Raw genomic sequence first — 144,179 nt, forward strand, 5'->3', positions numbered from 1 at the left:
AATTGCCCCTTAATTAGGAAAAAAAAAGTAATTGGATACTCAAAATTTTAACAAAAGTTATAGATTAACGCTGTGCTGTCTAAATGCATTGAACATAACTTCAGACAGAGGTGAGTACAATAGGGAGGGACAACAATGTTTCAGAATTATGAATGTAATGCCAAAATAAAAAATTTTTAGTCTCCGATACCTTCCTCCGGTAATCATTCTTTATGGTTGATTCCAAAGAGAAACCTATTCGATTATCACAATCAGTCCTGGTTTTACTTTGACCTGACGTCTTTCACACGTACTTTGTATTGGGGGTCACTGGACAACGCTGAAGAATTGCGATCTAGATTTCTCTCCCCCTTGTAGCTTGTAAACATTAAGGGCAATGTGGCGCAGAGACTAACTAGCTCATCACAGATGAGGGATGGGATTTGGAATACTCCAGATCCTCATGGTTTAATATCACACCACACAGTGCATTTTACCTCAACTGATTTCACATAGAACATAGAACATAGAACAGTACAGCACAGAACAGGCCCTTCAGCCCTCAATGTTGTGCCGAGCAATGATCACTCTACTCAAACCCACAAATCCACCCCACACCCGCAACCCAACCCCCCTTAACCTTACTTTTTAGGACACTATGGGCAATTTAGCATGGCCAATCCACCTAACCCGCACATCTTTGGACTGTGGGAGGAAACCGGAGCACCCGGAGGAAACCCACGCACACACGGGGAGGACGTGCAGACTCCACACAGACAGTGACCCAGCCGGGAATCGAACCTGGGACCCTGGAGCTGTGAAGCATTTATGCTAACCACCATGCTACCGTGCTACCACATCTGTGGCTCTCTGGGTCATATTCTGACCACATTTTTGGGGGTGAAATTCAATTTTGACAAGAGCACACGTCATGTGTTAGTGACACAAAATCAGAAAATACTGGACAATCTGAGCAGGTCTGACAACATCTGTGGAGAGAGAAGGGAGCTATCGTTTTGAGTCTGGATGACTCTTTGTCATCTTTGATGTGTGGCAGTGTATTGGACTCCAAGTAAATTGAAAGGAAAGTTGGGAGCTATGTCTGATCTGACTCACTTTCCCACATTTTGAATTCTTGCCCTTTATCTTTGGTAGAGAAGCATCTTTTTTGTCCAGAGGCAGTGTAGCGGGATCAACTTGTGCTAACCAACTAGATTTAATTTTGTTTATAGTCCCATTTGGGCCAGAGGTGTTTACTCAAGGTAAATCTGGATTTAATCATCTCTAATGTATATACTGTATATATGCAAACTCCAGCAAAATTGAACTCCAGGTCAACTTTGCAAGTGACTATCAGTATTTTAACTCGACTTCCAACATGACATTGCAATATTTATTCCATAAGACTCTGTGTTGCTTAGGAACCACATGTGTTCTTGTAGCTTAAATGCAATGAAGCAAATTTTATCAAGAGCTTAAACACAAACAAGTTGTTGCTTTTTCTCCCCTCTGAGCTTTAATGCAGTGACTGTAGTATAAACAAGGCAGCTGCACTTAATGGTACAGTACCAGAACAAACTGTTTCTACAGTCTTTCTGGGTGATCTTAACTCAGCAATACTCTATGGCTGCACAAGTTCCTCCTCTGTGAAGTAATTTTAAATATGAAAATTTTGCAGAGCTCCATGTTTGCTAAAAATTTAAAACATTGGCATCAACTTCCATCAATTATTGTAAACTTTTATCGATAAATTATGATTTTATGCCTCTCGATTTGTAAATATACAGAGTGACCCACCATTATCATACTTTAATTTTCTGACTGATAAAAGCAAATGTAACATAATCAGGAATAGACTATTTACCCATTGAACCTGATCCACCATTTTGCAAATCATGACAGGCATTTAACTCATTTGCTTGCCTCTTTATCCTACTATGTTCTTTTAGCACTTTAACTTCTAGGATAAGTAATTACCTCACTTTTGAACACCTCAATTGATTCTGGACAATGACATTGTGGGCTGTGAATTGATACTGTCATTAAGCTTTGCATGAAAGATAATTTTTCTTTATTCTGACTTCCTTCCGATTTTATATCATACCCCTCTGTTCCACTCGAAGGCAGTTCAATTCCCTTTCTGCCCCATTCATTGCCTACATTACTTAAGATGCCCTATTTGTATTATCCATAATCTCTTCATCAGCAGGGAATATACAGGGAATATATAAAGTCGACCAGTTCGTATCGTAGCTGATTCTATTTAGCTTTGGCATCCTCCCTGGTGCTTCATTGCAAGACTCACTCTGTTGCCTGTTCATATTTTATAAGGTGTGGTGACAGCAAAAATAAGCTTTGTTCCTGAGACAAGAGGTACATTACACTATTCAAGCAGTAAGTTTGGAACTATTGTATGAACATAAATTAACTTCAATCAACCGATTAATAATTACCTTTATATAAAACTGGAAAGAAAAATCCCTCTGGCAATTGTGGACAATTCATGTCTGCAGACAATTGTCCTTCATTCAAATGTTCCCTTGTTCAGATCATGCCATTCAAAAGGAGCTGTGGCTATGACGGAGACAATGGGTTGCTGTGATAGCTCTTCAGGGATGATCGAAGATTCAAATGCGCTGCAAAACATGCCGGGCTTTTGGATAACGTTCATCATTATTGGAGAAAACCTTAAGCAGCTTTGCGTCCTTAAGCAGTGTTTTTCAAACTTTTTTTCCTGGGAACCACTTTACCAACCAGCCAACCTCCGTGACCCACACCGGCTGATTTCACAACTCATGCTGGCTGACCTTCATGACCCACGCCTGCCAACCTTTGCGACTCACGCTGGCCAATCTTCGCAACCCGCACCCGTTGGATTTTGCAACCCGTTTTGGCTGACCTTTGCAACACACCATTTTCGTTTACCTTTAATGCGACAGGTGAGCCAGCTCAGTCCTCAGGATCTCACTTGCTTTCTCATTCAATGTTACGTTTCAGCTACGGACTGCAGTTGATGATTTACGTTCTCACTGCATCCTTTGAAAAAAATCAAGAGGTTTGTCCTTGAACTCGCCATGTGCAGTCTTCAAACGCCTTTAAAGTTTTGAAGGTTTTAAACTTTAATTTGTCAGTGCTTCCCAGCATATAACACACATGGGCTTTGCATCCTGATTTGCGTTGGAAAGATTAACAATGCTATACCTCAAGAAAATCATCTTTATACAGTATTTTACAATTTCAGTTTTTTCTTAATGGGTTGTTCACCAGAGGCCCTGGAGCTCGGTATACATCTCACACCAGCACTGCTTTGTCCTGTCGTGGACTCTTCTGCGAAGCTCTCTCCACTGATTCAATTGTAAGATTATGGCCTGTTTGTGCCTCTGCCCTTCTCTTTCTTTTTACAAAAAGATCCATCTTCCGTTCTTCACACAGTCCTGCTGCTTGTTTGCTGACAGCTAAAAAAAAATGTTTTCTTTTTAAACACACTTTATTCAAACTTGTATCAAAGTAGGTGACAGCAAATAAACACCCCGGGAAACATTCTTCCCAACAATCAACTATATAGTTTGTACAGACTTTTCTCCTTTTTCACGCCCCCCCCCCCTCATCCCCCCCCCCCCCCCCCCCCCACGCCCCCTGTGACGAATAGCTCCTCAAACACGGCCATAAACATCCCCAACCTTTTTTCAAACTCCCCTGCTCAGCCCTTTAACTCATAATTTATCTTCTCTAACCGCAGGAAGTCATACAGGTCACCCAACAATGCTGCTACCCCCGGTGGCGATGCCGACCGCCACTCTAGCAAAATTTGTCGTCGTGCAATCAGAGAGGCGAAGACCAAGACATCGGCCTTCCTCCTCTCCATGAGCTCCGGCTTCACTGAAACCCCAAATATCGCCACCAAAGGTCCACTCCCTCATCCACTATCCTGGCTAAGACCGCGAACACTCCCGCCCAGAATCTTCCCAATTTTTCGCAACTCCAAAACATGGGCGCATGATTCGCTGGCCCCCGCCCATACTCTCTCACATTCATCTGCCACCCCCTGAAAGAACCCACTCATTCTCGCCCGAGTCATATGCACCCTGTGAACCACCTTAAACTGTATCAGGCTCATCCTTGCACAAGAGGAGGTCCTGTTTACCCTTCACAGTGCCTCACTCCACACTCCTCAATTGATCTGCATTCCCAACTCCGCTTCCCATTTCTCCTTGATCTTCACCACCCGCTCGCCTCCCTGCTCCCCCAGCCACTTATATATATTCCCAATTCTTCCCTCCCTTTCCACATCCGGAAGCAGCAGTCGCTCCAGCAGGGAGTATCCCGGCAATCCAAGGAACCCCTTCCAGAACTTTCGTGCAAAGTCCCTAACCTGCAGATACCTGAACTCACTACCCCTCGGCAGCTCTACCCTCTCCCTTAGCTCTTCCAGACTGGCGAACCCTTCCTCCAAAAATAAATCCCTCACCTTGACCAGCCCCACTTCCTTCCACCTCCTGTACATACTATCCATCCCCCCCGGCTCAAACCCATGATTCTTGCACAGCGGCGTTAGCACTGACATCCTTTCCACCCTAAAATGTCTCCTCAGCTGATTCCATATCTTCACCGTGCACTGTACCACTGGGCTCCCTGAATACCTACTCGAAGCCATTGGCAATGCTGCCATCACCATAGCCCTCAAACTAGAGCCCTTACAAGATTCCTCCTCCATCCTAACCCACTCTACCCCTTCTCCTTCCCACCACCGCCGCACTTTGTCCACATTCGCCGCCCAATAATAATGAAGCAAGTGTGGCAACGCCAACCCCCCCTCCCCCCTGCTGCCTCTGCCTCTGTAGCGGGGTCCTCCCCACCCTCGGCACCTTCCCTGCCCATACAAAGTCAGAGATGATTGTGTCCACTTTCTGAAAAAAGGCCTTTGGTAGAAAGATCGGGAGAGCCTGAAAGATAAACAAGAACGTCGGCAGAATATTCATTTTCACCACTTGGACCCTCCCCGCCAGCGTTACGTGCAGTGTATCCCACCTCTTAAGATCCTTCCTGGCCTCCTCCACCAGCTTTGTTAAGTTCCACTTATGGAGTCCCGTCCATTCCCTCGCTACCTGAATCCCCCAATACCTAAACCTATCCCTCGCCACTGTAAATATCACCCCCTCTAAATTAGCCTGCTGTGTCAGCACATTCACCGGGAATACCTTGCTTTTCCCTACATTCAGCTTGTATCCCGAGAACCCTCCAAACCTCCCCAACAGGCCCATAATCCTTCCCGTACTCTCCAACGGATCCGAAACATACAGAAAGAGTTCATCAACATAGAGTGACACCCGATGCTCCCTCTGTCCCCTCATTATCCCCTGCCACTCTGCCGACCCCCTGAGAGCCATCGCCAATGGCTCTATGGCCAGCGCAAACAGCAGCGGCGACAGCGGGTACCCCTGCCTCGTACCCCTGTGTAAGTCAAAGCTTTGTGAGCTCATATCATTCGTCCTCACCCTCGCTCTTGGCATCACATACAGCAACTGCACCCATGCCACAAATCTCGGCCCAAACCCAAACCTTCCCAAAACTTCGAACAAGTACCGCCACTCCACCTGATCAAATGCTTTCTCCGCGTCCATGGACACCACCACCTCCGGTACCAGAGTTCTCGACGGATTCATCACCACATTCAACAGCCGTCTTATATTACTCGCGAGCTGCCTGCCCTTCACGAAGCCTGTTTGATCTTCTGCAACCACCCCCGCAACGCAATCCTTCATCCTCCCCGCCAACAACTTAGCAAATACTTTCACATCCGTGTTCAATAGTGATATGGGTCTATGCGACCCAAATTCCACCGGATCCTTCCTTTTTTGGGATTAGTGTGATTACTCCCTCTTCATGGTCTCCGGCAACTCCCCATTTTCCAGTGCTTCATTAAACGCCCCCAACAGATGTGGTGCCAGGTCGGCCGCAAATTCCTCATAAAATTTTGCCTGGTACCCATCCGGTCCAGGGGCCTTCCCCGACTTCATACCACCGATACTGTCCAGCACCTCCCTCAGCCCCAGGGGCTCCTCCAACGCCTGCCTCTTTGCTTCCTCCACCTGGGGAAATTCCAGCTCATCCAGGAACCACCCTATGCTGCCTTCCTCCCCTCCTGGGTCTGCCTCATAAAGTCCCTGGCAATACTCTCTAAATGCCTCATTTATCTTCCCTGGCTCTGACACCACATCCCCAGCCCCAGTCCGGATCTTCAATATTTCCCTGGATGCAGCCTGCCTCCGCAGCAGGTGCGCCAGCATGCGGCTCGCCATCTCCCCATGCTCGTATTGCACCCCTCTTGCCCTACGCAGTTGCCCTAACGCCATCCCCATTGTCAGCCTGTCAGATTGCCCCTACAACTTTTTCCTCCTCGCCAATCCCTCCACGGTGGGCACCCTCGAATATTCCCTGTCCACCTCCACTATCTCACTCACTAGACGGTCAGGTTCTGCCCTCCTTTCCTTATTCACACGAATGTAAATGAGATAATTTCTCCCCGGACCACTTCCTTCAGTGCTTCCCAAAAAATGCCCACCAACACCTCCCCTTTCTGATTGAACTCCACATAATCCCTAATTGCCAACCGCACCTTATCACAAAAACCGCCACCCGCCAACAACCCCGAGTCAAACCTCCACCCCAGCCTCTGCTCTCATCCCGTACTGAACCGAATATCCAGCCAGTGGGGTGCATGGTCCGAGATAACTATTCCCGCATACTCTGTCCCTCCACCCCAACCAAAATCTCCCGACTCACTACAAAGTAATCAATCCTCGAATACACCTTATAGGCATGTGAAAAGAAGGAATACTCCATGATGCACAATCAATGGACGCGAAACGTAGGTGTAGTCCAAAATGAAAGGCTTTAATCAGCAAGAGGTGTGCCCAGCAGCAGGAGTACAGAAATGAATGGTTGCTGGGGAGCACGGGTTCTTATACACCGCCTCGTAGGCGGAGCTACCTCCCTCTCGACCAATGGGAATACGGAGGACACGATACTTGGGCCAATGGGCAGCGAGCTCTCTGCACCAATGGCAGCTCACACTCCCAGGTACCGTAATACCCCTAGTCATACTACCCCATTCACCCCTTGTTGAGAAAGCAACCGGGGGGGGGGGGCGTGTGTGGGGAATGAGGACGTGGAGGGGGGGGGTGTCCCGTGCAAGTGGGTAAGAGACTGGTAGTATGACTAGTGATGTTGGATCAAACATCTCCAACGGTGGCTGCCCACTGGCCCGAAACTATGTACAGAGTGTCAGAACATGGTAACTACATACAGATTTGAGGGAGGGAAAAAAAATGAGAAAACAAGCAACAAGGTCCATTAATAGTTCACATAGACACGATCAGCCGATCGGGGGCCTTGGACGTCCTCTGCGGAGCTTCGCTGGAGACGGAGATGTGGGCGACCGTGACTCCGGGAGCGACGATCCGGTCCTTGTGGCTGCGTCCGTACCCCGAGGCGGAGCTGGCGAAGGCCGGGTCGGGCCGGGAAGGGGCGTCCAGGCCTCTAGGCGGCGCGAGTAAGGGTGTCGGCGGGCCAGCGGGGGGAGCGCCTGCCGGAAGCAGTTGCGGCTGGAGGGGGGGGTGGGGGGGCTGGCGCCGGGGGCGATGGCGGGGATCCGGCGGGTGCAAGGTCCCGTAGGGAGACCGTGTCCTGTCGGCCGTCGGGATACTCCACATACGCGTACTGTGGGTTTGCGTGGAGCAGCGGGACCCGCTCGACCAACGGGTCGACTTGTGCACCCGCAAGTGTTTCCTGAGCAGGATGGGCCTGGGGGTAGCCAGCCAGGTCGGGAGCGGGGTCCCTGAGAAAGACTTCCTGGGGAAGACAAGAAGGCGTTCGTGAGGCGTTTGATTGGTAGATGTGCAAAGGAGTGACCGGATTGAGTGGAGGACATCTGGGAGGACCTCTTGCCAGCGGGAGACTGGGAGATTTCTGGACCTTAGGGCCAGCAGGATGGTCTTCCAGACAGTACCGTTCTCCCTCTCGACCTGTCCGTTACCCCAGGGGTTGTAACTGGTCATCCTGCTTGAGGCAATGCCCTTGCTGAGCAGGAATTGACGCAGTTCGACACGCATAAAGGTGGCCCTCCTATCGCTATGAATGTAAATGGGGAATACGAACAGGGAGAAAATGGTGTGGAGGGCTTTAATGATGGTGGGTGTGGTCATGTCGGGGCAGGGGATGGCGAATGGGAAGCGGGAGTACTTGCCAATGATGTTGAGGAAGTACATGTTTCAGTTGCTAGAGGGGAGGGGACCTTTGAAATCCATGCTGAGGTGTTCAAAGGGGCGGGAAGCCTTTATCAGATGCGCTTTTTTGGAGTGGTAGCAGTGTGGCTTGCACTCCGCGAGATGTGGCATTCCCTGGTCACTGTCCTGACCTCCTCGATGGAGTCGGGCAGGTTGCGGGTCTTTACAAAGTGAAAGAAACGGGTGACCCCCGGGTGGCAGAGGACCGCGTGGAGGGATCGGAGGCGGTCCACTTGTGCGTTGGCACAGGTGCCGCGCGACAGGGCGTCGGGAGGCTCGTTTAGCTTCCCAGGACGATACAAGATGTAGTTGTAGGTGGACAGTTCGATCCTCCACCGCAAGATCTTGTCGTTCTTAATCTTGCCCCTCTGTGCGTTGTCAAACATGAAGGCCACTGACCGTTGGTCTGTGAGGAGGGTAAACCTCCTGCCGGCCAGATAGTGCCTCCAGTGTCACACAGCTTCTACTATGGCCTGTGCTTCATTCTCGACCGAAGAGTGGCGGATTTTGGAAGCATGGAGGGTCCGGGAGAAGAAGGCCACGGGTCTGCCCACTTGGTTCAGGGTGTCTGCCAGAGCTACATCGGACGTGTCGCTCTCGACCTGGAAGCGGAGAGACTCGTCGATAGCTCACATCGTGGCCTTTGTAATATCCGCTTTGATGCGGCTGAAGGCCTGGCGGGCTTCCATCGACAGGGGGAAAATGGCTGATTGGATGAGCCGTCCCGGGCTTTGTCGGCGTAATTGGGGACCCACTGGGCGTAATATGAGAAAAAACCAAGGCAGTGCTTGAGGGCTTTGAGGGAGTTGGGGAGAGGAAGCTCCATCAGGGGGCGCATGCGTTCCGGGTTGGGGCCTATTACTCCATTACGCACTACGTAGCCGAGGATGGCTAGACGGTCAGTGCTAAGCATGCATTCGTCCTTGTTGTAGGTCAGGTTCAGGAGCTTTGCTGTTTGGAGGAATTTGCAGAGGTTGGTGTCGTTGTCCTGCTGATCGTGGCTGCAGATGGTGACGTTATCGAGATACGGGACGGTTGCCCGTAAACCGTGTTGGTCGACCGTTCGGTCCATCTCCCTTTGGAAGACTGAGACCCCGTTTGTGACACTGAAGGGAACCCTTAAAAAGTGATAGAGCCGCCCGTCCGCTTCGAACGCAGTGTACTTGCGATCGCTTGGCGGATGGGGAGCTGGTGGTAGGCGGACGTGAGGTCCACCGTGGAGAAGACCTTGTACTCCGCGATCCTGTTGACCAGTTAGGATATACGGGGGAGAGGGTACGCGTCCAGCTGCGTAAACCTGTTGATGGTCTGACTGTAGTCTATGACCATCCTATTCTTCTCTCCGGTCTTTACCACCAGAACTTGTGCTCGCCAGGGGCTGTTGCTAGCCTCGATGACCCCTTGCTTCAGAAGCCTTTGGACTTCGGACCTGATGGAGGTCCGGTCCTGGGCACTGTACCGTCTGCTCCTGGTGGCGACAGGCTTGCAATCCAGGGTGAGGTTTGCAAACAAGGGCGGGGATCGACCTTGAGGGTCACAAGGCTGCACACAGTGAGGAGGGGCATGGGGCCGCCGAATTTAAATGGAACACTGGAAGTCTAACCCCAGGAGTGTGCCGCGCAGAGGTGAGGGAGGACGTATAGCCTATAATTTTTAAACTCCCTCCCCTGGACCATGAGGTCCGCTATACAACACCCCGTGATCTGTATTGAATGAGATCCGGAGGCCAGGGCGATTTTTTGCTTAACCGGGTAGACAGGGAGAGCGCAGCGTCTTACCGTGGTGGGGTGGACAAAACTCTCTGTGCTCCCGGAGTCCAGCAGGCAGTTCGTCACGTGGCCGTTGAGCAAAATCTTTGTTGTTGCCGTAGAGAGGGTGCGGGGTCGAGAGTGGTCCAGAGTGACTGAAGCGAGTCGTGGCAGATAGTCGGAGTCGTCATCAGGCAGGGAGTAGTCACCCGCGGGGTCCCCGGTGCCGATACAAGATGGCGGCGCCCGTCGGCCGCACATGATGGGGGGGGGGTGGACAAAATTACGGCGCCAGTTCCCCACACGTGGAGTCGGGGGTCCAAAATGGCGACGCCCGGGGATTGTATGTGGCATTGGGGGCGTAAAATGGTGGCACCCGGAGATCGCACGTGGCGTTGGGGGATGGGGGTAGCGAGGTCCGCGGGCCGCACGGGGCCCCTGGAGAGAAAGAAGGGGGAGTCCCGCGGTCGCTGCCTGGGACCGCAGCGACCGCCTTTGCCTGGCAGAGGGCCACAAAGTGGCCTTTCTTCCCACAGCCCTTGCAGGTTGCGGAACGGGCTGGGCAACATTGTCGGGGTGTGGTGAATGTACTTCATATAATTCACATTGTATAGTATTGTATCCTTGTGGGCTCTGTCTGTGAGCCGTTGCGCTGCTCTGCCCACAGTGGGAGATGAGGAGCTTGTACTGGGCTCCGCCCATGGCCCCTCCCACTATCGGAAGTATAAAGTGCTGCAGCCGTGTGAGCCTGCCCTCAGTTCTTCTGGCCGCAAGCAGGCTCAGTTGTAAGTCTATTAAAACCACAGTTTACTTCGAATCGTGTCTCGAGTGAATTGATGGTCACATCACGGGGGTGCTTAGCCTGGCAGCAAAAATAGCAGCGGGGCCCCGCGGGTTTTTTGGGGCGCCCTGAGGCGCAGGCCTGGAGGGAGTCTGAGTCCGTGGGGGAGAGAGACGCTGGATTCCACGCTGCCCAGGGGGCCGCCGCGCGGTCGGTGGCGTACAAGCGTGCGTTTCGGTTTGTGACATCTAGGGATGTAGCGAGGGCCCGTGCCTCCATGAGGCTTAAGGTTCCCCTTTCTAACAGTCTCTGGCGGATCTGCGATGACTTCATGACTGCAACGAAGGCGTCTCGGATTAGGAGTTCAGTGTGCTCAGCAGCAGATACCTGTGGGCAGCCACAGTTCCTCCCCAAGGAGGGCACGGTAAAATTCATCCAGCGACTCACCGGGGATCTGTTGTCTTGTGGCTAGTAAGTGCCAAGCAGATGTTAGCAGTAACATTGGGTCTGGCCCATGGAATGGAGGATGATGATGATCTGGGATTAGCTCTGGTGCTCCGCACCATGTGACAACGTCTGACTCCTGCCCAAGGTAGCACCTTCCACCATCCATCTGGATGATCCCTGCATGCGAGCTGGCCATTTCATCACACGGTCCCACTGGACCCTTGGGATGGAGGCAGTGGAGGTGGTGCGGTGCAGGGGGAATTTGAGGGGGTTGGGCGGAGATGTGGTTGGGACACCGGTGAGCGTGGGCTGAACTGGGGACGCTGGGCTATGACCAACTCCAACACCCATCCATATTCTCCCCGCCGCCCCCCAGCACTCCTTCTGTGGCCAGTCTAGACGAGCTCATCCCTCACATCCTTCTGACAGAGCACTGAGGCAGATTGTAACATGGAGAATATGTGTTTACTGTGAACATTTGTACACGTGTATGTGCTGCACCCATGCCAACTTAACTGCCGTCTACCTTTCTGGGCCTTACGGCCCTAACGCTACATCTGGGTGGATTCCCAGGCATTACACCAGGAGTAGAGGAAGCTTGCTGTGATTCCAGCCCTGTGACCTGAGTCCCCTTCAGGGGCAACCAGGCCTGCATGGGCCCGGCTGCTGCTCGGGTAGCACAGGTGGCATAGTGCCGCTCGGTTCTGCCTGCTGCCCTTCGGATGCGCAGGGACAAGGGCGGGGGTGGCTCTGAGGCGTGTGGTGTCCTGGCACCTCCTCTACGGTAGTAAACGGTAGAGTCCCCATCGCCTCTTCCTCCCTTGGGGTGCCTGATAGACCGCGGGCTACTCCATGGGACAAGGGTGCTGTGAGTCCTGGAGTCGTGCTCCCGTCCAGACCAGGGTCTCCCTCTGGGACTGCCCCACATCAGGCTGTGACTGTGCCGCCACCTTATGGTCTGTGCTACCTCAACTAGAGACCGGACAATGCTGGTAACACCCTCAGCCATGACCCATTGTGACTGGACCATGCTCCGGTGCTCCACTGCAATGTCCACTGCATTTGATGAGCAGCAGACAAAACAGGGTGCCACCTGGGATACCCAAGCCCCAGAAGACCCAGTCACAGGGCGAGAATCGCAGGAAGACTCCTCCTGTGAGAGGGCAGCCCTGTCCTGGGGATCAGCCACTGCCTGTACAGAGGTCCTTGGACATCTTGACACATGGCCAAAACCATCGCTCCAAGGCCTCCTCTGCAGATGCCACTCATGCGGTGTTCGCCTGTGTGACACGCATAGTCGGCACCACCTCCTGCTCATTCACGCAGTTGGACTCATCCAACTGCAGCTACAGGTGCTGGATGCTCACCTGCAACCCCTCATGTAGCCCTTGGCTCTGCAGCTGCATCTCCATGATTGATGGGACCGCCATTTCCAGAAGCCAGAAACCCATCCAGAGGGCAGCAAGTCCCTGGGGTCGGGTCGTCCTCCGACCGTCATCCCCCTCGGGAGGCTCCTACCTCCATATGTGATGCGCAGCAGATGGTTCCCCAGGAGCCTCTTCACTAAAGTGCCCAACCGAGGTGAATGTCTCTGGGATGGTGGAGGGTGTTGGAGACAGCTGTGACGGGAAATCCGTGTTGTCCCCGGACTGGTCCTCCGAGGTGCACGGGTCGAGGGCTCTCATCGCTGTTTGTATCCTTCCTCTTGCTGCTCTCCTCCTGCGGTTGTGGTTGGGATCAGGGGACACCAGAAAGGCCCGCCTCATCGCCAGGAGATCCTGCAAGATAAGACACCTGATTGTACCGTGGGTTGGGGTGGTGGGTGGTGGTGGCGGAGTGGAGGTGTGTGGGCCTGGTGGTGGTGGAGGGAGGGGGGCTGTGGATGTGGTGGGGGTGGTTTGGTGGAGGGAAGTGTGGGGGTGGTGATGAAGGAGGGGGTTTTGGGTGGGGGAGGCTGGAGAGGGTGGTGACACACGTGCCACGGTGAACAGCAACTCAGCGAGGTCTCACTTGCTTGCCCAATGCCGAACTCCGCCTCAGTGACTGGCCTCTCCCCGGGCCCACTAATCAGGCCCAGTGCCCGCTGCTGTGCTGCAGTGAAGGGCTGCAGGTCCAGCAATCCTCCACCATTCTTTTCCCTCTCAGGGCGGTTGTGGGCCGACTTCTCCTGGCGGTGGGGGGGGGGGCTGGCTGGTGGTGCAGGGTGGGGGTTAGGTCGCCCTCTCGGAGAGGGGGGGGGACATGTGTCAGGGACACAATGCTGCTTTCTCGCCCTGATCACCCTGAGGAGCTGTGCAGTTTCTTATGGCACTGCTGGCCAGTCCTGGCGGTTTTGCCTAAGGTCTTCACGGTGTCTCCTACCTGCATCCAGGCCAAGTGCATTGGTGCAGGTGGTAACTTCCTCCCCACCCCGTGGTACAGAGTACCCCACCTCTTCTTCACCGCACCCAGCAGTGTCTCCTGTTCTGCACCAGTGAATCAAGGTGCCATCTTCTTGCTGCCATCTTGTTGGCTGGGATGGTGTGTGTGTGTGGAGTCGAGTGCTTATATGCGGCTGCAGTTTATCAGCCTATTATTGAATGTCAATCCCAACTCCGGCGAGTTGGACACCATTTCGCATTGGAATCGGCCATGTTCCACATGGCGTTGGTGCTAGCCCATTCACGGTTGATGAATTGCTCTGGGAATGGCGGCAACGTTCCTGTTGTAGAACGCCACCGGTCCACATTGTATTTTATATATTGTGCTGACCATGTGTATAGGGTGCCCATGACAGCACGGATGCAATTGTGCATCGAGGTTGGTTAGATCCCGCCAGGTCCCCACTCGGCGCCTAGAAGGACCCCTGTGGTGTAAAGGTTCAGGACGACCGTCACCTTGACGGTACCAGGAGCGGGTGTCCTCCCCATCTCCTGCTGTTCCAGTGTGCCATGATCTGGCAGGTATGTTGCATTATCCACATGCTCAGTGGGAGTCTTCGACGGCATGCCCAGTCCGGCAGGTCCTTGAATGACAGGCGCTGCCAGTGCACATGAGGCTTCATGTGGCACTTCCTTCCTACCTCCTCATCCTCCTCCTTGACCTGTTGGGCAGCCGGCTATCCACCCTCATCGGCTGTCTCCTGTTCCTCTGGGGCAGGCTCCGCTGCTGCAGGGTCCTCCTTGAGCAGTTCCAGCTCGCACAGCCTCAGTGCATCCCCCAGGGCTACAATGTCTAGAATGAAGGCCACCGTTTCTGTGGATGTTGGCCTTTGGGTGTGCCGCGAGCAGGTTCTGAGGAGGGGAGAGGTGGTGGGTTTGAGGGTGAGGGATGGAGTGGCAGGGCCGGCCCAAGGTACCGGCAACTCGGGCAGTCGCCCGGGGCGCCATGTGCTAGGGGGCGCCAGACTCGGGTCCCGCGCATGCGCAGTTGGGCCGGTGCCAACCAGCGCATGCGCGGTGGGCGCCCTCCCCCAGGGCGGCCCCCTCCGCCCCCCCTCCGGCCGCCCCCCCCACCGGCCGCGCCCCCCCTCCGTCCGCCCCCCCCCCCCCCCCCCCCCGCCTCGGCCCCCCCCCCCCCGCCTCAGCCCCGGCCCCCCTGCCTCGGCCCCAGCCCCCCTCCCCCCGCCTCGGCCCCGGCCCCCCTCCCCCCCGCCTCGGCCTCGGCCCCCCTCCCCCCCGCCTCGGCCCCTGCCCCCCCCCCCGCCCCCCCCCCCCCCCCCCCACCCACCCACCCCCCGAGGGCGCTGAAGTTCAGCTTGCCCGGGGCGCCAGCAACCCTAGGGCCGGCGCTGTGGAGTGGTGAAGTAGAGGGTGGGGGCTGCGTGGTGGTGGGGGTTGGGGGGGGGGCACCCATGCAGCTGTTATCACTCTGCACAACCACAGCTGACAGTGGGCGGTCAGTGGGGTGCCCAGCAGGATGGCTGCCTTGCAAGCTACGGTAATGACGATCTGTACCTGGATGCCCTGGTTTCTTGGATGTTACCCCGACCTCATAGTCCATCCCCTGGTCACCCCCTGTTGCCCTACCCCCTGGGCCTGGCGGACCACCTCACAGCCAGCCCTGCCACTGGCAGGACTGGCAGCTCACAGTCACGTCTCCGCTTGACCTACCTCCTCTCTCTCCCTCATCAGCCATGGCGCCTGTTTCCCGAAATTTAAAACCACAAGTGAAACTCACAGACGATAAATGCCCCCCCGTGGAGGCAAAGCATTACGGAGGCCCCAAAGATCACCGGGTCAGCCCGTTAATGATATGCGAACAGCCTTTACTGTATGTGTGGAGTAGAATGTATTGATGCCGCTGTCGAGGCACTGGAGCATGGCATTCTGGGCACCTGCCAGGTTTTTGGCGTCACGACTGATTCTCCATCTAATCGTGTTTCGCGATTTCACCGTCGGCCGATGGAAAATTCCTCCTCATTTGTGCCCAATCCTCCTTTTAATGAACTTACACGTTCTTCTCTGAGGTTGAACCCTTAATTTGCAGCTGGAGTGGAGGCAGCTGCTAATCAGGCTACTCCGTGGCCTGGGATGACCTTGGTGGCCATCATGACCCCCTGAGGCCTTGAGCACTCCGTCATGCTGAGTGTATAGGACCCTATTCTGTTGTTGTGGATACTGGTCACTGCTCGAGGAGCTGAAAAGCTGCTATCCACATTCAGAATTCTCTGAGAGGATCTCCCAGGAGCAGAAGGCAGCCACTTCATGCTCACTAGGCACGCTTGTACCTCCAAGCTGACCAGAGAAGGATGAGAACCTAATGGAGATTTCAGCTGCCACATCTACAGCCCTCGCTGCCAGTGCTGGGATTGAACTCACGGCTATGACAGTATAGTTGACGTTATGTAGGTCTACATGTATTTTCAGCATCCACTGACTATTGGATCTGGTTCTCCATGACAGTCACCAACATCCTGATGGAGGAAGCCAATGCATGCACATATGCAAGATGTGGCTGCCCACTTAGCATGGGTGGAGTCTTCCATCATTCGCAGCTGGCTGTGCCTAGCTCCTGACAGGTCTGTCAAATATTTCCTTACCCTGTTCTGCAGCTGCAGCAGATACCATTTTGCTGTTGACTCCTGTCACTAGCCTGGGGTTCAGCATGGGTCTGACCTTCTGCAGGCGTCTGACTGTCAATAGCCTCAGCTGTCACAGTCTCCGTCAGCTGTTGGATGTTGCCAAGGTGGGATATGCTGCTGCCGTGTTCCATACTACCTGGTGGTCATTCCCTCCCCATGTAGTGCGCTATCTTGTGTTGTCACATGCATGCCTTTGTTTGGAGAGCTCTATGGAGCAGACGCACCCTGTCAGAGCAAAGGAGGTCACTGACCCATTTGCGCTCCTACCTCCGGGGCCTGGGACTGACCTCCTCTGCAATCTCTACCCTGGCTTCCTTGGTCAGCTGGGTGGGTCTCCTCTTGCCGTCTCTTGTGAAGGAATGTTCCCAATCTTCCCCTGAAGCCTTGAGGAGGACCTGCAAGACAGCATCACCAAACCGTGGACTCACCCAGTGTCTTCCCTCTCTGGCATGTGCACACCGCCCTCCCAGTCTGTTTCTTGGATCCTCAGGTGAGCCAAAGGCATCTTTCTGAATCTTGACAATAGCCACGGGGGGTGCAGGGGTGCAGGCCAGAAGTAAAGAGTTCCCCAGAACTGTTGATGAGGCAATCTGAAAGCACAGACCAGCACCGAGTTTGGGCTCGTAGCCTGAAAGTTGGCTCCAGCAATCACCTTTGCATTTGGTAATTCCGCAGTCAGCCCCTTGTTGCCCCTTACCTGGGTGGGCCCCCTGCACTTCAGAATGTTTAAGGCCTTCCATCATGCAATCAAGGTCAGATGGCCATATCCCACTCATGGGGCAATGGCACTCACTTCCGGTGCTGCAATCGAGAACTTCTCTGGGGGCATAGAATACAACTTAGTGTGTGCCAAATACCCTGAACAGAAATAAAACACTATGTAGAGCTTCGAAAAAATGAGAGGGGCAACTCAATCTGCAATAGAATTAGAATTAGAATTTACAGTGCAGAAGGAGGCCATTCGGCCCATTGAGTCTGTGCCAACCCTTGGAAAGAACGCCCCACACCTCCACCCTATCCCCATAACCAATACCGGCACCTAACTGTTTTGAACATTAAAGAGGCAAATTAGCAGGGCCAATCCACCTAACATGCACATCTTTGGACTGTGTGAGGAAACAGAGCACCTGGAGGAAACCCACACAGACACAGGAAGAATGTGCAGACTCCGCACAGACAGTGACCCAAGCCGGGAATCGAACCTGGGACCTTGGAGCTGTGAACATAGAACATACAGTGCAGAAGGAGGCCATTTGGCCCTTCGAGTCTGCGCCAACCCATTTAAGCCCACACTTCCACCCTATCCCTGTAACCCAATAACCCCTCCTAATCATTTTGGACACTAAGGGCAATTTATCATGGCCAATCCACCTAAACTGCACATCTTTGGACTGTGGGAGGAAACCGGAGCACCCAGCGGAAACCCACGCAGACTTGGGGAGAACATGCAGACTCCGCACAGACGGTGACCCAGTGGGGAATCGAACCTGGGACCCTGGCGCCGTGAAGCAACTAACCACTGTGCTTCCGTGCTACAATCTAGTTCCCTGTTATTGATCCGTACGATAAAGTGGTGGAAACAGGGACCTGCCCGTGAATCAGCTGGGAGTCAGGTGGCAAAGTGAGACGCTACAAGGTGAGAAAATAGCACACAGAAAGATAACAAAAACCAGCTGGCAGATGTTTCAACAATAGTTTATTTGCTGCTAATAGTTATTATATTTGAACTCCACGAGTGAGTTTTTCTTTTCAGTTTCTTTGCGATCTGCTATAATTTAAAATCTTGCTTTTCATCACCCTGTGGTAAATTATTTGCTGCCGTTGCCAAGTTTTCTCCTTTGAGTCCCAGCAGGATGCGTAACAGCTTGTCTCAAGTGACTAAACAGAAATAAACAATAAATAACAAAATTATCCCAGGGAAATGCCCTAATTTAGACTAAAAATAATAGGACAATCGTTCCAAGGTATTCCAAGAAGTCGGATTCGCCATTCTCTCCTTTCACGAAGAGCCTTATCACATTTCAATTTGTTATTGGCCAGCAACACAAATAGTGGACATGATTTAATGGAAAAAAAAAGAGTCCTGTTTTGGGTGTGGTGAGCTGGTTGTTTCTCAGTGCTTGCAGCGTCGAAAATGACCCCACTATTAAACAAGACTGCTGCTTAATGAGTTTCGCCGAGGAATGCCCTGCCCTTGCACTGCATCGTTGTGTCCTGAGTCAAGTGTGATGAGGCTGTGAAATCGCGCCCAATATCTTGACTGTTCTGATTCCACTGTCTGTGTTCTTGACCAGAGTCCCTCTCATTTTGCTGAAAATACCTTGGGTAGGATTTTCCGGCCCCGCCCGCCGCTGGGATCGCCCAGTTATTGAATCTACCGTGCTGGATTCCGCCAGGACAGGGCTGGAAAATCACCGGTCATAATTTAATTCTACGCACTGCCTTCACCTATGGTCCACATGCTATTAAAACGCAAGCCGGCATCATCCAATCTCCATTTCTTGATTGACTTTTTTTTTTCACTTTATTCTTTCATAGAATGTGGGCATCGCTGGCGAGGCCAGCATTTATTATCCATCACTAATTGCCCTTGAACCGAGTGGCTCCCACGACCATTTAGAAAGCAGCTCAGAGTGTACCACAGTGCTGCAGGTCTGGAGTCACATGCAAACCGCACCTGAATAGAAGATTTCCTTCCCGAAAGTTCATTTGTGAACCAGATGGGGTTTTTTTCACTATCAATGATGGTATCATGAAACTGAGACTGGTGGCAGAACTTTCCGTTCCTGAGACTAAGTGTTGACGCCAGGGCAGAATTGTGGACCTGTAAGAAAGCAAAACTGACGCTGCACCTGGACTGATTCAACAACCAATAAGGAGCTAGCACCGGTGCCATGTGGAATGTTTCCAATGAAAACAGTGCCAGATTCACCAGATTTGAGATTGGCGTCGGACGAGGAAGTCAGACCCCGCTGAGTTGTGGTTCCCCATGACAGGTGTGTCACCCCTCCCAACACTACCTCACCCCCACACCACCCTCACAGCAGTCCCACACCCATACCACCCCCTCTCCGCTGCTCCACAAACCCACACCAACCCCACTCCCCCCTGGCCCGTGGTCGAATCATGGTCTTGCCTTGTGTCTTGCGGGAGCTGCTGGTGATGGGGCAGTCCTTCTGCTATCCCCTGCCCCGGCCCCCGGCCACAGCCAGAGCCCCAGGTGCCAACCAGCAATGGAGACACTGATACGGACGCAAGCCATAAAGCCGAGACTCAGGACACCCCGGAGCTTGAACCCAAGGATGACACAGGTTTCCTGTCACAGCTGTCTCCAACACTCTGCACTATCCCAGAGACACTCAGCTCATTTGGACACTTTAGTGAAGAGGCTCCTGGGACACGATCTGGTGCGCACCATGCCCATGCTCCTGTACTGCAGGTGGAGGTAGGTGTCAAAATATACACATAAGTATATGATGGTGCAGAGACACACACTGACTGACACACTGCAAGACCAATCAACACACCCAACACAGCAGCCAATCACCAGTTAGAGCACACTCACTATGAAGCCAGAGGGCACTAGTTTTCCCGCTCATTCGGGATGCAGCCTCTGAGAAGGACAGAGCTCACAGCTTGTAGCACAAACCTTCATCATGTGCTAACAGACTGGTCAGGATAGGCATAGGTCTTCAGTTAATCTAACATAGTGTCGACTCACAGTGAAAGTATGTTCAACAGTTCCTAGCTTAATAAAATAGTGTTGTACTATTTCAAGTGTTGGTAGCCTGTACATGTTACTGCTGAGGTAAATACAGTCTCCACAGATCCAGAGTACCCAACACATCAGTAGGAACTCCCAAGGAGGTGGACGGTCAGAGGGCGGGCTGTCCCCAGGGACTAGCTGCCACCTGGATGGGTTTCGGGTTTCTGGAACGGACAGTCCCATTGATCGTGGAAGTGCAGTCCCAGAGCCAGGGGCTACATGAGCGGTTCTCGGCAAACACCCAGCACCTGCAGGCGCAGGTGGAGGAGTCCAACCGCATGTAGGAGCAGGTGGTGGTGCAGACAAATTGTGGCACTCAGACCAACACCGTATGGGTGGCATTGGGGTCAAGGGTTTCGGCTGTGGATCAGCATGTCCAAGGCCTGGGGCAATCTGTGCAGGCAGTGGTCATGGCCCAAGACAGGGTTGCAGCAGCTTGCTTGCTAGGTCAATTCAGAGGGCTATTCAAAGTCAACTACAATGACCTGAACCTGGAGTCACATGTCCACCAGACTGGGTAACAGTGGCATATTTCTTTACCTGAAGGGCATTGGTGAATGAGATGGGTTTTCACGACGCTCCAGTCATCATTGCTGAGTCTTCGCTTTTTCTTTCAAGGTTTAGTAATTGAATTTACATTTCTTTTTACCTGCCATGTGGGATTTAAACTCATGTCTCTGGCACATTAGAGGAAGCTTCTGGATTACTGACCCAGTAACATTCCAACTATGCTGCTGTATCTGAAGACACAGAACTGGGTACTATTTAGCAGGTTTATTTTGGCAAATCTTTTTATGTCAAGTAGTATTCTGAGCCAAGAAACCAAGTATAAACATTTGATATGGAAACAAGATTTACTGGATATACAAAGCATCCGAGGAGTAAATATTTCAAGTTGATAACCTTTGGCCATGATTGTATTTCCAGCACATTCTGTTTTTATTTCAAACTTCCAACATCCACAGTATTTTGCTTTAGTATAAGGATAAGTACCTGCCATTTCCCAATCATGCTGCAAATTTTCCATTACGTAATTCACACTGGGTCCACATAGAATAGAATAGAATCACCAGAGTACAGAGTGAGGCCATTTGGGCCATCAGGTCTGCACCAATACTCTGAAAGAGTACCCTACCCAGGCTCACTCCTCCATCCAACCCCTGTAACCCAGTAAACTCACCTACCCTTTGTTTTTGGACACCAACGGGCAATTTAACATGGCCAGTCCACCTAACCTGAACATCTTTGGACTATGGGAGGAAACCGGAGCACCCGGAGGCCATAATTGAACCTGGTGCTGTGAGGCAGCAGCGCTAACCACTGTGCCACTGTGCCGCCCATACCTGGCAGCATGACCTTGGTCATTCAGTCCATTTAAAATGATTTGGTCACCTAATCCTATTTGTTTCTTTCACTTGTCAATATTTTTTCCAAAAGATATTGGCCGGGATTCTCTCTTCCAGGGACCAAGTCCCCACATCGGCGGGAAAACGGGAGCCAACGACTCCGGAGTCAACGGGCCCCCAAAGTGAGGAACTCTCACCAGTCTCGGGGGCTAGGTGGATGGCGGAGAAGTTGGCACCGCTCCAGCTGGTGCCGAAGGGGTGACATGGGTTCGTGCATGCACTGATGTGCCATCGTGATCTCGCACATGCGCGGAACCGTCGACATGGTTCCATGCATGTGCAGACCAGCTGGCCTATTTTGGCGCATGTGCGTGGGATTCTCTTGCACCGGCCCCTGTAGGGCTCCGCCATGGCCCCCCCGGGTCCCCCCCCCCCCCCCCCCCCCCCCCCCCCCCCCGGGTCGGTTCCCTCCGCACAACCCCGAGGACCGCCCCGCCGACTTATCTACAAGGTCCCACTTTGTGGGACCATACGTAACCCACGCCAACGGGACTGGCCAAAAACGGAAGGACGCTTGGCCCATTGGGGCCCGGAGAATTGCCCGGTGGGGGGGGGGGGGGGGGGGGCACTGCCAACGGCTGCTGACCGGCATGGCGTGAATCCCGCCCCCGCCCGAAAAACGGCGCCGTAGAATACGGCAGCCGGCGTTGGGGTTGTGGGGCAGGATTCGCGCCGCTCCCCGCGGATTCTCCGATCCGACGGGGCGTCGGAGAATCCCGTCCATTGTTTGAAATGAGGGACTGGATTCTCCGAAAATGAGACTATGTCCCCACGCCTGCGTAAAACATGCAGTTTTACTCCTGAAATTCCTAATTCCTGTAAATAAGTTCAATGAATTCTGAGCCCTGCAGGGGGCTAGCAGGACCCGGAGTGAATCTCGCAGCTTTTGCTGCAGATATGGGCCCTCACACTTCCAGGTCAGGAGCCGCGCATGCAAATGGCGGCGACATGCAGCTGCCGCGCCATGCTCCATTGCGGACTCGGACCATGGAGCCAGACCGAAGAAAGAAACCCTCTGATCGGCCGCACACCCGAGCCTCAACCCCCACACATTTAATCCCCGGCCGCCTATAAGGCCCCACCTGGTCTCCGTTCTGCCTGCCCCCGACCAGGGCGGTCGCGGACTGAGTCCGCAGTCGCCACGCGAGCATCCCGACCGGCAATAGGTGGTTAGTTCCATGCCGTCGGGAAATCGGCCGGTCGGGAGCGGAGGTTTGTTGAGCGGGCCTCTAGCAATAGGCTCCCGGCGTCACTGTGCCCGGAGAATCGCTGGACCAGCGCCGGGTCCGATTACGGCATCAAACTGGATTCTCCGCCCTGTCGCAGGCTGCGATTATGTCGTCAGGCTGCGGAGAATGCAGCCCGAGCTTAATCATGCAACTGCTTCCCATTTCCTGCCCACATAAAGTTTTCAGAAATGAAGGTTATATACGAAACAAAAGATTAACATATTTTAAAACGAGGCAATAGGAGAAGTGTTGACAGAAATTCTGTGAACATGTGCCCTTGGTATTGAGCTGTGTGACCTCTGTTAAGTTGGGGAGAGTGGAGGCACTGCTACAGATGGTCTTGGGAGTGCCACATGCTCTTTACTGGACTACATCTTAAATATTCCTTCACAATAAATATTGGGCGGCCGTTCCGTGCGACATGCGGAGCGGCACCAGGAATGTAGGTCGCCCCAAGATCGTGCGTACCCACGGATCGGTGCCGCCCGATCGCTTGCCCGGCCCTGTGTGAGGCCCCCCCCCCCCGTGAAGGGTTCGCCCGCCCCCCACCAGAGCGGCCGCAGACTGAGTCCACAGCCAGCGCCGGCCGTTCCTGACAGACAAAACCTGGTTAGAACCATGCCATTAGGAACTTGGCCAGTGGTCCTTGCAGAATCACCGCGGGGGCCTCTATCAATGGCCCCCTATCCGCGCAGTATAGATTGCGCGTTTTGCGGGGATTTTCTGGAGACCAGAAAATCGCGGGAGCGGCGTCACACCGGTTTTCGCCGTCAGCGCCCATTCTCTGCCCCCACGCTGATCACGATTTCGGCACGGAGGCTCGGAGAATCCAGCTCATGGTTCTGGATATTAAAAGGGGCAGGTTACATAGGTGGGCTGGGAGTTTCAGATGGATGGTTCACCATCCAATTTCAGGTTTTAACTCCACAAGGCTGTGCCTTTTGGCCTTAACAGCCATTGTTGTCCCGACATCTTCCTGATTGACATCCTTAGCTTCCAGTGGGTGGAGAGGACTCTGGAGCCGATTGGCGGGCCAGGTAGATCTAATCCATGACGCTGGTACACGATCACTTCCTTCATCCCACCAATGTCTTATGCCATCTGCCATCTGGCCACTATTCCTTGGAATTCCCTCTCTGGTTCTCTTTACTGACACATTTGCCCCACCCCCTTTAAAACCTACAATGTTGATTCACCTGTCTTACTGCCTCCTGCTTTAGCTCAGTGTCAATTATTGTCTAATTATGCTGTTGTGAAGTGACTAGGAAGGTTTTTCTCAGCCAAAGCTGCTATCTAAATGCAACTATTGAAGTATATGCCTGAGAGTCTGTTTGAAACCATCATAAATAGGTGAAGCCTGGTTTGGTTACTGTAAATTACTCCAGCTTAATTACTGTAAATCTATAGTTTGTTTTTGCCAGGTTCCTTTGGCTCTGCAATACTGTACAGTGCCAATGGTTCTTGTTAAACCATACCTAAATATTAGGCAGCTTAAGTTATAATCTTAGTACCAGGGAGCAAACGGCAACCTTAAATAAGGAAAGGATCTAATGTAAAATCTCAAAATGTAACATCATCCTTCAGTAAAAGATTATGTCGAGCCAAATATTACCCAAGTGTAATATGAGCAAAGGCATTGATCTTAAAGAAATCAGTTTTCAAATTAAAGAGATTAAGACAAAGGCTTGCAAACCAACCTATAAAGGGGTAAGTGAGGGTGAGCTTGTTGGCTGAGTTTAAGGTTACACAAGTTAGAACACAGGTACATACGTGTACTGAGAAGGAGCTGAAAAGAGGCAGGGCAAAACTGACAAAAAAAGGTGGAAAAAACTTCTAGCATTATAACATTGACAGGGAAGTCATGAAGGAAAGCAAACCACTGAGGGATCCATATGGACTTCACTATGAAGAGGAACAGGGGCAAAAGTTAATAAAAATGTTAAATGACTACATAGAATAATTAGAATCGTATAATTTTAGAGTACGGGAGGAGGACATTCAGTTATAGAGTTGAGGGCCGGGATTCCCCGACCCCGCGTCGGCTCGGTGAATCACCGGGAGGGCCGCAAGAATTGTGAATCGCCTGGGGGCGCGAGAACCGTGCCATGCCGCGCTGAGGTCGGCTCGCCGATTCTCCGGTGCCGATTTTTGGGTGCCCGTGGGATCGCCGCCGTGCCAGTCGGGGGCCATTGAAAGTGCCCCCCCCCCCAGCGATTCTCCGGGTCTCGACAGGCCGAGTGCCCGCCGGGTTCGGCCACGTCCCGCCACCGTGGGTTACGTATGGTCCCACCCGGTGGGACCTCGATGTTCTGTCTGCGGGGGCCGTCCTGGTGGGGGGGCAGGGGGAATCCGACCCTGGGGTGGGGGGGGGGGGCCTCCATGGTAGCCTGGCCAGCAATCGGGGCCTACCGATCGGCGGGTGGGCTCGTTCTGTGGGGGCCTATGTTCATCCGCGCCGGACACCTGTAAGGCTTCGCCATATTGCCCGGGGGCCGGCGTGGAGACGGGAACCGACGTGCATGCGCAAACTCACGCCGGCTGTGGCATGCACGCGCAAACTCACGCCGGCCGTGGCACGCATGCGCAAATTCGCGCCGGACGTGGCGTGCTGCATTTCGGGCTGCGGAGACCATTCCGGTACCTTACCAACTCCCTGGGAATGGGTGGATAGCTGTCAGGTGAGGCCCGTTGACACCGGGGTGGCTCGCACCACTTTTCACGCTGGCGTCAGAACTTGGCCGCAGGATTGGAGAATCCCGGCCATAGAATTTCAGAGCACAGAAAAAGGCCCTTTGGCCCATCATATCTGTGCTGGCCATCAAGCACCTATCTATTCTCATCGCATTTTCCAGCATTTGGTCAGTAGGCTTGTATGCTTTGGTGTTTCAAGTGCTCATCTAAATGCTTCTTAAATGTTGCGAGGGTTCCCGCCTCTACCAACCTTTCAGACAAGAACTTCCCGATTCCCACTACCATCTGGATGAAAAAGGCTCTCCTCAAATGCCCTTTAAACCTTTGAGTTCACTGAGTCTTCATCTGCTCTTGCGAAACAATCTAGTGTGATTGCACTCCACCACTCTTTCATCACATCATATTAAGGAGCTGGTTTAGCACACTGGGCTAAGTCGCTGGCTTTTAAAGCAGACCAAGGCAGGCCAGCAGCACGGTTCAATTCCCGTACCAGCTTCCCCGAACAGGCGCCGGAATGTGGCGACGAGGGGCTTTTCACAGTAACTTAATTGATGCCTACTCGTGACAATAAGCGATTTTCATATCCCTGCAACTTTTTTCTCCTTCAACCATCCCTCCAATTACCTTCTGAAAGCTACTGTTAAATCTACCTCACCACCTTATCGTGCTCTTGTAATATTCTAAGATGAACTATTCCGACTGTTCCAGCCTATCCATGTAACTGACATTCCTCATTTCTGGAACTATTCTTGCAAATCTCCTCTGTAGCCTTACTAAATATATGGGCAGCATGGTAGCATTGTGGATAGCACAATTTCTTCACAGCTCCAGGGTCCCAGGTTCAATTCCGGCTTGGGTCACTGTCTGTGCGGAGTCTGCACATCCTCCCCGTGTGTGCGTGGGTTTCCTCCGGGTGCTCCGGTTTCCTCCCACAGTCCAAAGATGTGCAGGTTAGGTGGATTGGCCATGATAAATTGCTCTTAGTGTCCAAATTTGCCCTTAGTGTTGGGTGGGGTTACTGGGTTATGGGTATAGGGTGGAGGTGTTGACCTTGGGTAGGGTGCTCTTTCCAAGAGCCGGTGCAGACTCGATGGGCTGAATGGCCTCCTTCTGCACTGTAAATTCAATGCTATCTATGATATCACATCCTTCCTAAAGTGTGGTTCCCTGAGTTGGACACAAAACTCCAGCTGGGGCTGAACTCATGTGGATTGAGCACAACTTCCTGGCTTTTCTACTCTATATCCAAACATATGAATTAGGAGCAGGAGTAGGCCACTCGGTCACTTGAGTCTGTCCCATCATTCAGTAATATCATGGCCGATCTGATTGTAACCTTCCCCTTACCCGCCCCCCTCCCCCCTCCCCCCCTCAACCTTCACTCCCATGTTTATCCAAAATGTATCCACCTCTGCCTTAAAAGTAGTCAAAGACTCTGCTTCCACTGCCTTTTATGGAAGAGAGTTCCAGAGACTAAGGCTTCCATTTATAAAGTCCAAGATTCCATTTGCTTTATTGGCTGCAATTATTATCCTCTCTCGTCACCTTGAAAGATTTTCACCTGGTGCTATCTTGTGATTATGTGAAGGCTCTAACTTCTATGTTCTGTTACTATTCATGAGTGCGTGCCGTTCCTCAGTAACTCACCAAAACAATAATTTAAGTGAATGTCAGAAGCTCCTCGTTTCTTGCAGGTGTCCCATCTAGGATCCGCTATTGAAACTAAGTTGACATTGTCTTCTTTTAAAGTTGCTTTTATACTGGAGCCTCCGCTTGTGGCGCTGGCATCTTATAGGCCTCATACAATCAGCTGCAACTAAAAAGCAAACTTGCTGGAATTCACTAAGATTAAGTTAGAAGTGAAGTCTACCTATCTGGTTAGGAATGGCATTGAATGTTATAGGGACAGATAATCAAATTAAATTGCGTGAAGCACAACGAGTACTGTGTTGTGAAGAAATATTGCCAAATTTACACCTCCTTCTCCTCAATCCTCCTATCCTCTCCTTTTACCACCACCGCCCCACCCCTCCTCTCACTCTTTCCTCCCCTCCCCCCAACCCACATTCACCTCCACATTACTTCTGAGTCCACTGTGCCCCTTGATGTGCTTCCAAGTTCCTTTCCTGGCCGTTATATGCCCTTTTGTTGAATAACTCTCTGCCTTATTGAAAGATGGGGGAATCCAAGCCTCCCCGGTGGTTTGAAAGTCCCAGTTACTTACTCAGAATAAATCAGTTTCATGACATAAGGGAAGCAGGAACAATATTTTGAAGGCAAAAGAACCACTTGTCGAAGCACATAAGATTGATTCATCTCACTTCTTCCCATGTACCATATAAGAGGCACAGCTTCAACTTAACCTGATCAATAACTTCCTGAGAATAGTGATTTAACCACGTAAAGCGTCCAACACAAAATTTGAACAAACTGAAGGGATAGTCAGAGACGGAGGAATGTACCGTGTTTTTTTATCGAGATATTAAGTGGCTGAACTGCAGGCACATATAATTAAAAATAAAATAAAATGGTGCAAATCAGGAAATGATGATTAAATAGCACCAAACTTGAAGTTTAAATGCCGGAAAACAGTGGAATGAAGGAAAAACTTAAGTAGGTATGTGAGGGAGTTCCATAGTATTGTAATTGTGTGAATGATCGGGTCTGAATAGGATTAGAAAGAACAATGAGCTCAAGAAATAATAGTGAGTCAAATAACATAAGCTTCGAAAACAGCCTGGGGCAACTTGTCCTTCAGATTCATAAATTAGACAGGATTATTTTACATTTTTTTTCATGCTTGGTAATGATATACCTTTGCCGTGTCGTGGTTCCATTTTAATTGCTATCCTTCCTGAAGCTGAAATTTTAAAGATCAACTGAGCGAGAAGTGGGCTGCAGAGCTTGTACCACCCTCTCACTCATACCAGGTGAGCACCAATCAGAAGGAGCAGCGTAATTGGAACGAGCTGCAGGTGAGAACTTCCTGTACTTCTGTTCAATTAGAATCACTTGCCTGATGACACCAAAGAGACAGGGGAACAATTACCTGAACAACTATTGACATTCCACCTCCTCGGCGCACAGCAGCATCAAGCCAAGGGTGTGTATAGGCTTTAACTCCATTTCAATGTTACACTGTGCTTTTCACTGACACCCTACAACTACTGATTTATTGAAAGCGAACAGGGTAAGTTTGTGAAATTCCTCCTTTTGTGTGCATCACCGGGCTTTTAAATCAAATGTGAGTTTAGCGTGAGGGAGGCTTACATTTGTTAGAATTGCACATCTGTGAGCTGAATTTCATGTTGATGATTTGCAGCGTGTTGTGTTGCACCATTACAGAGGCTCTTTTGATGATAATTGCTGCAAGATTTGAAATTCAGAATTGGTGACCTGAGCATCAGGTGGAGGGATCTATAGAGTTGAACAAATCACGGCACCCCCGAAAGTATGAATCAAATCTGTTTGACTATCGGTTGTTTCAGCGTTTGCACATTTGACTGCTCTCCATCTGAGTATGAATCAATTGTTCAATTGTTTCTGATTCTTCTGCTTTGATATTGAACTTAACATTGGAAAACTTTCATCTAATCAGTATTTCTTTGAACAAAGCACCAGAATAGACTGGTTTCATTGTGAAACATGTGTTGAAATACTCATTGTGTATGCTTTTAATTTTGAAGGCAACATCTATGTATAATGTTCAAATGCTGTGTAATCTATCTGTCTGGTCCCTGAGATCTAATCAAAGATTCATATATGGATCAAATTCCCTTTTGAAAATTGCTATTGAATCTGCTTCCGTCAACCTTTCCTAAGAACGTATAAGTTCTCTTCGCCTCAGTATTAAAAGCATAATTTTCAGCTGGCTTTTAATGCTGGTGGTTTGCTTGCTAGTTTTCTAGTTTGTTTTCCCTTTCATTTGTGCATGTTAATTAGAATTGCAATATGGATCAGTGTCTCAGGAAATTTTTCATTGAGTCATTGGTCCTTTTTTTACATGGCAAACAGTTTGCAGGATGGAAATGAGGTACGGTTTCTTTATACAGCACCCCCTGACCTGGGAGACATGGAATTTCAGACGTGAGATTTCCTTTCAGAGTAGATTGTTCACATTTGCAGATGGGTCATACTGGATACCTGCTATGCTTGGGATTACGTGGGATATGCGACACAAAAACAGGCCATTTCAGTAACGATGCCCACTTGAGCCTACTCCCATATTTTTTCTCCTAAATCTATTGTCGTATTCCACTATTCCCTTCTTTGATTGTCAAAGTTCCCTTAAATGCATCTATACTATTCTCCCTAACAACTCTCTCTGATAACAAGTTTCATATTTTTACCACTCTTTGGCAGAGTGGCACAGTGGTTAGCACTGCTGCCTCACAGATCCAGGGACCTGGGTTCAATTCTGGCCTTGGGTGACTGACTGCGTGAAATTTGTATGTTCTCCCCGTGTCTGCATGGCTTTCCTCTGGATGCTCCGGTTTCCTCCCACAGTCCAAAATGTGCAGGTTCAGTGGATTGATCATACTAAATTGTCCCTTGGTATCCAAAAAAGTTAGGTAGGGTTACTGGGATAGGGGGATAGGGTGGGGTCGTGTGTCGAGGTAGGATGCTCGATGGTTGCTGACTCGATGGATTAAATGGCCTCCTTCTGCGCTGCATGCATTGTATGATTCTATGACATGTGTAAACAAGTTTCTTTTACGAACATGTAGAAAATAGGAGCAGAAGGCCATTCAGCCCCTCGAACCATCTTTGCCATTCAACAAGATCATGGCTGATCTGTTTGCATTTCAAGTTCCACATTTCCCCTGATACCCTTGCCTAATGAGATCCTATCTATCCCCGCCTTAAAATTATTAAATGACCCCACCTCCACCGCAATCTGAGGCGGAGAGTACCAAAGTCATATGTCCCTCCTGAGAGAACAAAATTCTCTCCTCCTCTGTCCTAAAAGGGTGACGCCTAATTTTAAAACAGTGTCAACTAGTTCTGGGCTCACCCACAAGAGAAAACATCCTTTCCATGTCTGCTATCTTACTTTGAAGGCCTCCAGTTAAACTCTCCAGTCTCCCAGCCATGTGTTTCCCGGCGGTGGGAGGCGACATGTTATTCGTTGGCGGCAAGATTCTCTGTTTCCATTGCTGTCAATTGGAATTCCCATTGAAGCCATCCCAAGCAACCGGGAAACCAGTGAGAGGGGATGCACTGCTAATGGGAACAGTGAATCCCGCTGTCAGTGAACAGCCGGAGAATTCAGGCCAAAATCTTTATTCATACTCCCCTACCTTCTTTTTCAAAGAGAAAACAGACTCAGCCTGTTCTGCCTTTCGTGATCTGTATCTCCATAATTTGGGTATCATCCTTGTAAATCTGCATGCTATCCCCTGCTTTATGTCCTTTGTTTATAATATGACAACCAAAATTTCATGCAGTCCCTTCAAGTGTGATCGCGCCAACATTTGATACAGGTCTAGCATAACCTCTGTATTTTTCAGTTCTATCCCTCTAGAAAATCTGTTTTTTTTATTGCCCTGGCAACCTGTGGTGCAACTGTTAATAACTGGGATATTTGTACTCCGAGATCCCTTTATTCTACTACTTCACTAAGACTTGCACTTTCCAAGTAATAGGTGAGATCCCTATTATTCCTGCCAAAATGTACTATTTCACATTTATGCATTGAATTTACTGTGCCAATAACTTGCCCATCCTACAAGTTTGTTAATCCACTCCTGTAATTTGTTGCCATTCTCCTTCATATTGACCACCTACCTCCACAATTTGGTAGCGTCCGCAGATTTATAAATTGCTAATGTAAATTATGAGCAGCAGTGGCCCCAGCATTGGTCCTTGTGCAGCACCACTTCCCATCTTCTGTCACTTGAATAACTCCCTTTCCATCCATTCTCTACTGTCTGTCTTGAAGCCAGTGAGCATTCCGTTCTGCCACTTCTCCCCTGACTCTGCATTCTCTAAATTTATTCCTTCAGTAAATGATGCAGCACCTTATTGAAGGCCTTTTGAATATCCAGATAAATTACATCTACCACATTACCATTGTCTGCTCTCTATCACCTCCTCAAAAAATTCAATAACGTTGAACAAACAGCTTTTCTCTTTCGAAACCAAGGCTGACTCTTCATTATTATATTTTGCTTTCTCGATATTTTCTATTCTCTCCTTTATTTTTCCCCCCACCAACTGGCCTATAATTCCCTGGACATGTTCTACCCTCCTTCTTAAATATTTGATTTGCATTAACTTTCTGCCAGTCCTCTGGCACTATACATTTTTGAATTAATTATTAAATATGTGATATTATGCCTCTGCTATCTTTGCCCTATATTCCTTTAAAGTGTTTGGATGTAAACCACCTGAAGAGGGGCTTTTACCCTTTTTGAGTTTGATTAGTTTATTCAATTCATCCCCCTTTTGTAATTGAAATGCATTTGTCACACTGCTTATCTTATCATTCAATGTCATGTATATAAGTTTTACCTCGCACATAAATACCAAAGCAAAATAATTATTTTGTACTTCTGCCATCACTTCATCGTTACCTGTGTTATTATCCTGCCTACCCTTTAATTGTCCTATTTCCACTCTAGTATTTCTATTTTTAATAATGTCCATATAATATATATCTCTTCTATTTTTTTCTGTTTCCTGATTATTTAATTACATAATTCTCTTTTTTTTAAATTTAAAGTGCCCAATTATTTTTTTTCCAATTAAGGGGCAATTTAACATGGTCAATCCACCTACCCTGCACATCTTTGGGTTGTGGGGGGGTGAAACCCACACAGACATGGAGAGAATGTGCAAACTCCACACAGACAGTGACCCGGGCCAGGATCAAACCCCGGTCTTCAGCGCTGTAGGCAGCAGTGCTAACCACTGCGCCACCATGCCGCCCTTAATTTCATAGTGCTATGACGATCCTACGAAGACCACTTGAACAGGTTTGGCTTATACCCAATGGAGTATAGAACAACAAGCGATGACCTTATTGAAACATACAGGGCTGGATTCTCTCGTCCCCCAGCTGAGTGTTCTTCAACAGTGCACTTTCTGCTGGTGGTGGGATTCTCTACTCCTGCCGCTTGTCAATAGGAATTCCCATTGGAGCCATCCCATACTCCCGGGAAACCGGCGGGTGGGATGCGCGGCTGGCAGGAACAGAGAATCCCAGTGGCCGGAGAATTATGGGACACAGTTTAAATCTCCCTTAGAAGACTGAGATGGGGAGATTTTTCTTTCTCTCTCAGAGGCTCATTAGTCTGTGGAATTCTCTTCTCCACAGAGCAGTGGAAGCTGGGTTGTTGAATCTATGCAAGGCAGAGTTAGAGAGGTTTCTGATAGTCAAAGGATTCAAAGGTTAAGGGAGACAGACAGGAAAGTGGAAATGAGACCACTACCAGACCTGCCATGATTGTATCGATAGGCCGAGCAGACTTGATAGGCTGAATGGCCTACTCCTGCTCCGAAGTTCTATGTTCCTATTTTTCCTCTATGCCTTGCTAATTGTTCTTCTGACCTCTCCCCTAATCTTTTTGTACTCTTCCTATCTTCACTCTTCTGTTGCCTCTTTCCTAACCCTGAGTTCCTCCCTTATGTCCGCACTCATCTTTGCAGCGACAGTAGTGTTTATTTGTTATTTACTTTTAGAAGAAAATATTTTTCCTGCCCTCTTTAGAACATTGTTTTAAAATGTTTCGCCTTGATTTTCTACTTTATTATTTCCCAGTATTGATACCTATTTTGTTTTACAGAGTTCAATTATTAGCCTCTCAAAATCTACCTTTCCCAAACTCGTAACCTGTTTTTCATAGGTATGTCCTTTATCATCATTATAAAGTGATACAATGGACAATGTTACCGAGATGTCTCCCCACATATACTTCTCTGACCTACTCTGCCTTATTACCCATTCTAGATCCAAAAGTGAATCTGCCCTCGTAGGGCTTTTGACATATTGGGTTAGAAAGGGAAGGAAGGCAATGTTCCACTTCAATGACATACTTGCATACATGTGCAGCAGGTAGTGAAGATGGCAAATGGTATGAAGAAGGCAAACTGGGGTGTCACGGTGGCATAATGGTTAGCACTGCTACCTTACAGTGCCAGGGACCCCAGTTCAATTCTCGCCTTGGGTGACTGCGTGACGTTTGCATGTTCTCCCCGAGTCTGTGTGGGGTTCGTCCGGGTGCTTTGGTTTCCTCCCACAGTTCAAAGATATGCAAGTTATGTGGATTGGTCATGCTAAATTGCCCCTTTGTGACCAAAAGATGCGGTGGGGTTACTGGGTTATGGGGATAAGATGGGGGCGTGGGCTTAGGTAAGGTGCTCTTTTGGAGGGTTAGTGCAGACACGATGGCCGAATACCCTACTTCTGCACTGTGGTGATTCTATGATTCCATGTTGGCCTTCATAGTGAGAGGATTCAAGTACAGGAGCAGTGAAGTCTTGCTGCAATGATAAGGCCTTGGTGAGGCTACACTTGGAATATTGTGTTTTGGTCTCCTTATCAGAAGACGGATGTCCTTGCTATAGAGGGACTGCAGTGAAGGTTTACAGACTGATTTATGGGATGGCGCGACTGAGTTGGTGATGATTATATTCACTGGAGTTCAGAAAAATTAGGGGGGAATCTCGGAAAAACCTATAAAATTCTAACAGGGCTAGGCAGGGTTGATGCAAGACGGATATTCCTGATGGCGGGGAGTCCAGAAACAGCGGTCAAAGTCTGAGGATACGAGGTAAACCATTTAGGACTGAGATGAGAAATTTCTTCACCCAGAGACTGGTGGACCTGTGGAATTCGTTACCACAGAAAGCAGTTGAGGCCATAACATGTTTTCAAGAAGGAGTTAGACAATGCTCTTGAGGCTAAAGGGAACAAAGGATATGGGGGGAAAGTGGGAACAGGTTACTTAGTTGGATGGTCAGCCATGATCATAATGAATGGCGGAGCAGGCTCGAAGGTCCAAATGGTCTACTTCTACTCCCATTTTCTTCTGTTTGTATGTTTCTGTGTGACTGCAGTTCACTCTGAGGTGGTTTGGAATGCAACTTTGGTAAAACAAGTCTGGGAAATAAATGAAGGGCGTGATTCAGCAGACTTAGTCCACTTACGGGCGTTTTTGGTCGGGTGATTCTCCACTATTCAATGGCACTTTGCCATTTCTTTTGGCCTCAGGGAGCGCCTCCCTGCAGAGGTTGTACTTCTAAGGATTTCCTTCTGGCGAGCTGATCTCACCGGATCAGCTCGCCCGCCTCATCCTCCCTCCAATTGGCAAGGCCCCACCAGGCCCAATCCCTGACAACGTCAACCTGGCAGCTGGGCACCTGACACTGTCAGCCCGGCACACTGGCAGTGACCCTGGCACCCTGGAATTTCTGTCCAAGCACCCTGATAATGCTCAGATTGCACTGCCATGGTGCCAGGATGGCACTGCCAGGGTTCTAGGCTGACAGTGCCACGGTGCCCTGGTGCCGGTGGGAGTGTGGAGTGCTCTATCCCAGCCTACCCAGGGTCTCTAATGCCTTGTGAGAGCCCAAGATGCTGTTACACGTGGTCCACGTTTGTGTGGACCAGTACTAAATGGCACCCTGGCGAGGTCTCGCAGACCCGGCCTTTGAGTCCCAGGTGCAAGGTGAATTCGGCATTTGGGTATTTAAATGATCCATTCGGCTCATTTAAATATGCAGAACTGGATCTTGCCCAGTGAGGATGAGATCCAGATTGCACTTGGAGGAGGGTGTCAGATGACTCGCGATGGGCCGCAGGCGCCCAGCACGGAGTCCGATTTGGGGTTCGCGATTCACCCACTGCATTTGGCTCCACACCGGTCACAACGGGGGTCACTGAATCACGCCTGATGTCTTACCCGAGCTGCTCACATTCTGAGAATAATTAATAACAATTGAATGAGGTATCAGTTTGTCTTGAACATACACAATGGACACCATTGATTCAGTGATGACCATTAGCAGAAAAGCCGCACCCTGATGTTAGCCTCTCAGCTATTCCTGGAACACACACCAGGTGGAATTTTGCATTGGGTTGAATTTTACAATGGTGGAATATTAAGGTCCTGAGAGAGTCAATTGACATTCGAATGGCTTGCTGCATTTTACCCGCTTCTGCCTCAATGATTTTTGATTTCGGTTTGATTCATTGTCACACGTACCGAACTAGAGTGAAAAGTATTTTTCTGCAGCCAAAGAGGCTGAGAGCTCGTGCCCCTCATTCCTCCACACATTGTAGGAATTCTATTTCCTTATCCCCTACACTTACCCTTTCTGTCCATTTAATTTCAGGGTAGGTTGAATCCTACATGATTATTGTTTTATGTTATTTTACTCAATTCCCTAAATTGTCTGTATGTCATTTTTTCTATATCCCTTCCACTATTTAGGTAGCTTGTGGACTCCATCTATTAGTGTGATTGACCACTTACCTTTTAGTTCTATCTCTGCATATGGATTCTTGTTTTGTCTTGCCTCTTTTCTACTGCCATTATGTTATCTGGAATAAGTGTACCTACTCCACCTCCAAGATTCAAATCATCAAGACATCATCTTCTGAAGATGACCAACAAGTGGTAAAGATGGAACACTACGGTCTGACCGTATTTTTGCAGAAAGGATCAGAATTAATGTTTTGAGTCCAATATGACAGTACATAAGAACTGAAGAGAGGCAGAAATGTGCTGGGTTTTGTGCTGTTAAAAATGGGAGGATGTGTCAGAGGGAGCAGATAGAGGGGGTCAGGGATAGATTACGGAGCTGGGGAGATTAAATTGTGAAGATGCCGTGGAACAAAAGTCAAAGAGAGTGGGAATGGTTGTAATGAAGGTGCAAAGTTTTAATGCAGAGTTGGTATCAATAGCAGAATAAAGGTCAGTTCTGTCTGAAAACAAAATAGCAGACTGTGTTAATTGCAGAGTAAAAGTCAGTGCTGTCTGAAAGCAAAACATGAAAACAAGATGCAGACTGGTAAGAGGAGAAAAATACAAAACGGAGAACAGAGTTCATAGTGTGAAATTGTTGAACTCAATATTAGTCCAAAAGGATGTTAAGAGCCCAATCAGAAGATGAGTTTTTTCAATCTTTTACTAAGAAATATAAACGTGGCTGTGATTGACACATCACAGGCCTTCCTTTTTCCTATTCCTCGCATAGCATTGTTTTACATGGTTATATATTGTTCTAAAGCCCAACCCAAAATTCAATATGTCTCTCCCACTGAATGGAAATTGAGAAATAGCCTTGGTGATCTCTGAGAATAACTGAGAGGCTAACATCAAGCTGGGGCTTCTGTGCTAATGGTCATTCCTGGATCAATGGTGTTTATTCAGCACATTTAAGACAAACTGATATCTCATAGATGTGTCTGTATGTATTTTTAGAATGTGAGCCGCACGAGAAATACTTTGTTAACTGCCCATCCTGGCTGCTTTCCATGACACTTTAGAGCAAACTGCTGTCACAGTATGCCAAGGAAGTGAAATGATTCCTTTCCTAAAGAACTATTGTGTTTTAAACCAGCAGCATCCATAGTCATTTGCCACCCAAACCACAAATGTACCAGATATCATGAATTATTTCACTACTTGTGATACTGGGATGTGAACTCACTATCTCTTGGTTACTAGTCTACTATCATAACTGTTTCGCTACAGTACTCGAGATGGACAAATAAACAGTCAAAGCACCTTATCGCTTCCAAGATTTTGGCGCAGTTGGATCATTAATTTTATTAGAATGCTTCTCTATTATAATACAGTGACATATCTCCATGGTGTTGTTTCATAAGGAGCCGTATTATAAAAAAGGTGGTGTCAGGAAAATTGAGCATGAATTGTTTGGGCTATTGTAAAACCCCAACTCGTGTAGAAAGGTCTGTTAAGGAAGGAAACCTGCCATTGTTACTCAGTCTATCTTCCCGGTGACTCCAGTCCCATCCCAATGTGGTTGGCTCTTAATTCAGCTCTGACGTAGCCTAGAAAGCCAGTGAACCTGCTAATAGTTCAAGAAGAAGACCCAACACACTTTCAGTCGGGAAACTAGCTACAAATGCAGGAATTGCCAACCAAGTCCCACACTCTGAGGTTGAATTAACCAAAAGAAGCGTTATACCTTGTAATACATTTTGATGTTGAACTTTGCTGCCATAGTGCAGGTGTCTGCAACTGGTATGTCTATCCAAGATCTAGTTTCTTTGGAATTTATAAGGTCAGTTGCAAGGTCTTTCAGATATGCCGATATTGAGGTAATACAAGGTAAAAGTAAACCAATAGAAACAACAAACTCTCTTATCTTTAAACATCTGGCACAAAAACTAGTCTGACATTATGTAGACACAATTAATTTGACTCTAATGTATTTTTGGACATTTGGCCATCTGCTGATAAATATGCTTTCTGTTTTCATGCTTTTAACAAAGATCAAGTTCGATGAGCACATATCCTGTTTGTCTGGCTAGAAAAACATAGCGGAGGTGGTGCAAACCAGGCAATATCTAATCAGCTGCTCGATAGAATTAAATATCAGGCACTGCGTATAACCAGTGACCTTTTCAAAACCACCCCCAGTTTGTGTCCGAGATTAATTTCAGTCCCTGTATGTGTGACTAAAGAGATTAGGATTTAAATCCTGGTTTACAATGGTAATCATTCTCTGAATCCTCCTTGGATAACAAATCATTAATTTCATTTGAATGGTTTAGCAGTCTTACACTGGGAGGAGGGACAACATGACCTGTAGTACCAATTAGTGATTGAAGTAGATTTAAAAAAAACATTTGGGCAGCCAATTCTTCCAATTAAGGGGCAATTTACCATGGCTAATCCACCTACCCTGCACATCATTATTTTGGGTTGTGGGGGTGAGACCCATGCAGACATTGGGAGAATGTGCAACCTCCACATGGACAGTGACCAGGGTCACCTTAAGTAGAATAACATTAACAGGGTGGTTAAACTGTCCAGCCATGATCTGCCTCTAAGCCACCTCTTTTGACCTCTTGGCTGTCTCAGTACTGTCAACTGGCTATCTGACATGACTTTGGTCAGACCTCTAGCACCGCATTGGAAAGACCAGAGCTAACACCTGCCACTCTCCTCTTACAAACTTTGATCCTTTCTCACTGATTTTATTTCTCCTCTCCTGCCAGTGTTAGGCTGAACCAGACCATCCATCACCTTGATGATGTCTTGGTCGTCCTTCCACAGAATTTTAAACACATGGGATGGGCTAAATTCAATTGCCATGGAAGGTTGGCATGATGATACAGTGGTTAGCACTGCTGCCTCACAGTGCCAGGGATCCGGGTATGTTTCTGACCTTGGGTGACCGTGTGGAGTTTGCACATTCTCTTTGTTTCTGCATGGGTTTCCTCCGGGTGCTCCAGTTTCCTCTTGTCACCCAAAGATGTGTAGGTTAGATGGAATGACCATGCTAAATTGCGCCTAAGTGTCCAAAGGTTATGGGGATAGGGTGGGGGAGTGGGCCTAGGTAGGGTGTTCTTTCAGAGGGTCAATACGGACTCGCTGGGGCAAATGGACTCCGTCTGCACTGTAGGGATTCTGTGACTCTATGAAAACAGGCAGGGGATTGAGTTGTCAGATTAACCCACAACTATTAAATATATTGCAGGTAGCGCACCAACTTTGGCTGCCTGTTGATCTGATTGATTGCTGCATACAGCTAGCACCAACCACACATTTGACAGGCTGAACCCTTCAGTAGCAGCCCATTGCTGTGATTCGTTAGCACCAATTATAATTGAGTTGCATCGTTTAAAGGGTCAGTATATTCTGGCTGGTCTGTCAGTTGTGGAAAAAGTGCAAATAATATGACAATATAGGTGATGGAAGAAGTAGAAAGGAGAAGAGAGATCTGCAGGGGGTCAGGAGCCAATCTAGGCACACATTCAGAAGGCAGTGGGAACAGATAACCATGGAGATCTTTCAGTCAAGCCTTTAGGACCTGGATGCAGTGCCATAAGAACTTTAATAACTTGACATGAGTGGTCATGGTCAGTGAATGTTTTATTAGATGCTATATCATGTCAATTGCACCACTAAACTGCACCACCGTGTACCACTCACCTACTAACAATCCCTGTCAACTCATACACAGCATTCATATGCTCCACCGCACTCTTAAACACATAACATTGCTACAACAGAACATTTCACACCCCCATCACACAATGTTCACACACTTCCACCAACTCAACCCTGTCAGCCACATCAGCTAAACAAATTGTACAATACTCACTGGCATATTTTCCTCTCTCTTGCAGGACAACACACAGCCAGAAGCTGCAAAGGCCACTAATAGGGGAACAGACATGCCTGAGTGTCCTAACTCCCAGGGAGGGGATGGTGCTGAACATTATTGGAATGGCCATTGCTGAGGCTATGGCTATTTGCAGGGTAGAAACCTTTGGAAGTGACATTATTCTCACGCTGAACCTACTTTCTCACAAACCACTTTCTTCTTATCCCACAATCTCTTCTGATTTACAAGCTGCACATGGTATAAACATGCACCTCTTACTTTCTCAGCAGCCTTCCTGCAGCCCTGCTGTAGCCACTGGGATTGTACTGTGTAGGAGCACTAGGACAGAAAAAGGCATACAGAACTTGCACAAGGCTGATTAGTTGTCTTTTATCTGTAATGTGACGTGATTGTATTAATAACTTTGGTTCAGCATGTTTTGTTTGTGGTGGCTTTTATTTTTGGATTGAGATCAAGCAGACACTGTGATTGTCAGTGTCAAAAGGAAGATAAGGAGTAGGACTGATGGTGAATGGGGAACAGGCTGTGGTTTCTGGCACTGCACATACCTAAGTTCTTCATGGACATACCATGCAGAAAGACGAGATGTAGGTTGTCTCCTCCTCTTCCTTACATTCCTGCTCCTGAGCTGCTCTCCAGCTGGTGGCACATGCTGTTCCCTCATGATGGTTGTGTAGTATGCAGCATCTCACCATAACCCTTGACACCCACTGTCAAATACTGCAGAGGTTCTCTAGTGCAGTTCAGGCACTAGAAACAATGATTCAGCAAACCTATAGCCTGCTCCAGAACATTCCTTGTGACACCACGGCTTTTGTTGTGTGCATTCTATGCAAGTCCACACGGGTTGCGCACTGAAGCCATCAGTCATTTCACTGGTGGAATACTCTTGCCATCCAGTAGCCACACCCTTGGCTTATAATGGTGACTCAAATGCAGCTGACACAATGGACTGCCACAGAATGAAGTCATCATCACTGCTGCCAGGATATCAAGTATAGACCAGTATGAATCACTGCCAGTGGTGAATCACCAGCTGGACATTAACCTCAGGGTGACCAATCATTCCATATTTTCTAGGGTCATGTCATATTTTGCACATTTATCCCAGGTTGTATGCATCCGGGATGCTATTTATCCCATATGTCTGCGATCTTGGAAATCTGTGCATGCGCAACACCCACTGGCTGTCTCCTGCTTGTAGCCTGCTCACACAGGTTTGCAGTTCCCTCCTTCCGATCCTTCGATATCACCAAGACACCTCCCCACACGCTCTCAGCATGTTTCCCCAGCCAGATGCCAAAGTGAGCAAAGGGGGCAGCAGGGTAGCATGGTGGTTAGCATAAATGCTTCACAGCTCCAGGGTCCCAGGTTCGATTCCTGGCTGGGTCACTGTCTGTGTGGAGTCTGCACGTCCTCCCCCTGTGTGCGTGGGTTTCCTCCGGGTGCTCCGGTTTCCTCCCACAGTCCAAAGATGTGCGGGTTAGGTGGATTGACCATGCTAAATTGCCCGTAGTGTCCTAATAAAAGTAAGGTTAAGGGGGGGTTGTTGGGTTACGGGTATAGGGTGGATACGTGGGTTTGAGTAGGGTGATCATGGCTCGGCACAACATTGAGGGCCGAAGGGCCTGTTCTGTGCTGTACTGTTCTATGTTCTATGACCTTTAATTTATTCCCAAAGAGTCAGTCACCCTGGTTGACCTTTCAGTTGTAGTATAGGGTATGGTTGACATGTAGTGCCCACCAAGGATTGTGTGTACACTCAATGGCAGCCTATACAATGATGAAGTCTACAATCTGGGCAAAGTTTATTGCTCTCTCTATTTGCCGCTCTTTGTGAGAGAGAATGAAATGTAGCCTGATCTCTTTTGAATAGAGCCTGAGTGACCTCCCTGCATCACATTGGATATCAAACTACGAGGTGTTGCAATTGTCTCCAGTCTGATTGGAGCCAAATACATAAGATCAACATCATGCTCACCTTCACAACCACTAACAATGCAGCCCTGCCTTGACGTTGCCGTGTGTCTGCAGCAGATGACAGATTTTAGTCCGGCCATCCTTACAAAGACACAAATGTCTCTCAAACCATTTCTCTTTGAGGTTCAGGGAGAAGATTTGCTCCCGAGGCAGATGGTCTCCTGCAGAAAATCCTTCTTCTTCCTTCTCCACCCTCTCCCAGCAACTTATCCTGCTCTGTGTGACCTCCGCTATTTCTCCGAATGATGCTCTATTCCAAGGAACATGTTTATTCATCCATCCATGTCTGGGAGCAATTGGTCTCTGTAGAAGCCTTGAAGTCAGCCAAAACTGCTTCAGTTCTTTTCATATCACTCTCCTCTTATAACAACTATAGAAAGAGCCAAACACTTGTAGAATCATTGCAACAGCCAGAAAAAAAAATCAACCATCAGCTAAACCATAAGTAGTTGATGATCCCTTTAAGTTGTTCTTATGTGAGTTCTTTCTGCTGTTGTTCACATCATGAACACATGAAGGTATAAGAGGGCAGTAGCTGGAGCATTAAGCTCCAAAATGGCAGCATTAGCATTAAATAAACATTACACACTGCTGGATGTCATATCTGCCCACTTCAAGCAACCATTCACTGTGTGTATGCTCACACCCACATCCATATGGTGCCCAACGTGCACCGCAAGTGCATGCCTTCACCATGGACACCACTTTGGAGCTCCAATGGCACTCATAGGACCCAAAAGAAGAGGCATTAATGTTCCCAATTTCTCATCTCACATCCAATTCATCAATAGAAATATTTAGTTTTACCTTCGTAACATTGTGCACTTTTACTTCTATTTCAACACCTCTAACGTGGGAGCATCTTCAGATTTGTGCACTCAAATATGACTTGATTACTCTCCCAGCTGGTCTCCGATTCTGCATAAATTCAAACTCGTCCAAAACTGTGTCCCATAAGTCCTGTTCCACATAATGTTCCTGAGCTTGTTGAAACTCCTCTCTGCAAACTCCCACAGCCCTATATTTAATAATGGATATTCAATTCTTCCATACCCCTGCATTGACCCACCATTAATGTGGAGCCTTCACCTGCCTTGATCCAAGCTAATCTTTAGTTAAGTTGCACAATGGATGGACAGCAGGTGGCACTTGGCTACACCCGTCCATTGTAACGGCCATGAAGCCTAAGTCATTTTGAGGCCTGGGTCATGTATGCAGTCAGCAAGCTGGAAGCAGCAGCACTCTTAGCCACCTCCTCAGTTGAGGAAAATTTAAGTCAAACAGCATATGGGGCCATCTAACAATCTTAGCTTTGGGGGGCTGGGACTAAGTGTTCTTAACAGCAGTCTGGTGTATTTTTGTGGGCCCCCAGAGGAGCGTTACTACTCCTCCCTTTGAAGACCACCAGCTGCTCACACTGGACAATTGGATACAACTGGCACAGTGTATGTCTGCTCCCTTCCTAAGCTCCCAATTGCAGCCAGAATCCTATGTACATCATAGATTCCTGCAATAATGTCCCAGACCAGACATCCCATTGTCCATAGATCATAGAATTTACTGTGCAGAAGGAGGCCATTTGGCCCATTGAGTCTGCACCAGCCCATGGAAAGATCACCCTACCTAAGCCCACGACTCCTTCCTACCCCCGTACCCCAGCAATCCTTTCTAACCTTTTGAACACTAAGGGCAATTTAGCATGACCAATCCGCCTAACCTGCACTTCTTTGGACTGTGGGAGGAAACCGGAGCACCCGGAGGAAACCCACGCAGACACGGGGATAACGTGCAGACTGCACACAGATAGACCCAAGCTGTGAATCGAACCTGGGACCTTGGAGCTGTGAAGCAACTATACTAACCACTGTGCTACCGTGCTGTCCATCCTATCTCCACACTCTATCTTGGATGGCAATTACTAAAGGACCAGCAGAAATAAGGTAGTAATTGAGTGACCCAACAACATTTTCAGCCTGATACCCATGCATTTTTGCTGTGCAAGACAATTAAAAATGGCTCCGATCATTTAAAATACTTTAAGAGAGGTGATAACCTGGAACTCACTTCCTGTGATAGTGGCGGAAGTGGGGTTGCTCAATGATTTCAAAAGGATGTTGGATAGGCACTTCAGGGAAATAAACCTGTGGATAGAACAGAGAATGAGACTTACTGGATTGTTCTACAAAGAGTGGATTCAATTGGTCAAATGGGCTCCTTCTATGTTGTAAAGAAGCTGTGCTAGTGTGCTTAAAACATTTTGCCACTTCCACTGAAGTAGCAAAGCAACAAACTTCAACTGCGGGATTCTCTGTCGGCAGGATCCTCCGCTTCGCCAGCAGCAACCCCACGCCCGCGGATTTCCCGATGGCGTGGGCTGGCCACATTGGCCGGCTGCTGGAATGGAGGATCCCGCTGAGGGCGGGGCACGCCACACCGGAAAACGGGGCTGGTGGGATGGAGAATACCCCACCAGATATTTGAAAGCTAATATTTAAAGCTTCCACTTTCAAGGCATTAACAGTAAGGGAAATGGGAAACAAAAGTAAGAATTTGTTTAAAGAAAAGGATCTGTGATACATGAGGATTAAAGGGCATAATAAACACAATTTGTTTTTGAGTCTTTCCAGTCAACAGATAAAAGCATTGAATATTGTGGTGCTGAGCACAAAGCTGTTTAATCCACAGTCTGCAATGAATCATCATGGGGTGGTGTGGTGTAGTGGTATTGTCACTGGGCTACTAATCCAGAGACCAAGTAAAATGGTGACATTTTTTTTTTTTTATAAATGTTTTTATTCAGTTTTCATATTTTATATTGAACAAATTACAAATTGTTAGGAGAGAGAAGAAAAAAAAAAAAAAAACAAACACGCAGAAATTAACATACATATTTACAGGTAAGCATCGTCGTAGTAGTAACTACAGTTAGGTTCTATTGTGAGCAGATATGTCAATAACATACAGAAATGTAAGCCCTGGCAGATCTTTTTTTTTTATAAATGTTTTTATTCAGTTTTCATATTTTATATTGAACAAATTACAAATTGTTAGGAGAGAGAAAAAAAAAAACAAACACGCAAAAATTAACATACATATTTACAGGTAAGCATCTTCGTAGTAGTAACTGCGCCCCCCCCCCCCCCTCAACATGTTTATTTAGTTTGGTTTTGGGCCTTAGCTAGCCATCGAACCCCCGTAACGAACCTGTAGCCCCCCCCCCCCCCCTCCCGCTACCTTCCCCCGACTATTCTTCCTCTTGTACATTGGCCACAAATAGGTCCCGGAACAGTTGCATGAATGGCTCCCACGTTCTGTGGAAGCCGTTGTCCGACCCTCGGATGGCAAATTTGATTTTCTCCATTTGGAGAGATTCCGAGAGGTCGGACAGCCAGTCCGCAGCTCTGGGCGGTGCTGCTGACCGCCAGCCAAACAGGATTCTACGGCGGGCGATCAGGGAGGCAAAGGCAAGGGCGTCCGCCCGCCTCCCCAGGAATAGATCTGGCTGTTCTGAAACCCCGAAGACCGCCACTATCGGGCATGGCTCCACCCTCACTCCCACCACTTTGGACATAACCTCGAAGAAGGCTGTCCAGTACTCCACGAGTCTGGGGCAAGACCAGAACATGTGGGCGTGGTTGGCCGGGCCTCTTTGGCACCGTTCACATCTGTCTTCCACCTCCGGGAAGAACCTACTCATACGGGTTCTTGTTAAGTGGGCTCTATGTACCACTTTTAGTTGCGTCAGGCTGAGCCTTGCGCATGTGGAGGTGGAGTTGACCCTATGCAGTGCTTCGCTCCAGAGTCCCCACCCTATCTCCATCCCCAGGTCGTCCTCCCATTTCCTCCTTGTTGCGTCCAGTACGGTGTCGTCCCTATCTACCAGTCGGTCATACATGTCACTACAGTTCCCTTTCTCTAGGATACTTGCGTCCAGTAGGTCTTCCAGTAGTGTCTGTCGTGGCGGTTGTGGGTACGTCCTTGTCTCCTTTCGTAGGAAGTTTTTGAGCTGCAGGTACCGTAGCTCGTTCCCCCCAGCTAGCTGAAATTTCTCTGTCAGTTCGTCCAGTGTTGCGATCCTGTCGTCCGTGTATAGGTCCCTGACTGTCAGTGTCCCCCCGTCCTGCCTCCACCTTTTGAAGGTGGCGTCGGTCAGTGCTGGTTTGAACCTATGGTTGTTGCAGATGGGAGCCCTGTTCGACATTTTGGTCAGGCCAAGTTGCTGCCGCAGTTGGTTCCAGGATTGGAGGGTGGCTGTTACCACTGGGCTGCTGGAGTGTTTTTTGGGTGGGGATGGGAGTGCTGCCGTGGCGAGGGCCCGGAGGGAGGTTCCCATGCAGGAGGCCTCCTCCGCACGCACCCACTCAGCTTCTGGCTCCTGGATCCATCCCCTTACTCGCTCGGCTGTTGCTGCCCAGTGGTAGAATTGTAGATTCGGGAGGGCTAACCCTCCCCTGGTTTTTGTTTTTTGTAAGACCTTCTTTGGGATCCTAGCATTTTTACCCCCCCATACGAACGCCATGATGAGTTTGTCCAGCGCTTTGAAAAAGGCCTTGGGGATGTAGATCGGAATGGATCTAAACAGGAAGAGGAACCTGGGCAGTACGTTCATTTTGATCGTCTGAACTCTCCCGCGAGGGAGAGCGGGAGTGTGTTCCATCTTTGCAGGTCCTTTTTAACTTCCTCCATCAGGCTGGTGAGGTTCCATTTGTGGATCCCTTTCCAGTCATGGGCTATTTGGATCCCCAGGTAGCGGAATTTATGTTGGGCTTGTTTGAACGGCAGCCCCTTTAGTGCGCGCCCCCCCCCCCCCCCCCCCCCCCCCCCCCCTTGCGGGTGTAATGGGAAGATCTCACTTTTGCTCATGTTGAGTTTGTAGCCCGAGAAGGCTCCAAACTCTTTCAGGAGCGCGATGATTCCGTCCATGCTGCTTTGTGGGTCCGAGATATAGAGGAGCAGATCATCCGCATAGAGTGAGACTCTGTGCTCTCTACCTCCCCTTCGGATCCCCCTCCAATTTTTTGCTGCCCTGAGCGCGATTGCTAGCGGTTCAATTGCTAGTGCGAACAGCAGCGGGGACAGTGGACATCCTTGTCTGGTGCCCCTGTGCAGCTGGAAGTATTGGGAGTTGGTATTGTTGGTCTGTACACTCGCCATGGGAGCGTTGTACAGGAGCTTTACCCAAGCGGTGAACCCTGTTCCAAGCCCGAACCGCTCCAGTATCTCTATGAGATATTTCCACTCGACTCTGTCGAAGGCCTTTTCTGCGTCCAGGGAGACGATCACCTCTTGTGTTCTCTCCCCGGAGGGGGTCATTATCACGTTCAGCAGGCGCCTGATGTTCGCGGTAAGCTGTCTACCTTTGACAAAGCCCGTCTGGTCCTCTGTGACCACCTCAGGTACACAGTCTTCTAGCCTTTTGGCTAGGATTTTGGCCAGTATTTTGGCGTCTGCATTCAGCAGAGATATGGGTCTGTATGACCCACATTCCGTTGGGTCTTTGTCTTTCTTAGGTATCAGCGAGATTGAGGCCTGTGCTAACGTGGGTGGCAACGTGCCCCTAGCTAGCGAGTCTGTGAACATCTCCCGCAGGTGCGGGGCCAGCGCTGTCGCAAATTTTTTGTAGAAGTCCGCCGGGAATCCGTCCGGTCCCGGCGCCTTCCCCGCCTGCATGGAGCTAATGCTGTCCATGATCTCTCCCAGTGCTAGTGGTGCTTCCAGATCCCGTTTTCTGCCCTCTCCCACAACTGGTATGTTCAGTCCGTCAAGAAACCGGTTCATCCCAGCCTTCCCCGTTGGGGGCTCTGAGGTGTACAGCTCTTGGTAGAAGGCCTTGAAGGTTTTGTTAATCCTCTCTGGTTCTGTTTCCAACGTGCCTCTGGTATCTCTGATTTGCGCAATTTCTCTGCTGGCTGCCTGCTTTCTCAGCTGGTGGGCCAACAGGCGGCTGGCTTTGTCTCCGTGTTCGTATAGGGCCCCGCGTGCCTGGCGGAGTTGGTGTACTGCTTTCCTGGTGGAGAGCAGGTCAAAGTTCCTTTGTAATTCTTTTCTCTCCGCCAGGAGTTCTACAGTCGGGGCCTCGGAGTATTTATGATCTACCTCCAGTATGGAGTCGACCAGCTTCTGCCTAGCCACCCTTTCCTCCCTATCTCTTTGCGCTTTGTAGGCTATGATTTCCCCTCTTAGTACGGCCTTAAGCGCTTCCCAGAACGTGGAGGGTGAGACCTCCCCGTTTTGGTTGATCTCAGTGTACTCCGCTATGGCCTGCGCTATCCTTTCGCTGAAGGCCTTGTCAGCTAGTAAGGCACCGTCCAACCTCCATTTGGGGCGCTGGGCCCTTCCCGTCTCTAGCCGCACATCCATGTAGTGTGGAGCGTGGTCTGATATCACAATTGCGGAGTATTCCACCTTGTCTATCTCTGGAAGCACCGTTTTCCCCACCACAAAGAAGTCAATTCTGGTGTACACGTTGTGTACTGGGGAGAAGAAAGAGAATTCTTTCTCCCCCGGGTGGGCGAATCTCCAGGGGTCTACTGCTCCCATCTGCTCCATATAGTGGCTGAGTTCCCTTGCCATGTTTGAGGTTTTCCCCGTTCTGGGGTTTGATCTGTCCGTCGTTGGGTCCTGTACACAGTTGAAGTCCCCCCCCCATGATTAGTCGGTGCGTCGCTATGTCCGGGATTTCTGCCATGGTCTTTTGGATGAAGCTCGTGTCGTCCCAGTTGGGCGCGTACACGTTAACTAGAACTACCGGCGCCCCATCCAGGGCCCCGCTGACCATGACATACCGTCCCCCTGGGTCCGTAACCGTCTTTGTCGCCCTAAACATTGTCCTCTTGCCAATCAGGATCGCCACCCCCCTGGCCCTTGCCCCATAACAGGAATGATAGGTTTGTCCCACCCAGCCCTTTCTTACCCGCAGTTGGTCCTGCTCCCTCAAGTGCGTCTCTTGGAGGAAGACTATGTCGGCCCTCATGTTTCTAAGGTGGGTGAGGACTCTAGATCTCTTCACTGGGCCGTTAAGTCCCCTTACGTTCCAGGTGACTATTCTGGTGGGAAATGGTGACATTTTAAACATTCAATACAGCACCTGGAGCATTAGGGTTGAAAATTGGACAATGTATGAAAGAAATGGAACATATCTACTTTTCTCAACTTTACAGAAATCCGTCTCCACTAGAAAATCTTCCAGTGCAATGCAGCCTGTCTTACAATCCATCCGCCCAATGAAAACATTTTTCTGCTTAACGTAGTGATTGTGAAACATGAATCCACTTTTTTCATCATTGTGTGGATAGGTTGTAAGAGAGGGTGCTTTAGACTAGATAATTTTGGAACATTGGGATTTGGAAGACCTAGCTTTGATCCCTTGGCTTTGTTTGTTGAGCAAGTCAGGTAAGGATATTAATATTGGTTTAAACATCCATTGATGAGGGAGAGCAACAAACATCAGTGTTCCTACTTCTGAAGGTTACTTGGTGATCTCTGCTGGAAAACATACATGTATGTCAGGATAACAAGGTTAAGCTCAGTTGTAACAGTTGGGTAATGGGCCCAAGTGTCCTGTTTAGACTCGGAAAGGAAAAATAGCTTTGAGGTAGTCAATAGTTGCTCATTTCTGTGAATCAATCTCCAGGGTAAAGTTTCAGGACAAAAAGAAGAGAAATGTGTTGTGCAAAGAGTTTTTTAAAAACTAAAAAAAAAGGTTTTTGCCTGCATGACCAAAGAAAGTGAATTTGGAGCTCTCCCACCAATAATTTGATTTACAAAATCTTACTGTGGAGGCCTACATGGAAGGACTGGAGAGGATGATGCTGACATTGTGCCGTGAAGCATGCTTATCTCAAATGACAGTGCTCAGAAGAAAGATATTAGGAGCAGTGACCAAAAATTTGGCCAGAGAGGTTTATGTGATGATCTCTGGAGAGTTAGTTAAGGTGTAGAAGGCTCTTCATTCATCAGTCCCAGGGACGGAGAATGGAATGTTGATAGGACATAGTTGCACAGAATTCCTGATCCAAGCAGAAAATGTTACCCTGTTCTTGACTATAAGGGCAGCACGGTAGCACAAGTGGATAGCACTGTGGCTTCACGGCGCCAGGGTCCCAGGTTCAATTCCCCGCTGGGTCACTGTCTGTGCGGAGTCTGCACGTTTTCCCCATGTCTGCGTGGGTTTTCTCCGGGTGCTCCGGTTTCATCCCACAGTCCAAAGACGTGCAGGTTAGGTGGATTGGCCACGCTAAATTGCCCTCAGTAACCAAAAAGATTAGGAGAGGTTATTGAGTTATGGGCATAGGGTGGAAGTGAGGGCTTAAGTGGGTCAGTGCAGACTTGATGGGCCGAATGGCCTCCTTCTGCATTCTATGTTCTATAATGCACATATAATTATTGTACTGTCAGATTGCACCTATAGAGATTCAGGTGAAAAATATTAATTTGTGCCGTAGAGGAAGGTGAATGACAATGAATTTGCTGCACAATTTATATGTCTCCCAATTAATAAAAGTGGGTAAAGATGTAAAGCAAGTTGCCAATATGCTACCACCTGTTTTACAATATCACAAAAAAGTTAACGTATATCTCAGAGTACTTAAAGGTCGAAATCTGTTGGTGTGAAACACAACCTCTACTGTTTTGTTCCAACCTGAATGGCTGAATGAATCATTTAATAAACTGCAATAAAAGGACTTGCAATACATTTGTTTTTAGCTCCAGTTTCTAGATCATAATAATGTGAACTGGTTGAGGAACCTGTTGAAAAACCAGATTTGATTATCCCAAGCATATCAAATATTTATTTCTAGTGATGGGAACAGCAGCTACTTTGAGCAGATTCTTTGCACAATGTGTGCAACCTTTGGAATAGTTCACGCCCAAAAGCTTATATTTCCTACCAGCTACAAGTGGAACATTTTTCTCGTGCTGGAAAATCACGCCTGCTGAGTGTATTAAAAACAACAGGTGTTACTCGGGCAATGCAACCTGACAAAATGGACTCTGTCCTCTCCTACACAGGAGAACCAATCCATCAAATGACCCTGACGAAATGAAGGAATTGTCACCCTAATTCTTAAACACTAGCCTTAAATGAGTGTTCGGGACATTGAAAGGACTACATCAGTTGATCTCACTGGTGACTCCCTCAACAGCCAGAGTAGTTCTAAAAACTGTCACTGTAAAGCACATAAAAATATACAAAAATAGGAAATATTTTGGAAGTTGTGGTTTATGGAAAACAAACCACTTCTGTTGGGGCCACATTACTCATGAGTGCCAGTTAGTGATTTATTTTCCATAAACTGTTAGTCCCCAGTGAGTTTCCTCTATTAAACCTTTGAACAGACATGCTAATAATCATGGTTTAAAGTAGAGGGGAAAAGAACTGAATGAGGGCGGAAATGAGAAGCGATCTAAGACTGAAGTGTTAATTGTAAAGTCCTTTTATACTCACTGTTCATTGGTTTAAAATTTGTGGAAGTAAATTTAGAATTGAAAGAGAGAATTCTCATCAACCAGCTGTCAGAGGTTTGCACCAATTGACGGAGTGGAACTGACACTGACCGGGATTGGGTCTTGGATCAGTTTACAAGGACACCTGCACAAGGGGAAGAAAAGGCTATCAGGCCTGCAGAAGTGATTGCCATAGAGACTGAGCTTTTCCTCCTGCCTCCTGTGACCTGTTATTGCTGCCGCGGGTGATGATATCATATTTTTCAGTTCATTGTACTCACGGCAGCTTAATAGCAACTGAAATTCTCAGAGGATTCAGAAGGGAAAAAAAAATAAGTTTGAGTTCCATCTGGGCTTGAGCAATCCTTATGTATAGCTAGTAAACAACCTTTGGTATTTTTATTTGACAAACACCCCGTGTATCTGTTCCGGAATTAGATAATGTGCATTCAACTGCAATTCAAATGCCCAAGACTAAAGTGCGTCGAACTGGTCAAATGAGACACAAGATGTGACAAGGGTGGTAGAAAAGGCCTGCCACAGGGACCATGGATTAATGTACCAGCAGAAGCTGTTTGTTAATGACATATAAAAAAATATTTTTTGTACCTTCAATTTGATTCTGAGAGCAGAGTTCCTAGCCATGGCCAACTTCCTGTTTATGGCAGCAGCCCTCTGTTGCATGGCGTCCCAGCCTACAGTGCTGATTGGTTGCCCCCTCCCTTTGCACATGTAATTGATCTCCTCCCGCTGGGGTGGCCACTAATGGTTCATCTGACATTTGACTGGACAAGCGATGGACTGAATGGCCTCCTGCTGCACTGTAGGGATTCAGTGATTCTAGAAGCAGAGAGGGTGGGGACAGGAGCAAGCGGAGTTCTCAGTTTTTGTTTGCCTCTGGCCCTCCCCCCATTGAGAAATGTAAAATCTAGCCTAATATCTCTCTGATGACCACTGGTCTGTGATCAGGAGCAGCTGATTTCCCCTGATGTATCTGGGCTGATTTAAGCGCTCCAACTGCTACACTGACTAAGAGCAGTCAGCTTAGCGCAGTTCAAGGACTGAACCTGAAAGTTTCGGAAAAGGTGTAGTGCGTTTTACCTGAGGTATAAGCAGGGCAATATTTCATGATCTAATTGGCATTGCATTGTCTGTGTAGAATAATGAAATGAAAGACAATTTTTTTAAATATTGACTGTATGACAGGGACATTTTGGGATATTTTACTACATTAAAGGTACAATTGTGTTGGTGGTGGTGTCTGGAACAACCTTTTTGTTGTGTAAAACAATGCGCTTCTGGTAACTTGAGGTGTCCTTATATTAATACCTTGTGTAATAGACCAACCAAGGTTCACATCCATAGATGTAAAGTGGGCAACTGTAAAGTGAAAGCATTATTTAGCCTCCAGATGCAGTATTCCAATTCCCTTCCCTTTTTATTCGTTCATGGGATGTGGGTGTTGCTAGGTGTGCCAGCATTTATTGCCCATCCTTGAGGGCATTTAAGAGATGTGGCCTAGAGTCACATGTCAGCCAGGCCTGGCAAGGATGGCAGATTTCCTTCCCTAAAGGACATTAGTGAACCAGATGGGTTTTTACGACAATGGTTTCATGGTCATCATTAGACTTTTAATTCCAGGCTTTTTATCAAAGTCAAATTTCACCATCTGCCGTGGTAGGCCCAGGCCCTCAGAGCATTACCCTAATCTTGTGACTACTAGTCCAACGACAATACCACTACACCACTGCTTCCCCAAGTGGTGCACAAAAGCCGACTTTCATCTGTTTCCATAGCTAGTTATTTCTGGAACAGGTCGCTAATCTTTCACCAGGAGCTTATGGCTTAAGTGGCGCCACTCCACATCAAACATGACTGACTATAGGTCTCTCCCGCTCTTACTGCCAGCCATCGGCACATTAGGAGGATTTACAAGTTGACACATGCCAATCTGTTTGGTCACATTGTGAATGCACCTTCCTTGCTCATTAAGTCCTGGGTTGAGACTTGAATCCAGATCTTCTGGCTCAGAGACAGGGACACTATCCATTGTGCCACAAGACCTTTCCTGATCCATTAGCATTGCTCAAACTGATTAGCCAGCCCATCACCTGAGGAAGTTAGGAGATGTGCCAGATATTCTCACTTTTGTGAATTAGGACATTGTTTTAATAAAATGAGATTTAACTGGTCTTCCCAGTTGTCATATCATGGTTCAGGGAGACCATTTCAGATTTGTAAATATCAATTCACTATGTATTATGGCAACACTGTAGTATCTGAGTCTTGCATCTCATGGCTTCTTAACCTGCACTGCAGAGAAATATCTTGTTTAAGATCTTGTGTCAACATGCTTTGGTCCAATTATCTCCTGCCCTTTTGTGCTGCTTCATCTTTACTTGGCCCATCCTTAGAGTAGATCTGGATGTTATGCAATGGTGTCAAATGGGTGATAATAAATTGGTAGCTTGCTTAACATCTCAGGATGTTCCAAAGCAAATTACGGCCAATTAAATTATGTTGAAGTGCAGAACTTGTTACAATGTAGGAAACATGTCAACTAATTTGAACACTTCAAGATCCCACAAGCAGAAATTAAATAAATTACCAGATAATAGCAAGGGATAGACATTGGCCAGAACATCAGGAATGTACGTTAATATACGCCCCTTCAGACAATATTACATTATTTTTACACTCCGCTGAGAGGGTTTCTTTAATGTCTCATTCGAAAGATGGGACCTCTGACTGTGAAGCACTCAGAAATGACACTGACTTGATCAGGCTCGCGACTCTCTGGAGTGGGATTATATATATCAATGATTTAGACTTAAATCTGGGGACAGTATTAGAAAGTTTGCAGATGAAACTAAAATATGTTGATGAAAATGAGGAGGAAAGCTGAGAACAGCAGGAGGATGTAATGGATTGGTCAGGTGGCACAAAAGTGACAAATAAAATTCAATCCGAAGAAATGTGTGTTAGTGCATTTGGAAGGGCAAACAAGGCAAGAGATTAGATATGGAGAGTTGTAAAAGAACAGAGGAACACTGGAGTGCATGTGCACAGGTCCCCGAAAGTAGCAGAACAGATAGATAAGGGGATTAAGAAGATATACAGAATACTTTATTTTCTTGGCCGAGGCACAGAATGCAAGTGCTCAGTTGTGATGCTAGAACTCTATAAAATGCTCGTTAGACCACAGCTAGAGTACTAGAACATAGAACATAGAACATTACAGCGCAGTACAGGCCCTTCGGCCCACGATGTTGCGCCGTCCTGTGAAACCCCTCTAAAGTCCCTCTACACTATTCCCTTATCGTCCATGTGCCTATCCAATGACCATTTGAATGCGTTTAGTGTTGGCGAGTCCACTACTGTTGCAGGCAGGGCATTCCACGCCCTTACTACTCTCTGAGTAAAGAACCTACCTCTGACATCTGTCCTATATCTATCTCCCCTCAATTTAAAGCTATGTCCCCTCGTGCTGGACATCACCATCCGAGGAAAAAGGCTCTCACTGTCCACCCTATCTAATCCTCTGATCATCTTGTATGCCTCAATTAAGTCACCTCTTAACCTTCTTCTCTCTAACGAAAACAGCCTCAAGTCCTTCAGCCTTTCCTCATATGATCTTCCCTCCATACCAGGCAACATTCTTGTAAATCTCCTCTGTACCCTTTCCAATGCTTCCACATCCTTCCTATAATGTGGCGACCAGAACTGCACACAATACTCCAAATGCGGCCGCACCAGAGTTTTGTACAACTGCAACATGACCTCATGGCTCCGAAACTCAATTCCTCTACCAATAAAAGCTAACACACCGTACGCCTTCTTAACAACCCTCTCAACCTGGGTGGCAACTTTCAGGGATCTATGGACATGGACACCAAGATCTCTCTGCTCATCCACACTACCAAGAATCTTACCATTAGCCCAGTACTCTGCCTTTCTGTTATTCCTTCCAAAATGAATCACCTCACACTTTTCTGCATTAAACTCCATTTGCCACCTGTCAGCCCAGCTCTGCAGCTTATCTATGTCCCTCTGTAACTTGTAACATCCTTCTGCACTGTCCACAACTCCACCGACTTTAGCATCATCTGCAAATTTACTCACCCATCCTTCTACGCCCTCCTCCAGGTCATTTATAAAAATGACAAACAGCAACGGCTGTTCTAGACTTCCGGTCACTGCATTACAGGAAGGATGCAATTTCAATCAAGAGCGTTGCATGGATATTTACAAAGGTGTTGCCAAGAATGGAAAATCTTAGCTAAGATTGGTGATTGGAGAAGCTGGGGTTGTTTTCTTTGGAGCAGAGGAGACTGAGGGGAGATTTAACTGGGGTGTATAAATTTATGAGAGGGAAGATTGAGTGAATAGGAAGAACTTTTAAAAGGAGGACTTTTATACCTTAGCAATGAGGCCAATAACCAGGGTGAATAGATTTAAAGTAATTGGCGGAAAGTTTAGAGGGGATTTGAGGAGAAATAGTAGTGAGGGTAGGAACTTAATTCTTGAAAGGTTGGTAGAGGCAGATCCATTCACTGTTTTATTTTAATGAACATGTATTTGAAATGTCACAAATTGCAAGGCTATGCACCAAGGGCTGGAAAGTGGGATTTGGTTGCTTAATTTTTTTTTTGATGTGCAAATGGATCAAATGGCTTCCTTCTGTTGCATTCATTTCTATGTTTTTGTGTTAACCCGGAACCTTATGATCCAAAGGCATGGGTGCTACCCTGATAACAGTAGAAAATTGGATAAAATTCAGAGGTGGAGTTGCATGAAAGAGAAGCAGCAATGAGTGACAGGTTGGTGTGTGATGGCAGACTGGAAAGCTGTATGGAGTACTCAGATGCAAAGAAGTGTAAGGTGCTATTGAATAAAACAATAGAATGATAAATACTTGAAGATATTGCGTGGATCTGGCTAGGAGACAGGTTTGAAGAAAACTAATGATGAATGGCATGGTGACACAATGGTTAGCACTGATGCCTCACAGTGCCAGCGACCTGGTTCGATTCTGACCTTTGGTGACTGCCTGTGTCGAGTTTGCATGTTCTCCCCCTCACTGCGTGGGTTCCTTCTGCACTGTAGGGATTCTATGGATTCCATGAACCAAGCTGATTTATACTGACCAACCAGTCCAAAGTTGCCATTGGTAAAGTTAAAGCATGTTGGGCAAACGCACCTTGAGCATAGCTATCAGTCCCAGTCACCCAGCACAGGAATGTAACCAAGCCCTGAATCCCAAAGAAAAACACTAGAAGCATTCAATAGGTGAGTAAATGCGGTGACAGTTTTCTGGAGAGGAATGGGTCAAATTGTTTCTCTGCCACATAAGTTATGTGAGCGAAGGTCTGAGGCCAATAAATAGTTCAACACTTCTTGAAGGCTTCACAAAATGGCGATGAGCTATTTTTGCAGTTTGTATAATAAGCAAACACACATTTAACGGATGGTTTATAACCACGACTTTAATACTAGTGATCTATGATGATGAAAAGAATTTCCTTCTACGTGGCTGCCCCAAATCATGGAAATCATAGAATCCCTTCAGGGCAGAAGGAGGTCATTCGGCCTCTCGATTCTGCACCAACCCTCTGAAAGAGTACTCTACCTGGGCCCTCACCTTATCCCTTGGAACCCTATAACCCCACATTATCCACACATCCCTGGACACAAAGGGGCAATTTAGCATGACTAATTCACCTAACTGCACATCTTTGGACTGTGGAAGGAAACCAGAGCACCCGGAGGAAATCCATGCAGACAAGAGGGGCACATTATAGAATCATAGAATCCCAACAGTGCAGAAAGAGGCTATTCGGCCCATCAAGTCTGCATCAAACCTTGCTCCGATTGAGCAGTCTACTGGGCCCAATCCCCTGCCCTAATCCCCAGAGCCCCACCTAACCTTTGGGCAATCTTGCATGGTTAATCCACATAACCTGCACATCCTTGGATTGTAGGAGAAAACCGGAGCACCCAAAAGAAATCCACACGGACACAACGAGAATGTGCAAACTCTGCACAGTCACCGAAGGCCAGAATTGAAACCCCAGTCCCTGGCGTTATGAGGCAGCAGTGCTAAACACTTTGCCACCGTGCCACCCTTGAAACTTGCCAGCATCCAATTAAGGGATTCACAGTGCAGATGAAAATGTGCATTTATATTGCACCATTAATGTAGAAAATGCCCCAAAGCAGTCAGGAAAATGGGACTCCAAGCCAAAAATGAAGTAAAGATGAGGAAGGATAATCAAAGTTTTTAGTTCAAAGAGATAAGGAAGAAACTTTAACAAAAATGAAGGTGGAAAGGTGGAGGAGTTTAGGATGGGAATTGAGAATGGGGGTCAAAGCAGCCAAATTCAGTTTCCAATAGTGAGGTGAAGGAAGGGGACTTACTCGAAGCTGGAATCAGAAAGAAAAATGTTAATTGGTGATTATGGCATTGGAAAAAGTTATAAAGACATTGCACATATTACACATAGTACACATATTAGGCGGAGAAACAATGGATTGGTTTAAGCACATGGATGGGGATTTTAAATAAGACTGAGGGATCCGAGAGCCAATGTACGTTAGGAGGTTAGTCAGGAGTGCATTGAAATAATTCAATGCCGGAATGAAAAAACAAAAATGAAGGTTTCAGATGAACTGAGGTACGGCTGGAGGCAGATGATGTTATAGAGGTGGAATTAGGTAGGCTTTGTAATGGAGAGGATATCGGCTCATAGTCAAAGTTAAGGGTAGGATCGCAAGGTTGTGAACAGTCTGGTTCAGCTCGGAACAGGCATCATTTTTGGGGAACCATCAACGACGGCTTCAGTCTTGCTAATGTTCAGCTGGCAAAAACTATAGCTCATCCAAGATTCCGGCTGGGATTTTCCAGCCCTGGTGTTTAGAAAACTATGAGTGAGAGAATTGAAAGAAATGAGTGAGCTTGGTTATCCAGTCAGACCAGGATGGTGCACACATTGACCATGAGGACATGACACAGTGGCAGTGATACCAGGACATATAACTTTGTTACTCCACAGAGTTAGTGCTTGTTGGGTTTTGGTTGTGCCATTAGAGCTTTGATCAGAATACTGTTTATGTGGAATGGAGTATGCTCCTGCAAATGAAGGTGAATATAGGAAAGTAACAAAGTTGCTAAAACAGGATGCAACCAGAAACTCAAAAAATCCTACAGATGAGCTGATGACCAGTGTTAAATTCCATTTTTATTGTATTGGAATTTTAAATGATGTGATTTGGTCTATTTTTCTGTGAAACCAAATGGCTTCATAGAATCCCCACAGTGCAGAAGGTGGCCATTCTGGCCCATCAAACCTGCAGAGATCCTTTCTAAAGCCACCCCACCTAGGCCCAATCCTCTGCCCTATTCCTACAACCACACCCTGACAGGCAATGTATCATGGCCAACCCACCTAATCTGCTCCTCTTTGGACTGTGGGAGGAAACCGGCGCACCCGGAGGAAACTCATGCAGACACGGGGAGAAAAGGCAAACTCCACCCAGTCACCCGAGGCCGGAATTGAACCCGGGTCCCTGGCACTGGTAGGCAGCAGTGCTAGCCACTGTGCCTCCATGCTGTCCTTACCGTGGCTTTGCCTGAGATGTGGTAACTAATGATTACAGAGGGTGCAGTGGGACATTAACTTATAATAATGTAAGTTATAGCTATGTTTAGTGGAAACTCAGGTAATGAAGCTGGAAATGTTTTTTTCTGATGAAAGGTTGGAAATTTACAAAGCAGATGAGACTTAGTTATTTTCAGGGCTTAATTTTGAGTATGTGAGGGGGTGTGGGGTGTTTCAAACCTCAGGAAGTTTGGATTTTTCAAATACGGTTTTGATATAAATTCCATTGTTATTGAAAGGGATGTAGCCTGTGATTGATTGACATTTATTGTCACATGTACCAAAGTCCAGTGAAAAGTATTTATATGCGGCCAAGGGAACGTACGTAGTACGTACATAGTAGACAAAAGAATAATCGACAGATTATTGTGCTACCGTGGGGCAGCACGGTAGCACAAGTGGCTAGCACTGTGGCTTCACAGCGCTAAGGTCCCAGGTTCAATTCTCGCTGGGTCACTGTCTGTGCGGAGTCTGCACCTTTTCCCCGTGTCTGTGTAGGTTTCCTCCGGGTGCTCCGGTTTCCTCCCACAGTCCAGAGATGTGCAGATTAGGTGGATTGGACATGCTAAAATTGCCCTTAGTTTCCAAAAAATGTGAGGAGGCGTTGTAGGGTTATGGGGTTAGGGTGGAAGAGGGCTTAAGTGGGTTGGTGCAGACTCGTTGGGCCGAATGGCCTCCTTCTGCAATGTATGTTCTATGTTCTAATACATTGACATTGATTTATAGTTTCATTGAACTCCTTAATGTCTCTGTCAACACTGAACACGGGATTTGTCCATGGGTGCAACAGATTTCTACATCAACACCTGCATGTGAGATCATGGGCAAAGGTCTTTGCACACTGAATTCTCATTTTTGTTGACAAAATGCATAGTGCAAATACACATCTTGTTGAAAATGTATCACAGCAGAAGTAACCTGGGTCTCATTTTTGCTCCACATAATGGCAGCCATCTATCGACATCCAGGTTCACTCTTGCGCATTAAAATGCAGTCAAAACCTGGAGAAATGCTGGTCCATTCCTGTGGACCATTTGGTCATTCTGTTAACCAGGAAAGTGGAAGTGGAGCAAGGAAAGAGGGGGAACTAGGCCAAGCATTTAAAACATAACCTTTAACACAAAGGTAAGCGTTCTTGTGTTGCATTAGTTTGAGAAATTCTGAACGCTTTGCCATGCACAATAGTAATTTTGAGATCTGCAAGGCTTTTGACAGAGCCTACTATGACCTTGCAATATGGAAAAGGAACTATCTGATTTGCACAAGGGGATTTAAATGTTCACAGCAATAAATTTGGACTTATTGTGCATTGCACTGGATGTGCTCCTGTGTCTTTGGTGCCTCAGTTACATATTGACCTTTTCAAGGTTTCAATTACTAACACACCAGTGGGTGACATTGCCAGGAAGAGTAGGAGTCATCTGATCAGGTGACTGCACATTTGCACAACATCTCTGATTATACAGTAAAGCCTAATCTTGCAGCATTCTGGAATTTTTTGGGTCACTGCTGGGAATTTTGAACTTTTATCAAAAATTGTTGCCAGGTAGCTCATCAGGGTGAAATATTGATTATCAGCATGCATTTGGAAGCTGTTGTTGACATGCAGCCATATTTGTTGCAGCTCTACTGGCGATCTCTCCAGCTTCAGCCTCAGGGACTACGTGATTATTTATCTTCCATAGTGCTGCAATGGACACTAAGCGAGTGGAGGTCTCCTGTCACAGTCACATAATTTAGTGATTGGCTACAGTTGTGATGATCTGAAGAGCTTACCCATAATGCTAATGTGCAAGGAGCAATGCGGGAAGCACAGAAGGCAATGGAACACTTGAAACATGGCTTGAAGAAAGACGGGAAGGGCAGCTCATCGCTCCTGGTTTCAGGATTTCAGATGGGATAGAGATCAGGGGATTAAAAGAGCTTTGGTGTGGGTGGGTGAAATATCGGTGAAAGAAACCAATGGGTTAGGTGGATTGGCCATGCTAAATTGCCCGTAGTGTCCTAAAAAGTAAGGTTAAGGGGGGGTTGTTGGGTTACGGGTATAGGGTGGATACGTGGGTTTGAGTAGGGTGATCATTGCTCGGCACAACATCGAGGGCCGAAGGGCCTGTTCTGTGCTGTACTGTTCTATGTTCTAAACGGCCAGCGCCATGTTGTACTGCACGACCGCTGCAGGTTATCGCCGTGCGCTTGCGCGGCCACGGACCCGGCAATTTTCCCACGTAAAATGTCACGGACCCTCCGGACATAGCCCCAGAATCAGAGAATCCAGCCCCACAACTCTGCAGCCTCAATTCTTGTCTACATTGCATCACTGACTGTCAGGCACTCACTTCTGTATTTCAAAATTGGTGCGATGTAGCACTCCAGGCCTCTCAGCTTTGGGAAATAGAACAGCAAAAATGTAGGCAAGTTGCTGAGAAATTGCAGAAACAAAAGGATATTAATAGCAGGGATTTCAACTACCCTAATTTTACCTAGGATAAATTCAGAAGCACACTTCTTAAAAGATTGATTTCACTAAGCTTTGGTGTGATTTTGGCAAAAATAGACTGAAAACAGCTACATGAAGGTAAGTCAGTATCAGAGCAGTGGGAGGCATTTAGAGGGGAGCTAAAGTGGTTTTGAAGCAAATAATAATAATCTTTATTATTGTCACAAGTAGGCTTACATTAACACTACAATGAAGTTACGTGAAAAGCCCCTAGTTGCCACATTCCGGCGCCTGTTCGGGTACACAGAGGGAGAATTCAGAATGTCGAATTCACCTAACAGCACGTCTTTCAGGACTTGTGGGAGGAAACTGGAGCACCCAGAGAAAACCACACAGACACAGGGAGAACGTGCGACTCCGCACAGACAGTGACCCAAGCCGGGAATCAAACCTGGGATGCTGGCGCTGTGAAGCATCAGGACTAACCACTGTGCTACTTTGCCACCCACAACTATGTTCCACAAGGTAAACGGTAGGACCCCCAAATCTAGACCACCCCTCCCCATCCCCTCTGCTCGATATAAAGAGCAAATCCGGGTAAGACAAAAAAAAAGAAAGCTTATGTCAGAGCTCAATATTGCAGGAAGCCAGAGGAGTTTAAATTGTGCAGGGGTAAAATTCAAAAGGAAATTGGGAAAGGAAAGGAGGCATCAAAAAATAGTGGCAAATAGAATCCAATGGTGACTTATACTTACATAAAGAGCATGAGGACAAGTAAGGATAGATTTGGGCCTATTAGAGTCCAAAAATGTAACATGAGTGAAGGTGAATTATAGAGGTATGGTTCTAAATGAATACTTGGGCATGATTTAACGGGACAATAACAGAGCCCCATTTTGGACATGATTAGCGGGGTGTTTTTCTTGGCTCCTGCAGTGCAGAGGATGACAGCGTTATTTAATAGCACTTTGTCATTTTTTTGGCTTCGGTGAGGAACGCCCTGCTGCGGCCGCATTTATATTTTGCAGTGCAGAAAAAGCATTTGCGGATGGAGTGGCATTTTTAAATGCCACCCTGATTTTCAATGCCGCTCAGCATTCCCCCACAGCATTTGGACCCTCCCACTGCACCCAACTTACCTCTTACGGGGGCTGTGAGCCACCCTCATCCCACCTCTTAAGGGCAAGGCACCCTGGGCTCGGGCAACTTGCCACCTGGGCACCTTGGCACTGTCAGCCTGGAACCCTGGCAGTGCTCTTGCCAGCCTGGCAGTGCCACCCCAGCAGCCTGGTAGTGCCAGGGTGGCATTGCCTGGCGCCCAAGTGGCACTGCTAAAGTGCTAGTCTGGCAGTGCCAAGGTGCTCAGAGCTCGACAACCCAAGGGTCTATAATGGCCTGGAAGGCCCCCAGGTTCCATTACGCCTGGTCCATGTTTGTAGGAACCAGTACTAAACAACATATGGCGAGGTCTCCCAGACAAAGCCATTAGTTCCTGGGCCCTGGGAGAATCTGGCATAGACATATTTAAATGAGCCTAATGTGCCACTTGAATAAGTTCCTCTGTATCTCGCCTAGTGTGGGCGGGATCCAGATTGTGACATCTTGCAAGATTTTGTTAAATTCCACGTGGCATTTCGAGTGTCACGAATCGGAGGCCATTAAAACGCGCCCATTGTGTCTGTTTTTATAAAAGCATGGGACAAGGCATAAATTAAGAGGAATGTGAAACATTGGATACCATTAATACTCGAGGAAGAAAATATTAAAGCGTTTAGCATCCTTGCGAGTGGATAAATCACCAGCCCCTTGCTGTAAAGAAAGAAACAACAGAAGCTCTGGGTACTCGCATGGAACCAGCGGACTGGAAGACTTCTAACATTGTACTGTTGTTTCTGAAAGAAGGAAATACTAAATAGAGAAGTTCCAGGTTACTCAGTCTAACCTTGGCGGTGGGCACCTTAGTGGAAAATATTCCAGGAAGCTGTATTAATTGTCATTTGGAGTGGCACAAATCAATCAAGTCAGCAGCGATTTGTTAGGGGAAGGTCTGTCTGACTAACTTGATTGACTTTCTTGAGAAGGTGAAAGGGAGGGGCGATGGGAGTAGAGTGTTTGATGGATTTTAACAAAGATTTTGGCAAGGTTCCTTGAGGCAGGCAGGTCAAAAGGTCATCCGAGGGAAATTAACCCAAGGGATCCAAGAGAAAGTGGCAAGTTGGAACCAAAATTGGCTCAGTGGAAAGAAGCAAAGGGTTATTGTCGACAAATGTTTTTGTGACTGTTTTCAGTACTGTTCCTCAGGTCTCAGTTCCAGGTCCATTGTGGTTTGTGGCAAAGATTAATGATCAAGACGTGCCTGTCGGCAACATGATTAAGCAGAGTGCAGATGATAGGAAAATTTGCCATGCGGCTGATAGTGAGGAAGAAAGCTGTAGACTGTGGGAACATATGTACTGGTCAGGTGGAAAGAAAAGTAGAAAATAGAATTCAGTCTGGAGAAATGAGGCAATGCTTTTGGAGAAGATGACCAAGGCAGCGGAGTACAAATAAAGTATAGGATTCTAAAAAAGTGTAGAGGAACAGGGGGACTTTGGAGTGCATGTCCACAGATTCCTGGAGGATAGCAGGAGAGGTAGACAGGATAGTCATAGAGGCACATGAGATACTTGTCTTTATTACCCAAGGTCTAGAATATAACAGCAGGGAAGTTATGCTACAACTGTCTAAAACACGAGTTAGATTGCAACTGGAGCAATGCATTGATAGCAATATGGGAACATAAGAACAGGAGTAGGCCATTCAGCCCCTCGAGCCTGTCCTGCCATTTAATAAGATCATGGCTGATCTGTGGCCTAACTCCATATACCTATCTTTGGCCCATATCTCTTAATATCTTTGCTGAACAAAAATCTATCGATCTCAGATTTTAAACTAACAACTGTTCTAGCTTCAACTGCTGTTTGTGGCAGAGAGTTCCAAGCACAGTGGTTAGCACTGTTGCTTCACAGCGCCAGGGACCCAGGCTCGATTCCCGGCTTGTCGCTGTCAGTGCGCAGTCTGCACATTCTCCCTGTGTCTGCGTGGGTTTCCTCCAGGTGCTTCTGTTTCCTCCTACAAGTACCGAAAAACATGCTGTTAGGTGAATTGGACATTCTAAATTCTCCTCTGTGTACCCGAACAGGCGCCAGAATGTGGAGACTAGGGAATTTTCACAGTAACTTCATTGCAATGCTAATGTGAGCCTACAGGTGACACTAATAATGATTATTATTAGTACGTCAATCAGATCACCCTTAACCTTCTAAATTCGAGCAAAAACTGTCATAATATGTGTCATATCTCGGGCAATATTTAGGGCAGCACGGTAGTATAGTGGTTAGCACAATTGCTTCACAGCTCCAGGGTCCCAGGTTCGATTCCGGCTTGGGTCACTGTCTGTGCGGAGTCTGCACATCCTCCCCGTGTGTGCGTGGGTTTCCTCCGGGTGCTCCGGTTTCCTCCCACAGTCCAAAGATGTGCAGGTTAGGTGGATTGGCCATGATAAATTGCCCTTAGTGTCCAAAATTGCACTTAGTGTTGGGTGGGGTTACTGGGTTATGGGATAGGGTGGAGGTGTTGACCTTGGGTAGGGTGCTCTTTCCAGGAGCCGGTGCGGACTCGATGGGCCAGATGGCCTCCTTCTGCACTGTAAATTCTATGATAAAAATTCTATGATCTCCTTGTGACTTAATCCCTGTAATCCAGGTATAATTTTTGGAAACCTACGTTGCACTCCCTTCAAGGCCAATATATCCGCCCTAAGGTGTGGAGTCTAACTAGTGTATTGTGTAGCTGCAGCATAACTTCTTTTATTTAGTTCTGGTCACTGCATTACAGGAAGGGTGTGATATATATTAGAGAAAGTACAGAGGAGCTTTACAAGGATGTTGGCAGGAAGGGAAAATTTTACAGATGAGGAAAGATTAGATGTCATAGAATTTACAGTGCAGAAGGAGGCCATTCGGCCCATCGAGTCTGCACCGGCCCTTGGAAAGAGCACCCTACCCAAACCCACACCTCCACCCAATCCCCGTAACCCAGAAACCCCACCCAACCCTTTTGGAAACTAAGGGCTATTTTAGCATGGCCAATCAACCGAACCTGCACATCTTTGGACTGTGGGAGGAAACCGGAGCCCCCGGCGGAAACCCAAGCAGACACGGGGAGAACATGCAAACTCCGCACAGACAGGGACCCAAGCCGGGAATCGAACCTGAGACCCTGGACCTGTGAAGCAACTGCGCTAACCACTATGCCACCGTGCTGCCCAAATAGGCTGGAGTTGTTTTCTTTGGAACAGAGAATGCTGAGGTTAAGTTTACTTAAGGTGGTAGACTCATCAGGGGCCTAGATAGAGTTGATAGGAAGGACCTGTTCTGTTGATTGACAGGCCAATAATTTAGAGGCAATTATTGAATGTAATTAGTAGAAGAATTAATGGGGAGCTGAGGCCTAGTTTTTTTCACCCAGAGAGTGGTGGGGGTCTGGAATTCATTACCCAAAAAGGTGGTAAAGGGAGAAACCCTTTAAAAAGTCCTTGACATGCCACAATCTACAGGTATATGGACTAAAAGCTGGAAAGTGGGATTGGGCTGGGTCATTCGTTTTTCTGGCTGGCAGGGTCACTGTGGACAAAATGGCTTCATTCTGTGCTCTAAATCTTTACCATGTTTCAATGTTTCAGCATCTTCTCCAGAAGAGCTGGACTTCTGGGCATGCTGGGAAATCGTGAGGGAGTGTACCCTCCTCACCACAGCATTTCCCCCATTCTGCCACAGGTCCAGGATACCTCCTGACAGGAGGACAGTGGTGTGTGGTGTCATGAGATTCATTTTGATCTGGCCCTCTTCCAGTTTCTTTCAGATGTGAATCTGAGGAATGAAATCCTAACAGTTGACGAGCAAGATTAATTCCAATTCTCTGCACAGACCCTTCTTGCTGCGTCAGTATTTTCCTGGCGTTTGGAGTTTTCATCTTGGAAATAAATGTTTCTGTGCATTTTTGGCTGGGAGTAAGTGACCTTGGGATGTATGTGACTGTGTGACTGTGGCCTAGTTGGCATGGTGATGTAGAAAGTATTTTCTTTGCAAGTAGCGCAACATATTTCTCTGATGAAACCTAAAGAATGTTGAAAGATTTGATGGCTGTGCCATCAATGAGTTTCAGTGTCTTTTTAATGTCCTTATTGAAGCAGAATTTGGACCATTTCCCTATCCTCCCCAAAGACCATCAAGTCGACACATTCTGGGAAATGCTATGGGTATCATCTGTCCCTGAGAGATGAAAAGTAAACTGTTTAATTGCTCCTCATAGCTTTTTGATTGGCAGTAGCTTCTTCAAAATGCGCAGGAATTCCCTCAAGTAATTCAATTATTTTCAATCTTTACTGAGGAAAATGTAACTCCAAACATCTGCGCCCTTTCAATGAACAATGCTTTTATCAATTTTGATTCCACTGCATAAATGTTACTGTCTTTGAGCTCCCTCTGCCAGACTGTGGAAAACCTCTAACAGTTGGACATTTAGCATCGCCTATATTTGGATCTGTCCTGCATCACCCAAATTAGTTTTTTTTATCTCCTCAATTAGAATTGATTTCTTTTTTTTTAAAACAATTTTTATTGAAAAACTTTGTATTTATACAACATCGAACCATAATAAAATACCAACAATAACAATAATAATAGCAATCATAAACATTCGCCCCTCCTCAATGAACAACACAACATATTAACAACAACTTAAATTAACACAATGTTAAGTTACATAACCATAAACAAAATAGAAACTACAATAAGGAACACCCCCCCCCCCCCCCTCCCCCCTCGGGTTGCTGCTGCTGCTATTGACCAAGATACCTATCTTTGAGCCAGGAAGTCCAGAAAAGGCTGCCACCGTTTATAGAATCATTGTATTGATCCTCTCAGGGCAAATTTGACCTTCTCCAATTTTATAAATCCCGCCATGTCACTGATCCAGGTCTCCACACTTGGGGGCCTCGCATCTTTCCACTGCATCAAGATCCTCCGCCGGGCTACTAGGGACGCAAAGGCCAAAACACCGGCCTCTTTTGCCTCCTGGACTCCCGACTCCACCGCAACTCCAAAAATTGTGAGTCCCCACCCTGGTTTGACCCTGGATCCAACCACCCTCGACACCGTCCCCGCCACCCCCTTCCAGAATCCTTCCAGTGCCGGGCATGCCCAGAACATATGGGCATAATTCGCTGGACTCCCCGAACACCTGGTGCACCTGTCCTCACCCCCAAAGAACCTACTCATCCTAGTCCCGGACATGTGGGCCTGGTGCAGCACCTTGAATTGGATGAGACTAAGCCTCGCACATGAAGAGGAAGAGTTGACTCTCTCCAAGGCATCCGCCCAAGTCCCATCCTCTATCTGCTCCCCAAGTTCCCCCTCCCATTTAGCCTTCAGCTCCTCCACTGACGACTCCTCCACCTCCTGCATTACCTTATAAATGTCAGACACCTTCCCCTCTCCGACCCACACCCCCAAAAGCACTCTGTCCAACGCCCCCCGCAAGGGCAGCAAAGGGAACTCCTCTACCTGTTGCCTAGCAAACGCCTTTACCTGCAAGTATCTGAACATGTTCCCTTGGGGGAGCCCAAATTTATCTTCCAGTTCCCCCAGGCCCGCAAACCTCCCGCCAATAAACAGGTCCCTCAATTTACTGATGCCCACCTTTTGCCACCCCCTAAATCCCCCATCAGTGTTTCCCGGGATGAACTGATGATTGCCACCCAGTGGAGCCTCCATCGAGCCCCCTGTTTCCCCCCCGATGCTGTCTCCAGATTCTTAGGGTCGCCGCCACCACCGGGCTCGTGGTAAACCTCTTAGGAGAGAGCGGCAACTGCGCCGTTGCCAAGGCACCCAGGCTCGTACCTCTACATGACCCATCTTCATTCTTTTTCACGCCGCCCCCCCCACGCCTCCATCACCCATTTACGCACCATTGACACATTGGCCGCCCAATAGTACCCCAAAAGGTTGGGCAGCGCCAGCCCGACTCTATCCCTCCCTCGCTCCAGGAAAACCCTCTTCACTCTCGGAGTCCCATGTGCCCACACAAAGCTCAAAATACTGCTATTCACCCTCCTAAAGAAGGCCCTGGGGATGAAGATGGGCAGGCACTGAAAGAGGAACAAGAATCTCGGAAGCACCGTTATTTTGACGGACTGCACCCTCCCCGCCAACGACAATGGCAGCATGTCCCACCTCTTGAACTCCTCCTCCATCTGATCCACAAGCCTGGTGAAATTATGCTTGTGAAGAGTCCCCCAGTCCCTGGCCACCTGCACCCCCAGGTACCTAAAACTCTCCCCTGTCCTCCTAAGCGGGAGCCTACCAATTCCTTCCTCCTGGTCTCCAGGGTGCACCACAAACACCTCACTCTTGCCTAGATTTAGTTTATCGCCTGAAAAGGTCCCAAACTCAGCTAGCAGCTCCATCACCCCCGGCATCCCTCCTACCGGGTCCGCCACATACAGTAACAGGTCATCGGCATACAACGACACCCTATGTTCCTCCCCACCTCGCACCAAACCTCTCCACCTCCCTGAATCCCTCAACGCCATCACCAACGGCTCGATTGACAATGCAAACAACAAGGGGGACAGGGGGCAACCCTGCCTGGTCCCTCGGTAAAGCCGGAAGTACTCCGACCTCCTCCCATTCGTGGCCACACACGCCATCGGGCCCTCATATAGCAGCCTCACCCATCTAATAAACCCTTCACCAAATCCAAACCTCCCCAACACCTCCCATAAGTACCCCCACTCCAGTCTATCGAATGCCTTCTCCGCATCCAGCGCCACCACTATCTCAGCCTCCCCCTCAATCGCCGGCATCATGATGACATTTAACAATCTTGGCACACTCGTGTTCAGCTGCCTTCCCTTCACAAAACCTGTCTGGTCCTCATGTACAACCCCTGGCACACAGTCCTCTATCCTGGTGGCCAGGATTTTTGCCAGCCCCTTGGCATCTACGTTGAGGAGAGATATGGGCCTGTATGAACCACACTGCTGGGGATCCTTGTCCCTCTTTAAGATTAATGAAATCAGCGCCCGCGACAGCGTCGGGGGCAAAGTCCCCCCTTCCTACACTTCATTAAGTGTCCGCACCAGCAAGGGACCCACTAGGTCCACAAACCTTTTATAAAATTCGACCGGGAACCCATCCGGCCCGGCGCCTTCCCTGACTGCATCTGCCCGATCCCCTTAACTAGCTCCTCCAGCTCAATCGGCGCCCCCAACCCTTCCACCTGCTCCTCCTGCATCTTCGGGAAAGATAGCCCGTCGAGAAACCTCTCCATTCCCCTCCTCTCCACCATTGGCTCCGACAGGTACAGTTCCCCGTAAAAGTCCTTGAAGACCTCATTCACCTCTACCCCCTTCCGCACCACATTCCCACTCTTGTCTCTCACTCCAGCAATTTCCTTAGCCGCATCCCGCTTGCGGAGCTGATGAGCCAACATCCTACTTGCCTTTTCACCATGTTCGTACACTGCCCCTTGTGCCTTCCTCCACTGTGCCTCTGCCTTTCTAGTGGTCAGAAAATCAAATTTAGCCTGTAGGCTGCGCCTCTCCCCCAACAGTCCCTCCTCTGGTGCCTCCGCGTACCTCCTGTCTACCTCCAGCATCTTCCCCACCAGTCTATCCCTCTCACTCCTCTCGCTCCTCTCCCTGTGTGCCCGGATGGATATCAGCTCCCCACGAATTACTGCCTTCAGGTCTTCCCAGACCATCCCCACCTGAACCTCCCCCGTATCATTCACCTCAAGGTACCCCTCAATACTTGCCCGGACCCTCCTACACACCTCCTCCTCCACCAACAACCTCACATCCAACCGCCACAACGGGCACTGGTCGCGCACCTCCCCATCTCCAACTCCATGCAATGCGGAGCGTGGTCGGAGATTGCAATGGCCGAATACTCGGCCTCTGTACGTGGGAGAAGAAAGAGTACTCCCGTGCCCTCGGCCTCACAAACATCCATGGATCCACCCCACCCATCTGGTCCATAAACCCTCTCAGTACCTTGGCCGCCGCCGGCCTCCTACCCGTCCTAGAGCTGGACCGATCCAGTGAAGGATCCAACACCGTATTGAAGCCCCCCCCCCCCCATAATCAGACCTCCCGCCTCTAGATCCGGGACCCGTCCCAGCATACGTCTCATAAAGCCCGCATCATCCCAATTTGGGGCATACACACTAGCCAGTACCACCTTCTCTCCTTGTAGCCTGCCCCTAACCATAACATACCTACCCCCCTTATCCGCCACCACCTCAGATTCTTCAAACGACACATTTTTCCCCACCAGAATCGGCACTCCCCGGTTCTTCACATCCAACCCAGAGTGGAAAACCGGCCCCACCCACCCCTTCCTCAGACGGACCTGGTCCGCCACCTTCAGGTGGGTCTCCTGAAGCATTGCCACATCTGCCTTTAGCCCCCTCAGATGAGCAAGTACCCTCGACCGCTTCACCGGCCCATTCAATCCTCTCGCATTCCAGGTGACCAACCGGATCAGAGGGCGTCCCGCCCCCCTCCCCCGCCGACTAGCCATAGCCCGTCGACTGCCCGCCCCAAGCCAGCACCGCCCGCCCGACTCAGTCCCCACAGCGACAACACCTCACCTCTGTCCCCCCGGCTCACACCAGCTCCTTCCTGACCCTGCCAGCAGCAACCTGGTATTCCCCTTTCCTCCCCTCCCCCCCCCCCCCCCCCCCCCCCCCCCCCCCCAGGCTAGGAACCCTCCTAGCCGCGAACCGTCCTCCATTGTACTTCCGTGGGTCAGCTAACTTCTGCTGACCCCGGAAACTCCCGCCAAAAACCCGACCCCTCCCAAAGTGGGATCATCCCCCATCCTGTCCCTCCTCCAGGCACCGCTCCAGCGCGGAGAAGAACCAGTTAAGGCCCCCTCCCCACCCCTGTCATCGTCTCCACCCCCCAGCCCCGCAACGCGGGAAACCAGAGGAAAGCCGGCGCTTTCGCACTGCCCCACCACACCCTTCTGACGCAGCTCCCAAATACCAGCCCCACTCCATACCCCCAACCCGACATAGAATATAACAAACCCCCCCAACCCTCCCCGCAAGATACAAAACTCAAACAATGCCCCCCAACAAAAAACAGAACAACACCCCAATAAATAACCATATCAAAATTACAAAAGTACAGAAAAAGAGAACACAGCAACAGCAGAAACCAACAATAAAGCATTACAACCGACCCCGCAACCCCCAACCCCTAGTTCGAGTCCAGTTTCTCCATCCGCACGAAGGCCCACGCCTCCTCCGGGGAATCAAAATAATAATGCCGGTCCGAATAAGTTACCACAGGCGCGCAGGCTGCAACATTCTAAACTTTATCTTCTTGTATAGCACCTCTTTCGTCCGATTAAACCCGGACCGCCGCTTAGCCACCTTCGCACGCCAATCCTGGTAGATCCGTACTACCCCATTCTCCCAATTGCTGCTCTTCACCTTCTTGGCCCAGCGCAGCACACACTCTCGATCACTGAACCGGTGGAACCTCACCAGCACCGCACGCGGGGGTTCGTTCTCCTTAGGCCTCCTGATCAGTACTCTGTGAGCTCCTTCCAGCTCCAGGGGCAGATGGAAAGATCCTGCCCCCACTAGCGAGTTCAGCATCGTGACCATGTAGGTTGTCAGATCTGACCCCTCCAGCCCCTCCGCAAGGCCCAAGATCCTCAGATTTTTCCGCCTCATGCGGTGATCAAGCTCCTCGAAGCGGTCTTGCCACTTCTTGTGGAGTGCCTCATGCCCCGCCACCTTACTCACGAGGACCACGGCCTCCTCCTCTCGTTCAGTGGCCTGCGCCTGCAACGCCTGGATGGCAGCACCCTGGGTCGTCTGAATCTCCGAGAGCATTTTGTTCATTTCCTGCAGAGAGCTCAGTACCTCAGCCTTGAAATCTGCAAAACAGCGCAGGAAAGCAGCTTGCTGCTCCTGGGCCCACTGCTTCCACTCCTCTGGTGCTCTGCCAGCCGCCATCTTGGAATCCTTCCCCCGTTTTTTCTGGGGAGCTGCTGCCGTTTTCTCCCCCTTTCCACTCCGAGCTCGAGTCATGAACTGCGGAGAAAGTCGATCAGCACACCTTCTCCCACCGGGAAACGTCGAAAGAATTCCGTTTTGGGCTCTAAAAAGAGCCGAAAAGTCCGTCTAAATCAGGAGCTCCCAAATGTGCGGCTTCCTACGTCATCGCCGCCACCGGAAGTCCAGAATTGATTACTAATGATTCTATTCAGCTACTTCTTATGAATTCAAATTGTTAGTAATCCAAAGATTAATTTATGGTCAAACAATGAGGTGTTACACAAGGCCCTATCTGCTCCCTCTGATGGAGATTGAAGGTTTCATTGCACTATTTTGGAGAAGAGCAGGAAGAGCAGTTCTCCCAGTGTCCCTCGACAAACACGACTGAAAGAGATTATGGGCAGGCTTTCTCCTTCGCATCAGGAACCGCAGGCAGCTGTTTTCTGATATTGTGTCCCAGACATCTGAAATGTAGCTGGAGTTTTCGTCTTCCAACATTGGGGTTGGACTAGAGTAATGGCCACTGCTTCCCAATGAAGGTCCGAGATGGAAATGGAGGTGGGTAGATCCTGAGATGGCAGGTTGGAAGGTCTGCCTCCATTCACTGGACCATCAACCCAATTATCTACATGGCTTTAAGGTTTACTAGCCTTACACCGCCCTCCGCCCCCCTCCCCCACCACCACGACCCACTCCTCCTGCATTTTCCATATCCCCTCATATCCTCTATGCCTCCTCCATACTCTCCCCCCATGCATTTAAATGCCCCATGCAACTTTCATGCCCCCCCCCCCCCCTCCCCAATGCCCTCTTCCCCCATGCATGGGAGATTTCAATTCACACATGAATTGGAAAAATCAGTTTGGCAAAAGGTAGGGTGGAAGATGGGTTAATAGAGTGCTTTCCGGACATTTTCTTAAAGTAGCATGTTCTAGAGCCAACCAGAGAATTATATTCTCGGCCTGGACTAGTGAGGCAGGTTTAACTAATAACCTTGTCGGAAAGGAGCCTCGAGGTAACAGTGATCATAACATGATTGAATTTTGCATCCAGTTTCTGGGAAAGATAGTTGAGAAGTGTGTGCATAAGACTTAAATAAAGGCAGTTAAAAGAGTATGGGAAGAGAATTGGCTAAAGTGAACTGGGAAAATGGTGGCAGGGCACTAGAGAAACATTGGCAGGTATTTAAGGATTTATTCCATAACTCTCAGTGAAGATATATTACAATGAGAAAGACTCCAGGAGAAGGATGCACCATCCATAGCTAACTAAACAAGTGAAAGATTTGAAATAAAAAAACGTACACTCCTACAAAGATTTAGGATAGGTCAGAAGATTGGAAATGATTTTAGAAGTCAGCAAAAAGTGACTAAAATAACAATAAGGAGGGAGAAATTGGAGTATGAGAGTAAGCTTGCTTGAAATATAAAACAGACAATAAGGGTTTCTATAAGTATTTAAAAGGAGCTTAGTCCCTTAGAGAGATTGAATTATGGGAAGCAATGAAATGGCAGAAGTGTTCAACAGATATTTTGTATCTGTCTTCACAGTAGAAGATTTAAAAAAAACTCTCAAGAATACTTGCAAATCGAGAGGTAAAGGGAGGGATAAATTTAATACATTCACAATTACTGGGGAAAAAGTGCTAAGAAAACGAGAACTAAAGTCTGACAAGTCCCCTGGACCAAATGGCGTTCATCCTCGGGTCTTTAAAAAAAGTGGCTGCAGAGACAGTAGATGAATTCCTGGTAAGCTTTCAAGATTCACTACATTCTGGAAAGGTCCCAGCAGATTGGAAAATCACCAATGTAACTTCTCTATTCAAGAAAGGGGGGGGGGGGGAGACAGAAAGCATGAAAACTCTAGACCAGTTAACCTAACACCTGTCATAGGGAAAATGCTAGAATCTATTATGAAGGTGGGAACAGGAGGACATTTAGAAAATCATAATACAATCAGTTAGAACCAACATATTTTTTTGAACAGAAAATTATGTTTAACAAATGTATTAGAGTTCTTTGATAAAGTAAGGTAAGTAAAAGGGAACTGTAGATGAGGTCTATCTAAATTTCCAAAAGGCATCTGATAAGGTACCACCTCAAAGGTTGCTATACAAAATAAGAGCTCATGGTGTAAGGGGTAACACATTAGCATGGACAGAAGATTGGCCAGCTAACAGATGTAGGGGAAAATGGATCATTTTCGGGTTGGCAAGCTTTTATCATTGGAGTGCCACAGGGGTCAGTGTTGGAGCCTTAACTCTTTACAACCTATATTAATGACTTGGATGAAGCGGCTGAAGGTATGGTAGCTACATTTGCTGATGACACAAAGGTAGGTAGGAAAGTAAACTGTCAAGAGTTAATAAAGAATCTACAGAGGGATTTAGAAAGGTTAAGTGAGTGTGGACAAAATTTAACAGTTGAATATAATGTGGGAAAATGTGAATGTTTAGATCAGCAACTGATTAAGAAGGTAAATGGAATGTTGGTATTTATTGCAAGAGGAATCTGACATAAAAGTAAGGAAGTGTTGTTACAGTTCTATAGGGCATTGGTGAGACCACATCTGGAATACTGTGTACAGTTTTAGGGTACACTTGCAGTAGATGCAATTCAGAGAAGGTTCACTCGACTGATACCTGGGACAAAGGAGTTATCTTATGAGGAAAGGTTGAGGAGGTTGGGCCTGTACCCATTAGAATTTAGAAGAATTATCCTGGAGGGACTTGACAGGGTGTATGTTGAGAGGGTGTTTCCCCTTGTGGGAGACACTAGAACCAGGGGACACGGTTTAAAAATTAATCTCCCATTTAAGACTGAGAAGAGGAGAAATTCTTTCTCTCAGAGGCTCTTGAGTCTGTGGAGTTCTCTTCCCAGAGAGCAGTGGAGACTGGGTGGTTGAATACGTTCAAGATTGAGTTAGATAAATTTCTGATCAGCAAGAGGGTTCAGGGTTATGGGAGGCAGACAGGAAAGTGGAATTGAGGCCACAATTAGACCAACACATTATCTTATTGCATGGAGGAGCAAGCCCGAGGGGCCAAATGTTCTAACGCTGTTCTTAATTCCTGTGTTCTTGTCAGGCACATGTGCATATTTACTTAACAAACATGTATCATCATTCAATATACAAGGAGTAAAACCACTCACAACAATGGCAAAACAATCGTATATCCCGCATTTCATCTTCTAACAAAAAGGCTAAAGTATGCATTCATGGGCATGAATACGAATACCGAGATAACATACACAACAATGTTTATTAGTCAGTTTTTAATTTTTTATTGATTATTAATACAACATTAGATTCTAATTTCAGCATATTCTGTCAATTTATTGGACAACACTACTGGAGTACTGTTAACAATATTGTCTTTTCCTGTATTTTTCTTTTATGTTTTATTTGTTGCTGGTTATATTTTAATAAACCGGTATGTTTAAGTAACAAAATTTATTATTGCCATCATAATTGCCTCATAAAACTTGGGCTTTTAGTAGTTGTTGCAGATTTGGCAAAAGCGGTCTGGTCAATTACATTGCTAGGAAATTTTTCAGAAAGGATATTCTCAACCCAAAGGTAACAGACCTGGAAATAAATGTGCAGGCTGAAGGCTACAACAAATTTAAGGTACAATATTTTCCGAAAGATTGATCGGTCAGGCTTTCCCCCAGCTAACCAAGGAGACATTTTACTTGGAAAGAGTGCACAAATGTTTTTGCTGAGTATCAAGCTTTGGTACAGGCAGGGCGAGCTTCAGTCCAACAAAACAGTTTGGAATAGAAAACTGCTATAACTCATGCCATTCATATCTACATCTAGGGCACTATTGATGGCTGGAGGGACAGAGTGAGAATTCCAAATGAAGCAGTGAACACAGCAATGCCAATAGATTGGGGAGAAACCAAGGTGGCTAACTGGCAATTCTCACTGGAGACGTATCAGACCCCTACCTGATGGTTTGGTTTTAGTAGTCATATTGGGTGAGTTTAGCAAGGGATTATTCCAGTGTTTGTGGCTAACTTGTCCAAAACAAAAGTTTGGCTTAAGGTCGACTAGGGATCCATAAGCTGGTTCTGTATAAGAAAGTCAATAATACTACCACAAATGTAAGGCTGTTCCATGAGGGATACCCACATTGGTAATATTTCACCGTAAGAATTATTGGGCGTAGTTTGACACGGAAAAGACAGCGAACTGGTTTGGGCACCTTTAGCGGGGTGTTTCATGATGCCTGCAGTGCCAAGAACTACCCTGTTATCAAATGAGACTCTTTTCTTTGCCTTTTTTAAATGCTGCCCCGATCTCTGGACCCCCCTGAGGTTCCCCACTGCGGCCTCTGGACACCGTCCAACGCCCCAACTTACATGTTAGGGAGCCCTCGGGTTCCTCCTCACTCCACCTCTGAGCCCAATTGCTGGCAGTGCCAACTTGACACCCAGGCACCTTTGCACTGCTGGTGTGGCACCCTGGCAGTGTCACCTGGGCACCCTAGAAATGAAAGGGTGGCACTGCCGGGGTATCCAGGTGGCAGTGCAAGGTGCCATGGTCCCTGTGCAGGGCCTGACCACCTGGGGGCCTCCGATGGCCTGGGAGATACCTCCCCTCCATTCCGCCGACATTGTTACACTTGGTTCACATTTGTGTGGACCAGTGCTGAAAGGCACCACAGCGATGTCTCCCAGGCGCAGCTGTTCGATCCCAGGCCTTGGGAGAATCCGGCGCAGACATATTTATGTGATCCTGACTGCTATTTAAATATGCACATCTGGATCCTGCCCAATGAGAATGAGATCCAGATTGCGACACCTTGCAAGATCTCATTAAATCTCGCGAGGCGTCCTGAGTATCGCAAATCTTGAGAGAGGCCTCTTGCAAGATTTAACAGCTGCATTGTCGAGTCTGGTGCAATGACGGCATTCGATCGGGCCCATTGTCTGATTGCCACCGCTATATCTTTTTGTTCTCTGGGTGATTGGAATTGTTTCTGGATTCACAATTGCTTCGACAGTTTTGGTGCCATGGCTGGCTGCAAGTTCCCGCCCTAATTGATATACGAGGCCAGAGTTGATTTCTGCTTTGCCTCCTTCCCTATTTAATTTGCCTGGAAATATTATTGAAATGTATTGGATCCAGTCCTCCGTGGAGGAGTCAATTGGTACTCGCCTGAAGAAAAACATTCTGGCAAGTGTGGTGATATGCATATGCACAGTAATGTATCTAGTTATTTATTAATGTACTTAGTTATCTATACAACCTCTAACCAGCAGGTGGCGATAGAGATACACTAGTGATTCCAGAGATCTGGCAGTTGGTAGTATGTCATACTAGAGGAGAGTCGCATTACATGTAGCTCCAGAAGCATTCACTTATTTGATCCCATTTGTATTATAGTTGATTAGTTATCTTTCCACATGTTCATTTTGTTAATTAACTATCATCACTAGTCAAGAACTAGATGTTCTGTGTGCATCTTTACCATGGCCACAACACAGAACATAACAGCAACTATATATTGTTCCTTCAGTATTCCTTTAAAGCACAATACTCAGGTGTAGGGCTAGAGTCAGTGCCAGGATCATTTATCTTCATTGCCTGCTGTGAAGATGTACTCCCAGAGGCTTCTTAAGTTGAAGAAACAAACTTTATTTACAAAGTTAATTCATTAGCTGCTTGCTTCAAGCTAGTCCATGGTACACTCTTTCTAACCAGGAAAGTTTCTGCCCTTAGAGAGATTCCCTGTGATAGGTGTTGATTGGTTGTTCAGGCCACATGACTCTTAAGGCTGGTCTTAATGTGATAATCACCACAATAGTTTTTGATATGCTTCATTGGGACAATTTATTTCTGCCATGGTCTAACCTAGTAATTATCATCAAAGCTGTTTAGCACACTGGGTTAAATCGCTAGCTTTGAAGGCAGGCCAGCAGCACGGTTCGATTCCCCGAACAGGTGCCGGAATGTGGTGACTAGGGGCTTTTCACAGTAACTTCATTGAAGCCTACTCATGACAATAAGCGATTTTCATTTCATTTCAATTGACTATGTGGAAAGACATTTTTTCAAGATTCAGTGAGATTATGGCTAATCTGCAACCTAACTCCATATACCCCCTTATCCACTATACCTTTGGTTAACAAAATTCCATCAATTTCAGATTTATCAGTGTAAGATTTAAAGTAACAGTTGATCCAGCATTAATCCTCTTTGCACAGCCATTTTAGAATTGGCAGCCGTACCTTCAGTCGCCAAGACACTACATTTTGGAATTTGCACCCTGCACCACGCAACCTCTGTCTTCTCCTTTAGGGGGCACTTTAAAACCTATGGGCACGATTTAACCGAATTGAAATATAGTCCTGTTACGTGCGTGTTTAGCTGGGTGAGCGCCGAGAAACACCACACTCTCTGCCGGACTCTAGTTCAATTCGGGGCTTCAGCCGGGAATGCCCCGGTGAGGCCGCACTTAGTCCCGTTTCCTGCACCGAGGAGCTCCACTCATTGGACCTCCTCAGTACAGGAGGAGATCAGGACACCATTTTTAAATGGCATCCTAATCTCTCAACACCCCCCAACCCCCCAAAACCACAACACGACCACCCCCCTGCACCCGATCCCCAGAAAGGGGAAGATGCCAGCCTTTAAATGCAAGCCTGGCATCCTGGCAGTGTGCCATGCTGGCAGTACCACCTGGGCACCTTGGTAGTGCCAAATTGGCACCCAGGTGATACTGCCGGGCTGCCAGTGCCAAGGTGCCCAGATGGCACCAGCAGTGCCAGGGTGTCACCCTGCCCAGAGGGCAAGCACCTACGGGCCTCCAATCCCCAGGGAAATCACCACAAGTGCCATTCTGTCTGGCCTCTGTTCTTGGGTCCAGCACTAAATGGTGCTCGCCCAAGGTCTCCGAGGAGAATGGGTTAGATCCCAACATCTTGGGTAGATCATGGGAGAGCATATTAGAGTGAGACTAGCTGTCTCACTCTAATATGCGGATTTGTCAGATCGTGATCCTGCCTACAATGGGCGGGATTCAGATTGCGAAGTCTCGCACGATCACGTTAGATCTCGTGAGGCGTGGCAAGTTGGGTAGATCCCAGTAGAGGGATCTCCCGGCAACTACCGGTCGCTCCACGTTGCATTTCAGGTGCAACGTGGCCTGTAGATCACATCCTATATCTTTAACTAAACATTCTGGTTATTTGCCTTAATATCCCCTTATGTAAGTTGATGTCCAATTTTGCTTAATACTGCACCTGTGAAGAGTTTTGGAACAATTTATAATATCAAAGGTGCTGTATAAATGCAAGTCATTGTCGTTATCAGTTGTTATTTGTAGAAGAGAGTTCCAAACTCATGTTTCCAACTTTCACTCCTGAAAGGTCTGACTCTGATATTTAAACAAAGCTCTCTCGTACTTCCCAAGCAGCAAAAATAGATTCTCTCTTTTTACTCCATCTACTCCTCTTACTATTTTGAAAACTCCAAGAAAATCACCACTTAACTGTTTGAGGAAGATTGTGGTAAAGTGGTAACGTCACTGGGTTAGTAATCTGGAGGCTGAGGATATTCTCCATGGGCTCAATTCAGTTAATACAATCTGGCATGGTAAGTGTAATAGCCCGTAAGTGTAATAGGCTTATGTGGAGGAGTTATTATCTCCCCTTTGGTACCTTGTGGAGTACGAGTTCTCTTTTAACATTTGTATAAAAGGTTGGCCAGTCAGGCACTGACTAGAGGAGCAACCCAGTAGGAATCTACCAGGCAGTGTATATATTGTGTTGTAAATAAAACTGTGTTTCTTTATTTTACTCGGTGTGGATTCTCTGTGTCCTTATTGAAGAAAGCTATCACCAATTGTTGTTAAAAGCCCACCTTGTTCATTGATGCCCCTTTGGGTAAGGAAATCTGCCATCCTTACCTGGTCTGGCTTACATATAACTCCGGACCCACAGCAATGTGGTTGACTCTTAATTGGAGTCTCTCCCGAAATGGCCTAGCTAGCCCCCTGTTCAAGGGCATTCCAGTGACTATCATACCAGTTTGTGTAAGCTCTCCTTGCAATTTAACTCTTGGAGTCCAGTTATCAACCTGGTACCTCTATCCGCACTCTCTCCAAATCTGTTTGCTTCTTAAGGTGTGGTGCCCAGAACAGCACGACTGTAGTTAAACCTTTGCACTTGATGTACTCCAATCCTCCACATACTGTTTAGCACAGGACTAAATCGCTGGCTTTGAAAGCAGACCAAGGCAGGCCAGCAGCACGGTCCAATTCCCGGACCAGCCTCCCCGAACAGGTGCCGAAATGTGGCGACTTTTCACAGTAACTTAATTTGAAGCCTACTTGTGACAATAAGCGATTTTCATTTCATTTCATACAAAAGCCAGAGCACCATTAGCTTTTTTTGATTAATTTCTGCAACTGTTCATCTAATTTAACTATTGCACCTTTTTTATTTATTTGAGTAGGCCTGGTCTCTTTGTGTCGCTTTAATGCTCGATCAAATTATGCAGTGCATTGTGTATCATATCTTCCATGTTTATATCGATGGTCGGTTGTGAATTGAAGTACAAACGGGGAGCATTCAGAGAGGCTGAAGAAAGCTTTGGCCAATATCAGTGACACAGTTGTCATGATAAAGACAGAGAATTGTCACTTTCTGCAGCTGCAGTGTCTGGGATGTTCCATTTCAGCAGACGGGTTTGGCATGAATCCTGACACAATAGAGTCAAAGAAAATAATGTTCCGAATACCACAGCCTTATCTTCTTTTTTCTCTAACTATGTAGGATAGTTTTGGCTGATTAGGCATTATGGGTTACATAGGTTGCAGGCACTTTCTGATCTCCTGGGGCACAGGGGCAAGGAGGTGGATAGACTTTCAAGAGACTGGGAGATGAGCATCAGCAACATACACTTGAGAAGCTAAAGTCCTCGTTTATCTCAGTATAACCGCCCAATTATGATAGACACAGATGCCAGTCCCTAGGGACTTGATGCCATTGTGGCTCAGGTCAATGATGGGTTAGTTGTTCACATCTGTCATCATGTATCACCACAAAGAAATCATAATCAGTTCAAATTGGAGCTGTTGGCCTGAAGTGGGCAATATCTGAGATGCTTAGAAGTTATACTTTAGGTTCTAAATTGTATTGGCTGATAGGTACTATGCTACCTTCAAGAGATGAGTTTGAAGTGATTTAATCAGAGAATCATTTATTAGCTAAACTGGACAAAATGAAGTGTATACGTGCTGACAACAACCTAGTTGCAGGATTGAAGACCAACTGTTCCCTAACGAAGCTCACCAACTGTCAGCACATATACACTTCATTGTGCCCAGTTTAGCTAATAAATGTCACGTGAAATGAACTAAATTGGTGAGACACTTGCCCGAGGAAAAGTTGAGAAGGATTATTTTCTTGGTCTTTTGACTTTCGGCTTGCCTGTTGACTCGGTTTTACATGATGACCATAAATCCTTTCATAGATATATTTCCCTACACCATTCCAAAGGAACAACAGACAGCAATAGTCGTCGCCATATCAAAACCCTGAAAAGACCCCATACTTGCAGCTAGCTTCTGTCCAATCTCTCTCCTGTCAGTCCAATTTAAATACTTAAATGCCTCATCCTTCAAAGGATATCCCCAATTGTAGACGTCCGTAGTGTCGACCAAGCTGCTTTGCGCAAGAACCGCAGCGCAGGGGAACAACTACTGGCTTTTACCATCTTCATTGAAAATGGCTTTCAGAAAAACTTGAAGACAGGTGCTGTGTTCCTTGATCTCACAACTGCCTACGACATCGTTTGACACACTGGCCTCCTCCTGAAGCTGTCACAGGTCCTTTTCTCACACCCGCTGCCCGAGTGACTAAAAGCTTGTACACAAATGATTTTCCAAAAACTACTTCCCGAAAATTCATATATGCCCATGAAATCTGCTTCGCAATGCAAGCCCCCGACTTCGACACCTTGGACCGGACCCTAAACGAGGACTTGTCAAAACTTGAACAACACTGCAACACATGGTGACTCAAGCCAAACCCTGCAGAAATAAAATCCAGCTTATTCCATCTTTGCAATGCAAAAGCCAACAAAAAGCTTAATGTCTCAATGAATGGCTACAAGTTAAAGCACCACCCAACTGCAACATACCTTGTAGTGACCTCAGATAGGACAATGACCTTCCGGGAACATCTAAAAACAACTGGAGCAAACGTCAAGTCCAGAAAGAACTTGATTGCCAAACTAGCCGGCTCAATGTGGGAGGCTGCTACCACCACCCTCCAAACCTCAGCACTCGCACACTCCGACTCAGTGGCAGAATACTTGTTTGGTCAAGATCATCACACACACACACACACACATACACAGAGTTAACACCCAGCTGAATGCTACCATGCACATCATTACTGGAACACAACATCAACACCACTCCCTTGGCTTGCTGTGCTGGCAAACATCATTCCTCCACATATCCTCTGACTTGTAACAACCCACAAAATGATAGAAAATGTTCACAATTCCCCACGTTCCACTTCATGCTGATCTTTTCAACCCATGCAAGATTCGATCTCATCAAGAAGATCAATCTGGAAAAAATAACCCAACCACAAGACTTTGACGTAAATTCCACCTGGACAAATAAATGGGAATCATTAGACATGACAAACATATACCTGGTCTTAAACCCAACCCAACAGCTGCCTGGTTTCAACCTTCCATGTTCCATGTTCAGAACAAGCCATGGCCCTGCTTGGCCAACCTCCACAAGTGGGATATTAGTGCCAGCCCCCTATGTGGGAGAGAGAAACTATGCATCACATCATAGAGGAAGGTCCATAGAGGAATCAGCCCTTAAGTGACTGTGGGGAAGACATTCTTCCCATGGGTGGTTGCAATCCCCACCCAGTGACTTGTAAAATATAGCTCTTAGTATAACACATCTCAGAAGGAGTTCATTCGGACCTTTGAGTCTGTGCTGGTTCTGTAGGCTCTCATTCCTTTCATCCCATTGGCTTCAATTTTGACAACCAACCTACTGTGTGATACCTTACCAAATATTTTTTGAAAGGCCAGATACACAACATCAACTGCACTGCCCATCATCCACCCTTCCTGTCACTGCATCAAAAGCTTCAATCACCCTCGTCAAACATGATTTTCCCAAAGAAAATCATGCAAACACTCCTTCATTGGTCCACCTTATTCAAGTGGCTGTTCATTTTTTGCAATGTCTCCAAAAAACTACCCCACCAGCAACATTAAACAAACACGCCTGTAATTGTACAATCCTTCTCTCTTTTTTTTAGAAAAAAGGATACAAAATGTTTGCAAACCCCTAGACCTTTACGTCACCCCTGAACCTAAGGAGGATTTGAAGATTGTGGTTAGCATCGCCATAATGTCTACTCTCACTTCCCTCAGCGATCTGGAATGTGTCACATCTGGACTCGGTGACAAACCACATTCAAGAGTTTGTGATACTTTTTGCTCATCTATTTTAACCTCATCCAATATCTCAGCAATCTTGTTATTTATTCGAGCATCAGAAATACAATGGGCTGGATTCTTGCCAGCAGCAGGATTCTCCATCTCACCAGCCGGCCAATAGCATTTCCCATTGTGGGCAGCCCCACACAATTGGGAAATCCCCAGTGATATGTGCACTGCCAGCGCAACGGAGAATCCCAACAGCGGAGAATCTAACCCAATGTATTCCTTAACAATCTCAGCCTACCTCTGCCTTCACCAAAAACTCTCCATTTTGGTCTCTGATTGGCTCCATTGTTCTTCTGACAACCCCATTTGTTGTTAATATGCCTGTATTTGCCTTTGGATTTGCATTCATGTTCTCCTAACGTAGACACTGCTCCTAACACAGAGACTAATAATTCTACCCATATGTAGTCACTATAGTAATATAGGAGATATAGTCCTGAATTCTGACAGAACAAGGAGGCAGGTGCTCATGAGCTTCCTCATATTTGTTCGAAGCCTGACTGTCCTTTGCCATTCTTGGCCAATTGTAGTAAGACAACATTGGCTGTCCGTAGCCTCAGTAAGCAATGTGAGCCAAGGCTCAGTTGGTCGCGCTCGTGGTCAGAAGATTGTAGGCTCAAGTCTAACCCCAGGATATGAGCACAAAAATCAAAGCTGACGTGCCAGTGTGGTACTGAGGAAGTGCTGCACTGAGGGTGGTGTCATTTTTTTGGATGACACATTAAACCATGATCCTGTCTGCCCTCACACGTGGACATAAAATATCCCATGATATTGAAGGAAAACAGAGGAAGTACCCCTGGTGTCCTAGACAATATTTATTCCTCAATCAACATCTCAAAAAGTAATTACTTGGTCATTATTGCATTGATGTTTGTGAGGGCTTGTTGTGCGGGAATTGGCTGCTGCTTTCCCTACATTACAACAGCGTCTATACAGCATAAGTACTTAATTGTCTGCTTTTATGCGCTTACCGTTTAGATTAGGGTGTAGGTCTAAACACTCAGAAGGAAAGTTTGGCAATGACTGAAGGAAGCATTGATCAGTTCCAGGAAGATTTGTCTGCTGATTGAAGCTAAGAGATTGTATTTTACTTGAAGAAGCATTATGGGTTTATTCATCCTAAAACCGATGTCTCAACTCTAAGTGAGAACCAGTGTCTGTGCAAATGAGTACCAGTCTCTGTGTAAGTGAGTACCAGTCTCCGTGCGTGCCAGCCTTTTATAATTATTGGTCTCTATGTAAGCACCAGTCTCTCTGTGTAAGCACCAGCCTCTCTGTATAAGCACTAGTCTTTCTGTGATAGGACCAGTTTCTGTGTAAGTGAGTACCTACTTTATATAAGTCTCTGTGGTAAGACCAGTCATTGGATAAGCATCAGTCTCAATGTGGACGGAGCAGTCTTTGTTTGGAGCAGTCTCTACGAAAGTGAGTGCCACTTTATATGTATAAGTGAGTAAATATGCCTGTAGACAAGTGAATACCACTGTCTGTGTAAGTGAGTAACGACCTCTGTATGTAAGTGAGTGCCACTCTCAATATTAAGTGAGTAACAGGCTCAGTATATAAGTAACAGCCTCCGTGTATAAATGAGTACCACTTTATGTGTAAGTGAATCCAAGTCTCTGTTAACTTAATATCTGGAATAGGAATTGAGATAGATTCTCTAAGCCTTCTCCTGTTGTTGACAACTGTTTATTGCTTGACTCCAGCTCGTTTGAGCAAACCTTACACTGTTTTGTTTAGAATGTTTTCCAAATCTATTTTGTGCTGAAAGGTTTACAAACATGTATGAGGCTTTGTTAGCATGCAGCAATTCCCGATGTCAAAGAACATTTCACATGGCTTTTTTTGTTGTCATTTCAATGACTGTCCCGCAAATCTCATCAAGTGCACAATTCACCTGCTCTCGAGTCCATTTTTGAAATGCAACAGTGCTCCCAAAACAGGGGGACTTGTGGACTGCAGGCACTTCAGCAGTGGGCTCGGTTAATGCATGTTTATTAAAGCACTACAATGCCTTCCCAGCTCGCACTATTTATCTCCTGGGATAGCAGCAGTACAGTGAGAAGACTTGTATTTGCGCTCAGTCCTTGGTTCAGATGTAGAGTAGTTTGGGGGCTGGGGGGTGCGGGGTTTGGTGGTGGGCACATTCTTCATTCTCCTGTCATTCAGCAACAATTTGAATCCAGCCAGTGTTCTGAGATTGGCAGAAGAAGGGTGGTGGGGGGGTGGGGGGGGGGGGGGTGCTATTGTTAATTAAATAATGCTACAAAAGTTTGTTTCTAAAATCCAAGATTGTCCATTTCATTATGCGTAGCCTTCCATACGGCATTTCTTCAAGGGTTCATTGTAATCAGTGTGTACACAATTGCAGAAAATTCCATATACGTTTACTAGCAGTCATTAATCTTGTGTGATTTATGTTTCTGTGATTGGATGGCTTCAGCATCATCTACTGGCTCTGTAGGCCACCTGTTGACATCAGAATTTATTTGGAAAGGTAAAGGTATGTGAGATTATTATTCACAATGGTTAACTCTATTTCAGATTCTCTTGGTGACCGGCCCACTGACCTTTTCTCAGGGGTGAAGGATGGTGACCAGAAGCACCAAAATCCAACATTTTATAGGTATCTTCTCTTTCTGTATTCTTTGAGGATAAATTATTTCTTAATGTTATTTATTTCTGATGATTGATTGTAAGAAAACAATGCAATTTTTAGCATTCCAGGACCAAAACGCTTTGGGAAGTGATCACACCTAAATTTCTACACTGTAGTGTTGTGCAATATGCTTCCTCTTATTACTTCATCGTTACTAACCTTCCACGATTCAATCACATACCGGTACTGCATTATCATGTTTTACAACTAGACATGTTCTCCAGATCTATCTAAATTGAAAAGGGAAAGATCTATAATCCACATATAAGATTTGAAATCCTGCAAACTATTACTCAATAGTTCAATTGGACAAGATGTGAACATCTAAATGCAGACACTGTGTTTCACTGAGATTAAGTGACTGATACTTGGAAAAGATGCAAGGTGTCACGTTGTAAATGATCTGTACGGATTTCAGCTGATTTTTAAACATCGCTCAACCCTTCGTGGTTCATTCCTGCCCTCATTATCTTGTCAGACTTCATATCACCTCCCTTGTTAAAGCTGCCTGCAAGGAGTTGCATTGTTTCAAGATAGGCAGGAATGTGTGTCAAAGAGGGAAATGACTTTCCAGCACTGCTTGTTCACCAGAAGAAGCAACAGTACTTCCTTGCTAGCAAGCCAAGCTAACCTGCTTCTCAACACCTATCAATGTGGACCTCCCCCAGTATTGTCGGCCTTCTCCCCATAGAATCGTCACTCTCAGCGTTGTCAGACTTTCTCCCTAGTCCATGTTATTACTATCCCTGGAGAAGGCTCACTACTTACTCCCTGACTGTCAGCAAGCTGAGGCTATCAATCAGATTCATCTCTGGGTGGGGTAATGTCCTGGAAGAAAGAGATACACTCTCTGGAGTCAAAGATCCAAAATACCATCCCAGTCAAGGTTTGGGCCATGGTGTCTGTGGTACTTGCAAATATGCAACCAATGAACACTCAGAATAGGACACAACCAATGGGCAGTCAGGACACTCAGAAGTGGCATCACCACAAGGGGGCATTACATAAAAGGGAGAAGGCACTCACACCCTGCTTCTTTCTACAACAGACATCTAGAGAGTTAGACAGCGTTGATCAGCAGCATCACACTCCAGCACGTGGTTTAGAGCAAGCTGGTACAGTTAGACTGAGTTACTACAGTTAGATTAGCAGAGAGTCGAACTCATTTGAGAACTGAGTTAATAGTTCAATAAACACGTTGAACTAATTTCAGAGTCTGGAGCATCCTTTAGTTAAGACTGCATCAAGTAGCAGCCTGTGTTATCCGAAGCAGCATTACACAACATGATACCAGGAGAGCCTGTTCAATCTATTTAGTCCAACTCAGCAAGATCCGTGACAACCAGCTACTGAATACAGGCACAATGGACAAGATTCAGGCTCCTCATCAGCTCTGGACCACCGGCAATCTTAGTGCCAACTGGCGATCATTCAAGCAAAAATTTCAACGATACGTGGAAGCATCCGACCTCAATGGTGCAACCGATGCGTGGAAGATAGATCTTCTACCCACCACTGCGGGTGACCATGCGATAGAGATCTTCAACTGCTTTCACTTTTCCAAAGGGCAGGACAAAACAAAGTACCAAACCATCCTGGACAAATTCGACAGCCACTGCGAGGTGGACACCAACGAAATCTTCGAGCGCTACATCTTCAAGCAGAGGAGGCAAGGTAAAGACGAATCCTTCAACTCCTATCTAACTAACCTTAGACTGCTAGCGCAATCCTGCAACTTCGGTGATATCTCTGACTCCATGATCAGAGACCAAGTCGCTTTTGGAGTTCACACTGATCCTCTGCGAGAGCAATTTTTGAAAATCAAGCACATGACGCTGCCAGTCGCCATTGAAACATGTACTGTGCATGAGCACTCTAAAAATCGCTATTCACAGTACAAAACAAGTACAAAACAGTGAAAAACAAGCCTCCCATGAGGTGGCGAGTGTTCAAGCCATTTCCCGGATGTAGCGCCTCCACATTGACGAAAGCGGCCAGTTTGCGCGCGCTCTTCCCAGGGCCCGATGCATGCGCAATGCAATCGGGAACACAAAGTGGCCAAAAACCACACTGCGCAGGTGCAGACGTCCGAGAACCGCACCACGCATGCGCAACAACGCACTGGGCATTCGACATCATGACGTGTGCAAACTGCGGCACCGCCTATTTTTTTTAAAAAATGCCCTGCAAGAGGCAAACGCTGTTTAAACTGTGGGAAACCAAACCACTATGCAGCCCTGTGCAGATCTGCACCACCAGTCAGGAGCCAGCGCTCCCAATTCCGAAAGCGGCGCATCAGAAGTGTGCAACACAGAATGCATGACTCTGATCCAGGTAGTGTGACAGATCCAGATGATGAATACCTGGACAACGCTTACCGAGTAGGCATTATTAGGAAGTGCGAATATGCCACACTGGACCCATCGAGTCCAATCAATCCTGGCTGTGGAATCCGAGGACGAATGGCATGAATGATGAAGGTCAACCACTGCCCCATCCAGTTCAAATTGGACACAGGTGCCTCCGCCAACCTGATTTCAAGAAGCCCCCCACAATCCTTCCAGCTGCATGCAAACGCCTAGACTACAATAGAAACGCTATCAAGGCACTGGGGTCCTGCCATCTGCAGGTGTCCAGCCGACACACATAATCAAGCTTACACTTTGAGATTGTAAACCAGATAGGGCGTCCCTGCTAGGTGTGCACGCCTGCAAGCAACTGAACATCATTCGAAGGGTCAACACCACAACGCCATCCCATTCGGATCTTCAGGCCAGCATCGACGACATCCTAACCCAGTACCCAGATGTATTTAGCGGGATGGGCACGCTGCCGTACGAGAACAAAATCCTACTGCAGCCTGAAGCCAAGCCAATGGTCCACGCACCACGACGTGTCCCTGCTCCACTGAGAGAGCGCCTGAAGGCAGAGCTCATGAGTCTACAACAAAAAGGCTTCATCTCCAAGGTCACTGAACCAACCGACTGGGTCAGCTCGATGGTGTGCGTAAAGAAGCCTTCGGAGGACCTAAGCATCTGCATTGACCCCAAGGCTCTAAACAAAAACATTATGTGGGAACATTACCCCATCCCAAAGAGGGAAGAAATCATGAGTGAGATGGCACACGCGCGCTTCTTCACAAAATTGGACGCATCCCAAGGGTTTTGGCAAATCCAACTTGAAGAATCCAACAGAAGGCTCTGCACCTTCAACACGCCTTTTGGCAGATTCTGCTACAACCGAATGCCATTTGGCATCATCTCGGCATCAGAGATTTTCCATCGCATCATGGAACAGATGATGGAGGGAATAGAAGGGGTTTGTGTCTACATTGACGATATCATAATCTGGTCCACAACCCCAGAGGAACGTGTGTCGGGACTCAAGAAAGTATTCCGCTACATACATGAACATGGCCTCAAGGCAAACAGGTCCAAGTGCTGTTTGGGAACATCCACGCTGAAGTTCCTGGGCGATCAAATTTTGCAACACGGTGTGCGCCCGGACACAGTCAAAATTAACACCATCGACGCAATGAAAGTCCCCGAGGACAAGAAGGCAGTACTGCGCTTCCTGGGAATGATCAATTTCCTTGGCAAGTTCATCCCGAATTTGGCCACACACACCACGGCCCTACGCAACCAGGTAAAAAAATCAACTGCCTTTGAGTGGAAGGCGGAGCACCGAACAGAGTGGCTGGATCTGAAAGCCAAGCTCACCACTACACCCGTCCTTGCATTCTTTGACCCAGACCGAGAGAGCAAGATATCCACAGATGCGAGTCAGGATGGCATTGGGGCAGTGTTGCTTCAAAGAGACAACACGTCACCCTGGGTACCAGTAGCATACGCGTCACGGGCAATGACACCCACTGAGACCAGATATGCGCAGATTGAGAAGGAGTGTTTAGGTCTTCTCACCGGCAGCCTCAAATTTCATGATTATGTCTACGGCTTGCCAGCATTTGCTGTTGAGATGGATCATCAGCCTCTGGTCCACATCATCCAAAAGGACCTGAACGACATGATGCCTCGTTTGCAGAGAATTCTGCTCAAACTCCTGAGGTATGATTTCAATTTAGTGTACACACCTGGCAAGGAGCTCATCATCGCCGATGCATTGTCCTGTTCCGTCAAGTCACCCAGTGAAACACTGGAGATCATCCAGCACATTGAATTGCAGGTACAACTGTGTGCAAGGACTCTCCCGGCAACAGATGAGACGATCGTTCCCATCCCAGAAGAGACGGCCAAAGCCCTCTGTTGCAGCGAGTCATCCACAACCTCAGCAATGGCTGGCAGAAAGGGTAATGCCCTCAATTCTACGTCAATAATGACCTGATGCTAATTGACGGTATCCTGCTCAAGCTGGACAGGATAGTCATCCCGCTACGTCTCCAGAGCATGGTGCTGCAGCAGATTCAAGAGGGTCTTAGAAAAGTGCAGATGCAGGGCCCGGCAAGCTGTCTACTGGCCCGGCATCAACCAGGACATCACGGACATAGTCCTGAACTGCGAAATCTGTCAGAGGTTCCAACCAGAGCAAGGAGATGCTCCAACCACATGACCTAGAGACCTCTCCGTGGTCCAAGGTTGGCATTGACCTATTCCACGCGAATGGTCGCGACTATATCTTAATCATCGATTACTTTTTGAACTAACCTGAGGTGCTCAAGCTGCCAGACCTCACCTCACGGACCGTCATCAAAGCGTGTAAAGAGATATTCTCACCGCTTGGCATCCCGAACACCATCATGAGCGACAATGGCCCGTGCTTCCACAGTCGGGAATGGTCCATGTTTGCCAAGAGCTACAATTTCAGGCATGTCACCTCCAGTCTGCACTATCCGCAGTCCAATGGCAAAGTCGAAAAAAGGGTTCACATCAGCAAGGCCTCGGACTCCGCTTCTGACATACACCTCGCACTACTTGCGTACCAGGCAACTCCCTTGTCCACTGGCATGTCACCAGCTCAACTCCTGATGAACAGGGACCTGCGGACAACGCTTCCAGCCATACACCTGCCCAACCTTGATCACCTCCCAGTGCTGCAGAAGATGCAGCAGCTTCGCGACAACCAGAAACAGGGCTATGATGCACATGCCATCAATCTGGACATGCTATCCCCGACAGACATGGTCAGGATCAAGGTACCGGATGGTGGGTGGTCTGCTCCGGCTGTCGTTGTTCGACAGGCCGCGTTCATATATCATACGTATGGCTGATGGCTCCATTGTGCAAAGGAATCGAAGGGCACTGCGAAACGTTGTTTGCCCACAACCACTTTCCCCTCCATTTCCACATGTCGAATTGCCATCTTCAGACACCTCGAACCATCAGGCCACCAGTCGTGCCTCCCACTCACCTGTCAAGACACCGTCATCCCTTCCAACACCTCTCCGGCAGTCGACGAGGATCAGACACAAGCCTCAGAGACTGGATTTATGAGCATTTGTTTTGTTTGTTCTGTTCTGTATTCCTCAGTCAGTCACATTACACAGACACATTCACATGTATATACATCTTTAAAAAAAGAAAAAAGGGGGAGATGTTATGATATGCAAACATGCAACCAATGAACACTCAGAATAGGACACAACCAATGAGCAGTCAGGACACTCAGAGGTGGCATCACCACAAGGGGCATGACATAAACACTATAAAAGGGATGAGACGCTCACACCCTGCCTCTTTCCACAGACAGCCATCTAGAGAGTTAGACAGGGCTGATCAGCAGCATCACACCCCAGCACGTGGCTTAAAGCAAGCTGCTACAGTTAGACTGAGTTACTACAGTTAGATTAGCAGAGAGTCGAACTCATTTGAAAACTGTGTTAATAGTTCGATAAACACGTTGAACTCATTTCAGAGTCTGGAGCATCCTTTAGTTAAGACTGCATCAAGTAGCAGCCTGTGTTATCCGAAGCAGCATAACATAACAGTACTAACTACTTGTTTGCTCCAAAGACAATAATTAAGTGAGTTAACCTATAAAAACTGCTGCATTTTTTGCACAATATACATTGCATGGAAACTTTGAGAAAAGGAGCAAGAAATGAAAAATATAATAAGAAGCAGAGGTTGCAACTGATTTTTAACTGTAATGTGAAATGGACAATACTGAACTGACAGTCTGTTTTACAAAGAGCCTGGTTTGAATTTCTGTTGGAATGTGTTTATCCAGGTTAAAGGAATCGATCCGATATGGACCCATTCCTGCATGGGTGACACAGTAGCACAGTGGTTAGCACTATTGTTTCTATGCTTCTATGTTGCTCCAAAGTGCCAGGGATCTGGGTTCGATTCCTGGCTTGAGTCACTGTCTGTGTGGAGTCTGCACGTTCTCCCTGTGTCTGCGTGGGTTTCCTCCAAGTGCTCCGGTTTTCTCCCACAAGTCCCAAACAATGTGCTTGCCGGGTGAATTGGACATTCTGAATTCTCCCTCCGTGTACCCGAACAGGCACCAGAGATTGGTGACTCAGTGATTTTCACAGTAACCTCATTACAGGGTTAATGTAAGTCTTCTTGTGACACTAATAAAGATTATTATTGTGACATTTAGTTCCACCTCCATTCTTTTTTTCATCTTGCACAATTCCTGACTCTTTGTCACACTTACCCCATGAAAACTCTACTCAGCAATGAAGTACATTTTCATTTGTTTGCCAGCTGCAAAAGCTGTGTCCATTATTGCAAGATGTTTAAATCTCCCATTTTCTCCCAAGAGCTTTAGTTACCCTGGAAGATAGTCAAAATGTGCAGCCACATTATAATGTTTAAATGATCAGCCCATTTCCTGAGGGGCAGTTGGTTTCGCACCCCTCATCCCACCTCCACTAAAACAGGGAATGGTCAGGATGGAAATGAATTAGGCTCAGATTTTGAAGTTAAAGGCCAAATTGACACCTCACTTGAAACTAGACTTGTTGTTAATCAGCTTCTGCCCTGGGCTGGTTGGCTTAAAATCTGGGTCTTAGATTCCAACCTGAAATGGGATAATTCAATTTAAGCAGTACTGGAGACCATTGGAAAAGAAAACAAGAAAGGTCTGCTTTTATATAGCGCCTTTCAAACTCAAGAGGCAGGATTCTCTGCCGCGCAGTGCCACATTTCTGCCCCGACCGGTCGGCGGGATTCTCCGTTATGCCAGCCTGTCAATGGGGTTTCTCATTGTGGGACAGCCCCACGCTGTCAGGAAAACACCCGGGCGCTGGAGAATCCTGCCGCTGGAGAATCCCGGCCAAGATGTCTCAAAGTCCTCAACAAGCAATGAAGAAATTTTGAAGTGCAGCCCCTATTGTAATGTTGGAAACATGGCATCTAACCTTCGCACCACAATGTCCCACAAACAGTAGTTAAATAATGTCCAACCATCTGTTTTAGGTGTTGGTTGAGGGATAAATATTGGGTGGACAGAGAGGAATGCTCGCCCTGTTCTTTGAAAAGTGCCATTGGGTGTTTATCCTATCTGCCTAAGGGGGCAGACAGAGACTCCAGAGAAATTCAGCCCAATTGTGTTTGAAATCTGACTAAGGCCACCAATTAACTGACAGTGAACATTGTGTCACCTTTTAGATGACAGTTTGCTGAGATAGTTAGGTGCTATACAGCAGCTATTAAAATTGGGCGAAGTACTCCAGTGAAATCTGCAACTAAGCACAATAAGCTGCTTTAAAAAAAATAAATTTAGAGTACCCAATTATTTTTTCCAATTAAGGGGCAATTTAGCGTGGCCAATCCACCTATCCTGCACATCTTTTGGGTTGTGGGGGCGAAACCCACGCAGACATGGGGAGAATGTGCAAACTCCTCGCAGACAGTGACCCAGGGCCGGGATTCGAACCCAGGTCCTCAGCGCCGTAGGCAGCAATGCTAACCACTGTGCCACCGTGCTGCCCATAAGCTGCTTTTTAAAGAGATTAACAAAACTGAATTTCCCAAACAAAACAGTTTTCATATGGTATTTTTAAAATGCTTAGTGAGACAGGCTTAAAAATATTATTGCTTTAAAACATTTTGCAGCCCAAAACACAGTTGTCGCTGAATGTGCTTGAGCTTGTTGCATGGTCGAGAGATACCACACATTTCCAATTACTCTCTCAGATATCACACAATTACTGCTTATAGACAGTTATTTCTCATACAACATCAATCTTTAGACAAAAGAGTTTGCTGAATGTAATCACCAACGTCCTTGTGCCCAAATCATCTCCTGATCAAAACATTACATTGGCAATCTCCCACAATGTTTTGTGTGTCATTTTGCTAATAACTTTCACATGTGAGCTGTGTAATAAATCTTTTGAATGCTTTACTACAATTGTAAATTTGTACTGCCATTTAAAGACTATGGCCGCGATTTTCAGGGCCTGTTCATGACAGGCGCAAATCCTGTTATGACCGCAAGCTCTCGCGAGAGGACCATGGCTGGATTTAGGGTGGCGAGATCGCAGTTTGAGATGTTCCCCGCCCGTAAAGGTTCACTCCAAAATTTAAATGACTTTTGTATCATTAAACGGCTTAATGCCATTGGATCCAGGATCATTAGATACTTCCCCCACCCCGTCCCCGCCCCCATCCATGCCAGCAGGAAACACTGATAGTTTCAAACAGAAACCAGTCATAATGACAGCACGGTAGCATTGTGGATAGCACAATCGCTTCACAGCTCCAGGGTCCCAGGTTTGATTCCGGCTTGGGTCACTGTCTGTGCGGAGTCTGCACATCCTCCCCGTGTGTGTGTGGGTTTCCTCCGGGTGCTCCGGTTTCCTCCCACAGTCCAAAGATGTGCAGGTTAGGTGGATTGGCCATGATAAATTGCCCTTAGTGTCCAAAATTGCCCTTAGTGTTGGGTGGGGTTACTGGGTTATGGGATAAGGTGGAGGTGTTGACCTTGGGTAGGGTGCTCTTTCCAAGAGCCGGTGCAGACTCGGTGTGCTGAATGGCCTCCTTCTGCACTGTAAAATTCTATGTAAACACAAACACAAAGGTGAGTTTAGCCTCTAAGTGGTGAAGGACATGACTGGTAGTGCCTGCTAGTGCCAACCTGGCTGCACCAAGCTGACAGCGCCAGGTTGGCATAGCCAGATGGAGACTGCTGCTGCCACGCCAGGGACATTTGGGGGTTTCTGATTATGTAGAGGGGCAGGGGCAATGGCGGAGATAGGATTATGCCTGTATGGCAGTGGGTGGGGGGGGGGGGGGGGGGGGGGGGGGGGGGGGTTGGACACTGAGAATGGTGGGTGGTGCCACGATGCCAGAGAGGATAGGGCGGGGGTTAGGACCAGCAATGTCCGTTTGTTGTGTGATAGGGTGACCCGACCATTGTGGCCGGGGGGGGGGGGGGAAAGTTGGACCTCTGTGTTTGAGGAATGAGGAATGTTCCCCTTGTCTACCACGAGTCCCAATGTCTGGGGGTTGTGGGAGTCAGAGTGAGTGGGTCCTCACTGTGCTTTGCGATTGAGGTGTCCTTTAGTCGCTGTGGAGCCGGCCTTACTGGCCCTTTCAGGCCATGTTCTGCCAGAGTGATGCCGCAAAACACATGGGGCGCGATTCTCCCCTACCCGGCGGGGCGGGGGGTCCCAGCATGATGGAGTGGCGTGAACCACTTCGGCGTCGGGCCGCCCCACAGGTGCGGTCGTATCTGCACCTTTAGGGGTGAAGCCCTAACATTGAGGGGCTAGGCCCGTGCCGGAGTGGTTGCCGCCCCGCCAGCTGGCGGGAACGACTTTTGGCGCCACGCCAGCCGGGGCCGAAGGGACTTCGCCGGCCGGCGGAAGTCCGCGCATGCGCCGGAGTATCAGCGGCTGCTGACATCATCCCTGCGCAAGCGCAGGGTAGGGGGTCACTTCCGCCTCTGCCACCGTGAAGACTATGGCGAAGGCAGAAGGAAAAGAGTGTCCCCACGGCACAGGCCCGCCCGCTGATCGGTGGGCCCCAATCGCGGACCAGGCCACCCTGGGGGCACCCCCCGGGGCCAGATCACCCCGCGTCCCACCCAGGACCCCGGAGCCCACCCGCGCCGCCTGGTCCCGCCAGTAAGGGAGGTGGTTTGATTCATGCCGGCGGGACTGGCATGATAGCAGCGGGACCTCAGCCCATCGCGGGCTGGAGAATCGTCGGGGGGGTGGCCCCGCCGACAGGCGCGGTGCGATTCCCACCCCTGCCGAATCTCTGGTGCCGAAGACTTCGGGAGACGGCGGGATTCACGCTGGCCCCCGGCGATTCTCTGACCCGGCGGGGTGTCAGAGAATCCCGCCCATGAAGGAAGTGAAAACTGGCTGTTTCTCACACTGGTTTTCAGTCAGAACCTAATTATTTATCTTATATTACACTATATTTTATAATATTACATTTGTTATATTATCATGATTTTGGTATTTGATTTTGTGGTTTTGTCCCACAGGTTTTCTTGTGATTAGCGTTACATTATTCAGCTATGGGATGGGCATGGAAATGGGAAACGAAAATGAAGGTAAAATAATTGGAAGATGAATTGTATGAATTTTGCTTCTTTAAATATTTTTGGACGGGGTTTCATTTAACCTCCATTAAAACTGTAGCATAATAATGGAGTTATGGTGATGTCTCATGAGTCTTCGCATATGATTGATTTAAATACCTCATGAACGAGTTGCAAGTTCCATGTTGAGTGCCCTACATTCAAAAAATCTTTTAATGCTTAATGATGGCTTGGAGCAAACACCACATGTATTCTGGGTTTTAAACTCGAAGCCACGGGAAGTCACTCTCAGGCTCGAATTGTTTTCAATGGGAAAAAAAACAAAGATTAATGTGGAGATGATTCAAGCCTTTAAAATCTAGGGAGGTCATTTTAACCCCAAGATATGGGTGTATTTGGGTCAAGGTGAAATGTGAAAAATTTAAATACCTCACTGTTCCATGGTTGCTAATTAGACAGCTGGTTTGTGATGCAGAGCGACGTCAACAGCACGGGTTCAATTACCGTACCGACTGGCCTTATTCATCAAGGCCTCGCCGTCTCAACCTTGCCCCTCGCCTTAGGTGTGGTGACCCCCTAGTTAAATGGCCACCAGTCATCTCTCTCTCAAAAATGAGTGGAGAGAGCAGCCTATGGTCCCCAAGGTTGAGTGACATTTACATTTACATTAAATGTTTGAGTTCAAAGGAAGGAAACTGGTCAGGATAAATCCTAGCTGGTACCATTAATTGGCTCCTTACGGACTCTGTGGCAAATACCATTCCAACCTGACAACTGAAGTAGAAAACACATTACCCGTGATCAACCAGTAATGTGGCATCAATAAATAAACCGCGTGCTCCAAAGTGTGTGTGCCAGTAAACATCACCTCATAGAAAGCAATGCTGAAGAGGGAAATGTGGCAAAGTTTTTGTGTAAATGTAAGGAAGTATAATTGTTTTATTTTTTTGTAGGCAGTACATCATCTCCTTGGAATACAACTGATTATTACATGACGACAAATTCTTATGGAAATATGACAGCGAATACAACTGATTTTCCAGCTAACGTAAGTTATTTTCAGTTAAACACTTAATACTCCAAATTACAGGTTATAATTAAGGGACTTGTATAATGAAGAGATATTTTGGCCAGAATTCTTCCGTCATCAGAATTCATTTTTCCCACTGGCAGCACACGCCAGCCAGTGGGGTTTGCAGCGGCATGGGTGGTTTCAATGGGAAATCCCATTGACAAGCAGGGGGAGGATAGAGTCCTGCTGCCAGTGAATGGCGCGTTGGCCGAGAAACACGCGGCTGGGGGACTGTAGAATCCCGCCCATTATCTACTTTGCAAAGTAGGCCACCTGATTTCAACTCTTTCTTTCTTAGAGGAAGCTAAACCAGAGTTGGGGAAAGGGGTGAGGTTTGAGGTGATGGGAGCAGTTAAATGTAATGGGGAACTCCTGAACCCCTTTCCCATCCAAAATGGACCACCTACAATTTTAACTTGCAAGCGACAAGCAGCCCTGTCCCAAACCGGTTGCATCCTTTTTTATGCTTGGTTTCTTGATGGTGGGGCATGATTTGCTATTGTAACTGGGCACCTGAGTGGGAGGCAGCAGTGGCTCCCCCAATGGGCTGAGTCTGTGAGAGAGAGCTCGTGAACGAGTGGAAGCCCCATAAGGCTAGCAATATTTCTGTTTCCTTGTGGACCAGCAGGAGCAAGATCGATTGTCGCAGTTAAAGAAGGCAGCTCACCACCACCTTCTCCAGAGCAATTTGAGATGGGCAATGGCCAATGACCCACACCCTGCAACAGAATTTTAAAAATCTATTGCTACAGTAAAGTAACAGTGGAAGATAGTAGCTGCATATTAAATGAGACTGAAACTAATGACTGAATTTAATGAATAGTTTTTCTTGTAATTGTTTACAGTTCTCCTGCCAAACATTTAACTGTTCAGGATACAACTGCTATGAAGATTATAACAACTGGGAGGAATGCCTTGAGACTCAAATGTACTGTGAGGTAGGTTTGTTTGATTTGGTCAAATGATCTTTTCAATTGTGGAGCTGAAGAAAACAGGTGGACAATCTTCGAAAGAAGCACAATTGGTGCAGTGTGCGGAAAATCATCTCTTTCAATGCATTTTTCACACATTGTTTTTAATGAATGCCCATTTTATTTCACAGCTGTACCGTTCCTCCAACGTTTCCTACTGGGCAGGTTGCAGCGATAGCTGTGCAGGCACAACCAACATCTGTCAGAATTCCTCCCTGGATATGTGTACGATGGAGTGTTGCAATACAACTCTCTGCCTGCTGCTGAATGGCGAAATTCAGGAATATATCGAAGGTGGTACAGATATCTTTTGCATTGATTTACAAAGAATCCTTATTTGAAAGCACGTCATGTAAATCGCAGACACAACAGTAATTGACCTGAACTGGGTTTCAGGCTGCATTCATTGATTACAAGGTAGCAATATAGAACTAGATAGCTTTTATCCTCCATTGCCAACGTGGCATTTACCTCTCACTTTGATTATCTCAACAAAACCCAGCATTAGTAAGATCGAATTGGAATTATTAATGCACCCCAGTGCTTTCTGGAATCTTGCAACCTTTAGTACGACCATTTTGTATTCTCGTGAAGTGCACAACTGGAATTTGGCCTTTATCTCTGCATGACTATGAGGCACATTCTTGTGATGTGCAGGAACTGAAGAATAGTTAAATTTGTGAAGTTTCTGAATATGATGATTTTTCAATATCTGCAATAATTAGGTCAAGGTAGAAGCGGCCACAAAATACATGGAACCTCAAGGATCTATTTGGAAGACCCTTGTCTCCACACACGATTGTTTTTTAGAAAAAAATTAAAGTACCCAATTCTTTTTTTTCTAATTAAGGAGCAATTTAGAGCGGCCAAGCCACCTATCCTGCACATCTTTGGGTTGTGGGGGCATGGGGAGAATGAGCAAATTCCATATGGACAGTGACCTGGGGCCGGGATCGAGCCCGGGTCCTACAGTGCTCTGAGGCAGCAGTGCTAACCACTGCACCATCGTGCTGCTCCTTCTCGGTTGCTTTTTTGTATTGCTGCATTATTACATTGTTGACCCTGACAGTCATTCAGAGTGATGTTCGGTGTTGTAGTGAATATTCCTTTTTATCTTATACAGTTAAAGAATATCATCATTTCGGGGTTTAGCATTGTAGCCATTTCTTCCTGATGACTTTGACCTGGTACAATTTACTGTGACTACTGTAGGATTTAAAGCTGGATCCTTGCCTTCACAATATTTTTAGATAAAATATGAATCAACATATTCTGGAGCATGTCCCATAAATCAATACAAAAATCTTTTTTTTTTAACCTCAGCTGTTTTAAATGTTAATTTGTAACAGAATCAAACTTGTGTCACTTATGCCAAGAAGTTGTCATTGTCCTCTTGATGCATTTTGTCAACATTTTACATTGAAAGGTAAGTGTAATTCTGGGAGGCATTAAAGTGCCAGAGGAGAGGTTGGTGTAGTGGTAATGTTACTGGACTAGTAATCCATCATCATCATAGATTCCCTACAATGTAGAAAGAGAACATTTGGTCCATTGAGTCTGCAACGACCCTCTGAAAGAGCACTCTACCTAGGCTCACACCCTAGCTCCATCCCAATCCAACCTGCACACCTTTGGACTATGGGAGGAAATCAGTGCACCCGGAAGAAATCTGCACAGACATGGGGAGAATTTGCAAACTCCACACAGTTAACTAAGGCCGGAATTGAACCAGGGTCCCTGCAACTGTGAGGCAGCGGGGCTAACCACTGTGTCACCTTGCCATCCTATAGGGATATGTATTCAAATCCCACCATGAGAGCCGGTGGAATTGAATTCAATAAAAAATATCTTTGATAAATCGTCGTTCCTGACCCGGATTTGGAATTGAGCCTGAAAGACTTATCATCTGAGAAAGATCCTAGTCAGTTAATCATTATGTTCTGTTGATTCATGGAATTAAATCGAACCTCTTTTATTTTGCGTGCCAGAAATGCTAATGACAACCGATCAACCAATGGAAACCACTGTTGAAATGACAACACCAACAACAACGCCAACAACAACGCCAACAACAACGCCAACAACGACACCAACCACGACACCAACCACGACACCAACCACGACACCAACGACGACACCAACGACAACACCAACAACGACACCGACAACCACCCCTACAACAATCGGCAGTGTGAGTATACAGCTGGATGTGTGGCTGTTATGTCAGTCACCTGGAGATTGTTACAAATACAATTCTAAATTTCCACTCATATTTTTACAACTTTCTATGATTTTTTAAAAAAAGTTTTGTTTCAAAATAAATCCATCTCAAAAATAACAACTCTACAAAAACCACTGAGAGAATTTATTTACTGCCTGCATGATTTCCCCCTTTTTTTTACATTGCCTGTGTTATGCAAATATTTCCGTACTGTTATGTTTCTGGTGTGGCCGCCTGCAACCAGCACCGGTGTTTAAATTTGAATGTATGGATGGTGGATTGAATTATGACACTTCTGTTAAATTATCAACTATTAACATCCTGGGGGTTACCATTTACCAGAAACTGAACTGGACTAGACATTGTGGCTACAAGAGCAGGTCAGAGGCTCAGAAACCTGTGGTGAGTAACTCACCCCCCCCCCCCCCCCCCCAAAGCCTGTCCACCACCTACAAGACACAAGTCAGGAGAGCAATGGAATACTCTCACTTGTCTGGATGAGTGCAGCTCCAACAACACTCAAGATGCTCAACACCATCCAGGACAAAGCAGCCCGCTTGGTTTTTAACCCTGCCGCAAACATGCACTACTGACAAACAGTGGCAGTTGTATGTACCATCTACAAGATGCACTGCAGGAACTCGCCAAGGTTCCTTAGGCAGCACCTTCCAAGCCCACGACCACTACCATATAGAAGGACAAGGGCAGCAGCAATCTGAGAACGCCACCACCTGGAGGTTCTCCTCTGAGTTGTTCACCACCCTGACTTGGAAATATATTGCCGTTCGTTCATTGTCACTGGGTCAATATCTTGAAATTCCCTCACAAACAGCACTGGGGATGTGCCTGCGCCTCAGGAACTGCAACAGTTCAAGAAGGCCCCAAGGGGCCTCACGGTAGCATGGTGGTTAGCATCAATGCTTCACAGCTCTAGGGTCCCAGGTTCGATTCCCGGCTGGGTCACTGTCTGTGTGGAGTCTGCACGTCCTCCCCGTGTGTGCGTGGGTTTCCTCCGGGTGCTCCGGTTTCCTCCCACAGTCCAAAGATGTGCGGGTTAGGTGGATTGGCCATGCTAAATTGCCCGTAGTGTAAGGTTAATGGGGGGGATTGTTGGGATACGGGTTACGTGGGTTTAAGTAGGGTGATCATTGCTCGGCACAACATCGAGGGCCTAAGGGCCTGTTCTGTGCTGTACTGTTCTATGTTCTAAGGCAGCTCACTCCCACCTTCTGAAGAGCAACTGGGTTGGGCAATAAATTCTCACCTAACCAGTGACACCCACATCCCGTAAAACAAATAAAAAGAAAATTGGCGTTCATGTGTGTCTGAGACATCACTTTCCTAACGACCTACAAATCTTGGAAGCAAGAATTTGTCAGTTGCTTTCACACCATAAGAGACCATAAGACATAGGAGCAGAATTAGGTCACTCGGCCCATCGAGTCTGCTCCGCCATTCAATCATGGCTGATATTTTCCTCATCCCCATTCTCCTGCCTTCTCTCCCTAATCCCCAGTAATTACTGGAGGTATCCTCACCACCAGTGAGTGACCGATACACAGTGGCAGTGGTGTGTACCAGCTGCAAGATTCACTGCAGCAACTCACCAAGACTCCTTTAACAACACCTCCCAAACCTCCAACCTCTGCCACCTAGAAGGACAAAGCAAGAAGATGCATGGGAATATCACCACCTGCAAGTTCCCCTCCAAATGAAGCAGTAAACTGACTTGGAACCTCGTTCCTTCACTGTCACTGGGTCAAAATCCTGGAATTCCCTCCCCAACAGCACTGTGGATGTTCCTCCAACACATGGACTGCAGCAGTTCAAGAAGGTGGTTCATCATCACCTTCTCGAGGGCAATTCAGAATGAGAAATAAAGCTAGAAATGCCCCATCCCACAAAGGAATAAAAAAATTCTCCTGTTTGGTGTTTTAGGTTGTTGGTGTTCATTAGGGCTAAGATTTTGGATGTTTCGGCAGTAGTTTCTTTGGTTAATACTTTTGTACGGTGTGTTTGCTGAGGACAAGAACTCTTTCACAGTCTTTGCTTGCTCTGAATTATTAAACATAAGGGCGCTGCTAAATTTGCCATTGAAGTTCCAAAGTCATGAGGCAGAGGAGGCGAAATGAATTCAATAAAGAGCAGCAGAGGCTGCAGGAAGAGGGCAGCAGAGGCATTGTCATCAGCAGCTGATTATCAAACCTGCAGCTCACAGGGGAGTTGTGTTTAAGGTGCTTGTGTTTTGATAGGGATGCTGCCACATGAATGTCCCACTTTGTTGCAACAAAATTTAAAACCTAACACCCAGTAATGTAGCTCGGTGACGTAGTGGCAATGCCAGTGAGCTAATAATCCAGAACCTCCGGCGATCCAGGTTTGAATCCCACCATGGCCGATGGTGAAATTTGAATTCAATTTGAAAAAAATCTGGGGCGCGATTCTCTGCCCCCCACGCCGGGTGGGAGAATAGTGGGGGGGCCTCCCGACATTTTTCACGCCCTCCCGCTATTCTCCCCCCCCCCCACGCCCGCCCCACGCGAGCGGCGATTCTCCGAGGCCGAGCGGCCGGGCCTTCACGCCCGTTTCAACACGGCAGCAAAGACACCTGCTCGCTGCCGTCGTGACACGGGCGCCAGATGCCCATTTGGGGCATCTGGGGGCCCGATTGGCACGGCAGTACCACGGCCGTGCCAAGGGGGGCATAGGCCCATGATCAGTGCCCACCGATCGCGGGCCATGCGTCCGTAACGGACGCACTCTTTTCCCTCCGCCGTCCCGCAAGATCAAGCCGCCACGTCTTGCGGGGCAGCTGAGGGAAAAGACGGCAACTGCGCATGTGCGGGTTGGTGTTGTCCAACCTGCGCACGCGCAGCTGACGTCATCGGCCGCGTCAGCCGGCTTGACGTGCGGCCTTGACGATGGTCGGTGAGAATCGGGGAGAATCGGTCCCGGAAGTGGGCGTGAAGGCTGCCGTGGGTCACGGCCTGTCCCACGGCAGCCTTTATGATTCTCCGCATTTGCGGAGAATCTCGCCCCTGGAATTATAGATGGGATTCTCCTGAATCGGCGCGATGGCCCGACGCCAGTGTAAAAACAGCGCGAACCACTCTGGCTTCAGGCCGACCAGAAGTAACAGAAATCGCTGCACTTCCGGGGCTTGGCCGGCGCCGGCGGGGTTGGCACCGTGCCAGCCAGCGGCGAAGGGTCTGCGCGAGTTAGCACATGCGCAGAACTGCTGCCGTGGTTCTGCGCATGCGCAGACTGGCCGGCGTATTCTGGCACATGCGCAGGGGGGTGTCTCCTCCGCGCCGGCTATTGCGGAGCCCTACAGGGCCCGGCGCGGAAGGAAGAAGTGCCCCCACGGCACAGGCATGCCCACTGATCGTGGGCCCCGATTGCGGGCCAGGCTACTGTGGAGGATTCCCCCCGGGATCGGATCCCCCCACGCCCCCCCTGAGGACCACACCAGCCAACTTACCTGCCAGGGCCTGCCGTGTTGTACCATGCCGGCGGAACTGGCCAAAAATGGGCGGCCGCTTGGCCCATCGGGGCTCGGAGAATTGCCGGGGGGGGGGGGGGGAGCGCTGCCAATGGCCCCCGGCTGGCGTGGCGTGGCGTGATCCCCGCCCCCACCCGAAAACCGGCACCAGGGAATACATCAGCCGGCGTCGGAGCGGCGGTATGGGATTCACGCCGCCCCCTGGGGTTTCTCTGACCCGGCAGGGGGTCGGAGAATCCCGCCCCATAAGTCTAATGATGACCATTGAAACTATTGCCATAAAAATCCACCTGGTTCACTAATGTTCTTTAGGGAAGGAAATCTGCCATTCTTGACTGGCCTACATGTAACTGAGGAAGGTGAAATGGTCCATCAAGTCAAGTACGGTGCCCATATCCAATGAATATAAAAATCTATACTGCCCAAGGCAGTGAAGGTTACCATGGTTCCTAATTTTCAGGCTTGTGGCACCTTCTAAATTGCTGCTGGTGTGGCTTTTGCACACTGCCACAGGTTGCTAAATGTTAACAGGTCATGGCCAGAATTCTCCGACTATCCACTGGCACAGCTTAAGGTTGAAAAAACCTTGGGGATCAGCAGAAATTTGTAATCAGCAAGGTATTGAGAATATACTCTTCTGAACAATCCCTTTCCTGACCAGAGCACCAACCTCCTTCCATTTGTTTCAGTCTAGAAACCCATCATCAATAATGCTTTAATTTGAATACCCTCAAAAAGTGCACCTTCATCAAGGTTTCTGTTGCAGTACAAGACAAACAGCGACATCAAAACAAAATTATTTCTGACAGAATCTATTCTGGACATGACAACTATATGGCTATGTATTTCCAAATTTCCCTATTGCGAAACCTGAGAGCCTGTCTTTATGTACTTTTACACATACTATCCTCATGCTCTACCTTTGTCATTTCTCCCCAGCTACAATTGTGAGATGGAAGGCTTCTGAATGTTTCCTGAGGGCACTTGAGTTGGCCATAGTGGGCAACTTTGAGGAGCCCTGGCTATTGATAACGCAAGCTGCAGACTGCTGTAGCTCAGGTTTGGCCAAGCTAGCACCAAGAAGGACATTGGTTGAAAGGAAGATGGGTAATCTTGAGATGCCAATCTCATGCAGCCAATAGCACCCTCATGGGGCTGCTTCCCTGGGCTCCCAGTGCTCTGCATAAGTGCGGAGTACAGGTCTACTGGAAGGCTTTGAAAACTGACTGCAGCCTCCTTCAGGTGTTGTAAGCCAGAGGAGATGCTGTACCTCAAAGCCACAATGGCAGCAGACAAATCTTCCATCGAAGCTGTCACCAGAGGCTCCAGTGCTGTGGCTCTCCTTGCAGTGCTTCTAAAGCAGGACACTTGTTCCATCTTTGACTGCTTGGTCTTAATGCTCACAAGTTGCATCTGGACTTCACCAAGCTCTTCAATGCTCTACAGATTAACATGCAGGCAGCCCAGTGCTATTGCAATCTTGATGTTATAATCTTCATTCAACAAGCTACTTCCTTGGCTGTCCAATCTTCCTGTCCTTACTCCTCTTCATCCAAACTGCTCAGAACCCTCTCTGATTTCCTAATTCAGAATCTTTGATCTGGTGCCTGCAAGTGTAGGATGGGCATCAGCTTCTATTGTGTAGCACTTCCCTCATCACTTTCAATGTCGACATCTTCTGCTGCTTCCTGATGGTGTGGTGGAGCTGCTGGAGCTGAAATGAGTAAAAAGCCACATGAATTATTGTTTAATGACGTGAATAAGCAGAGACAAATTGGTTGGTGTAACGACCTCCAATTAGCATTATTGGTTGGCCAATTGGAGATAGCTCATTGAGGGGGCCCATATAAGCACCTGTGTAGGCTTTGTGAGCAGTCTTAAGTTGACTGGAATGCTAGCAGCACTGTTCGGAGCTGCTCTTGTATCTAGTTATTGGCAATAAATATTGGTGTGGTGACAGGACTCCTGCCTCCTGTGAATTACTACAGTTGGCTTCTGAAATTGGCAGCAATTTTTCATGCATCGTGTGAATGAATTGCATTTAATTAAGCAGGCAATGAGAGAACCATGGAGCCTCACCAGACACCATCATGATGACATGCTCCCTGCCCATAATTGGCTATCATTCATTCTTCAAATGGGACAGGACACAGGTGGATAATGGTCCTCCTCCTGCAGCTGTCTGCTCCCTGTAACTATGTGGAAAGTTGGCTTGTAACAGAGCACAAAAGTGTGTAAACATGAAAGTAGCAAGGCGTTTTGATGATGTGTTTGCCACAGTGCTGCTGGTTTGTGAAAGATGGCAGAAGTGTGAAGAGTTGAAGGAAGTAATATTAAGGAGAATAAACAGTGCTGAATACTATGATAGGAACAGAAAGAGGTGGAATGAAGTGGACAGTGTACTGAAAGAGCAGCCAAAGTACCCCTTTATCTTTAAGATTTACATGCTATTTCGAAATGGCGCCAGCAACAAGTAAAAATATCACTCCACTTTAAGCAGCTGCCAATGATGACTGTCTGCAACATAGGCAACCTAGATAGTAATGAGGGGTTCTAGACTGGACCACCTTTGTGGGGATGGGATCTGATGCTACTTGAGAGCGCTGCCCCTTTTACACACAGAAATGCACTAACACTAAATCCACACAAAACCTTGGTGAAATGTAGGGTCGCTGTGTGGTACAAGTGGACTCCCAATGTTTGTGGAGCCATTTGCTCTGAAACATCTTTGGATTGTAGATGTCACACAGTCCCAGAGGACTATAGGCTGCTCTCCCCTGTGAGAGCTGACAGCTGATGCTTTAACCTGAAGGTCACCACACCTCAGGCAAAGGGAAAGGCTGAGAAGGAGTGGCCTTCATGAATAACCTCACCCGGTGCGGGAATTGAACCTGAGCTGATGGCATTGCCCGGCATCCTGAATCAACAGTCCAACCAACTGAGCTAACCAAAAGAAACGTAGATAGTTAGATTAATAAACACAGACTCATACACAATTTATAGATGACACAAGCCTGGCACGTGACAGTATAACAAGTTCTGCTATATATTTGTTCATATATTTATAAAACAGTGAAACAAAACCACACAAGACTTTTGTGAATCTGAATTATGGTCAGGAGGTTTTTACTTTAGTATGGGCAGAAAATATTCATATTTGCTCATGTGAAAATGTCTGTGTCATGCTGCAAATGCATAGACCAAGCTGATGCTTTCTTTGTCACTGCAGGGAAACAAGTGCGCTGTGATCAGCTGTGTTGGAAGTGACTGCTACAAAAACCAGGATCAGGGTGACATGTACTGCCCTATCGGCATGGACTACTGCAAGGTTAGCTCTATCTAACAGGTTTTCTGATGTTGGAGTTTACAATATCGGATGTGGCTGCTGGGCGTGATCCAGACATATGTATTTAAATGAGCTGCAGGGCCCGGGAACCCATCGAGGACTGGAATGGGTGCTGTTTGGTACTGGTTCACACAAACATGGAGCAGGCCTAACGGCACCTGGGGGGGGGGGGGAGGTTCCAAGGTCATTGCAGACCCGCTGGGTCGGGTACAGGGCAGGGTGACCCCCTGGCTCTCCACCTGGCATCCAGCTACCTTGGCAATGGCACTCAGACACTTTGGCACTACCACCCTGACAGTGCCAAGGTGCCCAGGCGGCACTGTCATGCCTGCAATGACACTACCAGGGTTCCCAGGTGCCAGGGTGGCACTGCCAAGGGCCTGAGGGGGGAGGTGAAGAACGGGTATGAAAGGGGGGAGGTGAAGAACAGGTATGAAGGGGCCTCATAGAGGTTGGGAGGGGATTAAGGGTGGAGATCTTGAAAGGGGTGGTGGGCAAACGGCGGGGTGGGCCCTCAACAACATCATAGCCGGATGTCCTCACTTAGGGGTGCGTGGGGCAATGCCCATCAGTGTGGGTGGTGACAGTGCCTGTGGGTGAGCGGGGGGGGGGGGGGGGGGGGGGGGGGAGTTGTGGTGGACCCTCAAGCTCACTTCGAGATCAGGGCATCTTTTTAAAATGGTGGCCCATTTGCTGAGGAGCTGATCTCAGCTCCCCAGTGTGAGAGAATTTCCTTGACCAGGGAGAAACTCTACAAGCCTAAAAATATGACTAAAGGCACGATTTAACGGAAATTTAACTGAATCCCATTTCGGGCGCGTTTAGCCGTGTGTTTCTTGGCACTGGCAACACCGAGAACGACCCCACTTTTAAACAGGACTCTGACTCTGCTTCACTCCTGGGCCTTGATTTCGAACGCCTGGCCGAGGTTGCACTTTGGCCCAATTCCTGCACTAACGAGCGCCGTTCGCCAGTCCAGGAAGAGAGTGAGGCAACATTTTTAAATGGTGCCCCGATCTCCGGACCCCTCCAATGTGCCAATGAGGGAGTCCACGAGCCCCCGCACCCCACCTCATAATGGCAGGCACCCAATGGGCGAAACGTTTTCACTCAGAGTCTTTGGAACTCTCTTCCTGAAAAGGTTTGGGGAAGTGGAGTCTTTGAATAGTTTTAAGGCAGAGTTGGCTGCAGTTTTGGTAAGCAAAAAGGTGATAGGTTATCGGGAGTAGGTGGGCTATCGATTTGAGGTTACTATCAGAGCAGCGTGATCCTATTGAATGGCAGAACAGGCTCGAGGGACTGAATGGCCTACTCCTGCCCTTTGTTCATATGTTTCTGAGTCTATATCGCCCTAAAACCTTTACTTTTATAAATGTAGAGTACCCAATTCTTTTTTTTTCAATTAAGGGGCTATTTAGCATGGCCAATTCACCTACCATGCACATCTTTGGATTGTGAGAGTGAGACCCACGCAGACACAGGGGGATTGTGCAAACTCCACATGGAAAGTGACACGGGGCTGGGATCGAACCCATGTCGTTGGCGCCGTGAGGCAGCATTGCTGACCACTGTGCCACCCTAGATACCTCCCTAATACCTGAATAAGTTATGGTGTGTTTCTCTTGGCAAGGTTATTGATGCAACAGTAATGCCTTATGTCGTACAGCACTTTAATGCATGAAATAACATATTTCTTTGACCAGGTTTTAGTTTTGTGTTAACTTTGATTTTACAAAACTCCTGTGAAATGTCTTGAGGATTTTGTTTTATTGAATTAAAGGTGCTATGTAAATGCAAGTCGTTGTTGGTGTGGAGATGGCTAGTCCATCATCCAATTCTACTTTGCAAGTTGCAGCATTCGGAAGTTTTCATAAACTAACTTCCACATGATAACTGACAGGGAGTATGTAAATATTTCAACTTTGTATTCAAAGCATTAAATGAATATTCTGCCAGTTCGGGTAAAATGATTTAATCCTGATCTTTAATGGGTGCACACTATGGTGACATAACCTTTTCTTGCTTCTCTTTCTGTTTCTCAGCTGCAACAGAATACAGCGACTAGCACATGGACAAGTAGCTGCGACAACTCTTGCAACACTGTGTCGACTGGGTGCTCATCTAGCAGCAGTTCGTCAACATGTGTCCAGGAGTGCTGCACGGCCACCACGAGTTCCTGTCTGAAATTAGATGGAAACGATAATTTACTTGGATCTGCAAGTATGACAGAATCTATGAAGCTGATGGTTTATACAATTGCTGTGTTTATTTTGACTAATCACTTTGCACCCTTTAGTTTCTAAATGCAGGAGCCAAGAATTCACACCAGACTTTGAATGTTCAATTATGTCAATTTACATTCAGACATCAGCATACAACTGCATAAGCCTTTTTATGTCAGTATTCAAACTGAGGAGATGTTTCGAAAAGGAAAATATACACCCCTTAATGTAGCTGAAGCAATTGTTTTCTTCATCCCCAAATTGGGTTTCAGAATAGGAGATGGCTTCAGGGTTCTGTAATGTAGAAATAGCTCTCTCTCCTTCAACCCCTCTCCCCCACCCCCCCCTCCCAATCTCGCTCTCTCGCCATCATCTCTAATAAAATCAAGAATCTCAAGTACACAGATGACTGAGAACAGGCAGAAAAACATTTCCCTGTAGCTGAAGAGTCGAACGATTAAAAGTTCCATACGTACCTCACTGCTGTAGGCACCACAGATCTCCAATGGAATTTAAGCAGTAAAGTCACAAATTATTTTGGATGGATTTTGACCTTCAAGATTTGTATTGTCTTCTACAAAGTGCGTTGAAATAAAAACAACATACACATTCTAACACCATGGAAAAACTAAAGCCTTTTTCTCCAGCAGTTAAATCCGTCCTCGCAAAAGTTCATCTTTTGGGCTTCTCAATTTGCAATATAAAACAAATGAAAAAATGGCACTGTCTTCTGCCGATCCGAAATGCACATAATCAAACATTGGCCAAATTTAAGAGAGAAAGCAGTGTTTTTAACATTAAAATGCATATCAATAGTTTGAAATCTCAAATGTAAACTGCAGATGGTGTGACATGAAACACGTTCCCTTTTTTCTCAAATTTCCATCTCCACAGCTCTGCATTACAGAATGCTTGAAGAACTATACAGAAAAGGCTTATGTAGTGTATATTACAGGGTTCTAAATAGACATATATCACCATGTAAAATGATACACCTAGTTAAAAGGTCTGTTCAGTTCAGTGAGTTTGCAGTGTTGGAATCTTTGTAGGTTGTAAATAACAACAATTTTTTTGATTAATATGGCAGGGGGGAAAAAGTCTGATGGGTTTTGCACTTCATCATTAAAATATGGGAGATGGGGAAGGAACTATGAAAGTGCAGTGCATTGTCGTCTGGGGGCTCCAGCGTTGCTACCTAGGGGGAACCAGCATCCAGACTGTGGACAGGGTTTTCATGGCCCCACCCAAAACCCACAGCAGGTCCTGCTGGAAAATCCCAGCCTATATGTTATCTAATCTAGCATCGCTTTTATAATGCAAATAGGTCTTCCGAGGTAGAGCACTGGCTTTTAAAGCAGACCAAGACAGGCCAGCAGCACAGTTCAATTCCCGTACCAGCCTCCCCGAACAGGCGCCGGAATGTGGCGACTAGGGGCTTTTCACAGTAACTTCATTTGAAGCCTATTTGTGACAATAAGGGATTTTCATTTCATTTCATTCAGATATAATTCCATTCGGTTGATACCGACCATAAACAAGGTACTGGTGTCAGCACTAAAACCTAGACTGACACTCCAGTGCAGTGTTGGAGAGGGTGGTGCACTGTCACAGGTATTGTGCTTTAGATGTGATGTTAAATCAATGCCCTGCCTGCTCTCTCAGGTGGACATAGAAGATCCCATGACAATATTTTGAAGAAGAGCAATGCCATCCTCCTTGGTGTCTCAGTAACTATTTATCCCGCAATGAATATTACTAAAAGTAGATTATCTGGTAATTATCAATTTGGCTGTTGGTGGGAGATTGCTGTGTGCAAATTAGCTGCCGTAATTCCTACAATAGTCCCTGCACTTCAAAAGTTCTTAATTGGCTATACAACACTTTGGGACTTCCTGAAGTCACAAAGGGCGCTATATAAATGCAAGTTTTTTTTAATTTTTAGAACTTTCCAGTCATTAACGTACAAGTAAAACCCCTTCAATTGGCTTACAAGTTGTTTAAAAAAGGAGGTGGAGTTTGTCCTGTAAAACTCAAGATTATTAGTTTGCGAGCCCTGGCTAGTTCTTTATGTTATTTAGAAAGGCCACTCTAAATCAAGCTGTCGGAGAGAGGGGAATGTGATAAACCATTCCTGGTTTTTTTTCTCAACTGATTACAGAGAATGTAAGGCTAGAAGTGTCCAGGAATAATATTCAATGTTTGAACATATTAGTTGTGAATTCACTTCATACATGCCAGTGTAGTTTATCCACGTAGCTACTGCACAAAAGGAATAAGTAGCAGGAAGGCAAATTTTCCCTTCATGTGAAGAGGTAGAAATGTGAAGCTCAGGTTTTGCTGTGAAAATGTACAAGAGGTTATAAGATGGAACTAAGCCATTTGGTCCAATTATTGTCCATCAACATTTACCCTCCATTTGAGCAAGTGGTCCTAAACAGATTTCCCCATCCTGTTCCCCTTTGACACCTTGTCCAGCATCTACTATCCAGTCTCATCCTCAACGTTCATGTACTTTCCGCTTCATTGACTAATTGTGGAATTGAGATGTTATCATATGGTTATCTCGGCATTGGGAGCCCTCAGATTTTTATTTAGCCCTGTTTTCCACAAATACTTAAGGGGAAATATCTCTTCATAAATGCAATAAAGATTATGGCCAGAATTCTGTGTCCGTTCCCGCCGATGGGATTATCCAGCCCCCTGCAGTGAGCGGAGTTTTAGCTGAGTGCCAAGTGTTCTCCGTTCTCGCCGGCAGTGGTGACGTGGTGAACTCGATCGGATTCCACTCCAACACTATCCTCATTTCTGGGATGCTTGTCTCTGTTCTAACATTTCCCTAGATCCTAGCTAGAATAATTGGCCAGCGTTTTTGTTTGCTGCCTTTACTTAAATGCAGATACTTAAGTATCTGTCATTGCCTTCAACATTCAATCTGTGCAGACTCACTCCTGAACAGGCCCTTTTTAAAAAAAAAAACATCTGAGCAAAGTTGAATGTATTTCTGAACAGTTGTAGTTGCTGTCATATCTACTGCCAGCCCTGTCATTACAGAGCTTAGCGCGAATTCAAATTCTGGCAAGGTCTGGTCACCCTGCTTATATGTGAATATGCAGTTTAAACCCATGTCTTGTGATGTTTGCTTCAAGCATAAAATATTTGTTTGACTGGACTGTAATAAAATTAAAACAGAATTATATTTGTATAATGTTAGAATAATGTATGGAATATGAATAAAGAGTATAAGAAGGGCTATATTTCTCCTTTAATGAAAGTAAGAGAGAGCCTGCTTTTCTCCAGAAGCACTGATGTTGCATTCCCAATGTTTTCATGATTTTATGTGTGGCTGTTGATTGAGGAGAAATGCAGATATTCTCCTGTTATTGTTAAAGGCGGGAATATCACCACCCAAAGAGAATTAACTGAAAGCAACAGGAGGTTTTGCTATGAGCATTACAAGCATTCAACCATTTTACTGTATCCATTGTGAGAGGCTCATCACCAAATAAACATATTTGAAAATAGGAGTGCGTTCGGCTTGAAAAGTGCCTGGCCCATCCTTCTCCTCCGTGATGGTCTTCCTCACCAGGAGCTGGCCTACTTTATAACTCTGATCTTCCCAAGACTGTGGAGAACTCAATCCTGTGAGGTACCAGTAGTAGGGTCGATGCTGTGCCAGTGTATTCCATTTTAATGAGAACCAATGGATTACAATATCTAATTAAAATTTAATTTGACTTACCATTGATAGATTCAATAAATTGCCAGTGATTCTTGTGAGAACAACATTTGTGTTTGAGAATGAAACCCATTTGCATCCTAGCTTCCAATTTGAAAATTATTGACCCAATGAAATAATTATAAACCCCCTAGTTTATTCCGGATTTAATTACTAATTGCAATATAAAGGGGCTGGTTTAGCACAGGGCTAAACCGCTGGCTTTGAAAGCAGACCAAGGCAGGCTAGCAGCACGGGTTCAAATCCCATACCAGCCTCCCCGAACAGGCACCGGAATGTGGCAACTAGGGGCTTTTCACAGTAACTTCATTTGAAGCCTATGTGTGACAACAAGCGATTTTCACTTTCATTTTCATATATGGATTCAACCTAACCAAGTGTGGTTACAAGTATTTTTTTAATTTTTGATTAGTGAATCATTAGTTAATATTTTGAGGTATATGGCCAGAAACTAAATTACACAGTTTCATGTCTCCAGTAAATGCATTGGGTTCGTTTTCTGATGTCACTAACAGTAATCCCTAGCCTAAAGTTGATCAGTAGTACAAAGTTTCACATTATGTCGCTGCACGTGTCAGTGTATAACAGCACAACATAACTGGGAGATCATCAGGGAGAGAAGCTGATGGCATTTTGAATGCAGATAAATGTGATCATAGCACTTAACTATCCTTAATACTTCTTGGGGATGTCTTTATAAGTAACAACAGATAAAAGGCTCCTGCCATTTTTGAGTTTTGATGATAATACAGGAAGAGATTCACAATATCCATATGACATTAAAGTGGCTAATTCGCCTTTTCCATAGTCTGTTAAAGGATATTTTTAAATTAGTTTCTAATGAAATCACAGTTGAACATTGCTTTCCATACTGTGACTGCAATTGTTTAACTGTGCTATTGTTAGAACTCAGTTGTTCTTTTTGTTTCAGGTAATGACTATCAGATGTACGACTCTGTGTGGCATCTATGTATTATCAAATAAGCTTTAATAAAGTTATATGCAAAAACAAATGTTTAGTTTAACTGCATTGGATTTACAAAATGTATTTTTCAAAGATGCACAAATACATTTATTTTTGGGAAGGCATATATAATCATATTTCTTTCTGGTTTGTTGTGAATTTAGGGCAATTTGTTGCATATTATTTTAAATGCAGTCACACATTTTAAGTGCTTGATAAATTCTGCTGTCCTGTCTGTATTTTTTTTTTAATGTTTTTTTTATTGAGTTTTCATATTTTATATATGACAAATTACAAGTTATTAGAGAGAGAGAAAAAAAAAAGGAAAGCACAAAAATTTAACATGAATATTTACAGGTAAGCATCTTCATAACAACAACTGTGGCCGCCCCCCTTAGCCAGCATACATATTTTACATTCCCCAATATGGCCGAGGCACATGTTTATAGGCATTTATTTATAGTTTGGTTTTGGGCCTTGGCTTGCCATCAAACCCCCATACCGAGCCCGTAGCCCCCCCCCCCCTCCCTCCCCCCGGCTACCTTCCCCCGATTCCCGTCCATTTTCCCCTGGTTCTTGGCCACCCGACTATTCTTCCTCCTGTACGTTGGCCACAAACAGGTCCCGCAACAGTTGCATGAATGGCTCCCACGTTCTGTGGAAGCCGTCGTCCGACCCTCGGATGGCGAATTTGATTTTCTTCATTTGGAGAGATTCCGAGAGGTCGGACAGCCAGTCTGCAGCTCTGGGTGGTGCTGCTGACCGCCAGCCAAACAGGATTCTACGGCGGGCAATCAGGGAGGCAAAGGCAAGGGCGTCCGCCCTGTCTGTATTTTTGCCAACTTTGGAAATACTGTGCACGGTTACTGACAATAATAGGCCAGCTGGCTTAAGTAGGGTGCTCTTTCCAAGCCCTGGTGCAGACTTGATGGGCCGAATGGCCTCCTTCTGCTCTGTAAATTCTATGATTCTATTTATTGTACAGAAAACTGTTCAAAAATGACACACTGAATTTGATGGAATTTTTCCCACTTAAAAAAAATCCTGCTTCACTGAAACAAATTGAGTTGAGAATTGGATTCATTCTAATATGAAGTGACACTGCCAGTATGCTGATTATTTTAAAAAATCACACTTATTATATTGCTGGAAACACTGCCCAGAGCAAACACCATGAAAACATTCATCAGATCATTGCACATGTTAATCAGAACAGTTTGTCCTCCATTGTTGCCCATTTGTCTTCCTCTTTCCATTCATTACTACTAGAATGGTAATACATTAGAATTATCTCCATACGCCGATTATCACATTTCCATAAGCTTTATTGGCAGCTAACGTCCAACTGGATGTGTTGGCTCACTGCCAGACATAAATTGAGATGTAAAGCATTGGAATATTTGCAACCCCGGAATAGCAGATCGCAGCGTGATTTTGCGATCACTGACACAAAACCATGAAATTAAGTCTGACATGTCGAACAATTATGGCATAATTTTCAATATTCCAGGGTGAAGATCTTCCTCAGAACTAATTTTTGCACCTTTATCAAAAAAAAACAACAGAAAGAATACCTCTTACCCACATGAGTTTAATAGAGCTGAAAAACGATTAGTAAATCTCCATCATGAGAAAAATCACCACCAGGTTTTTTTTTTCAACTACCTTGATCTTGTAAAATTAAATTAGATAAATCTGCTGATTGCCATTATTACATTAATGATGGTTGTTATTGCTCCTTTTAGCAGCTCTTTACTGTCAACATACTGTGCACTCATTGCTGTGTCGAGTGAAATTAGTGATCAATACGTGAAAGTATATTCTAGAATAAGCTCCTTTATACAATATTGGGACTTGGAAATGCAATTAGCCTTCAACATGCTCTGGGATATGTGTACTTTATAGTTTAGTTGTGTTCATGGCTGAATTGGCAGAGACTGAGAGCAGACCAGTGAGAAAATGATACTCTGTTCATGATGCTGGAGATTTGACCATTTAGGAAAAACAGCATTCAGTGTTGACATCATGATTCGTACATTTAGTAAAGGCCAGTGTCTTCCTTAACACAGGTGTATTCGCAAACCCACAGGTACCAAATCCCCCTTATCTTCCCCCTACACTGATGTAAACAAGTTCTTATATGCTTAAAAGTAATTATCAAATTGTTTCCAATTATTTATTTATTTTTTCCAATTAAGGGGCAATTTAGCCTGGCCAATCCACTTAACCTGCACATCTTTGGGTTGTAGGGGTGAAACCCACGTAGACATGGGGAGAATGTGCAAACTCCACATGGATAGTGACCCAGGGCTGGGAATTTAAACCCAGGTTCTCAGTGCTATCCACTGAGCCACATGCCGCCCTACAGGCATCCAATATTAACATTCAGAATGATCCCTTTGAATGATTATGCTTAAAGTATGGTTAGAATTGAATCCTATCATTTGTAAAGTCACACACACATCAAAAATACAAGTTGGTCATGGAATAATTTAGAAAACAAAATAAAAGGACAATTTCCATTTTAAAAGCAAGCCAAGAGAATGAAAAAGTAAAAAACTCACAATTCATTAGATCATGCAGGCAAACAGGTGGAAACAACTGAGGAAAGCGGTAGCCGTTCAGCAGCCATTGGATTGTCAATGTGCATAACAGGTAATATTGCAAATTCCTCAGACACATTTGTCTCAGTCATGCCAGCCAGGTTGCATACGTCAACACACTGGAATGTTCCTCAAAGTATAGAATGATTCAGCACAGAAGAAGACTATCTGGTCCATCAGGTTGTGTCAACACTTTGAAAGAAAAATCCAACTAATTCTACTCTCCCGCTCTTTCTCCATGTCTGCAATTTATTTCCCATTCAGGTCTATTTCCAATTCCCTTTTGAAAGTTTCTGTTTAATCCGCTTCCACCACCCTTTCAGGAACTTCGGTTCATTTGCTGATCAACTTAAAGCTATGTCCTCAGGTAATGCATATTTTTCTGACACTGGAAACATGTCTCCTTATTTAATCGATCAAAATGCTTTAATAATTTTGAGGAGCCCTATTAAATCTCCCTTCAACCTTCCCTGTTGTAAGAAGCCCCAGCTTCTCCCCTCTATCCACATAACTGAAATCCTTCACCCTGGGTGCCAAAGTGATGTCCACCTTGTTTAGTATTTATTGACCTTAAGAGGCACACTTTTGTTGATTGAAATGTACTGACTAACAACTGTGTTTACGTGTTTCATGACTGCATGATGCGCATTAGCTTATGGATTATTAAACCTGGTCTTGTGTTTATGGGGAATTGTGCCAAATCTCTCCACTGAGGTTGTGATCTCTCCACTGCCAAACTAACATTCATGTATTTTATTGCAAGCAAAATGGTCAGTTGTGATTAGTCAGCTCCGTATGAAAGTTCTTTATGAGGATTCAAAAGCAGCAGGTCAATTAGAGTTTGCCAGAAACAATATAATCGCCTCCCTAACAGCACTGTGGGTGCACCGACACAACATGGACTACAGTGGTTCAAGAAGGCAGCTCACCACTATCTTCTCAAGGGAAAGGTGGGATACTGACCTAGCGAGCAACACCCATGTCCCATGAATGAATAAAAAAAAACTTGGAGCATACTTTTAAAATCCTCAAGCTTTGTTTTAAAATTCCTTCATGGCCTTACGGTCTCCCTATCTTTGTGACCTGTTTCGATCTGAAAACCTTTGTGATCTCTGTGGCCAATTACCTGAATCTATAGCACTTCAGTCTGTTTTGAAACATGTGACAAAACTACTAGTTATTGGCCTGTCATAAAATACAATGAAAACTTGACATTTTAATAGAGATGGTGCACTCTCTATTCTTTGAAGTGTTATAACTGATAATCATTCACAATTTATTTTTCAAAGATATGCTTTACAGGTACAAATTTTAACTGTAAAGTTGAGCAATTATGAATCTCTAGTATTCTCTCAATATACTTAAAGGGACATTCTTGACTTAACCAACAGGCCAGGTAATGGTGGGTAATATATTGGGAAAGCAAAGAGTTCGGAACAGCTTTTCAATAATGTTTTCTATATAAAGACCTAGAAGTTACAGAAGTATTCCCCAAACAGGTATGTAGAGTGGCAGGGGAATTATCCACATTCGCAGCGAATATTGTGATCAACAATAATAAGAATCAGATGTACTTGCGGGCTGGCAAAAGCGCCTGAGAGTATGAAAATAAATGTGTGACGCAGTTCGGCAGTCATGGAGGAAATTGTGCAATTGGGTGCAGAGCTATTGCCAAAAGGGAGCTTTTAGAGCTTGCAACCTTTCCAAAATGTTTTTTTTTCCATGTGGAATTATAGGAATCTTGCTTTCCTCTGCATAGTGAACCCATTATCAAGAAAGCCAGTCTGATCCATTTGACTAAAGTAATGTTTCCTCCTTTGTTGGACTAAATGCAATCTTGATCTGGAAATCTGCGCAATTTGTTTCTCTTGCTCATATTTTAGAAGTGCAAGAAAATTTATATCTGAAAATTCAAATGTGCCTCATATTGCTGCCATCACAAAACATTCAACATTTAAAGATTATTTTGCTCATAAAACTATCAGTTTGCTAATCTTATTAAAATAGCCCATCTTTTACATAAAGAATTGTCACACAAATTGCAATTCTGCTCAATCTGTGTTGATTTATTTCAATGTACATTATTCGTTAAAAGCTGTAGCTATTTGAGGATAAGACACAGAAAAAATAATCTGAACTGATCATGAATAATTAATTCAATGCAAAAAGAAGCAAAATAAAGAAGCACAGTTATCTGTCTAACCACAATCCTGTGAATAAGAGAGTCCTCTCAGGGCACTAAATGCAACCGACATGCTTGAGTTATCCCTCCCATTTGTCTCCATGGAGAAAACAACCATTTCTCATGTTCCCGAAAAGGTCAACAACTAAAAAGGGTTGTTTACAAAATGTGTTTGAATCATCTGAGCAGCTGCATAAATAGATTAATATTTAACTTATTGTTAAATTAGGAGCAAAGCTAACAAACCATGTTCTGTAACACAAAGTATGTTTATTTATCTATCTATTTTGAGTTGGCCTTTTTTTTGCTGCTTTAGTTTAAAAAGCTTTGATCTATGATTCCTTAAAAAGAACGATTGAAGTTTTTGATGCCCCGTGTAATACTTAGACTAATGGTGCTTGGAGTGACTTGACCTTCAGAATTCTCCTTTCTATTGGAAAGCATGCGGACCTTTGTTTTGAATCTTTTGATGGTGCGATTTATTTTGTTTATTCTTTCATGGGATGTGGGCTTCGCTGGCAAGGCCAGCATTTGTTGCCCATTCCTAATTTCCCTTGAACTGAGTTAAGAGTCAACCACATTGCTCTGGGTCTGGAGTCACATTTAGGCCAGACCAGGTAAGGATGGCAGATTTCCCCAAAGGACGTCAGTGAACCAGATAGGCTTTTACAACGATCAACAATGGTCATCACTGGACACGTAATTCCAGATTTTTATTGAATTTGAATTTCACCATCTGCCATGGTGGGATTCGAACAGAGCAGTAACTTGGGTCCCATCATTCCTAGTCCAGTGACAATACCACTATGCCACTGCCACCGCCTCCCCTCCCAATCAAGGCTAATCAACCATTTATGAAGACATTCATCCTGCAACCATATGGTGTGAGCTAGGTTTTCCACGGTCCCTTGATACATTTTCATACATTGCAACAATTTTCGTTCAGGTTTTGAGGAGCAGGAGTTTCCAGTTTGTGCATTAGGCCGTTAGTTCCATGCACTCTGAACTTTGCTCCCGGTTTCTTTCAGTTTAAGTTGCTAGCATCTGGTCAATAACTTTGATCTATTGTGCCTGGTTCCTTAAGCAATATTACTTATAGTCGCATCTTGGCACTATTGCAACACTTTAAATGGCCTCTGATTATAGTTCACAAGTGACTATCGGGATTGCTGCTTTTGGTTTTTCCTTAGATGCCTCACTGTGCAGATGTTCACAGCATTGGGTAGGGCAGATATTTCCATGTCAACCCTGTGCCATTCACATTGTGTTTAAATACTTCTACTTGGAGGAATGCAATTCAAGCACAAAGGGGTGGGGACAAGACTTGACAGCTCCGCACGCCAATAATTTCCACTTCCCACTGCTCTTAGAACCAGCAACCAATTAGGCAGAGCAAAGTCAGCCCCAATGTGCAATGCTTTTTTGGAAAGCTGCAGAATAACATTCAACACCCAAACAGTTAATACAATCAGCGTTCGTGGCAAACCAATCAATGTCCCAATTTATATGAACCAGGTGAACATGGCCAGCATTTTTCAAAATGTGATCAGAACACCTGTTGGTTCAGCAAGAACCCCCAGGAGTAATCCCGTGCAGGAGGGAATCATGTTTTGAGGGCTATATCCTATAGCCTGGTGTTCTATTAAAAGAAAGAGATGACAAACACTTGTACGGCAGCTGGTACCAGGATACAAAATACACGGTGTGGCACAATTAGCTGATGAAAGGATTTTCCACCATTCCTTTTCACTGAACATATGGTTATTCTTTCTTTTTTTTTTTAAATAATTTTTATTGAGAAATTTTGATTTTATACAACAATAACGCACCTTAGTAAAATACCGAAAATAACAATAATATTAACAATCATATACATTCGCCCCATCCCCATGAACAACCCAGCATTTTAACAACAACGCAAATTAACACACTATAAAGTTACAGAATAAACACTACAATAATGCACCCCCCCCCCCCCCCCCCCCCCCCCCCCCCGGGTTGCTGCTGCTATTGACCCAGTTACCTATCTCTGAGCCAGGAAGTCCAGAAAAGGCTGCCATCGTTTATAGAACCCTTGTATTGATCCTCTCAGGGCAAATTTGACCTTTTCCAATTTTATAAATCCCGCCATGTCACTGATCCAGGTCTCCACGCTTGGGGGCCTTGCATCCTTCCATTGTAACAGAATCCTTCGACGGGCTACTAGGGACGCAAAGGCCAGGACACCGGCCTCTTTCGCCTCCTGCACTCCCGGCTCCACCCCAACCCCAAAAATCGCGAGTCCCCACCCTGGTTTGACCCTGGATCCAACCACCCTCGACACCGTCCCCGCCACCCCCTTCCAGAATTCTTCCAGTGCTGGGCATGCCCAGAACATATGGGCGTGGTTCGCAGGACTCCCCGAACATCTGGTGCACCTGTCCTCACCCCCGAAGAACCTACTCATCCTAGTCCCGGACATATGGGCCCGGTGCAGCACCTTAAATTGGATGAGACTAAGCCTCGCACATGAGGAGGAGGAGGAGTTGACTCTCTCCAAGGCCTCCGCCCAAGTCCCATCCTCTATCTGCTCCCCGAGTTCCTCCTCCCATTTAGCCTTCAGCTCCTCCACTGACGACTCCTCCACCTCCTGCATTACCTTATAGATGTCAGACACCTTCCCCTCTCCTACCCACACCCCCGAAAGCACTCTGTCCATCGTCCCCTGCGAGGGCAGCAAAGGGAATCCCTCTACCTGTCGCCTAGCAAACGCCTTTACCTGCAGGTATCTGAACATGTTCCCCTGGGGAAGGCCAAATTTATCTTCCAGTTCCCCCAGGCCCGCAAACTTCCCGCCAATAAACAGGTCCCTCAATTTGCTGATGCCCGCCCTTTGCCATCCCCTGAATCCCCCATCCGTGTTCCCCGGGATGAACCGATGGTTGCCACCCAGTGGAGCCTCCATCGGGCCCCCTGTTTCCCCCCGATGCCGTCTCCACTGTCCCCAGATTCTTAGGGTCGCCGCCACCACCGGGCTCGTGGTAACCCTCTTGGGGGAGAGCAGCAACGGTGCCGTTACCATGGCACCCAGGCTTGTACCTCTACATGACGCCATCTCCATTCTTTTCCACGCCGCCCCTCCCCCCTCCATCACCCATTTACGCACCATTGACACATTGGCTGCCCAATAGTACCCCAGAAGGTTGGGCAGCGCCAGCCCGCCTCTACATATGGTTATTCTTAACTATAGGCAGTTAGATTTTTATTTGATGGAGCACAACAAATTGCTATCCCAGTAACTCATGACTTCATAGATTATCATAGAATTTACAGTGCAGAAGGAGGCCATTCGGCCCATCGAGTCTGCACCGGCTCTTGGAAAGAGCACCCTACCCAAGGTCAACACCTCCACCATATCCCCATAACCCAGAAACCCCACCCAACACTAAGGGCAATTTTGGACACTAAGGGCAATTTATCATGGCCAATCCACCTAACCTGCACATCTTTGAACTGTGGGAGGAACCCGGAGGAAACCCACGCACACACGGGGAGGATGTGCAGACTCGGCACAGACAGTGACCCAAACCGGAATCGAACCTGGGACCCTGGAGCTGTGAAGCAATTGTGCTATCCACAATGCTACCGTGCTGCCCTTCATGAGTTATGAACCCTTTCAAAGCAGTAAGCTCCAGACCATCGAATGTTGACACCATGTGCAATACTGAGTGTCCATCCCTCTAAGTATCATGTCCTGATGTGGTTAAAGATGATAATTCTCGACAGCACATCATGGAATCAGAGAATCACAGAATTGGTACAGTGTCTGCCACCATTTGCCTCCTCTGCACCCTCAGACAGTGCATTCCAGATGTTAACCATTTGCTGCGTGAACATTTTTTTTCTCATATCTCTTTTGCTTCTTTTGCAAATTACTTTAAATCGGTGCCCTCTCATCTTGATTCATTCATGAACAGGCACACTTTCTCCCTATCTACACTGTCCAGACTCCCCATGATTTTTGAATACATCTATCAAATCTCTTCTCAGCCTTCTCTTCTCCAAGGAACATATTCCTAACTTCTCCAATCTCTCTTCAGAACCGAAGTTGTTCATCTCTGGAACCTTTCTCATGAATCTTTCCTGAAATGCAGAACTCAGAACTAAATGCAATACTGCATGCTGACACTGAACCAGTTCCTTGTTCAAGTTTATCATTACCTACTTCCCCTTCAATTCAATGCCCCGACTGATAAAACCTGCACATGTAAGAACATAGCAACATAGGAACAGGAGGAGGCCATTCAGCCCCTCGAGTTTGTCCCGCCATTCAATGGGATCATGGCTGATTCATGGCTCCTGCACCCCTTATGATATGAAATGAAATGAAAAATGAAATGAGAGTTGTGGTGATCACAAGTTAACTAGATGCAATACAACTGAGCAAACACTAGAGGGAGCACGGGAGAGCCATATAAATAGACCGGGACAGGAAGTGAGGACACACTTCACAGAGGGCAGAACTTGGAGCAGCACAGACACAACAGCTAGTAGCACTTGAGGTAGCCATAGGTAACGCTCTGAAGAGAGAGAACGAATTCACAATAAAGCATCTTCTCCACATTTGAGACTACGAGATTTATTAAGTCACAAGGAACAACACAAGAGTTGTATCCTTTATTTTACATTTTACATTCATGCTCTTCCTACCAAAATGAATTACCTCACACTTTTCCACATTGAGCTTCATCTGCCACTTTCTTCCCATTCTGCCAACTTGTCTATATCCCTTTGAAGTCGTGCACACATCCTCCTGACAGTTCACAATTCTTCCAAGTTCCATATCAGCCAAAAAGTTTGAAATTGCCCACTGCACACCAAGGTCCAGGCCATTGATATAAATCAGGGAAAGCAGGGGTCCTGATGTGTTAGGCAGGTTGGTTCGATGTGGACTGCACTCAATGCAGGGAAGCTAGAAACAGACGTCTAACACTGGAGAAGATCCAACACTGTTTTATTCAACGATAGAACTGATAAACATTCAGCTGTGGGCTGACACTATACTGAACTGACTGGTGACCTTGTAGTAGCCTGACCAGACTTACTAACTACCGAATGGTGTTTGCACTTGCTAGCTCATGGACTCTGACTGTCTCAGTGGCTGGGTCCAGAGAGAGCGGGAAACCTAGTGCCCTCTGGCTTTATAGTGGCAGTGTCCTGTCTGGTGATTGGCTGCTCTGTTCTGTGTGCTCACTGGTCATCCTGTGTGTCAATCACTGTCTGTCTGCACCTAATTATGTACATGAGTGGATATTATGACAGATCCATCACTGACTTCTGGGAACTCCACTAAAAACCTTCCTCCAGCCTGAAAAACATGAATCAACCATTACTCTTGTTTCCTGTAACCTAGCCAATTTTGTAAGCATGTTGCTACTGTCCCAGTCACTGTCTGTGTGGAGTTTGCACATATCCCTGTGTCTGTGTGGGTCTCAGCCCCACACCCAAAAAGATGTGCAGGGTAGGTGAATTGGCCATGCTGAATTGCCCCTTAATTGGAAAAAAACATTGGATACTCTAAATTTTAAAATCTTTTACTACTGTCCCTTTTATTCCTCGAGACATAACTTTGCTCACAAGCCTGTTATGTGGCACAGTATCAAATGCATTTGGAAGTCCATGTTCATCACATCAATAGCATTGCCCTCATCAATCCTCTCTGTTACCTCTGCAAAAAACTCCAGCAGGTTTGTTAACTTGCATGAGGGCAGCACGGTACCATAGTGGTTAGCACTATGGCTTCACAGCGCCAGGGTCTCAGGTTCGATTCCCCGCTGGGCCAGTGTCTATGTGGAGTCTGCACGTTCTCCCTGTGCCTGTGTGGGTTCCCTCCGGGTGCTCCGGTTTTCTCCCACAGTCCAAAGATGTGCAGGTTAGGTGGATTGGGCATGCTAAATTGTCCTTAGTGTCCAAAAAGGTAGGAGGGGTTATTGGGTTAGGGGGATAGGGTGGAAGTGAGGGCTTAAGTGGGTCGGTGCAGACTGGATGGGCCAAATGGCCTCCTTTTGCACTGTATGTTCTATGTTAAACATGATTTTCCCTCAATGAAATTCATGCTGGCTTTTCTTAATTATCCCTCATTTGGCCGTATGACTACTAATTTTGTCTGGAATAATTGTTTCTAAACTATCCTCTTGGATTACACAGTTTGGCTTTCAGTTGATGATATTAATTGAACTGAATCCATTTGGCATCAGTCATTTTTCTGTCAAACAAACCATATAATACATTACAATGTTATTAGCCAGGTTACCAAGCATGTTAAAAATAATTTCTCTGGTTCAAATGTTTACGTCCAGATTCTTAGGCTCGATTTACTGGTGAAAGGGGAGTGTTAGTTGATCAGCCAAATGGTGCTCACTTGAATCCTATACTATATTTTAACCAACAACTTAGTTTCCGATCAGAATCTGTTGAGATACAAGGCTATCAGTCATCATCTGTATCACTGTAGCTGACATGTTCCTTCACTGTAACCTTCAAGCCACCTTTAAATATTGTAAGACGAATAACAGGGGCAACTACAGTTGCAGCCTGTCTATCCTACCAAACTTTCCCAGGCCATCTCCTGAAAGTCCATTTCACCCCCTTTGACTGTGAGCAGCTCTAGCTTCACAGCTGAAGACTATTTCAATTGAGGAATTAGCCTTGTTAGTTGTGATGGCAATTCACGCGCCTGAACTCTAAAGCGCCTCGCCAAAGGAACAGGTGCCCTGTCTGAGAGGATGATTAGTGGACTTGATGTCCTGCAATCTTTGATTCCTGAACACTGTGTCTGTACTCTTGGAGCATCAGCACCAAACAGGCAGCTGCCAACAATCAAACTCTAAAGAGCAGAGATTCACCACTGGGGATCCTCTCGCGGTCAAAGGACAAGTGTCTGGATGAGCGGAGGACAGCTGAGCACAGCCTCACTAAGGGTCTGGGATCTAGGGGCTTCTAAACTGGCTGGGGGTGAGTGTGCACAACTGGCTCACTGGATGGCACCCTGAGAGAAGGAGAGACAGTCCTGGTAAGGATGGGGGAGGCCTGAGGGATTTGCGGGTCTCAAGATGGAAGCCCTAACTGATTGTTGATCTCTCTCCTTCTCAAATTCCTACCAGATCAAAAAATGTTTGCTGGTGTGGATCTCATGACGGCTGCCCTTGCTGAGCTTGTAGCAGCCGAGGCGGGCAGACGCCGACTACGGCAGCAAGGTCGCCCCACCATATGTTCAGTGGGCTGCCACACACTGAAGACCCAGCCAGAAGGGGAGGTCAGTGACATGCTAAGGCGTACTGGAGGCGTTGCGCCTTGAGCTGATGGACAGCACATGCCACAGAAGGCTGTGTGTCAACAAGGAGTCAGTGAAGAACTTGTGCCACGTCCTCGTGGACATGGCACATCGTCAAGGAGGAGGACACCCACTCCTGGTGGCTGTAAAGGTCACTGCAGCACAAAATGCTTATGTCACATTACGCCACCAGGGCTTGAGTGGGACCTGTGTGGTATAACACAATCTTCAGCCCAGAGGTGCATCCATGAGGTAAAGAATGCTCTGCATGGCCAGACATCCGATTATATCACCTTCGACCTGGACCAGGCCCACCAAGATGCCCGGACTGCAGGTTTCACCACCATCATCGGGATGTCCCAGATCCAGGGGGCTATCGATGGCATGCATCTCACCCTGCAAGCACCGGGGTATCAGCTAGTGCCCTATATAAACAGGAAGGGATTCCATTCCATGAATATTCAGATCATGTGCTACCACTACCTCAGGAAAATGCATGGTGTGCCTGCTGCCCAGGCAGCGTGCATGACAGTTACATCCTGGGGCACACGGAGATCCCCGATGCCTTTGAGGACCACATCAGGATGGCGGGTTGACTCATGAGGTACAAGTGATACCCTCTGAGGTCATGGCTGATGATGCCAGTGTGAAAACCTGAGACCAAGACGGAGAACTGACACAATGAGGCCTACGCTGCCACCTGTGCTGCCATTGAGGAGTGCATCAGCTGCTGAAAATGCGGTTCCGATGCCTGAACTGCCCTGGCAGGGCCCTACAGTACATTCCCCCATAGGGTCTCCCACCTTGTGGTGGTCTGCTGTGCCCTCCACAATCTGGCACAGCGGCGGGGCGACATTCTGGAAGAGGTGGAGAGACATGCGGCCTCATCTGAGGAGGAGGTAGGGATGGACCAGGAGAGGCTGAAGGAAGAGCCCAAAGAGGAGCCAGAGGATGGAGGACAGACAGCGTCGAGGGTCCGGCATGCCAGCAGGGCAAAGGAGGCCCCCATTATCTCCAGATTCTCCTAGAACGAGGCTGAGTCCATCAGCTCAACACCTCCCTCATTCCCGCTCACCCCGTCTCCCAATCACATGTATGTAGGTGTGACATGCTTTAATGGTTAATATTTTAATGTGACAGATTTCCATTTCACCGAGCTATTATTACGATACCCTGGGTTAGTGTGCAGTCGATTTCAGCCCACAGAACCTGGAGTCCTCGGATTAATGAATTAACCAATAATTTGTCTAACGTTTCTGAGATCTTTGGCCCTTGTCTGCTCCAATGACTTACGGCACCAGATTTGTAAATGTAGCACAACAACTGTTTATTTATAACAAAAATAGGGATAAGACATGCATATAATAGAATAATGGCCAGCTAAGCTACTACTCCCCCTTGTACCATTTCACCTTCTACTCAAACACACACAAGACAGACACATATACAGAGGGAGGGCAAGAGGTAAAAATGATAGGAATTAAAATATGAAATGGAAGATGTGTGTTCTTGTTTCGGATGTTGAAGTCATTGTAGCAGTAGGCTGTACTTCCAGGATACGGAGTGATTGAAACCAGCTGTTGGATTGCTAACAAAGGTATTCTGGCAATAACATTCAGTTAGAACTCCCATGCTGTAGGATTCTTTCTGGGCAGTCACTTTAACTTTAATTAACCTGGGCCTCCACTCCAAAAGAACAGCCTCAGGCCTGTTTAACTCCTATTTGTGTCCAACTCCACCAGAATGTCTAAAAGCCCTTTTGAGTTGGGAGCAGAGTTCTCCACATGAGATTTCAAAAAGGATTTTTAAACAATTGACCCTGCCTGCAGCTGGTGCTGGACTGGATTTACTTTGTAGCGCAAGTTGGCTGTGCAGAGAGAAAGATCTTTACTCTGGACCTTCAAAAAGAATCCACCTGGTGAGAGAGAGAAATCAGAGCTGTGACCCTCCAGCTTCTGTTCAAATGAAACTAAAGGCAAAACACAGTCCGACAGAGGAAGGAACATTCTAGAACGATCAGCATTGAATATCAGCTAGGGCAGCACGGTGGCCTAGTGGTTAGCACAACCGCCTCACGGCGCCGAGGTCCCAGGTTCGATCCCGGCTCTGGGTCACTGTCCGTGTGGAGTTTGCACATTCTCCCCGTGTCTGCGTGGGTTTCGCCCCCACAACCCAAAAATGTGCAGAGTAGGTGGATTGGCCACACTAAATTGCCCCTTAATTGGAAAAAATAATTGGGTAATCTAAATTTATAAAAAAATAAAATTAAAAAAAAGCATTGAATATCAGCTAAGGCATGGCAAAAAACAGCTTCTTGGCTGTCAGCCAAGTCCATCAAGAGATGTCATCACTGATGTCAGCCCAAACAGCGCATCCTGCTGGAGTGCCTCTTTTTTCTAAATTAAATGTGAAGTCCAAGTTAAAGGCTTCGGCCACATTAATTATCCAGGGACAGAAATTGAAATTGGAGAATAACAGAAATTAAAAGTAAAAAAAAAGGGACAGGCAGAGATGAACAGGAGGATCCTTAAATTGCAGATAGTGACCTCACCAATGCCCATTCAGTCCACTTCACTCTTCTTGATCTTACGTGGTCTAGTGCTACATCTAAGCGTGTTCCCTGGATGCACATCAGAGGTGGAAGCAGCCTGCTGCTTTCCCAGCCCTGTGGCTTTGATGCCATTGAAATGAAATGAAAATGAAATGAAAATGAAAATGGCTTATTGTCACGAGTAGGCTTCAATGAAGTTACTGTGAAAAGCCCCTAGTCGCCACATTCCGGCGCCTGTCCGGGGAGGCTGGTACGGGAATCGAACCGTGCTGCTGGCCTGCTTGGTCTGCTTGAAAAGCCAGCGATTTAACTCAGTGAGCTAAACCAGCCCCATTGGCAGACATTCCTGGGGGCACTGGAGCCACAGGGCCCTGGCTGACCTACCCATGTTGCAGACACCTCTGTGCCACCCTGTTCTACCTGCTGCCCATGAGATGCGCTGGTGTCAGAAGGGAGGACAATCAGAAGAACTGGAGACTGCTGTAGTCCCCTTGGTGGAAGGCCTTGAGTTGAGCTCCAGAGCTTCCTCTTCCCTGAGTATGTCCGTACGGCCCTGGGTGACACCATGGGATGGAGGGACTGCTGGAGTGACCTCCAGAAGCTTCTGAGTCATCTGGCACTGCCAGTCCTGGAGGCATCCCATTGTCTGCACTATGCAGTTGATGTCCTCAGCGATAGTCCTCAGTGACTCGGCCACACTCTGCCTCAGCAATGTCTACCTGTGTCTGAGGCAAGTCCCTCAGTGACTGGGACATGATGCCATGGCCCACAGCCTTGGTTTTTACAGATTGAGCCATGCCTTGGACATCTACACTCAAGGCACGAATGTCGTTCTCTAGGTTTTACACTGCAGTCACACCCTAGCAGAATGCCATGGCTGCGTCCTATCATCTGTATCAGCTCTGGGACAACTTTGTTCAAAGGCTCAACATCTGGTTGGGAGCCAGTTGTGACCTGCCTCCTTTGGATGTGCCTGTCTCCACCTGATGTGCACCAGCAACTGTGTAGTGCTCACCAGATAGTGCTCCCAAAGCCTGGCCAATAATGTCGCCAACCAATGTATGTGTCTCTGCGATGGTGGAAGGTGCAGGTGATAACTGTGACAAATCGCCGCTGTTCTCCTCAGAGCTCTCCCCTGAGTTGTTCTGTTGGGTGGGGGGGGGGGGGGATATGACTTTTGAAGGCCCGGCCTCAGCAGATAGTGATAAGGCAATGGGCGTGTGGCCTGTGAGAGGGAAGGATACTTTTGTGGGACATCAACAACTCACTTGAGACAGGCCATCTGGGTGAAGGGACAGTGAATCCTCACCTCTCTGGCACAGGCCGCCCTCACTGCCGATCACTGCTCTCTCCTCAGGCAACCCCACAAACTCCAGGGCCCATTTCCAGCAGGCGGTGAGGACTCCGATCTCTGGGATTCCTTCCCAGCAGCCCTCTGGGTGGGGAGCCTACTGCAAAGAAACATGCACACTATGGAGTTAATACTATGGAGTTAATACCACTCCTCACATTTGAAATTCCTGCTCCAGTAAAAACGGGGCCATAGTACCCACTGTCTGGATTGTAGAATGCCTTGATTATTGGAATATGGAGCAACAGAAAATTGCAGGAAAAAGTTCAACAAATGTCCAGGTGTTATGGTGGGAATGCCGGCAAAGCATTCGCTCCACTGTCACTGACAGCAACATCCGAAATTTGTTAATGCACTGAATAATGCGGATATCCGAACATTTCTATCGGTATTGTTGACAGAAGCTGTATACTCCTCCAGGAGAGCTGCTGAGGTCCCCACAGAGTACAATCCATAAACAATCAGTGAATTGACAAAAACTTTCATTTTAACACAGCGAGTTACAGCCTAAAACCCTTGAAAATGTTAAACGACCCTCTTATGGACTGATGGCCTTCTGGACTGATCTGATCTCTTCACACATCTTCGCTCGATGCCTGTGTCTATGTATTCACATTGTGTATTTTGTGTTTTCCCTATTATGCATTTTCTTTTCATGTATGGAATGATCTGTTTGAGCTGCACGCAAATCAATACTTTTCACTGCACCCCGATACACGTGACAATAAACCAATCAAATCCAATCCTATCCAATTTGGCGCAGTTGGGTTTTTTAAGGCACTAAATTGATAATTACTGCTAACCCCAATCACTGGTCCTGAAAAGTCAATTTATCATTGTGGAATGTCAAATTTCTCCATCATGATAAAAATTACTCCACATATATTTTAATTAAGACATTTTTTTAAAGTTTGTACTTATTTTAGCCAGAGATTGAAATTAAGAGTGGATTCAGTGTTTTTAATTCCAAGTTTGCTGTCTGTGACAGTACTTAAATGTGATTGGCTGCTTCCCATGCTTTCTGGCATCGCTGCTGTTGGATGGCTGGCGATCCCCTTGGCTTATTGCCAGCTTCAAATTTGCATCAGGGAAGGGAAAATTCACACCAAAGAGATTGCTGGATCATTGTGGATTGCTTTCTTCAAAGTTAATGGTGTGCACTGCTGCTTGGCACTGACTGCAAAACCTCGGCTAAAGAGTGTGGAGTACTGGTTTTTCAAGGGAATCTGGTAGCAATATGCCTGACCCTATAAGGATTGAAATTTGATTCTCTCATGGTCACCCTCGAATTTTCCTGTGGACTCCATTGGATTCACAGGCCCCTGTTAGTAAATATATAACTTAAATAATAAGCAACTGTCCACAGCAGAGGAACCTTCAACTCTTATAAAGCATCTAGTCGCAAGATTGTGCAATGTGTCCCTGAACCAATTGCTAATTAATGGTTGATTCAGCTGTATGTTTTAAACAACTCAGACCAGAGGAAGGCAACTCCACCAATGAAGGTAAACCAGATCCTACTGTTACAGCATATATCTGAGACATATATAGCATTTGAAAACAAGATTAGGTTAGGATCCAAAAAAGCAAAATACTGCGGATGCTGGAATCTGAAACAAGAACAGAGGATGCCGGGAAAACCCAGCAGGTCTGGCAGCATCTGGCGGGAGAGAAAACAGAGTTGACGTTTTGAGTCTGTTTTACTCTTCATCCGAACTAAAAGAGGCATGATTCTCCGTTCTGCCAGCGCCCGGGGGTTTTCCGACGGCGTGGGGCTGCCCCACAATGGGAAACCCCATTGACCGGCCTGCGTAACTAAAAGAGAGTGTGAAATGTGTTGAATATTAAACTGCAGCTGGGAGAGCTTGCAACAAGATATAGCAAACTTGAGAACAAAAGACAGATCGCCTGGTGTGGGATGGAAAGGAGGGCCATTGCATTGGGACAATAAAGGTATGGGATATTAAAATAATGGTTGAAGATTGAGGAGAAAGGTTACAGTCTAAAGTTGTTGAACTCAGTGTTGAGCCCTGAGGGCTGTAACGCGCCTAATCAGAAGATTTGCGGAACACCTTCACTCAGTCCGCAAGCATGACCCCAACCTTCTTGTTGCATGCCATTTTAACTCTACATCTTGCACTCATGCCCACATGTCCATCCTTGGCCTGCTGCAATTCTCCAGTGAAGCCCAATGCAAACTGGAGGAGCAGCATCTCATCTTCCGGTTGGATACGACAATGCTCAGGATTCCGCATGCTGTTCAACATCTTTGGACTGTGACCTTTTTCCTCCATTTTCAACCTTTTAAGGAATGTTGACCTTTGTAAGGGTCCTTCCTGCTGGTTCTCTTATTTCCCTTTTCTTTATTTTTTGGCTGTCATCGTTTTGATAAAGGCAACCATCTGAAACAAAGACTATTTTTTTTTCTTTTACCTATTATTATTCACTCCTTTCTTTCCCTCTATGAAATGAAAATCGCTTATTGTCACGAGTAGGCTTCAAATGAAGTTACTGTGAAAAGCCCCTAGTCGCCACATTCCGGCGCCTGTTCGGGGAGGCTGTTACGGGAATCGAACCGTGCTGCTGGCTTGCCTTGCTTTCAAAGCCAGCAATTTAGCCCTGTGAGCTAAACGTCTTGTGTGTAATAGAGGGTGGGGGTGCAAGTTAAAGTGGGGGATTAGGAATCAGATAATAGTTAACCAGTATAATTCGCCGCATATTTCATTATAGTTCTTTTTATAAATAATAGTAATTGTATTTAAATTTATGAACCTGGTGACTGTAATTATTGGGCAGCCAAGAGACAAAGACTTTGGGTATTTTTCAAAGAATTATTGGTTAATTCAACTGTGTTGTGATCAGGGGGGGGGGGGGGGGGGGGGATGAAATTTACGGCGCCCTAGCCCAGGGTGTCGTAACATAATTTGGGGGTTCATCCAGGATCTTTGTAACGGTAGACAGCATAGTTTGGGTTTCAGTATAAATTAAAAAGAGGTACCAATACAACAGGATGGTTCAGGAAGCTGCTAAGAGTTTTCGCGGTGGACAGTATCTTTGGTTTATTTAAAAGGGCTTTGAAAAGGCAATAGAGGTGCCAGCTAAAGCTAGGGAGGTAGAGATAACTGAAGCGATTGCTCAACATTTCAATTTGAAAGAGCCTGGGTCAACTACTTATGAGGCTGTGAGAGAGGTTATTCTCTGAGAGGAATTTAAGAATTCCCTACCATCTGTAAGAAGAATAAATTTTGAAGACCAAAGGGTGGTGACTGCGTGACAAGAGGCAATTATGGCTGGCGATTATAACCTTTGTACCCTCACCCCATAATTTTGAAAAGAATAGTAAGAAGTCTTACAACACCAGGTTAAAGCCCAACAGGAATCACTAGCTTTCGGAGCGCAGCTCCTTCCTCAGGTGAATGAAGAGGTGGGTTCCAGAAATACATATATAGACAAAGTCAAAGATGCGAGACGATACTTTGAATGCGAGTCTTTGCAGGTAATTAAGTCTATATAGGTCCAGGCAGAGCAACTGGAGAGAGGGATAATCACAGGTTAAAGAGGTGAAAAGTGTCTCAAGCCAGCACAGTTGGTAGGATTTTGCAAGCCCAGGTCAGATGGTGGGGGGTGAATGTAATGCGACATGAATCCCAGGTCCCGGTTGAGACTCATGTGTGCGGAACTTGACTTTAAGTTTCTGCTCGGCAATTCTGCATTGTTGCGCGTCCTGAAGGCCGCCTTGGAGAACACTTATCCAAAGATCAGAGGCTGAATGCCCTTGACTGCTGAAGTGTTCCCCGACTGGAAGGGAGCATTCCTGCCTGCGATTGCCACGCGATGTCCGTCATCCATTGGCACAGCGTCTGCATGGTCTTGCCAATGTACCATGCTTCAGGACATCCTTACCTGCAGCGTATGAGGTAGACAATGTTGGCCGAGTCACACGAGTATGTACCATGTACCTGGTGGGTGGTGTTCTCGCGTGTAATGGTGATACCCATGTCAATGATCTGGCACGTCTTGCAGAGATTGCCATGGCAGGGTTCTGTGGTGGCGTGGTCGCTGTTCTGAAGGCTGGGTAGTTTGCGGCAAACAATGGTTTGTTTGAGGTTGCGCGGTTGTTTGAAAGCAAATAATGGGGGTGTGGGGTGACCTTGGCAAGATGTTCGTCTTCATCGATGACGTGATTGTCATGATACGCAAACATGCAGCTAATGAATACATTGAATAGGGCATGACCAATGAGCAGTCAGGACACTCAGGGGTGGTATCTCACTATAAAAGGGATGAGGCACTTACACCCCGCCTCTTTCCACAGACCAACATCTACAGAGTGAGACAGGGTGTATCCTCAGCATCACACCCCAGCACGTGGCTTAGAGCAAGGCTGCTTCAGTTAGACTGAGTTACTACATTTAGATTAGCAGAGAGTCGAACTCATTGAGAACTGTGCTAATAGTTCAATAAAACACGTTGAACTCACCTCAAAGTCTGGAATATCTTATACTCAAAACTGCATCAAGTGGCAGCTTGCGTTATTCCAAATTACATAACACAAGTGTTGAAGGCTCCGAAGGAGATGTCGTAGTTTCTCCGCTCTGGGGAAGTACTGGATGATGAAGGGTACTCTGTCGGTTGTGTCCCGTGTTTATGACCCCCCCCCCCCCCCAATGCCCCAATTTACCAATTAGGGGTTCCTCGAGCCACCCGCACCCCACCCCATACGAGAGGGCACACCGGGCCCGATCCCAAGCAAGGGCAAGATGCCAATTTAGACACTTTAGCACAGCGCTTCCATCCCAACAGTTAAAGAAAACCCAGTCGGACGTTTGAATGAGGTGTCCAAGCGTCAGGACTTCCATATAGTCCTGACGTGCATCGGCAGATTATGCTTTCTGCACTCCTAGATATATTAAAGAGGATATGGGTCCAAATCAGATCAATCGTGATCTCACTGAATGGCGGAGCAGACTTGATGAGCCGAATGGCCTAATTCTGCTCCTGGCCTTATGGTCATTGTCTCAGTAGGTCCTTTTCTGGGCTGGAGAGGCTAAGTACCATTGCAAGAAGATAAATAATAAAAAAGTTCCTAGTGTTGTTCACTACCAGCCCTCGCTTTCTGTGCTGACTTTCATTTATTTTACAATTATCTATAATCATCTTTGTTGTCACATGTAGGCTTACATTAACACTGCAATGAAGTTACTGTGAAAAGCCTCTAGTTGCCACATTCTGGCGCCTGTTTGGGTACACAGAGGGAGAATTCAGAATGTCCAATTCACCTAACAGCACGTCTTTCGGGACTTGTGGGGAGGAAACCGGAGCACCCGGAGGAAACCCACGCAGACACGGGGAGAACATGCAGACTCCGCACAGAGAGTGATCCAAACCGGGAATCAAACCCAGGTCCCTGCCACTGTGAAGCAACAGTGCTAACCACTGTGCTACCATGCAGCCCAATGTAACAGAGCAAGTAGAACAAATACTTGAACTAACAGGGAGATTTCCAGCAAGCTCCTGTTTAAGTGAAGCTAACAACAAAGTGGAACAAATACTTCAGCAACTGGAGGCAATTCATATCTCCTCATATCTCTTTCTTGACATGAAATGAGCCAGTAATAACATGGATATTAAACACATTGTTGTTTTCCCAGCAAATTCTGGGCCAATGTCAATCTTCCTTGTATTTTTTAGAATTTTAGGGAAGAATATTTCTGGAAGGTAAACAAAACAGGCGATCTAAATGTGTCAGTGCCACAGATAATAAAACTCAAGCAGACAAAATATATTTTAAATTAATCTCTATCCTCCCATATGTTTCTTCACCTTGGCCACAACTGCCGGTCCCATGAAAGGAGCAGTCCTGAGATGAGAATGTGGGTAATGAAGGGGGCACTGAAGCCGTGCCCTTGTTCAGGAAGTCACAGCACCCGTGTACTGTGCAGGCTACAGCACCACCTGGCAGCTGTGTTTCATTCCCATTTATTGCCCAAGTGGTTAATTTTTAATCTCTGGGCAGCCATGAAACACCTTGTAATGTTGTACAATGTTAAAGATACCAAGTCAATGCAAATTATGTATATCTGTACCCTTAAATTTCACTGGAAGTCTCATTTGTGGTGGGCGTGATTCAGCGGACCAGAGTTAAAGTCCGCTTTTAGGCGGTTTGCCAGGGAGTTTTGCGATGGCCGCGTTGGCAAGATCGCGGCCTGTATTCAACGGCACTTAGTGCCAAAAATGAACCGCCACAAGATTCTCGACATTACTGACTCTCTCGACGTCTGATTCGCCTGACTCGCGACTCAGTTACTCGCTGCTAGCAAGTGGAACTGTTTGTAAATGCTCCCTCACCGCTTACTCCCAGTCAACTACAAGCATAAGACCATAAGACATAGGAGCAGAATTAGGCCAATCGGCCCATCGAGTTTGCCCCGCCATTCAATCATGGCTGATATTTTCTCATCCCCATTCTCCTGCCTTCTCCCCATAACCCCAGATCCCCTTATTAATCAAGAACCAATCTATCACTGTCTTAAAGACACTCAGTGAATTGGCCTCCACAGCCTTCTGCAGCAAAGAGTTCCACAGATTCACCGCCCTCTGGTTGAAGAAATTCCTCCTCATCTCTGTTTTAAAGGCTCGTCCCTTTAGTCTGAGATGGTGTCCTCTGGTTTTAGTTTTTCCTACAAGTGGAAACATCCTCTCCACGTCCACTCTATCCAGGCCTCGCACTATCTTGTACGTTTCAATAAGATCGCCTCTCATCCTTCTAAACTCCAATGAGTAAAGACCAGAGTCCTCAAACATTCCTCATACGACATGTTCTTCATTCCTGGGATCATTCATGTGAACCTCCTCTGGACCCTTTCCAAGGCCAGAACATCCTTCCTTAGATACGGGGCCCAAAACTGCTCACAATATTTCAAATGGGACATGACAGTGTGTAGACCTGCTCTTTGCTTTGGGGGATGCCGATCTCACAAGGTTTTTCGATGCTGTGGGTGGGAGGAGGGAACCATGTTCCCCGAGGGTTGGAGGTACAGCATAGAACATAGAACGATACAGCGCAGTACAGGCCCTTCGGCCCTCGATGTTGCACCGACATGGAAAAAAAAAACTAAAGGCCATCTAACCTACACTATGCCCTTATCATCCATATGCTTATCCAATAAATTTTTAAATGCCCTCAATGTTGGCGAGTTCACTACTGTTGCAGGTAGGGCATTCCACGGCCTCACCACTCTTTGCGTAAAAAACCCACCTCTGACCTCTGTCCTATATCTATTACCCCTCAATTTAAGGCTATGTCCCCTCGTGCTAGCCACCTCCATCCGCGGGAGAAGGCTCTCGCTGTCCACCCTATCTAACCCTCTGATCATTTTGTATGCCTCTATTAAGTCACCTCTTAACCTTCTTCTCTCTAACGAAAACAGCCTCAAGTCCATCAGCCTTTCCTCATAAGAATTTCCCTCCATACCAGGCAACATCCTGGTAAATCTCCTCTGCACCCGTTCCAAAGCTTCCACGTCCTTCCTATAATGAGGCGACCAGAACTGTACGCAATACTCCAAATGCGGCCGTACTAGAGTTTTGTACAAGGGTGAACAATGCTGCCTGTGAGGCAATGGCTGCGGTTGTCAGTGAAGGCAGCATGACAAGGAGGGCTGCCATCCAATGTCAAAGAGGACCGACAACCTTCAAAGAGCAGCAGGAGTAAGTTACCACCTCTCTCCTGGCATTAGTTCTGCCTGCCACGCCTCAAATGACCAAATACCACCTCCGCCCCCGCTCTATCCCTCCCCAAAGCCAATGGCTGACACCTCGCATCCTCCCCACATCCGACCTTCAAGCATGGTGCTCAGAACCCCTGACTCCCACCAGTACAGTCCCTTCATGCCCTCACATGCCACCTGCTATAGATACCCCACCGACGCATCAAAGGTTTGGCTCACAATGCCCTCTCTTTGTTCCCGCATGAGAAGATAGCCCATAATAAGAGAGAAAGGGCCAAAACGTGGGGGGAGGGGGAAATCCCAGATATTCAAGTCCTCACCCACCATGAGGAACGGGCTGTGGAAATCGTGGGGTTGCCCGAAGAGAGAGCAGTCACCAACACCAACAATGTACACCGAGGGGCTGGTAACCATATAAAACCACCTCGGTCATGTGATTAACACTCAATGTATAAAACTTTTGAAGCACCACAGGGTGCATAATGACCGATGTAAATTCTTTGGAAAGAATTGTAATGTGAACATTGAAAAGTGTGTAATGTCATCATTATTGAATTCAAGAAAGTCAAGTAAATCTGGACCTCAGGAGAAAATGTAAATATTATTGTACTGTAGTGTTATGGCAATTTGAAATGTTTTTAAAATGTTTTTGCAATGTTTATTTTCAGGGATTTTATGAATAAAGTATATTTTTGAAAAAGAAACTGGTCCCCACAAATGGGACCAGGCAGAATGCCACTTATGGGGGTCTCCCAGGAGTTTGGAGGCCCCCAGCTGCATGCCCTTTGGTAGGGTGGTTCCCTGGCACTGCCAGATGGCATGGACACTGCCATGGTGCCAGGTTTGGACTGCCATGGTGCCAAGTTGGTATTTATTGCGCACGCGTGATCGGGCCGGGTGCTCTGCATGGGGGTATTTGGGGGGCATCCTTCCAGAGTGAGTTCAGGCTGGGGGGGGGGAAGGTTGGGGATCACTTCAGGGACCTCGTAGATCGGGACACTGTTTAAAAATGGCACCCTGATCTCTCGCTACACGAGAGAGTTCCGACGAGCGGAGCTCCCCACTGTAAAAAATGGACCTATCTGCGGCCGCATCCATGCATTCTCTGTTCAGATCCCTTATCCAATGCAAGTCGTATTCAATTGCCATGTGTTTCTCAGCACTGCGAGCACCGGAAAACACAAAGCTAAACGCCCTCGCTATGGGACTTTGTTCCCTTTTCTGAGAATCGCGTCCATTGTTTTCAATCCATTCACTGAATATCAAGCAGATATATAACAGATGGCTGAGGCACCACCCTTACCAAATTCCTACCTCAAAGTGTTAACAGGTAAAACCCAGAACACTCTAAAAGGAATGTGGTGCTGATAAATAACCTGCAATGTTTCAGAAAAATACAACTCACAGCTGTCACCAACAAGAAAAGATACCGGATGCGATTCAGCAACCTCGTTACTCCCGGCGCGAATAGGGAAGAGGATTTTGCCAGGCACGAACCATTATGTAATCCATGCAGCCCATGCCCTCCCAATGGCGAGTTCTGGATTGCTCCCAAAACTGGCGAGAATATCATTAACACTCATTTTCATGCGTTTCAATCTCATTAACGAGAGTGAAGTCGAATGCTACGACCTCCCGGGAATTCATAAGCGTGAAGCTGGTGCTATGGCTGCTGAGAGTTATTGAAGAGGTGAGTAGTCATTTCCATTTTTCGGCATGCACCTCAAGGGCACTGGAACTGCTGCCCCAGTGTTCGAGGATGGGGGTGCTGGGGCCTGTGGAACCACTTAGGGGGGGGCGTTGGACTTGGTCGGGGGAGGGGTGCTGAAGCACTCCAGGGCGGGGTCGCCCATGGGCTGCCGGGGTGAGGGGCTCTGCATCTGTCAGGTCTTCAAGCCATCTTTAAATATTGTGGAGACCCAGAACTAGGGCAACTACAGCTGCTGCCGGCCTGTACCCACCAACCTATCCCAGGACAGAGCCCTGCTGCAGCTTCTCTCCGGGAAATCAATAACACCCCCTTTGACTGTTAGCAGCCTCTAGCTTCACAACTGAAGGCTATTTTAAATGCGGAATTAGCCTTGTTAGTTGTGACAGCAGTTCACGCTCTTCAGCTCTCAAGTTCCTCCTCCATGTGCCATGTCTCAGAGGGTGATTAGAACATAGAACATAGAACAGTACAGCACAGAACAGGCCCTTCGGCCCTCGATGTTGTGCCGAGCAATGATCACCCTACTCAAACCCACGTATCTACCCTATACCCGTAACCCAACAACCCCTCCTTAACCTTACTTTTAGGACACTACGGGCAATTTAGCATGGCCAATCCACCTAACCCGCACATCTTTGGACTGTGGGAGGAAACGGGAGCACCCGGAGGAAACCCACGCACACACGGGGAGGACGTGCAGACTCCGCACAGACAGTGACCCAGCCGGGAACCGAACCTGGGACCCTGGAGCTGTGAAACATTTATGCTAACTACCATGCTGCCCATTGAATTAGTGTTCAGCATGCTCAGCAAACTGTGATGCCTGAACATTGTGCCTGTACTCTAAGAATGCCAGCATCATACAGGCAGCTGCCAACAATTAAACACCAACTGAGCACCCTCGCACAACTGAAGTGTAAGTGTGTGGATGTCAGAGGGCAGCTGAGCACAGCCTCCCAATTATTCCCGGCGGAGGTCTGGAGTTTAAGGACTCCTGCTGTGACCGCGGATGAGTGTGCAGGATGAGGTTTGCCAGCGCAACTGGTTCATCGGATGGCACTCTGAGAGAAGGCCGGACAGTCAGGGTAAGGGTTGGCGAGTCTTAGGGGATTTGAGGATCCCGGGAAGAAGCCCTAACTGATTGTCAGTCTCTCTCCTTTTCCAATTCCTTCCAGATAAAATGATGTTTGCCGGTGTTGATCCTGCAGAGGCTGCTCTCACTGTGCTTGTGGCAGCCGAGGCGGGCAGATGCCATAGAAGGTACCAGCAACAATGCAGGCAGTAGGTGGCATTCAATGTGCACCCTGAATACCTCACCGCCCATCAGGCTGAGGAGGGAGCCAGAAGGGGAGGCCAGCGATGTGCCAGCGTGTAGAGGCGGCATTGGTCATTTCATGAGCTGACGGTATACCATGTGCTGCAGAAGACACATTCGCAGCAGAGAGATAGTGCGGCACCAATGCCAAGTCCTCGCGGACATTACACCCCATGGTGGAGGAGAACACCCGCTTCTGGTGGCTGTGAAGGTCAACGCAGTCCTCAACCTGTAGGCCACTGGGTCATTCCAACGCTCAAGCGAGGACCTATATGGCATATCCTAATTTTCCGCCCACAGGTACAACCGGCAGTTGATGGATGCTCTTCTTCTTCTGGCTCATCATCTGATTCTTTACTGTCTCACCAGATGATTGTGACATCTTATCTCGTGGGCAATGACCATGATCCTCTGTTTTCACGCTGTCTGGAACGTGCAGTTGTTTAACGAGGTCCAGGGCTACGCATGCATTTGCTCCCAATATGGACTCTCACTTTGTGTCCACAATGGAGATTTGCACAATGTGACTTTGATTGTGCACCCATGCTTGTAGGTTACATATCCCTAACATTTCAATCGCATTCCACTGTAGTCGATCAGCCATTTCTGTCGATCAAATTTCTGATCAAATTTCTGTTGGTGGAACGCTCAGGCGGTTCAAATCAGAGAGGCGAAGGAAATTGTCACTTGTTCCGGTGACAAAATTGCATTTGATTAATGTGGCATTCAGCATTTACTGGAATTGTCCATTCATCGGGATTTGGAACAATTGTGATTGGGTTTGTTTTTTCAGCTTCTGAAATTTTCAGTGTACCTTGGTCTTTCAATTATATCCATGTAGAATATATCTTGCAAATCTATTTCATCTTTTGTGACGTTGAGTTTGTACTCTTGATTTTTAGATTTGCGAAAATTGTCTTCTTGTTTCATGCCGAATACGTCTTGATCAGTTGTTTGATGAAATTTCATTCCTGTGCTGCATTGCAAGGCAGAATGATTCCGTTTTTTTGTACTTCAAACACATTCTTCCGATTGCGGGGCATTTTTTCTTCAGCGGCCGTGGCCATAACACATATATGTCAACGCGCTCGTGACGTCATGCACAAACTTCGATTTTGCAAGCTCAAATCGATCCTCGTCTGGTGTGCGCTCTTTTTCACATGCGCATATGCAATCTGCTGCGCATGCGCAGAACGGTCATCTTCCTGATTTTTCAAAGTGCGCATGAGCGAACTGGTCCTGCACGTGCACAGAACATTCAACATCAGAATTGCGCGTTTTTTTCTTTAACTGCGCATGTCCGAAATGTCCAACTTCTGAGATTTTTCAGGTGCGCTTGCGCAAACTGGCCTGCTTTTCCAGCGTGCTGGATTTCTAGCTGCGCACAGCTTCATCAGAGTCGACGTTACTTTCCACGTTACTTTCCCCAGAGAATTTTTTGGAACATCTATTTTTAGTTACATGAAATGAAGATCGCTTATTGTCACGAGTAGGCTTCAATGAAGTTACTGTGAAAAGCCCCTAGTCGCCACATTCCGGCGCCTGTCCGGGGAGGCTGGTACGGGAATCGAACCGTGCTGCTGGCCTGCTTGGCCTGCTTTAAAAGCCAGCGATTTAGCTGAGTGAGCTAAACCAGCCCCTCATTGCTCGCAAGGAATATATTACTAGGATCTTTCAGCATTACTTTTTGTTGCTTTTGCAGTCGTTTGCAAAGTTTTTCATTTCTTTTAAGCTCACAATAATTATCACATTTTTTAATGATCAGATCAAACTTATTTTTTTTCAACTTCATTTTCAAAGGGGAATGAGTAATACAATTTTCGCAAGTTTTTCTTTCTTCGAGCGGAGATTCTTTCTTTCTCCCTTAACCTGACAATTCTATTCTAAGATCACTTCTGGTACCATGTTGTGCTCTCTATTTTGCTTTACCTGGAGGGCTTGGATGCGCAGTGTTGAATGAAGAACACAAAGCTTTGTTAACGAACAAAACTATAAATTTATTGCACAACTAACTAAGATTTGTTCACATTCCAAAAGTCGAAGGTTTCTATATTAAACTGTGCTATCTCTAACTAGGGCAGCACAGTAGCATAGTGGTTAGCACAATTGCTTCACAGCTCCAGGGTCCCAGGTTCGATTCCCGGCTTGGGTCACTGTCTGTGCGGAGTCTGCACGTTCTCCCCGTGTGTGCGTGGGTTTCCTTCGGGTGCTCTGGTTTCTTCCCACAGTCTAAAGATGTGCAGGTTAGGTGGATTAGCCATGCTAAATTGCCCTTAGAGTCCAAAATTGCCCTTAGTGTTGGGTGGGGTTACTGGGTTATGGGGATAGGGTGGAGGTGTGGATTTGGGTAGGGGCTCTTTCCAAAGGCCGGAGCAGACTTGATGGGCAAATGGCCTCCTT

General features: G+C 46.9%; 1 protein-coding gene across 3 annotated transcripts; it reads left to right on the forward strand.

Moving 5' to 3' along the window:
- Window positions 1–28,417: 28,417 nt before the first annotated feature.
- Window positions 28,418–115,073, forward strand: LOC119967886 (spore germination protein 270-11-like). 3 transcript variants are annotated; one of them, XM_038800988.1, is made up of 9 exons: window positions 28,418–28,584; window positions 86,415–86,496; window positions 96,934–97,002; window positions 97,944–98,038; window positions 98,908–99,000; window positions 99,165–99,327; window positions 101,022–101,224; window positions 107,986–108,084; window positions 110,145–115,073. In XM_038800988.1, exons 2-9 carry the CDS (start codon window positions 86,460–86,462, stop codon window positions 110,403–110,405), a joined length of 1,020 nt encoding a protein of 339 aa, XP_038656916.1. In that variant the 5' UTR covers window positions 28,418–28,584; window positions 86,415–86,459; the 3' UTR covers window positions 110,406–115,073. The 3 variants fall into 3 exon arrangements, with proteins under 3 accessions (XP_038656916.1, XP_038656908.1, XP_038656920.1); XM_038800980.1 differs by lacking the exon at window positions 28,418–28,584 and adding an exon at window positions 85,156–85,292; XM_038800992.1 differs by lacking the exon at window positions 28,418–28,584 and adding an exon at window positions 85,437–85,471.
- The last annotated feature ends 29,106 nt before the right edge of the window (window positions 115,074–144,179 follow it).

The sequence above is a fragment of the Scyliorhinus canicula genome, chromosome 1, assembly GCF_902713615.1.
Source record: "Scyliorhinus canicula chromosome 1, sScyCan1.1, whole genome shotgun sequence".
Taxonomy (NCBI): Eukaryota; Metazoa; Chordata; class Chondrichthyes; order Carcharhiniformes; family Scyliorhinidae; genus Scyliorhinus; species Scyliorhinus canicula.

Coding starts and splice junctions, on each gene's coding strand:
- LOC119967886 (XM_038800988.1), top strand. CDS start 86,460: ATGGTGACCAGAAGCACCAAAATCCAACATTTTATAG. Junction 98,039..98,907: donor CAACTGATTTTCCAGCTAAC/GTAAGTTATTTT, acceptor AATTGTTTACAG/TTCTCCTGCCAAACATTTAA. Junction 108,085..110,144: donor TCGGCATGGACTACTGCAAG/GTTAGCTCTATC, acceptor TCTGTTTCTCAG/CTGCAACAGAATACAGCGAC.